Consider the following 105,943-nt stretch of genomic DNA (forward strand, 5'->3'; position numbering starts at 1 on the left):
GGATCTGGGACAGTTGAGGGGGACCCTGGGGTGGATGGGAGGGGACCTGGGGCTGGGTGGGGGATGCTGGGGTAGATTGTGGGGAGCTTGGGGGATAGAGGTGGGGGAGCAGGGAAAATCGGGAGCATCCTGGAGTAGATGGGGAGGAGCATGGGGCACATGAGGGGGTGTCTAGGGCAGGGTGGGGGACCCGGGGATAGATGGAGGTGACGTGGGGTAGATGAGGGGGACCATGGGGACAGAGGGGGTGTTCTGAGGCAGACTGGGGACCCCTGGAGTTGGTGAGGGGAGAACTGGGGGGCGCATGGGGGGATCTGGGCTAGATGAGGTGGACCATGGGTTAAATGGGGGGAGCCTGGGACAAACGGAAGGCACATGGGGAACATGTAGGGGTGATTTGGGGCAGACTGGGGGGTGACCAGGGACAGATGGGGGGATCTGGGGCAGATGGAAGGGACTGGGGTAGATGAAGAGCAGTGGAATGGGTACAGGAGGGCACCGGGGCAATCTGGGGGCAGCCTGGGGTATGTATGGGGGGAGCTGGGGCAGACTGGGGATATTCAGGGGCAGAGAGGAGGGTGTGGGGCAGCTGGGGGCACCCAGGATTAGATGGGGGGAGCCCAAGGTGGTGTTTGGGACACTTGGGGGGGATACTAAGGGATGGATGGGAAGGAAAAACCTTGGGGCATTCCGGGAATCACTCCCAGGACAGCTGATGCAGCCTCAGTTTCCCCGCTCAAAAGCCCGGGATGGCACAGGGACCAGAGGGCGGGGCCATGACCGCGACTTGCACACGCCCGCCAGGTGTCCCTGGAGTGGCTCGGCTCTGAATTTGGGGGTTTGGTCACCCCGAGGAACTCTGGGGGTGCTGTGCCTGTGGGTGGGAGCAGATGGATGGGATGGGAATGAGCCATTCTCACACGTGGAATTCCTCCTGTCCTGTGAAGGAGCTAAAAACAGACTCGGATTCTCCTAAACCCCCTCACTTACCCTCAAAATGCGCCCCGGGAAGGGGCTCGGGGAGGCGGGGGAGCTTCCTGGGACAAAGGAGGGAAAATCAGCCAAATTCAGCTAAAAACGGAGCTGAACCTCCGGCTGGGGGGAGCAGGGACACGGACCCCCACAAATCCCCCTCTGAGGATCATCCCACTGCCCCTGGGAGCGGAACTCAGGGAATTCCCGGGGGTAGCGTGGGAAATATCGCGGGGGGCTCTGGGGGGCCCCACCTGAGTGACTCCATCCGGTTTAATTGTCCTGTAATCAGCAGAATCCAAATTAAGTTTATTTCAAGTGTATTTATAGGAGTGGGAAAGGTGGGGAGGGGTCTCCGGGGCTGGGGCCGTCCCATGGGGGGCTGGGGGGTTTAAGAGGGGGGCCCAAGGACACTGAGGGGGTCCCGGGGGGGAATCCCCGGGACAGTGGGGTGGCCCCGGAGCAGCGGGGATCCCATGCGGGGGGGTCCATGTGGGGTCCGGGGACAGGGGGTGGCTTTGGGGCGGGGGCGGTGCCTGAGCTGGCCTGGGGGGTGTCCCAGGGACATTGGGGACAGTCGGGCCGGGGGGTGTCACAGAGGGGGATCCCCAGGGTGGGGGGTTCCCGGCCTGGTGCTGCTGTCCCCATTCAGAGGGTCCCAGTCCCGGGGTGTCCCCAGGCGGGGATGCTGTCCCCATTCAGAGGGTCCCGGTCCCGGGGTGTCCCCAGGCGGGGATGCTGTCCCCATTCAGAGGGTCCCGGGGGTGTCCCCAGGCGGGGATGCTGTCCCCATTCAGAGGGTCCCGGTCCCGGGGTGTCCCCAGGCGGGGATGCTGTCCCCATTCAGAGGGTCCCGGTCCCGGGGGTGTCCCCAGGCGGGGATGCTGTCCCCATTCAGAGGGTCCCGGTCCCGGGGGTGTCCCCAGGCGGGGATGCTGTCCCCATTCAGAGGGTCCCGGTCCCGGGGGTGTCCCCAGGCGGGGATGCTGTCCCCATTCAGAGGGTCCCGGTCCCGGGGGTGTCCCCAGGCGGGGATGCTGTCCCCGCTCAGCGGTCCCGTTGCTGGGGCTGCACCGCCCCGCCGTGGCCGCCGCCACCCCTGCAGGGACCGGGCCAGGGCCGCAGGGTCCCCGCGGGTCCCCGCCGAGGGGTGGCACCCAGGGGTGGCTCCTGAAGGGTGCCGAGGTTTGCCGGAGCCCACGGGAGGGGCTGGGGGGGCGGAGGGCGCTGCCATCGGGTCCTTGTCCTCGCTGCGGCAGCGGTGGCAGCGGCAGCTCCGGTCCCCTCGTGTCCCTTCGGGTCCCCTCGTGTCCCCTCGGTGCGGTGGGACAAGGGGTGTCCCAGCAGATCCCGGCTGAGGTGACAAGTCCCTTCTCAACCCTTCTCCAGCCGTGCTCAGGACGGACAGAAGCAGGGCCAGCAAGGGGCACTCGTGTCCTTCCCGGGCCGTGTCCCCTCTGTCACCGACAGCGCCAGGAGCTCGGGGCGAGAGCCGATCCCATTCCCGAGCACCTCGGGGTGGGAAGGGCGCCCAGAGCCGATCCCATTCCCGAGCACCTCGGGGTGGGAAGAGCACCCAGAGCCGATCCCATTCCCGAGCACCTCGGGCTGGGAAGAGCACCCAGAGCCGATCCCATTCCCGAGCACCTCGGGCTGGGAAGAGCACCCAGAGCCGATCCCATTCCCGAGCACCTCGGGGTGGGAAGAGCACCCAGAGCCGATCCCATTCCCGAACACCTCGGGCTGGGAAGAGCACCCAGAGCCGATCCCATTCCCGAACACCTCGGGGTGGGAAGAGCACCCAGGGCTGAGCCCGGACCCGCGGGAGTCTGGGGGAACACACGGAGTCTGGTCACACTCCTCTTCTTCTCCAGCCTGACTTGAACGCTCAGTGCTGAATTAAACATTAATAAATAGATTTATACCCGTTGTAAACCTCAGCTGGCTGAGCTCCACAGGCACCAGCAGATAAAGAAGGAGGTGAAGAGTTCAAAGACACCCAAAGAGCTCAAAAACCCCAAAGGACGAGTGCCCTGGACATGCTGGCACAGGGGGGCTTCAAAGCCTGGGGGGAAATGGTGTCAAACCCTATATCTCCTGCTGAATTTAACAGCAACAGAAATGGGAAAAAAATCAACCCCAGTGTGGGTCTCACATCAATCCCAGTGTGAGGGCTCCAGACCAATCCCAATTCCCAATTTGGAGGTCCTAGACCAATCACAATTCCCAATGTGTGAGTTCCCAGATCAGTCCCAGTGTGAGTTCTCAGACCAAGACTAATCCCAGTCTGGGGGTCCCAGAACAACCCCAGTCTGGGGTCCCAGGGGTGCTGGCCCTGCTGAGGGGTGGGAATGGGGCATGGGAAGTGTCCAGGCCACTCTCTCCACATGCTAAGCCAAAATCAGTCATTTCCTGTGCAATGGGCATTTTCTTGCCCTCCATCACCTGGCCACACGTGATCCTGCCTCCACAGGTCCCCAGATCCATCAGCACTGCCCAAATGTCCCCCTGGAAAAAGGTTTTAAATGCAGCAGAGGGACAGGGAAACTGGTGGGAAGGAGAGGCTGATTTTGGGGTTCTGTTCACACGGGGGGAAATGGGGAGGTGGAACTTCCCTAAATAGGGAATTGGGGGAATAAGGGAGACCAGAACATCATGGGACCAGCAGGGGATGAGTGGGGGTAGAACCACCAACCTGGAGGGGTGGGAGGATGAAAAAACCACGGGGGGAAAAGAATCAGGGGAACAATTCCTGCCCAAGATCCCAGCCAGCCCTGCCCTCTGGCACTGGGAGCCATTCCCTGTGTCCTGTCCCTCCCTGCCTTGTCCCCAGTCCCTCTGCAGCTCTCCTGGAGCCCCTCCAGGCCCTGCCAGGGGCTCTGAGCTCTCCTGGAGCTTCTCCTCTCCAGGTGTTCCCCCAGCTCTCCCAGCCTGGCTCCAGAGGGGCTCCAGCCCTGCAGCAGCTCCCTGGGTTCCTCTGGGCTCTCTCCAGCAGCTCCAGGTCCTTGCAGAGGTTCCAGGGCTGGGGCAGCTCTGCAGGTGGGATCTCAGGAGAATTCCCCATCCCTGTGCCCTGGGGAGCCTGTTCAGGATGGATTCTCAAACCTCCAATTTAAAATCAGCTCTGGGTGTTTTCTGCCCCCCAAGGAAACATCAGTTCAGCTCCCTCCTTCAGCACATCACTCACAAAAAACCAGAAATAAATCATTAAAAACATCCCCTTCCCTGTTCTCCATTCCAGCCCTCCAGCACAGCTCCAGCCCCTTCTCCACATCCTGCTCCTGGGTTGAAGCTCCAAATTCCAATAAACATTCCATGAAAATCAAAGCTCCAGCCCTTCCCTGTGTTCTGCTCCTGGACTGAAGCTCCAAACTCCAATTATTCCATGAAAATCAAGAGCTCCAGCCCCTTCCCTGTGTCTGAAACTCCAAATTCCAATTCAGCATTCCATGAAAATCAGGAGATCCAGCCCCTTCCCTGTGTCCTGCTCCTGGGTTGAAGCTCCAAATTCCAATTTTTCCATGAAAATCACAGTTCCAGTCCTTCCCTGTGTCCTGTCCCCGGACTGAAGCTCCAAACTCCAATTATTCCACGAAAATCACAGCTCCAACCCAGCCCTGTGTCTGAAACTCCAAATTCCAATTATTTCATGAAAATCAAGAGCTCCAAGCTTCCCTGTGTCTGAAACTCCAAATTCCAATTATTCCATGAAAATCACAGCTCCAGTCCTTCTCTGTGTCCTGCCCCTGGACTGAAGCTCCAAACTCCAACCGAACATTCCATGAAAATCACTTTTTCACTAAACATTCCATTAAAGCACAGCTCCAAAGCCTTCCCTAATCTGAAACTCCAAACTCTTAATAAACATTCCATGAAAATCCACAGCTCCTGCTCTTCCCTGTGACCTGGTCCTACAGTGAAGCTCCAAACTCCAACTGAACATTCCATGAAAAGCACAGCCCTTCCCTGTGTCTGAAGCTCCAAATTCCAATTATTCCATGAAAATCACTGCTCCAGCTCTTCCCTGTGTCTGAAGCTCCAAATTCCAATTATGCCATGAAAATCAGGAGATCCAGCCCCTTCCCTGTGTCTGAAGCTCCAAATTCCAATTATGCCATGAAAATCAGGAGATCCAGCCCCTTCCCTGTGTCTGAAGCTCCAAATTCCAATTATTCCATGAAAATCACTGCTCCAAGTTCTTCCCTGTATCTGAAGCTCCAAACTCCAATTATTCCATGAAAATCAAGAGCTCCAGCCCTTCCCTGTGTCCTGCCTCTGGACTGAAGCTCCAAACTCCAACTGAACATTCCATGAAAATCACTTTTTCACTTAACATTCCATTAAAGCACAGCTCCAAGCCTTCCCTAATCTGAAGCTCCAAATTCCAATTATTCCATGAAAATCCACAGCTCCTGCTCTTCCTGTCTTCCTGCAAGCTCCAAACTCCAACAAACGATTCCACAAAACCCAGGGCCAGATTCCAAAGTTCTGTATTTTTCAAAATAAAGATCACACGTTGTTTAGAGACAATCTACACAAGAGTTACAAAAAATAGTCGCCCAGGCAGAAGCATACACAGGTTTGTTAATTATACACATATGGTTACAAGTGTGCTTGCAAAAAAGTTCATTGGAAATATACACAAGGCTCTGTAAATGTACACCGTGTAGTGTTACAATTCTATATTCAAACGAGGAAAATTGACAGTATGTTACATTCACTTACAAGTAGACAAAATGCAAAATACAGTTCATCTTCTGTACAAAAAAGGGGGAGGTGATTCACACTTTACAAGGTGAAAAGGGGGCTCTGATTGTAAGGAAAACTAGGGGGGGGCTGTACTTTTGCACTTTTTTTGTTTCTTACTGTCACAAAAGAAGCAAAACATTACTTTGTAAGATTCAAAAAAACACTATTTGGAACTGAATCAGGTCTGTAGAACATTTAGAAAGGATCTCTACCGTCCAACTAGGTGACAAATAAAACCAAGCAGTTTATTTTTCTTCCTTTTTTGTTTTTAAACATTAACTAGGCTGTATAAAGAGAACATTTCCTTCAAAAGAAAAAATTTACTTCTGGTTGAAATTACAATTTACAATATACAACACTATATGCTACGACCATAAAAGGTGTGAATATACACTGAAATGCACAGGTTTTGCTAAATTCTTTTTTTTTTCCTGTTTTCTTACCAAAAAACGGGTTTTATGTCGATTCAAACTTCTCCACATTTACATTACAGAGGTTTACAAATGTACAATTGTACAGTCAGAAGTATGTTCCACTACTAGGGTACATTATAGATACAGATCAGACATCAAAACAAGAAAATACTACAAATTTTTATATATGTAAAGTCTACACCAAGTATACACTATATATTTATAGAAGCAAGACCAAAGCCGAGTTGGATTTTTTTTTTTTTGTTTTTCCTCATGCTAAATAATCAAATTGTGTCTCTCCAGGTGAACAGAGGAGTGGGCTTAAAAAAAAATCCCAAAAATCCTCCACTTTAAAATCATCTTGGTGTTTTCTCAAAATGCCAGCTAAGCTCCCTCCTTCAGCATTGTCAGAGTCACAAATAAAATAGAAATCAAGCCATTAAAAAGTCCCAAAAATGGAATTTTGGTGTCTTTGTTTAAAACCAAACTTTAGCAAGTTGAATTTTTTCTCTTTTCAGTATTCTACCAGTGGTGTCACTGAAATAAAATCCCAACTTCTCATTGATTTTTGGGCCAAAAGGAGGATTAAAAAAAAAAAACAAACCCCAAGGAAGGTATTTGCAAAAAATGAATTAAAAAGGTTTTTTTTTTTTTTCCCTGTTATGTTTTGTTTGTTGCCTTCAAACCAACCACCCTGAAAGTCTCCACATTTGGAATATAGATACAACAGTGAACAAAAATGTGGCCTTCCATGTACATCTGAGACCTATGTACAAGAATTCTATACACCAGTAAAACAGCAGGGCAATTAGTTAATTAAAAAAAATAATTAGTACATGTTATGCATAATAAAATTAAAGAAATTTACAAAGGCTTCTCTTTTTTTTTTTTTTGTGGTTTTTTTTTCTGCTTTTCTCTGTTTCTGTGTGGGTTTTGGTTGTTTGTATTTTGTTTTTCAGCAGCCCTGGCGGGTGGTGTGGGCTGGGCTCCTGCAGGGCTCGGGGGGGCTCTGGAGCAGCCCCTGCTCAGATGATGCCGTTGGGGGGGCCACAGATGGGCCCCAGATCCACCCCGTTCTTCATGTAGTACTTCTCCAGCTTGGCCAGGATGTGCTTGCCGTAGGTGTACTTGCGCAGAGTGGCGATGTGCGGCCGGATCTGCGCGACAGCGGGTCAGACACAGGGGGACACGGGGGGACACCGGGGGACACGGGGGGACACGGGGGGACAATGGGGGAGGAGACTGGGGGGACATGGGGGGACACAGGGGGACACGGGGGGGACACGGGGGACACGCGGGGACACAGGGGGACACGGGGGGACACGGGGGGACAATGGGGAACACGGGGGGACAATGGGGGAGGAGACTGGGGGGACATGGGGGGACACAGGGGGACACGGGGGGACAATGGGGACACGGGGGGACACGGGGGACAATGGGGGAGGAGACTGGGGGGACACGGGGGGACACGGGGGGACACGGGGGGACACGGGGGGACAATGGGGGGACACTGGGGGGACATGGGGGACACGGGGGGACATGGGGGGACACGGGGGGGACATGGGGGGACAATGGGGGGACACGGGGGGACAGGGGGGACACGGGGGGACATGGGGGGACAATGGGGGGACACGGGGGGACAATGGGGGGACACGGGGGGAACACGGGGGGACAATGGGGGGAGACTGGGGGGACACGGGGGGACATGGGGGGGACATGGGGGGACATGGGGGGACATGGGGGGGAGACTGGGGAGGAGACTGGGGGGACACGGGGGGACAATGGGGGGACATGGGGGGGACATGGGGGGACATGGGGGGGAGACTGGGGAGGAGACTGGGGGGACACGGGGGGACAATGGGGGGACATGGGGGGGACATGGGGGGGAGACTGGGGAGGAGACTGGGGGGACACGGGGGGACACGGGGGGGACATGGGGGGACAATGGGGGGAGACTGAGGGACACGGGGGGGGAACTGGGGGGACACAGGGGGACACGGGGGGGAGAGATACCCTGGGGGGGTACAGATACCCTGGGGGGCATACCCTGGGGGGGGTATATACACCCTGGGGGAGGGGACAGATACCCTGGGGGAGGACAGACCCTGAGAGGGGACACAGGGACTGAGCTGGGGACAGACCCTGAGTGGGACACAAGGGTGAGCTGGGGGACACACCCTGGGGGGGGACACAAATCCTGAGGGGTACAGACACCCTGGGGGAATACACCCTGAGGGGGGGGGACACACACCCTGAGAGGGGACAGACACACTGAGGGGGGACACAGGGACTGAGCTGGGGGGGTCACACACCCTGGGGGGGGGGGGGATACACACCCTGAGGGGGGGGGACAGCCAACCTGAGAGGAGTCACAGGACAGGGACTGAGCTGGGGGGGGACAAGGACTGAGTTGGGGGGGGGGGACAGGGACTGAGCTGGGGGGGACAGGGACTGAGTTGAGGGGGGACAGGGACTGAGCTGGGGGTGGCACAGCCATCCTGACAGGGGGCACAGCCCCCCCTGGGTGAGGCCACAGCCCCTCTGAGAGAGATCACAGCCCCTCTAAGAGAGGGCACAGCCCCCCTGAGAGATCACAGCCATCACAGCCCCCCCTTGGTGAGGGCACAGCTCCCCTGAGAGGGGTCACAGCCCCACACACCCCACAGCTCCTGAGAACCCAGGCAGGGCTGCCCAGTCCCCACTGGGATTCTGCACTGGGCAGCACTGGGGACTCAATGGATTCTCAGTGCCTGGGCAGGGCTGGCTGGGATCTTGGGCAGGAATTGTTCCCTGGCAGGGTGGGCAGGGCTGGGATGGAATTGCCAGAGCAGCTGTGGCTGCCCCTGGATCCCTGGCAGTGCCCAAGGCCAGCCTGGACACTGGGAGCAGCTGGGACAGTGGGAGGAGTCCCTGGGGTGGCACTGGGTGGATTTCAGGTCCTTCCCATCGCAAACCCTTTCCTGATTTCTCTGCAGTCCCACAAACAAGTTTTGGGATCCCCATGGACTGGGGTTGGATGTGTCTGGCTCTGGCTTTCCCAGTCTGGAATGGGGATCAGTGGATAAATTGTTATTTTAATGTTATGATACTCCTGCAACAGCAGCCTGGGAGAACTTTCCCTTGCTGTGGGCAGCCTGTCCAGGGCAGGATGGGTGTGAGGGAAGGACAGAGGGACAGTGGGAGGTGTCCCTGCCATGGCAGGGTGGCACTGGATGGCATTTAGGGGATCTCTAACCCAAATCCTTCCAGGATCCCATGATTTTACCATTTTCTCCTCTCCAAGGGTGGCCCATCCCATCACTGACATCCCAAAGTGCTCCAAGGATGGCCAATCCCATCACTGACATCCCAAACTGCTCCAAGGGTAGCCAATCCCATCACTGACATCCCAAAGTGCTCCAAGGGTAGCCAATCCCATCACTGATATCCCAAACTGCTCCAAGGGTAGCCAATCCCATCACTGACATCCCAAAGTGCTCCAAGGGTGGCCCATCCCATCACTGACATCCCAAAGTGCTCCAAGGGTAGCCAATCCCATCACTGATATCCCAAACTGCTCCAAGGGTAGCCAATCCCATCACTGACATCCCAAAGTGCTCCAAGGGTGGCCCATCCCATCACTGACATCCCAAAGTGCTCCAAGGGTGGCCAATCCCATCACTGACACCCCCAAGTGCTCCTGTCAGCAGCTCAGCCCCCAGCCCCTCCCATTCCTGCTCCTCTCAGGACCCTCACTCCAGAACCACAATTCCAAGCCCATTCCCAGCAGGAATGTCCCCTGTGCCCAGCACAGGAGCAGTGAAGCTCCAACCCCAACCACTCCTCCAGCTCCATCCCTTCCCTTCACTGACACAACTGTTAAAATCACTTTTCAACTGGATTTTTTAAAACTTAAATAAAATCCCATTTTTAACCCATCCCAGCCCGCTGCTATCCACAATCCCCAGCCACTCCTGGCTCCATTTTTTCCAGCCTTTCCTGCAGCCTGGGATCACAGCTGAAATCACATTCACTCAGGCCCATTCAGCTGTCAGCCCTGAGCTATTTTTGACAGCCTCACTGATAATCTGATTTGCATTTTATTCCAAAGGCTTTGCTCCATGGGAAAAAGAGAGCAAGGAATGTCAGGAACAATAATTTGGTTTTGTTGTTTGTTTTTTTTTTTTTAAATACACAACTCTCTGTTATGGATTAACAAATCCAGGGCCCTTCTGTCACAGATAAATTTGGTGTATCCCTTGCCAGGTATCTTTGTTTAATTACCTTTAGCATTTCTTGTGGACTAAAACAGATTTGGGGTTAAAAGAATGATTCTGAGTGGCTCCTAAACTTAAATAACATCCCTGAGGATTATTCCAGCTGTTTGTGTTGATTCCATGCATGTGCAGGTCCAAGCAGCTCCCTCACAAATTCCCATTTCTTACAGAAAAATCAGTCTGGTTTAGTCAAGGATGCTTCAATATAGTAATAAAAATGCTTCATTAGCATTTGAATACCTGACATTATTCAAAATAAATAAATCTTGGTTTTTCCATGCCTGGGTCAGTCAGGATTTCATTTCTCTAGCTCTACCTGGGATTTTCCATCAAGTAACCCCAAAAAATGTCACTGAGGAAAATTAAAATCCCCTCAGTCCCACCTCCCAGTTAAAGCCTGTTATTCTCCATCCACCTCCATTCTAAAGCCCTGCAAATGTGACCTTTAAAAGCAGGAAAATGAAGATATTCCATGTTTCCAGAGCTCCCTGCCCTTGGAGCAGCAGGCACAGGGCCCTGGGGATGGCAGCAATGCAGATTTCATTCCAAATGTCTTAATTTTGGACAAACAGCAACTTCTGGGATGGTTGTGCATTCAAACAGGGTAATGCTAAACCAGGGAAGTTTAGGATATCAGGAGGGTTTTCTCCATGGAAAGGGTGTTCAGGCAAAACCAGGGAGGTTTGGAGTCCCCATCCCTGGAGGTGACACCCAGGGCTCTGCTGGTGGGGGTGGGGCACTGGCCTGGGGGGCTTTTCCAGCCTCAGGGATCCCAGGATCTGGGAAATGTCACATCAAAATCAACTAAGGGAGGAACAGAATTTGGTTAATGGCTGTGGGCTCAGAGGTGGCACCTGCACAGTGGCACCAGGCAAGGGGACATGGCCTTGGGAGGGACAGGAGGGGCTGGCAGCCACAGGCACAGGGACACAGGGACACAGGGACACAGGGACAGGGACAGAAGGACACAGGGACAGGGACAGAGGGACACTGGGACAGAGTCACAGGGATACAGAGGGACAAAGGCAGGGGGACACTGCCACAGGGACATAGTCTGTAGGGACACAGGCAGGAGGACAAAGGCAGGGGGACACGCAGGGACACAGGTGGACAGAGATGGGGACATAGGCAGGGGACACAGAGGGACAGGGAGGAGGACACAGGGAAGAGACACAGAGGGACAGGGAGGGGACACAGAGGGACAGGCAGGGGGACAGGGATGGGTACACAGGCACAGGACACAGAGGGACAGGGATGGGGACACAGAGGGACAGGGAAGGGACAAGCGGGGGACATGGAGGGACAGGGATGGGGACACAGCCACAGGACACAGAGGGACAGGGAGGGGACACAGAGGGACAGGGATGGGGACACAGGGAGGAGACACAGAGGGACAGGGATGGGGACACAGGGAGGGGACACAGAGGGCCAGGGAGGGGACACAGCCCCAGACCTGGCTGGCTCAGGCACTGGCAGCACTGCAGCCCCTGCTGGGTGCAGAACTGGGTCACTGGGACACGGGCACTGCTGCCAGCAGCAGCTGCAGCTGAACCCCAGTGACAGCTCTGGGTCCCTGCAGGAGGCTGGAGAGGGATTTGTGACAAGGGAATGGAGTGACAGACAAGGGAATGGCTTCACTCAGAGGGCAGGGACATGTGGGACACTGGCAAGGAATGGCTCCCTGGGCCCCCAGCACCAGCAGCACCTGGAGCTGAGCCCCTCTGGAGCCAGGCTGGGAGAGCTGGGGGGACACCTGGAGAGGAGAAGCTCCAGGAGAGCTCAGAGCCCCTGGCAGGGCCTGGAGGGGCTCCAGGAGAGCTGCAGAGGGACTGGGGACAAGGCAGGGAGGGACAGGACACAGGGAATGGCTCCCACTGGGAAAGTGGAGATTTTGGGAATGGGATATTGGGAAGGAATTCCTGTCTGGGAGGGTGGGCAGGGTTGGGATGGAATTGCCAGAGCAGCTGTGGCTGCCCCTGGATCCCTGGCAGTGCCCTGGGACAGTGGGAGTATCCCTGGGGTGGCACTGGGTGAGTTTTGAGTCCTTTCCAACCCAACCCATTCTGCAATTCCCACCTTCCAGCTACTGGAACATCCCAACCCTCAGAGCCCTGGCTCCACCCTCAGCCCATTTCTCCCACGCCCAGTGTGCCAGTGGCAGGGGCAGGGGAAGTGCCAGGTGCAGGGGCAGTGTCAGTGCCAGTGTCAGTGCCAGTGTCAGTGCCAGTGTCAGTGTCAGGGGCAGTAGCAGAGGCAGTAGCAGGGGCAGTGGCAGGGGCAGTGGCAGTGGCAGTGTCAGGGGCTGTGCCAAGGGCAGTGTCAGTAGCAGGGGCAGGGGCAGTAGCAGTGTCAGTAGCAGGGGCAGGGGCAGTGTCAGGGGCAGGGGCAGGGGCAGTGTCAGTAGCAGGGGCAGTAGCAGTGTCAGTAGCAGGGGCAGTGTCAGGGGCAGTGGCAGGGGCAGTGTCAGTAGCAGGGGCAGTGGCAGGGGCAGTAGCAGGGGAAGGGGCAGTGGCAGGGGCAGTGTCAGTAGCAGGGGCAGTGGCAGGGGCAGTGGCAGTGTCAGTAGCAGGGGCAGTGGCAGTGTCAGTAGCAGGGGCAGTGGCAGGGGCAGTGGCAGTGTCAGTAGCAGGGGCAGTGGCAGGGGCAGTGGCAGGGGCAGGGGCAGTGTCAGTAGCAGGGGCAGTGGCAGGGGCAGTGGCAGGGGCAGTGGCAGTAGCAGGGGCAGTGGCAGTGTCAGTAGCAGGGGCAGTGGCAGTAGCAGGGGCAGTGGCAGTAGCAGGGGCAGTGGCAGGGGCAGGGGCAGTAGCAGGGGCAGTGGCAGGGGCAGTAGCAGGGGCAGTAGCGGGGGCAGTGGCAGGGGCAGTGTCAGTAGCAGGGGCAGTGTCAGTAGCAGGGGCAGTGGCAGGGGCAGTGGCAGGGGCAGTGGCAGGGGCAGTAGCAGGGGCAGTGGCAGGGGCAGTAGCGGGGGCAGTGTCAGTAGCAGGGGCAGTGGCAGGGGCAGTGGCAGTAGCAGGGGCAGTGGCAGTAGCAGGGGCAGTGTCAGTAGCAGGGGCAGTGGCAGGGGCAGTGTCAGTAGCAGGGGCAGTGGCAGGGGCAGTGGCAGTAGCAGGGGCAGTAGCAGGGGCAGTGTCAGTAGCAGGGGCAGTGGCAGTGTCAGTAGCAGGGGCAGTGTCAGTAGCAGGGGCAGTGGCAGTGGCAGTGGCAGTAGCAGGGGCAGTGGCAGTGGCAGTGGCAGTAGCAGGGGCAGTGTCAGTAGCAGGGGCAGTAACAGGGGCAGTGTCAGTAGCAGGGGCAGTGGCAGGGGCAGTGTCAGTAGCAGGGGCAGTGGCAGGGGCAGTGGCAGGGGTAGTGTCAGTAGCAGGGGCAGTGGCAGTAGCAGTGTCAGTAGCAGGGGCAGTGGCAGGGGCAGTGTCAGTAGCAGGGGCAGTGGCAGGGGCAGTGTCAGTAGCAGGGGCAGTGGCAGTAGCAGGGGCAGTAGCAGGGGCAGTGTCAGTAGCAGGGGCAGTGTCAGTAGCAGGGGCAGTGGCAGTGTCAGTAGCAGGGGCAGTGTCAGTGGCAGGGGCAGTGTCAGTAGCAGGGGCAGTGGCAGTAGCAGGGGCAGTGGCAGTGGCAGTGGCAGTAGCAGGGGCAGTGGCAGTAGCAGGGGCAGTAGCAAGGGCAGTGTCAGTGCCAGTGTCAGGGGCTGTCGCTGTCACCTTGTGCATGACGATCTTCCTCTGGGCCGGCTCTGCCACGTCGATCATTTTCTGCACCACGTAGTTGGCGTACTGGTCCTTCATCATGGTGTATAAGGCACTGTGGGGGCCGTCGGTCATGCTGCACACCTCGTCGATCAGCATGGCGCGCTCCGTGCGCGACGCGTGCGTCACACACTTCTCCACCACGTTACTGCAACGGCAGCGCGTCACACGGACTGCCAGGGGCACGGGGACTGGGGATGGGAACTGGGGAAATGGGAACTGGGAAATGGGAATGGGGATGGGAACTGGGGAAATGGGAACTGGAAATGGGAACTGGGAATTGGAACTGGGGAAATGGGAACTGGGAATGGGAACTGGGAATTGGAACTGGGGAAATGGGAACTGGGAATGGGAACTGGGAATGAGAACTGGGAATGGGAACTGGGAATGGGGATGGGAACTGGGAATGGGAACTGGGAATGGGAACTGGGAATTGGAACTGGGGAAATGGGAACTGGGAATGGGAACTGGGAATGGGAACTGGGAATGGGGATGGGAACTGGGAATGGGAACTGGGGAATGGGGATGGGAACTGGGGAAATGGGAACTGGGAACTGGGAATGGGGATGGGAACTGGGAATGGGAACTGGGGAAATGGGAACTGGGAACTGGGAATGGGGATGGGAACTGGGAATGGAGATGGGAACTGAGAAATGGGAACTGGGGATGGGAACTGGGAACGGGAACTGGGAATGGGGATGGGAACTGGGAATGGGAACTGGGAATGGGGATGGGAACTGGGAATGGGGATGGGAACTGAGAAATGGGAACTGGGGATGGGAACTGGGAACAGGAACTGGGAATGGGGATGGGAACTGGGAATGGGAACTGGGGAATGGAAACTGGGAAATGGGAACTGGGAATGGGAACTGGGAATGGGAACTGGGAATGGGAATTGGGAATGGGGATGGGAACTAGGAATGGGAACTGGGGAATGGGAACTGGGAAATGGGAACTGGGGAAATGGGAGTGGGAACTGGGAATGAGAACTGGGAATGGGAACTGGGAATGGGAATTGGGAATGGGGATGGGAACTGGGAATGGGAACTGGGAATGGGAACTGGGGAATGGGAACTGGGAAATGGGAACTGGGAACGGGAACTGGGAATGGGGATGGGAATGGAAACTGGGAATGGGAACTGAGAATGGGGATGGGAACTGGGAATGGGAACTGGGGAATGGAAACTGGGAATGGGAACTGGGGAATGGGAACTGGGGAATGGGGATGGGGATTGGAACAGGAATGGGGAATGGGAACTGGGGAATGGGAATGGGGATGGGGACTGAGGTTGGGAACTGGGAATTGGGATGTGGTGGGGGTGGGGATGGGAACTGGGAATAGGAATGGGGGTGGGAATTGGGAATGCGGGTGGGAATGGAAACTGGGAATGGGAATAGGAATGGGAATGGGAGTGGAGAAATGGGAATAGGAACTGGGGGATGGGAACTGGGAATGGGGGTGGGGATGGGGGTGGGAATGGGGGTGGGGATGGGGGTGGGAATGGGGATGGGGTGGGAATGGGGAATGGGAACTAGGGAATGGCAACTGGCAATGGGGAAATGGCAATGGGGATGGCAATGGGGATGGAGAAGGGAACTGGGAATGAGGATGGGAACTGGGGAATGGGAACTGGCAATGGGGATGGGAACTAGGAATGGGAACTGGGAATGGGGATGGGGAATGGGAACTGGGAATGGGGAAATGCGAATAGGAATTGAGCAGGGAATGGGAAATGGGAGTGGAAATGGGGGTGGAGCAGGAACTGGGAACGGAGCAGGGAATGGGAACCGGGAATGGGAATGGGATGGGAATGGGAACTGGAGATGGAGCAGGGAACTGGGAATGGGAATGGAGCAGGGAATGGGAACTGGGAATGGGTGCAGGGACCTGGGAATTCAGCAGGGAGCTGTACAGGGAACTGGGAATGCAGCAGGGAGCTGTACAGGGAATGTCTCTCAGAGCTTTTCACCCAGCCCTATGAAGATCTCCTGTGCTGCTACAAGGGGAGGAGATTTGTGCTGGCACAGCTCAGAAATATCAAACAGGATTTGGGATCTGAGTGGGAATTTGGGAACAGGACCAGTTCAGGTCAGTGTCCACTCTCCCAACAGAGAAGCCAAGCTGCTGTTTTGATTTTCTCCACACTGGAACACGGTGGGAATGAACATCCACAGTTAGAACAACATGGAAATGCTCGTTCAGGAATGAGAAATCTCAGCCAAGCAGAGAATTTCTGAAATTCCTGAATATATTAATGAGCAGCCTGAGCTCTCTGGAGAGCCAGAAGTAGGGTACATGAAAGGGGACTGAGCTGTGCTGGGCTCATCCCCCAGCCCTGCCTGACTCACAGCATCACCCAGCAGCTCTGCTCAGCTCAGGGACCTCCACTAATTAATGCTCCAGCTGAAGGAACTTTGGGAAAAAGGAGCCAGGCAAAGCAGGGAGGAAGAACCTGAAATAACAACGTGAAGACCAGGCTCTCCTAATTCTCATTAATGTTCCACTTCCCTCGTGTCCATGAGTATTCTCATCAGAGAAAGGGGGAATTTTGAGCCTTTGAAGAGCTCAGCCTTCATGTTCAGGGGCTGGAAGCACATCCAGCAGGGACTCACACACGTGGGGAGCACTGCTGTGTCCTGACTCCACAAATTCCTGGATCCTGCTCCACCCACATGTGGCTCTGCAGCACCTGGGAATGCTGCAGCTCCCCTTGGAGCTGTGTGTGACTTTTGAGTGTGACTCAAAAGGGACCCAGCAAAAAGCTGGGAATGATGCTGTGAGTGGAAATTCCTCTGGGAAAACTGGGATGGATTGCTGCTGCACTGATTTCCCAAATCCCCCATGGCTGGACAGAGCATCCCAGAGCAGTGAATGTTCTTATAATCCAAGGGGCAGTGACAACTTAAACCCCATGAAAATAAATCAGGTAAGAATTCCTGGTTCAATTTAGGAGCCTAGATCAGAGCTACTCTTCCACATCTCCATCCTCCTCCATGACACACTCACCTGGCTGACACAGCCCAGTTTAGAACTGTCATAAACAACATTTCTTTACGAATTAAAGTCATTTTCACCTCCCCTACACCCACCCCTAAGTCTCCTGCAGCTCTGGGATATGTCTACACCCCACTTAAGGAAGGAATTGCTACCTGGCAAATTTATGCTGACTCAAGACAAGCACGTTGCCTCTGATCTCTGCCACGATCTTGCTCTTGTCCTCGGGCCGGCCGTGCTCCAGGACGTGCTGGATAACATAATTCCCATACTGATCCTGGGGACACAGCAGCAGGGCTCAACAGGTGCACAAATGGGCCACAAACATTCCCAGCACACTGATTCCCCAAGGTGCATTCAGAGTTAAAAGTTCAGTAAAGATTAATTATGGGATTTGCTGTACAAATCAGATTGGTACTTGCTATTTCAGAAAAAAATGTGCATTCTAAGGTGGTAAAATGATGCATTTTTGTAGAAATTGTGTTATTTATAGAACTCAAAATTATGTCCTTGCACATGCCAATATTCTGCTTCTTCCCAGTTTTTTTCTCCAGGTTCAAACCTACCAAATCCTATGACCTGGAGGAGTGAGCCATGGGTCTGGCTATGGTACACTGTTCTGAATTTAGGAAGTTTCAGATCACAGGATATTTATTTTCCAGTTCAGGGTAGCAGAGGCATGGCCTGATGTCCATGCCCAACCTCTTCCCACTTCCCAGCACTGAGCACACAGCACTTGGGAACTGCACCAGCTCATTTTTCACCCCAGTTTGTGCTTTGGGATCTGAGGGGGAATTTGGGAATTGCACCAGGACAGGGTTTGCTGGTTAAGCACAGCCCCAGGAGCAGAATCCATGTAAAACCCTGGCACAGCCACAAGCCCCAGGGAGCAGGGAAGGCAGCCAGGAGGGGGATGAGCACAGAACCAAATCTTTTTAAGAATCCCAGTGACTTGGCACCTCCTTTTCCTTGGAGTAACCAGCTCTGGGCACCCCTCCTGCTCCTCCCTGCACTGGATGAGGCACCAGGACATGGGGCCTCCTCAAAGGGAGGTGACAAGAGGTGACAACACCCCTGGCACCCCCTGGACTTGTGTCCATGGCCAAAGGGGAGGTGCTGATGGAACTCCTGCCTGCTGTGCTCATTCCCATCCCTTTTCTGTTGGGTTGCTGTGACAAGCAATGTGAATTCTGTCCCCATCTGCTGACCCGGGTGGGGCAGTGCCCCTGATCTCCTGGCACACATTATCTGCTAATGGGCCATCTTTAAACCAGCTGGGCAATCATCTTTATCTTCCCACAGCCCATCCTCCCTCCAGGAGATATCTCCTGTTCATGGCCACTGAGTCCCAGTGCATGACTGATAAAATTCCATCATCCCACTGGGAGATGCTCCAGCCAGGGGAGGAGCCAAGCCTTTCCTACCCAGATAAAAACTGAGATTTTGGACACCAAGGCACCTTCTTCCACTGGATTCCAGAGGAAAGCCAGACCTTTCCACATCATCCCTGGAGCTTCAGAGGAAACTGCACCTTCTCCAGGAGCACTGCTCCATCTGAACCACATCTGCCACTGCAGGAGGATGCAGCCACCATGGAATGGGACTGTGCCACCACCCTGACTGACTGACGGGTGTCAGCTTGGATTCTGACTCTGGCAGGGTTTTGGGATTGTTCTTTGTAATACTGCATTTCTATTTTAATTTTCCTAGTAAAGAACTGTTATTCCTAATTCCCATCTCTTTGCCTGAGAGCCCCTTCATTTCAGAATTATAATAATAATTAGGAGGGACGGGGTTTACATTCTCCATTTCAAAGAGAATCTTCTGCCTTTATTGGCAGACACCTGTCCTCCAAACCAGGACACCTTTCCAGGTGGGAATGCTGCCACAGGGGCTCTGCAGGAGCTGTCCCAGCACTCAGCAGTGAGTGGGGACACTGCAGCCCCTCCCCACTGACCTGCACCAGCTGCTCTGTGTGCTGGTGGAGCTCCTCCAGGATGGGCAGGGTCTGCTCAGGCAGGCAGTGCTCCAGGATCCTCTGGATCACCCGGCAGCCGTACGGGTGCGTGGACAGGGCAAACACCTGGGGCAGCACAAACAACAGGCAGCAACATTCCCTCAGTCCCTGGGAACCCAAAAGCTGCCAGGATTCCTGCAGGGAATGCCAGCTGTAGCTGCAGCTGGAAACACCCACCAGGATCCCAGCACATCCCATAAAAAAACCAACAAATTGTAAAACCTCTTGATTCATTAAAAAACCCAAACCCTTGAACAACCAAGCATTGCTGGAAGCTTGGTTATCCTTCCCAAATAATTCCAGGGCAAATACAATAGGCAGCAACATTCCCTCAGTCCCTGGGAACCCAAAAGCTGCCAGGATTCCTGCAGGGAATGCAGCTCCAGCTGCAGCTGCAAACACCCATGGGGATCACCCAGGCACATCCCATCCCTACCTGGGGAAGCCTCAGCTTCCCCATCCATGAAAAACAAATGGTAAAACCTCTTGATTCATAAAAAAAAAAAAAAAGAAATAACCTGGACAACCAAGCATTGCTGGAAGCTTGGTTAGTCTTCCCAAATGATTCCAGCACATTGTTTGCCCAACAGCACAAATTTTGAGCTATTTAAGAAATGCTATGAGCCAGAAAAGTTAAAAATGCACAGCAAAGGATTTTCCTCAACTGCTTGGATTTGTTTAAAAGCCTTAACAGTGCTTAGGAGAAGTGACAACAAAGAACCTTTCTCATTTCTAATGGATTAGCAGATCTGTGGGTGAGAACATGACACACTTTGTTATTGCTGCTCCCTTTTCTGTCTGAAGCACAAAGTCCTGTTTGATTACTTTGATTTAACAACAGCAGCAAATGTAAGCACTGAAGTTTAAATCAACAGTCACACATTTTTAATAACTGGTGAGTAAATGCTGCAGGGAAACAGGGCTTGGAGTGCAATTAACTGCAGAAAAATCATTTGCAGGTGCTAAGCTTAATCTGCCATATGAAGGTTCAGATAAAACTGGGACAACTGGTCAAGGAAATGTCAGCACCATCAGCTGAGCCCCCAGAGGTGTTTCTGCCTTCCCAAACTCCCAGGGGAAATCCAAGCCTGAATTCTAACCAGGAGCAAGTTTCCAGCCAGAATCCTGCTTGTTCTGCTGGTTCCTGCTGGAACAGCCCCTGGCTGTCCTCACATCCCTGGGGCAAAACTTCAAAGTGCCCCTGCAAAGCCAATTAAATTGAGGTTGGGAACACCCAAAAAACTTTTGTACTGGGAGTTGAGGCAGGCAGAGTAAAGCCAAACACAACTGATACCCAGGACATAATTCAGGAGAGGACACCAATAAAAATGCAAAAAAGGAAGAGTCAAGGACAATTGCCCATTTCTAGATGAAAGTCCTGTTTTTTCCCTGCTCTGAGGCCCCTGGGGATCAGCATTCAGCATTCCTCTAAGCCACCTGCACAGACAGGGATTGCAATGAAACTTTGTTTTCCTGTCCATCCCCCTTTTTCCTCTTTGCTCCCCTCAAAGAGAAACAAATCTAAAATGCACAAAGTTCACAAATTCTTTGGGTCATCAGGGTCACCTGTCACTGTTTAGTGAACAGCTCTGGGCTCAGAACTTGCTGGGATTTTACACAAGTGAGGTGATAATTAAGGAATTAATGAAGTTTAGGCATGACTAAGGTACCTCAATAGCACAAAACTCTGCTCACCACCTTCACTGGGAAGATGGATGAGGGAGAGCCTCGTTTTCCCTCATCACCCAAAAATACTCAATATTCCAGGAGAACAGACTTGTGCAAGGAGGTTTTACTCTGACAGATCTGCCCAGAAATGGTACCAGGGATGTGACCAAGGAGTTTCTGGACTCTCCCATGTGGCTGCACCAAATGGTTGTAAAACTGACAATCCCCAGCAGCTGAAGGCCCAGGCAGCCTGAGGCTGCTGCAAGCAGGGAGCAGGAGCTGGGCAGGGCCTCACCTGTCCCTTGAAGGCATCAATGATGAACTGCAGGGACTGAGGCTGCACACACTCGATGCACTTCTGCACCACGTGGTTCCCGTTCTGGTCCTTGACACACTTGAGCACGTGCCCGTCCAGCTCCCGAACCATCTCGTTCTACAGGAGCAGCAGACAAACAGAAAGCACCACCAGCATCCCCAGCTGCCAGAGGCACAGCTGCCACTGCCAGGGATGGCACAGCAGCAGGGCTGCCCAATGGCTGGGAGACACAAGCAAGCAGGGAAAATCCCAGTCTGACATCCCTGGTGTGCTGGGAGGGTCCCTGCAGCAGGAGCCTGAGCTCCACTCCATCCCAAACCATCCTGGCATTCTAGGAAGATGAATCCCCCCTTCTTGGAGCTCCACTCCATCCCAAACCATCCTGGCATTCTAGGAAGATGAATCCCTCCTTCTTGGAGCTCAATTCCATCCCAAACCACCCTGGCATTCTAGGAAGATGAATCCCTCCTTCTTGGAGCTCCACTCCATCCCAAACCATCCTGGCATTCTAGGAAGATGAATCCCCCCTTCTTGGAGCTCAATTCCATCCCAAACCATCCTGGCATTCTAGGAAGATGAATCCCCCCTTCTTGGAGCTCAATTCCATCCCAAACCATCCTGGCATTCTAGGAAGATGAATCCCTCCTTCTTGATGAGCATCCTCCTCCAAGAATCCAAATTAAAGAAATCCTAACTGAGACACAGCTTTCCTGTCCATTCCCCATTTTCCTCTCTGCTCCCCTCAAAGAGAAGCCAATCTAAAATGCACAAAGTTCACAAACTCTTTGGGTATCAGGGTCACCTGTCACTAAAACAGGGTCAGCTCTGGGCTCAGAACTTGCTGGGATTTTACACAGGTGATAATTAAGGAATTAATGAAGTTGAGACATGACTGATATACCCCATGTGCAGGGTGGGAGCCCCACTCACAAACAGAAATGACACTTTGGGGCATTTTAATGCTCTGACAAGATCTGGGTGAGTTCAGTTTTGTAACTGAATCAAACCCAGGAACTCTGAAAGCACTGAGTACTCAAAACAGCCACTCTGGAGGAGACAGTAAATCCTTGGAGCAGCAGTGCTGGAGCCTGGGCACTGCCCTGCTGACACACTTGGCTCAGGCTCAGCCTAAAGGGAAAGACTTCTCCTAAAGCCTCTTTCATATTTTTAATTTCATAACCTACATTGAGATTTCTGTTACAACCACTCCCAACTCTCCCTGAGCCAGCCTGCCCAGCATATTTTTCATCTCAATTCGTTGTTCCTAACACCCCTGAGGAAGGGTTTATTAATGAACTCTGAGTGGGGCTATCAGCCACATCTCTCCAAGGCAGAACGAGGAGCTCCTCATCCATCTCCCTGCAGGAGAGCAGGACGCTGACCCACATAGCAACAGCTCAGTGAATATTAAAGGCAAAACTCTTCCTTCAAGGGATTTAAAAATCTCTTTTAATTCACCCTCACTCTCAGTTTTCCCTACACACACAGGGAATTCACAGAGAAGCAGCCCCAAGGCCAGGGAAGGGGAACAAGGAGGTGACAACGACAACAAGGAAGGTGGCACGGACTCGTCACACACAAGAACAACAGCACCAAAGCAAGGGAACAGCAGGCACAGGAGGGACAGGAGGGGACAGCTCAGGAACATCAAACATCAAGAAGAAAGTTAAAATTGAAACTTACAATTACCTGCTGGTCTGGGGGGATGAACTCCAGGGCCTTCTGGATGACCCTGCAGCCGTACATCTGCAGCGCCAGCGACAGCACGTGCCCACGGATGCGCTCTGCCAGGGCCAGCTTCTGCTCCAGGCTGCCAAACTGGCACACACAGCTGTCACTGCAGGGACACACCCTCCCCTGCACTGCCCTCCCTCCCTGGGGACAGCAGGGTGATTGTCACCCTCACACAGCCAGACCTGCTCTGTGTCTGCCTGGCGCAGCCCAAAGGGGCTGGAGCCACCAGGGTGGCACCTGCCAGGCACCAGCCCTGGACAGGTCACAGCCCCAGGGCTGCCAGAGCTCCAGGAGTGCTGGCACAATGTCTCAGGCATGCACAGGGTGGCACTGCTGGGCTGTCTGGGGTTGGATTGGATCCTGGTGGGTCCCTCCAGCTCAGGAGATTCTGTGACTCTGATTCTCAATTACTGGGCAGAAGCACCAGGAACATCATGTGAAGGACCAGACCAGCGTCCAGAGAGAAGGGTGGAGGGACACAACCCTTTTCCAGCAGCTGCTGTCACTGGTCCCTAAGTGCAGGAGCTCTGAGCTCAGCACAGCATCCTGGACAGGTTCTGCTGCATCTGCACCTCACAGGACCCCACAGTGGTTTGGGCAGGAAGGGACCTTAAGGCTCAGCTCATTCCAACCCCATTCCACTTCCCACAGCAAATTTAGATCTCCTGCATACCCTGCTGTCTACCCTGACACATTTTGCTTCTCCAAGTGTTACTTTTCAGAAGAATCTGAGTCCCACCCCTCAGGAAAGACCCAACAGCAGTGCTGACAGCTATCCAGGATTTCAGCCTCCAGGAAGGGTTTTCCAGGCTCACCCAACACCTGAGCACAGCAGGAACCCCAGAAGAGCTTCAGGGGAGGGCAGACTCACCTCAAAGAACTTCTGGATGACATAATTCCCAAACACATCCACCATGAGCTGATAGGCTGCCTGCAGGATCTCATTGAACACCAGCTGACGTTCTGCAGGGGTGGCACGCTCCAGTTTCAGCTGAATAAACCTGAAAAGCAGCCCTTGGAGTGAGGCCATGGGCACAGCTGTTCATTCAGCTCCTTCCCAAAGCCTCAGCCCTGTGTTCCAGAAACCACCAGGAAAAATCCTATCATGTAAAGATGAAGCACTTTCATTAACCTGAGTGTCCTATTACAAGTTAAATATCCAAACTGAAGATATTTTAGTGATCCACAACTAACAAAGTTCCTGCAAACACAGATGTTTTATCAGCCATCTGAAAGCTGGGGGTGCTCACAGACAGGAGGCCCATGGGCAGGTTGGAATCCTTGCTCCAAGCAGATCTCCATGGAGAAATGGAGAATGGCCTTGTGCTTTTCAAATGAACTGAGCTGTGCCAGTGGGATGAGAGAGCAAAGCACAGAGCAGGAATTCCTGCTGCAGCTCCTGTCCTCAGCCCTGGACAATGCTCCAGGCTGCACAGGGACTGCTGGGGTGTCTGGGCAGGGCCAGCAGTTGGACAGGACAACCCTGGGGGATTCTGACTGTGGCACTGGCTTGGCTTTTCCACTTATTTCTTGCTCTGCCTCAGCTTTGGGAAGTGATACGAAACACAACCATGAAAACTGCAAAACCCAACCAAAAAATGCAACTGCAGAACACAACCACAAAACAGAACCATGAAAACCCAGCCACAAAACACAACCAACAAGACAAACTGCAAAATGCAACTGCAAAATACAACTACAAAATGCAAGTGCAGAACACAATCACAAAACACAAGCACAGAACACAGAACACAAGCAGAGCACACACACACCCAGCACACACACACCCAGCACACACACCCAGCACACACACACCCAGCACACACACACCCAGCACACACACCCAGCACACACACACCCAGCACACACCCAGCACACACACACCCAGCACACACACCCAGCACAAACCCAGTACACACCCAGCATACACACCCAGCACACACACCCAGCACACACCCAGCACAAACCCAGTACACACCCAGCACACACACACCCAGCACACACACCCAGCACACACCCAGCACACACACCCAGCACACACACCCAGCACACACACCCAGCACACACACCCAGCACAAACCCAGTACACACCCAGCACACACACCCAGCACACACACACCCAGCACACACACCCAGCACACACACACCCAGCACACACACACCCAGCACACACACCCAGCACACACACCCAGCACACACCCAGCACACACACACCCAGCACACACACCCAGCACACACCCAGCACACACACCCAGCACACACCCAGCACACACCCAGCACACACCCAGCACACACACCCAGCACACACCCAGCACACACCCAGCACACACACCCAGCACACACACACCCAGCACACACACACCCAGCACACACACACCCAGCACACACACACCCAGCACACACACACCCAGCACACACACCCAGCACACACACCCAGCACACACACACCCAGCACACACACCCAGCACACACACCCAGCACACACACACCCAGCACACACACCCAGCACACACACCCAGCACACACACACCCAGCACACACACACCCAGCACACACACCCAGCACACACACACCCAGCACACACACTCAGAGCCCAAGCCCATCACCCCCAGCACACACCCAGAGCCCAAGCCCATCACCCCCAGCTCCCCGCCGAGCCCCTGCAGCACCTGGAGCCGTGCTGGTCCTGCGAGAACTCCATGATGTGGCCGGCGATCTCGCGCAGCTGCAGGTTGGGGTAGCGGTTGTTGCGGAAGTCCTCGAGCAGGCGGCTGCGGCCCGAGGGCATCACGTCGGACATGCCGTAGCGCAGGCGCGAGGAGGGGAACAGCGCGCTGCTGGGGCTGAACAGGCTGGAGGCGCTGCTGGCGCTGCGGTACTTGGCCTCCGCCCCCGGCGCCGCCGAGATGTACCGGCCACTGCCGTTGGTCAGACCCCCTGCGGGAGGGACAGGGCAGGGGTGAGAACAGGGACAGGGACAGGGCAGGGTGAGAGTGGGGACAGGGCAGGGTGAGAGTGGGGACAGGGCAGGGTGAGAGTGGGGACAGGGCAGGGTGAGAGTGGGGATAGGGCAGGGTGAGAGTGGGGATAGGGCAGGGTGAGAGTGGGGACAGGGACAAGGACAGGGTGAGAGCAGGGACAGGGCAGGGTGAGAGTGGGGATAGGGCAGGGGTGACAGTGGGGACAGGGCAGGGGTGAGAACAGGGTAAGGGACAGGGCAGGGGTGAGAGCGGGGTAAGGGACAGGACAGGGACAGGGACAGGGTGAGAGTGGGGACAGGGACAGGGACAGGGTGAGAGTGGGGACAGGGCATGGACAGGGGTGAGAGTGGGATCAGGGCAGGGGTGAGAGCGGGGTAAGGGACAGGGTGAGAGTGGGGACAGGGCAGGGGTGAGAGCAGGGACAGGGACAGGGTGAGAGCAGGGACAGGGCAGGGACAGGGACAGGGTGAGAGTGGGGACAGGGCAGGGGTGAGAGTGGGGATAGGGAAAGGGACAGGGACAGGGCAGGGGTGAGAACGGGACACATGGCATGGACAGGGAACAGGGACAGGGGTGAGAGCAGGGCATGGAACATGGACAGGGAAGAGGGCAGGGAACAGGACAGGGAACACGGAAGGGGTGAGGAACAGGGAAGAGGGCAGGTAAGGGGTGAGGAACAGGGAATGGAACAGGGAATGGATAGGGTGAGGAACAGGGAATGGGTGGGGTAAGGAACAGGGAATGGAACAGGGAATGGATGGGGTAAGGAACAGGGAATGGATGGGGTAAGGAACAGGGAATGGGTGGGGTAAGGAACAGGGAATGGAACAGGGAATGGATGGGGTGAGGAACAGGGAAGAGGACAGGGTAAAGGGTGAGGAACAGGGAATGAGGAACGAATGGGGATGAAGATCAAGAGGACAGGGCAAGGATGGGGATAAGGGAACAAGGCATGGATGGGGATTATGGGCAACAGGGATGTGACACTGGACCCCTGAGTTCTGTTCCATCATGAGTGGGATCTGACATTCAGCTAAACAGGATTTTAAGGTGGGATTTCTAGAAGAATTTCTAGCTGGGATTTTTAGGCAGGATTTCCTCACTGTGTGTTCAGGCATTGGAACCACCAGGAGGCTTGGAATCCCCATCCCTGGAGGAGTCCAAGGAATTCCTGGACATAGCACTCAGCACTCTGGGCTGGTCCATCACTCAGGTGGGACTCAATGACCCCAAAGGGCTTTTCCAGCCCCAAAGATCCCATTCTGTGATTCCTGACCAAGCTGAGTGAGCTGCCCTCCAAGGAATTCACATGGGGATATGTCTAAGCATCTGTGGCACTGCTGGATTGGGCTGGGAACAGCTACAGACTCCAGCAAAGGACTCTGATCCCTTCTAAATCAGAGTATTCTGATTCTGCCTCTACTCAGTGACATCACATCTGTGACTGTGACTTTCTGACAGAGCAAAACAACTTCTGTTCCTCCATCTGTGTCCAAACTGCCTGAACCAGACCAGTGGCAATCCCAACACTCCCAAATTTTAGCTTTTTTGCTGTTTCCACTGACTTTGCCTCCATCCTCAGGCTTTTTCCACCTCTCCTGCTGCCCTGGCAATACCTGAGTTAAAAGAAGTATGCTGGGGGTGGGGAATAGATATAAAAGTATTAAAAATATGGAGATAAAACCACAAATTACTATCGAACACAGGTAAATACAATATATTAAAACCAATAAAGATTTTAAACCCCTGTGCTTTCACAAATGGCTGAAATATCTGCAGGCACATTAACAGAGATCTGTGCTACCCAAAAACAGGAATATGGGGACAGGTGATGCTTCATCCCACAAAGAGAAGCTCTGACAACAACAAACTTAAACCTTCCTGTGCTGCTTCCCTGGCTGCCACTTTTCAGGATGTGGCTCAGCACGTGGCAGAGGATTTGATTTCTGCCTTTCCTGCAGGGCTTGGGATCCCTCTGCTGGTGCAGGAGGAGCCTGCATGGATTTTCCTGGCTGGAACAAAGTCCCTGATCAAACAGGGACCTGCAGGGCCAGGCTGAGGCAGGGGGGAATCCCAGGGGAATGGCACTGCAGGAATCTGTGCCAGGGATGGGAGAGCTCCAAGGAACCCCTGGTAGCTGGGCTGGAATTAAAATATCCCATAAAAACAGAGCTGAGGGAGCTGCAGAGCCACTGACACCTGGAGGAAGCTGCCATGCAGGAAACTGGATGAAAATTCTGGATCTGGTAACAGCCTGATTAATTATTAATTATGACCTTTGGGGCTCATTTCCAGCTCAGGATATTTTGTGATTCTACATCTCTGAGCTGGGCAAATTTCTCTGCAGATGGTGCCAAAGCTCTCCTTGCCCAAGGAAGGGGAAGACCCTCTTTCCCCTCTTTTGTTCCCAAGGTAAAGGAGAGCTGAGTGTCCACCACCCCAACTCCCACTCTGAGCAACACTCCCAGCCACCAGGGGATATTCCTGACATTCCTGTCTCCTGGAAGGACCAGCACTGCCACAGGATGAGCACAGCACTTTCCAGTGAAGGAAACCCAGGAGGGACAAGCTGAGCAGTGGGGCACCCATGCCTCCCACACATCTGCAATTCTCAGAATCCCCACTTTTTGTTTCAATGCCTGGAGGAAAGCAAGAGAGGGGACTGAAGTGAAACAGTTCCTGATGGGAAAGGCAGGTTTGGCACTCAGGCTGTCATCTCTGAGCTAACAGCACAAGCAGCACAGAAAATGTGTCAGAGGATTTCTGAGCAAAGCCCAGCCCAGGAGGTTCAGAGGGACTCCCCTCTCCCCCATCCCTGCCTCTCCTGCAGGCCATGCTCAGCATCACCTGGGAACAGAGAGATCCTGTGGGGAACAGGTTTTCTAAATCACAATTCTGAGCCCCACCAAAGGCCTGAAATCTTGGGTGCCTCCAACTCCTCTGTGCCAGGACTTGGTCAGATCCAGATTTCATCAGATTTTACCAGTAACTACAATGAAACAGCTCCTTCTTCCTTTGGGAGAACTGGGGGTGCTGCCCTGGAGAGGAGAAGCTCCAGGAGAGCTCAGAGCCCCTGGCAGGGCCTGGAGGGGCTCCAGGAGAGCTGCAGAGGGACTGGGGACAAGGCAGGGAGGGACAGGACACAGGGAATGGCTTCAAACTGAAAAAGTGGAGATTTGGATGGGATTTTGGGCAGGAATTGTTCCCTGGGAGGGTGGGCAGGGCTGGGATGGAATATCCCAAGATCCCAGCCAGCCCTGCCCTCTGGCAGTGGGAGCCATTCCCTGTGTCCTGTCCCTCTATAAAGCATAATCTGGCCAAAATAAAATCCTAGAACTTAAAAAGTATTCATTTACTAATTTACAAAATCTCTAATTGTCATCTAAATTTCATCTGGGGAGCAGAGCCCCCTTGCTGCCTTGGCACCCCTCACACCCTGGAGTATCAGCACACTCAGCTCTCTCCAGGAGCTCTTCCCACAGGAGCTGTGTGTGGTTATTTCAGGCACTCAGCACTGCCCAGACCCTTCACAAGGTCACTTTACACCACCAGCACAAGCCCAGCTTGATAAATGCCCCTCATTTTCCAGCCCTTTGAGCTGCCAGGGAGCCAGAGCAGGGTCACTGCACAGCCCTGGCAGGGACTGCCACACCCAGAGTGACAAAGGCAAAGCCACAGCTCAGCCTTTAATCACACCTGGGCTGATGTCAGTGTGGAACCTGGAGCCAGAGCTGCTGGAGTGACTCCCCTGGCTGAGCCCCCAAACCCAGGCACTGCCCCCAGGGCTTCCCTGCCCTCAGCCAGGGACAGGGCATCATCTCAGAGCATTCAGGAACAGCCCTGTGCAGTTCTTCATCACAAACTGCTCCTCAGTGGAGAAAACCTTGAGCTTCTTACAGAGAAGTGTCTGTGCTGTCATGGAATTGGGAATGGAGGGAAAGGACCTGAAAACTCACCCAGTGCCACCCCAGGGACACTCCCACTGTCCCAGCTGCTCCAAACCTGCCCTTGGGCACTGCCAGGGATCCAGGGGCAGCCACAGCTGCTCTGGCAATTCCATCCCAGCCCTGCCCACCCTGCCAGGGAACAATTCCTGCCCAAGATCCCAGCCAGCCCTGCCCTCTGGCACTGGGAGCCATTCCCTGTGTCCTGTCCCTCCCTGCCTTGTCCCCAGTCCCTCTGCAGCTCTCCTGGAGCCCCTCCAGGCCCTGCCAGGGGCTCTGAGCTCTCCTGGAGCTTCTCCTCCCCATCAGAACTGAATTTATACCCAAAGGAAACCAGACCTGTCCCTCCCACTGCCTCCACTACCAGGGAAAGAGAAACTTTAAGAAATAAAGTGACTTTTCATGCATTTCAAGGTCAAATTCCTCCAAACCAGAGCTATCCCAGGTGGGATCTGACCCTCAGCATCACCCAGCAGGGAATCAGCCACAGAGAGGACCAGGCCACCAGGACAGCAAGATTTTGGCAAGATAGGAAATCCCACACTGATCCTCTGGAGCACAACCCATTTCTGGGTGCTAATTCCAATTTCTTTCCAGAGTTTGCTCCCAAACAGATCCACCATTTTTTCTGTTGCAAGGGCAATGAACTTTTTTCTACTGCCAGGTTTAGAATCTGCTTCCTCCTCAGGACTAATTTATTGTGGCCATTTAACTGTCAGCCAAGGGCTCTACAGCTGCACAAATCAAGGTAAAATCCTTCCAGTTTTATTAAAGCTTTGAACAAGGCACGATGGTAAATCTAAACCTGATCTCTAAAAATCATATTTATGACTATTGCAGCTAACCTAGAGCCAGCATTGGATTTATCACACATGCATGGAATAAACATGATAAATCCAGTGTCTGCTGAGGGGGGGACTGCTCTGAAAAGCAGAAGTTTTGTTAAACCCAGCAGATTCATGACACAACCCAAACCAAGTGAATTTTTGGAGGAAATATTAAATTACCTGCTGCAGGTGCAACAAATAATCTCTTTGGTTTGTTTATGAGGGACTGAACACTTCAGGAGGTTCAGATGAGCACTGCTTTATTATTTAATATTTGCTTTATTTATTTTTAAGATTTACTTTATTGCAGGCCAGGCAGAAGCTCTTTGAGAAGATTCAGCTGCACAAAGTCATGGATCTTCCCAAAATTATTCCTCCTGTGCTTTTGATAAGGCCACACTGATGGGAAATTTTCCAAGGTAAACTCAGCAAATCCTCAAAGCTGAGGACTGCTCCAGGGAATATTGGTTAAAAGGAGGAATTGTATTCTAAGCTCATTATTCCCAATTTAACAGGCATTTTAAAACATCCCCTTTAAAACCATTTAAATTGAAGATCAACCCTCCTTATCTATTGTATTCCACAAACTATTGCTGCTGTTACCAAGACCTGTGCAAGAAAATGCTGCTTTTTAAACACTTGGGAATATTATCCCTCATTTGGAGCTGAGGAAATCAGGGAAGATGGAAACTGTTCCCAGCTGAACCATGCAAGACACACAGGAGGGGCTGGACTTGAATTAAAGATTGTTTTCCACCCAAATGGTTGTGGGACCCCACCCAACTGAGGAAAGCAAGGAATTGGGGATGCTCCAGGGAGAGCAGGACAGGACCCTGAGCCATGATCAGGCAGGAGGAGGATCAGGAAGGTTCTAACCCAGGATCAGGCAGGAGGAGGATCAGGGGGTCTCTAGCCCAGGCTCAGGAGGGCTAGACCCCAGGCTTAAGACCCGGATTCAGGAGGTTCTACCCAGGCTCGTAGGGCTCTACCCAGGCTCGGAGGGCTCTGACCCAGGCTCAGGAGTTTCAGGAGGGCTCTGACCCCCAGGCTCAGCTCAGGAGTTTCAGGAGGGCTCTGACCCAGGCTCAGGAGGGCTCTGACCCAGGCTCAGGAGTTTCAGGAGGGCTCTGACCCAGGCTCAGGAGGGCTCTGACCCAGGCTCAGGAGTCTCAGGAGGGCTCTGACCCAGGCTCAGGAGGGCTCTGACCCAGGCTCAGGAGTTTCAGGAGGGCTCTAACCCAGGCTCAGGAGTTTCAGGAGGGCTCTAACCCAGGCTCAGGAGGGCTCTGACCCAGTACCAGGCAGGAGAAGCAGAGCAGGCTCTTACCCAGGTTGAGGCTGGAGGAGGAGCCGTGCGAGGACAATGAAGGAGGAGGAGTCTGGGAGTGGCCTGGGCCCTGGCTGGGCAGGGGCATGCCCACGGGCCCGGGGGAGGAGGAGAAGCCCAGGCCATTGTAGAAGCTGTGGCCGATGGGGGTCAGGCTGCTGGAGGTTCTCTTGTAGAGCTCGCTGCTGCCCGTCAGCGAGTCCCGCCGAGAGCCGCTGCCCGTGCTGGAGTTGGCCACTGCAACGGGGCAAATGCACAGGTGAGAGACAGCCCTGAGAGCACAAACACAGCCACTGAAACCAGCTCCAGCCATTCAAACCACGCTGGGAGTGAGCAAACAGCTTAATGATTGCTGGAGTCCTGTCTTTGACTCCAGTGCTTTGGAGGATGGTTCTCAGAGAGCACAGGGAGAAAGGAGCTCCAGAAATCCAGGAGCACCAAGGGCAGAACAGGAAATCTCCTCAGGGAAGGAACCACGCTGGCTTGGGACACACCTGGGGACAGGCTGAGCACCTGGGGACACAGTGACACCTTTGGGGACACACTGAGAACTTGGGGACACACTTGAGGACACACTAAGACGTTTGGAGACATGCTGGGATGTTTGGGGACACGCTGACACCCTTGGGGACACACGGACAACTTGGGGACACACTGAGACATCTGGGGACACACTGAGACCTTTGAGGACGCACTTGGGGACACACTGAGACCTTTGGGGACATGCTGACACCTTTGGAGACACACTGACACCCTTGGGGACACAGTGAGACCTTTGGGGACACACTGACACCTTGGGGACACACTGAGACCTCTGGGGACACAATGTCACCTTTGGGGACAGGCTGACACCTCTGCCCTGGCCCCTCAGGGCAGCCTGATCTCCCCGAGCTCCTCCCCTCCCATCCCCAACAAGCAGCCCTGAACTCCCGTCTATCCCGTCCATCCCTGTTCACTCCCATCCATCCCGTCCACTCCCATCCATCCCCGTCCATCCCGTTCACTCCCGTCCATCCCGTCCATCCCCGTCCATCCCCGTCCACTCCCGTCCCTCCCCGTCCCTCCCCATCCATCCCCGTTCACTCCCATCCATCCCGTTCACTCCCGTCCATCCCGTCCATCCCCGTCCATCCCTGTCCATCCCCATCCATCCCGTCCATCCCCATCCACCCCTGTCCACTCCCATCCACTCCCGTCTATCCCGTCCATCCCTGTTCACTCCCATCCATCCCGTCCACTCCCATCCATCCCCGTCCATCCCCATCCATCCCCGTCCATCCCGTTCACTCCCGTCCATCCCCGTCCATCCCCGTCCACTCCCATCCATCCCGTCCATCCCCGTCCATCCCCGTCCATCCCGTCCATCCCCGTCCATCCCCATCCACCCCTGTCCACTCCCATCCACTCCCATCCACTCCCGTCTATCCCGTCCATCCCCGTCCATCCCCGTCCACTCCCGTCCATTCCCGTCCATCCCCGTCCATCCCGTTCACTCCCGTCCATCCCCGTTCACTCCCATCCCCACAGTTTTTGAGCACTGTCTCAACAGGCAAATACAAACCCTTTAAATGCACTGTCAACTTGAGGGGAAAAAATCAATTTTGCATTAAAATCTTGTTCAATAAATAGTGAAATTGTTAACTGCCATGAACTGATCATTTTTCATGGTGCACAGGGGCTCCAGAAGCAGCAGGATCAGAGTTTAGTCATTGATTGAGGGAAAAGAACTTTGTGCATCTTGGCACAACCACTCATGGAATCCAATTAGTTAAATGAACTGAGGTGAGAGAAGCAAATCTGTGTTTACCTGGAACCAAGATGGTTCCAATTCTCGGGCTGGGTTGAAGAGAAATATTCAGAATAACCTTTTATTGCAAACTGCTCCTCTGGGAGGTGGCAGCACCTCCCTGAGCCTGCTCTGATGGAGCCAGGTTGGAACCTGCCCTTCACAGCAAAGCGCAGGACATAATTACTGCCCTGAGACTGAGCAGTAATTAAAACAATTGCTCCACTTCAAAAAAACACAAATCTAAGAGAAAAAATAAAAACCTAAAAAACCACAGACATGAGTTTGATTCTGAATGGGACCTTGTCTGCAGCTGGCCAACACCAACCATGGGTGGGAGGAGTCTCCCAGCCACAGAGAGGATTCTCCTGGGCTGGGGTGGGAACAATGGCCAGAATAAAGCACAGAAACCAGCCCAGACCAGCTCCTCCAGAGCCAGGGCGAGCACTCAGCCTTTACTGTGAGCTGACACACTGGGAGCAACTCCTGAGAGCCCAGGGCTCCACAGCAGGGAAACCACTGATAACACACTAACAATCCCACTTAATTACTCTGCTACTGCTAATTATCACCTACTAAAAGCGTTTTAGCCAAGAACTGCAGATTTTAAAAGCCTGAAGTAATCCCTCAAGGAGAATTCCCAGTTAGGCTGGGATGGATGAGGAGGGCTCAGCTCAGAGCACAAACCCTGTAGCACACAGTGAATAATGCACAAGGATGGAGCAACATCCTGGGCACCCCAGAGCTCTGCTGTGCTCTTGGTCAGGTTTTCTGGCCAGCTGAGGCACAGAAGCTCCCTGGACTGTGGTTTGTTTTTCCCCTTTTTCTTGGAATTGTCTGAACCTGCTCTGGACTGAAACCCAGAGGAGCACAAGGAGCTCACACCTGTGAGCCACAAGCCTGGGCTGTGACATTTCCCAGCACCAGAGAACAGCCTGAGTGAGCTGTGACCCACAAACTCTGTTGAGTTTTGCCTGTTAAAACCACTTTTTTCCACTTCTCTCCAAGGAAGTATTTCCCTGAACCAACTGGGAAAGGGACTGCTTGAATCTCCTTCCCAGAGGGACCCCATTGAGAAGTTTCCTCCCTGATTTACTCTAACCCAAGACACATCTCTTCAGAGCAGAGAGAGGTTCTGCTGTTTGGTATTGGTCATTTTTGTGATGGGAAGTGTTTTGCCTGTTAAAAAAATTTTTTTTCCACTTCTCTCCAAGGAAGTATTTCCCTGAACCAGTTGGGAAAGGGACTGCTTGAATCTCCTCCCCAGAGGGACCCCACTGGGAGGTTTTTCTCCCCGATTTACCCTAAACCAGTACACATCTCTTCAGAGCACTGCTATTCAGTATTGTTCATTTTTGAGCTGGGGAGTGCTCAGCCTGTTAAATAAACATGTTTTTTCCACTCCTCCACTGTTTTCCCAGCCCCCCCAGGCTGCCCCAGCTCTCACCTGCGGTGCCGAACCCGCCCAGGGCGGAGCCCAGCGTGGCGCCCAGGGAGCTGCTGCTGCCGAAGCCCAGCGAGGTGTTGGGCTGGGCGGAGCCCTGCGAGAAGAGCGAGCTGCTCTGCGAGTTGCTGCTCAGGGAGCTGTTGCCGTAGAAGGAGCTGGAGGCCAGGTTGCTGGTGGGCTGCTGCTGGGGCTGGGGCTGGGGCTGCTGCGTGCCCAGGGGTCGGAAGGGGCCGTTGGTGGTCCCTGCCAGCCCCCCCGCTGCTCCGTTGGCCGAGGCCGCCGCCGCCGCCACTGCTGCGGGACACACACACGGGGAAAAACACTGAAAAATCCCATCAGCACAATTCTGCAAGTTAAACCCAGCAGGTTTGTTTGTTCTGTGTGCCCAGACTCCAGCCATGCCCAGCTGTTCGTGCTGCTCTCGTGCTCTTGGAGCTGGCACAGATCAAAACCAGCAATGGTTCTTTCTCCAAAGATCCACGAGTCCAATCAGTGCAGCCCCACACTCCCAAGGGCCAATTAAGAAACCCGAGTTTTGAAATAATTGAAACGATCCTTCAGCAGATGAAACAATGTTCTGAGGTGCCAAGAACATCAAACCCAAGGACTTTTGGTTTTCAGCCAGTTCCAAAGTTAAAGAAAAAGCAAAACAAACAAGAGCTACGAGAAAACAATTAAAAGGCCTATTTCATAATCTGAGCCCAGTGCTGGCAGGGGCTGCTCACACCAACAAATTCTGGATAAAAATCCTTTTGAAAGCCTTGAACTTCCAAGGAACCCAAATAAATGCCAAAGCAACTCATGAGGCCAATTTGGGCACAGTGATGTCATAAGGCACGAATCATGAAATGGTCTGGGGTGGAAAGGACCTGAGAACTCATCCTGTTCCACCCCAGGGACACCTCCCAGTGTCCAGCCTGGCCTTGGGCACTGCCAGGGATCCAGGGGCAGCCACAGCTGCTCTGGCAATTCCATCCCAGCCCTGCCCACCCTGCCAGGGAACAATTCCTGCCCAAGATCCCAGCCAGCCCTGCCCTCTGGCACTGGGAGCCATTCCCTGTGTCCTGTCCCTCCCTGCCTTGTCCCCAGTCCCTCTGCAGCTCTCCTGGAGCCCCTCCAGGCCCTGCCAGGGGCTCTGAGCTCTCCTGGGAATTCTGAAGGTTCTAGAAGGTGGGAAAGCTGGTGCCAGGGGACAAACCTAAATACCTACAGGGAAACTCTATCAAATAATTCCAGTTCCTGCTCCTCCCCCTCTCCGTGGCTGCTCCGGAGGCTCAGCCCAAGTTGAGCACAGAGGAAGATTCTCAACACCAACCCCTGGATGGATCTCAGTGAGGGCAAGTTTGTCATCATTGCCAGTGGAGCATGGAGGGTGGGGACATTGGGGACACAGCAGGAACTTGGAGGGACCAGAATTCACCTGTCTGAAACAATGGGGGGGCCAGGACTCACCTGCCTGAGCAGCAGGGACAGGAGGGGACAGCAGGGACAGCACTCACCTGCCTGGGCAGGAGGGGACAGGAGGGGACAGCAGGGACAGCACTCACCTGCCTGGGCTGCAGAGGAGCTGATGATGACAGGGGCAGGGGCCACCAGGCGCACAGGAGCCCCCAGGCCGTTCCTGGCCCCAGCATTGACCACCAGGGCTCCAGTCTGGTCGTAGTAAGCAGCAGGAGCCAGCACTGGGTACCCTGCAGAGGCAAGCACAGGTGACAGGGCAGGTGACAAACACAGCACTTCTGTCCAGTAAGTGCAGTGCAAGAGGGTTTTTAATAGAAAAGCTGAATGGAAAAAAAAAAAAAAAACAACAAGAACAGCCTTGCTTTTCCCAAAAATTCCATGAGTTTACATGAAGAATTTCAGGTAGAAAAGGCTTTTTGCCCCCTGAATCTTTTATATTACACAGTCACCAGTGTCAATTCAGCTAAACAAGGGTTTAAAACACAACATTTCTGCTCCATGGTAAGTACAACATGTGCTGGGATTGCTCAGGGCTGGGGCTGCTAGGGGACCCCCACAGGAAACTTCCACTTCTGTATTTTGGAAGGTTGGTACCATGAAATACTCTTTAATGCATGTAAATAAACTCTCCTAAATGCTGGTGATACACACAGCAGCACACTGACAGAATACAGTGATTCAGGCACCTCATTACAGAATTCTACATCAAATGAAAACACTAAAATTAAATGCAGTGACTCTCTGGGGTGGGGCTCACTAAGAGAATGTTCCCTGTGAATATTTGCTTTGCAAATACAGGTACACATATATATCTGTAATTGTATATATCTGTAATTGTATATATCTGTAATTAATTGTATATATGTGTGGGTTTCCTCTGCAAATACAACCTAAATAACAGAGATCAAATGAAATCTGCACAGTTCACTTTGTACCCTAACACTGCAACATTCTCCTCAAACAATTAAAAAACCCCATTAATAACCACATGACACTGCCAGCAAGGAGACCTGAAACCCAAATAATCCTTTTTTCCTTACATTTGACCAGCAGGACACACCTGCACATTATTATCAGGTTTTTCCTTTGCCATCACAATAATATTCTGGATAACTCAATTTCAGCAGCATTTTACCCCCAAGCCTCAGGGATCAGAATTCCTACAGCAGCTTCTCCAATGAAGAGCTAGAAATGAGAACTAAACCCTGCTCTGTTTCATCCCTTTCCTTTCCCTGTTTGGAAGAGCAGCTGTGGCAGGAAGCCCCTGTTAAGTGGAGCACCTGGCTGAGATAATGAACAGGACTGAGAAACCTCTGAGGTCTAAACTGCAGATCCCATAAACCTGAGCAATCCACAGAAAACCTGGAGCTGATTTTCCACAGGAGCCATCAATTCCTGGAGCACAGTGCAGCCACAGGGAGATAGCACTGCTGTCACCTGTGCTGCCACTGGAGATAGCACTGCTGTCACCTGTGCTGTCACTGGAGATAACACTGCTGTCACCTGTGCTGTCACTGGAGATAGCACTGCTGTCACCTGTGCTGCCACTGGAGATAACACTGCTGTCACCTGTTCTGCCACTGGAGATAGCACTGCTGTCACCTGTGCTGTCACTGGAAATAACACTGCTGTCACCTGTGCTGCCACTGGAGATAGCACTGCTGTCACCTGTGCTGCCACTGGAGATAGCACTGCTGTCACCTGTGCTGCCACTGGAGATAACACTGCTGTCACCTGCGCCCCCCCAGTGCTGCCAGCTGGGCACACACCCACGCTGGCATTCCCCCTGCAGGAGCCCCCAGAGCAGCACCAGAGGGCCCTGCTGGTGGCAGGCCAGGCTGCAGGAGGTGCCCAGGCTGGCACACTCACCTGGCATCCCTGCTGCCAGCCCCTGGCCGAAGGCGAGCGCAGAGTTGACGGCGGCGGCGGCCACCAGAGGATCGGCCTGCTGGCCCTGCTGGTTCTGGTTGGGGGTCAGGGGCCGCTGGCTGGCCCCTCCACGGAGCACCTGCAGGGACACAACAGCCACTGGGTCATTCTGGGATGCAGGACAGAGCCACGGGCACCAGGCAGCAGCAGGGCAGCACCAGAGGGGGAAATCTCTCCTTTGCTCTTAATTCATTTAATTCACAGCCAAAAAGGAGCTGGAGCGTGTCCAGGGGAGGGTCTGAGCCCCAGGAGAGGCTGAGGGAGCTGGGAAGGGTCTGAGCCCCAGGAGAGGCTGAGGGAGCTGGGAAGGGGCTCAGCCTGGAGCAAAGGAGGCTCAGGGGCCCTTGTGGCTCTGCACAACTCCCTGACAGGAGGGGACAGCCGGGGGGGTCGGGCTCTGGGAACAGGGACAGGGACAGGAGCAGAGGGAACAGCTCAGGCTGGGCAGGGGAGGCTCAGGGTGGGCAGAGCAGGAATTTCCCCATGGAAAGGGTGGGCAGGGATTGGCAGGGGCTGCTCAGGGCAGTGGTGGAGTGCCCATCCCTGAAGTGTTCACATGTATGTGGTGTCTGGAACAGGGGTCAGTGCTGGGTTTCTGCTTGGACTCGATGATCTTTAGGGAGCTTCTCCAACCCTTCTGATTCCCTGATCCCAGCTCTAACTCCCATCCTCTGTCAGAAGTGTGTACACGCCACCTGCCCACCCCAGCTAGGGTTTGGTTCCTGTCACCACTGCCCCACTAAAAGCCCTCCTGAGCAGGAACCCTGCAAAGCCCAGTTCAGGAGCTGGGGGAGGGTGACAGGAGGTGACCTGGGTGTCACCAAGCCATCAGCCCCTGGAGAGAGCAGACAGCTGGTGACACAAGAGTGCAATCCCAGGAATCATGGCACAGAGCCCACAGTGGGTTTGCATGATGAGCTGCAGTGGGGGAGTCCCTCAGAAGGGACAGTGGCTCTGTGGCTTTCCTGCCATCACCTGGGACAGGTTTGGTTTGTCAGAGCTGGGGCAGGAATCTGTAAGCTCAGCTCATTACAGGAGCCATCTCCATGTCCTCAGCACATCCTGCACAAAGTCACATCCTGCCTGTCACTGATGCTGCCAAAGGCCTTGTCCAGCACTGAAGGGGGGCCATGATGCCTTGGGTTTGAACTTTTAGACCTTCCAGACTCTGCTGCTTGCTGTGTAACTCTGAAACTTCCTGTTAGGTGTTAGTGAGTTCTCTTCATAGGCTTGGACAGAACAATTCCTTCCCAGCAGGAGAATCAAGGACAACCAGTACCCAAAAATCAGAAACAGCAGCAAAGGGAAGGGGGCAAGGCAGGGGGCTGGGACTGCATGGCCTGGGGCTGTGGTTGGACAATTGACCCCAATGTGTAAATGAACCAAAACTTATAAAAATGTAAAAAAAGTTTAAAAATGTATTTAAAAACTAAAGTATTAAAAAAGTATTAAAAAGTATTTTAGAAGTATTAAAAAGTATTTTTAAAGTCTTTTAAAAAGTATTTCAAAAAGTAAAAGAAGTCTACAAGTGTGGATCCTGTTACCAGGATCCATCTGGGATCTGATCTGGGTGTAGCCCCAGCCAGGTTCTTGCACTGCCCAAGGTGGAACCTTTCAATTAATCCCTATTTTATTCCTTTTGCTCTGTTGCAGGTCAGCCTTTCCAGGCACCATCACCTGGAGCCATGCACAGCAGAATCTGACTTTGTGCAGGGAGAGGCTGGGGAGGAGCAGGTTCCCTGGCTCAGGGAGCCAGGACTCCAGGGGGAGCCTGCAATGCCACAGGCTTTTATTACCACACCATGAAGATGTCACAAGGGTCACAAATCAAGTGCCCACACTCCTGCTCCAGGTTCCCACAGCACTTTTAATGCAAACACCCCCTGCTGCATCCCACTCACACCTGCTCCCTGGCCAGAGCAGCAATGAAACATCCCAGAAAGGCACTGAGATGTTTTATTTGAATAGCCTGAGCCTTTGCAGCTCTCTCAGCTCCTGTCTGCTGCATCTGTAAAGGCCTCAGAGCACCTCCTGAGCCTGGGGTGTTGCTTTCAAAGGGTTTGCAGCTTCTGAGCTGAAAAATTCAGCTGTTCTTTATTCTGCCACCCCCATCAGCCTGGGACCAGACAGGAGAGCTGCTCAGGGGACTGAAGCAGCTCTGGCTCCTGATGATTCCCCCTCCCACAGCAACAGCACCACAGGTTTGCTGCTGCATGATCCACTGGGGCTTCCCAAAGCACTGACACTCAGTAATTCACCAGCACTCTCCACGTGCATGATGGAGAAATCAAATTATGAATGTACACATGGCTCTTGTCCCACTGTTTTTAGGAGAGGCCAAAGGGTTTTCTCCTCATTGAAAACTACTCTGAAAGCTGAGGTCAGGATCAGCCATGGAAAAAATCAGGGTTTGAATGGCTGGAGCTGGGTCAGAGGAGGCTCAGGCTGGGTTTCACACACCATCAGCTGGGTTGGAGAAAACCTTTGAGATCACCAAGCCCAACCTAAGAGCTGCCACTACTTGTCACCCAGCAAGTAACAAAGGGACACACCCAGGCTTCCCTTAAACACCTCAGGGCACGGTGACTCCACTGCAGTGAGCACTCCACTGTCCTACCACCCCTTCTGGGAAGGGATTCTGCCACAGAGGGAATGGGCATGGAACCAGGCATGGGCATGGAAATGGGCACGGGCACAGGGATGGGCACAGCCCTGAGGCTGCCAGAGTTTGGGCAGGGCTCCCACGGGGCACACACAGGGTGGGACTGCTGAGGGCTCTGTGCAGGGCCAGGGCTTGGGATCCATGGTCCCCCAGGGGTGGTCCCAGCTCAGGACACTCCCCACCCAAAGGCTGGGTGTCCCCTGTCCCACCTGTCCCCTGCCCCAGGTGCCCCTATCCCATCTATCCCCCATCCTACCTGTCCCCTGCCCCAGGTGCCCCTATCCCATCTATCCCCTATCCCAGCTGTCCACAGTTGTCCCCTGTCCCATCTATGTCCCATCCCAGCTGTTCCCAGCTGTCCCGTCCCATCTATCCCCCATCCCATCTATCCCCTATCCCAGCTGTTCCCAGCTGTCCCCTATCCCATCTCTCCCCTATCCCATCTCTCCCCTATCCCATCTCTCCCCTATCCCAGCTGTCCCAGCTGTCCCCTAACCCATCTCTCCCCTGTCCCATCTCTCCCCTATCCCAGCTGTCCCAGCTGTCCCCTATCCCATCTCTCCCCTATCCCATCTCTCCCCTATCCCAGCTGTCCCAGCTGTCCCTGCCCCTCACCTGCTGCTGTCCCTGCTGGCCCTGCTGCTGGCCCTGCTGGCTGGCAGAGTTGGTGGCGGCGGCGGCGGCGGCCGCTTGCTGCTGGAAGAGGCTGGCAGGATAAACTCCCCAGGGAGTGACTCCATAGTACTGGTGAGGGACCACAGCTGGACCTGCAACACAGCACAGCAGGGTGAGCTCCTGGGGCACCCAGCACCCCAAACCCAGCTGCACATCACTGCTGTTCATGTCACCTGTGTGACACCCTCTGCAAACTGAGCAATTTGCCATTTGTGTCACACCAAGTCACACCTGCAATTTCACCACTGCACGAGGTCAAACTCTGCCAGCAGTGATCCCATCTTGTTATTGGTGTGCCCAGGTTTATCAGGGAAGGAACAAAAATCTCCAAGCCATACAGAGGAACCTTGTTTCAAGCAGAGATCAACTTCTCATGCCAGCTGACACTCACAGCTCACTGCCATCCACCCTCAGCTCCTCAAGAAACTACCAAACCCTCTTCACAGCTGGAGTGCATCAACTCTCAAGTGTTAAAATGTTCTTTTTCCAGCCCTGCTTTGCATTTGCAAATCTCCCCTAAAAGAGGCTGCACGATCCTGTCCCTTCCCACATTCCCTCCTCAAACTTCACATTCCCTCCTCAAACTTAAGAGGCTTAAAATTAATTTTAAAATGCATCACTTTTGAAGATTCCTTGTGTTTATCAGGTCTCAGGACAGCACAGGCACTTGGAGACAGCAGAATGGCAGCCTCTCTCCTTAAATCATCCCATTACATATAAATAATCCCAGTTGGAATAAGGCTGAGGAAGCTCCCAGTGCTGGAGGGAGGAGCCCTTCCCTCTACAAAACACGGATGGGAATCCAATAATATTTTTTAATATGACTGTTAGATATCTTCAGGAAAGGTCAGCAGAGAAGCAGAAGTGTTCCCTTAGATTCCCAAATACATTCTAAGGGCTCCTTCCCCACAGCAGGAATAACTGAGGCAGAGTCAGAGCCAGGTGTGACACTGGAATAAACAAATCTTTACAGAAACTTGGTCATGTCTGGAATAAAACCAGGGATTTTTTTATTTCCAAGAGAGACACTCAGCACTTGGGCTCTGCCCAAGTCTGTGGTTCCATGGAAAATGAGGGATGACATAAAAAAGGGAGGTGCAAACACAGTTCTGAGTGTTCAGTGTTAGCCTGGCTCTGACAAAGGGGGAAAATCCTGGAAATCCCTTTTGTTCCTTTCTTCTTGATTTTTTTTTTTTACAGGAACAGGCTCAGCTGAACTCCTGCAGAATGCCAAGGACCTGGCTGAGCTCCTGCTCCCACATCCACACTTCAGGATATTCATTTCATGTTTTGTGCCAAATATTAAATTCACATCTCAAACATGTATGAGTTACTCTCCTCACACTATTCTGGTTTTTACTACTGTGCTCCCCTGAATTTAGGATTTAGGTGCCCAGCTCTGTCACAGCAGGGAGGTGCTGGCTAATTCCAGGCAGCTGCAGAACACCTGGATTTGTATCTCACCCCAAAGCCCATCCTTGCTTTACAGAATCAGAGGGGCTGATCTGCTGCTCCTACTCAGATCTGGAGCAGCAACCACTCACTTCTTACCTTCCAACCTGGCAATTCATGAGCTAAAATGGAAAAAAACCTGCAGCAAATGAATCAAGTGCCACGAAGGTGGTGCCTGTGGTGCCTCAGCAGGCACAGACAGGTGAGCAGTGAGTGATTTTAACCTGTTTATAATCACTGAATGCACACCAGCTCCTGGGGTTCTCCTGCACCCAGCAGGGAAAGAGCTGCAATTGCTGCCTTTTAATGCAAGTCATTAACCTGCATGTGCCCTCAGGCTGCTGGAAAGTGCTGCAATCCCCTTTATCTGGGCAAAACATGGGCATCTCTCTGGGACAGTTTAGTCTCAGCTCTAATTATCAAACCTAGATGGGTTTTTCTGCTAGTCAGAGGCTGCTGGGTGTGTGAAAGCAGAGGAGACACAGAAGCTTTGGAGGCAGCTGGGTTTAAAGAGCTGCAGGTCTGGCTCAGCTGCTGTGAGCACAGAGAGAGGCTCATTATTGAACAGAGTTCTCAGAGAGGGCAAGAGTGGCATCACTGCCAGACCCAGCACAGCCAGAGCTGCTCCTGCCCCTGCAGCAAAGCAGCACTCTGAAAGCAAACACTCCCTGTGCTGCCACAGCCTCAGCTGCTCCTGCAGAACAGCAGCAAATCCAGATGGGAATGGCTCAAAATGGGGGTTGTGTGTCCATCTCAGCCCCTCCTGCAGGACAGCACAGCAGGGATGGAGCAGGGGCCAGACCCAGACCCAGCTGAGACAGGGGCAGCTCCCAGGGGTGTGGGTGATCCTTCAGAATTCCCAGGGGTTTGTGGGGTGATCCCTTTGGAATTCCCAGGGGTTTGTGGGGTGATCCTTCAGAATTCCCAGGGGTGTGGGTGATCCTTCAGAATTCCCAGGGGTTTGTGGGGTGATCCTTCAGAATTCCCAGGGGTGTGGGTGATCCTTCAGAATTCCCAGGGATTTGTGGGGTGATCCTTTGGAATTCCCAGGGGTTTGTGGGGTGATCCTTCAGAATTCCCAGGGGTTTGTGTGCACACCCCACCCTGCTCCAGCTCACACCAAGGGCCTCATCACCTCCCCAAGGCTGGAAACATCCCAGCCCTTGCTGTGGGAGCCTCTGCTTCTCCTGTAACCAGGTGATCCCAGCATTTATCCACCTCTCCACACAGAACAGCAACACTTCTCTACCTGGAACTCCACCCCAGAGGGAACCATTTCCCAAATGGCCTTAAAAAAGGCAAGTTTTTGGTTTTTTGAGTGACATCTTTCTCAAATGATGGAAGGCAATTCAAAGGCAGCAGTATCTTCCCCATAGTTTAAAATCTAAATGAGTTTTTTTTTTTTCTAGGAAGTTCTTCCCTCTGCATTCAAATTTGTTCTTTAAAATGCTGCTATTGTTGGGAAGAGAAGAGCATTATCCTAGAGCTGCCAGTCTCACCATCATGACAAACCTGCAGAGCTTTAATTGACAGATTATCTCTGCCATAAAACACACACCAAAGTTTCCTCTGTGCTCTGAGAGTAACTGTGAGCAATAAACTCCCAATAACTCCAAACTCATTTCTTCCATCTCAGAAGCTTCTCCAAGTCCTCCAATTTAACACTCCCAGGCACATCAAGGAGGTTTTTAGGCTTTATACAAACATTTAAATTGTCTCATGTCCCTCCAGTGCTGCTCTCAGTCATGACAGAAAAACGGGCTCTCAAAACTGCTCAGGCCTAGACAGAAAAGATGCTTTTCAGAAAAGCATCAACATTAAGTTTTTAATTAACATGAAGTTTATCTTGTCATTTCTAGGGTCCAAAGCCTGATGAGAGGGTTAAAATAACTCCCATGTCTCAGTGGTGTAACACTATAAATACACCCAGCACATGTCATGTTGTTTTGCTTCTTTTAAGAGTCACAGATTTAGAATTATTCAAGCAGAGGCCATAGTGCCAAGTTCTGGGATGCTTTAGGTACCCCTGGGGTGTTATTTCCAGTTCAAATGCCTAAAGCCTGAGTTAAGCACAGCCTAGATGGGCTTTTCTTCAGGTCAGAGGCTGCAAAAGCTCAGGCAGCTGCAGCTTCAGTAGAGCTGAGAAAAAGAAAAAAATCTGTGGCCAGCACTGAGTATTTCCTGGAAATGTGGCCCAGTTCCATGTGGTGTTTCTGACAGCAGCTGCTGCTCTCTGCTCCCTGTGCCAGGCAGGAACGAGCTCTGGAGCCCTGAGGGGATGCAGGATCCTCCCTGCAAGGAATCACTCACACATCTCCTGCTGTGCCTGGGACTGGGGCTGCCACTGCTCTGGGGGCTCCTCCCTGCCAGCCCTGCCTGAGCTCCCTCTGGCACTGGCCAGGAGCAGCTCAGCCCATTCACTCCCTGCTCCATCCACCATCACAGCAGGGGTTCTCAGGGTTAATCAAGTCCTGGAGCAATGTGCTGCTGCTCCTGCCCTTGGCTGTGTCCCACAGCATCTCAGTGTCACCTGTCTGACCCCACCCAACCTCCCCAGGCACTGCCCAGTGCAGCAGGAATTCCCAGCAGCCAGCCTAAACCAAATCAGAATCCACATTCTTCACACACATCTGCATGATCCAGAACTCCATCCAAGTGGGGAAATCACTCAAATCCCAGCTCAGAGCTGAGCCCACAGAGCCCTCAAAGCTTGAAAGCTCAGCAGGGGTTGGGTTATGTAAGAGCTGTCCCAAACCAGTCACATCCACACACAGCCCAGGGCTGTGGGTCTGATTTGGGACAAGCCACCCAAAAATAGAAATTGAAGTGAGTGTACAAGTTCAAAGTGGAGGATGGCAGCAGTGAGAGCCTCCCCAAACATCCCCACCCCAAAGAGACTGCAGCAGTGCTCAATTGCAGCACAAAACACTGCCCTGCCCTGCTCAGCAAAACCAGGCATGGGCACAAAAATACTCCTCTAAAAGCACTTTCTACCTTTAAAAAATCCCCTCCTAAAAGCATGTTCTTCCTTGAAAAATACTCTTTCAGAAGCACATTCTTCCTTTAAAAATCCTCTCCTAAAAGCATGTTCTTCCTTTGAAAAATACACTTTTAGAAGCACATTCTTCCTTAAAATTCCTCTCCTGAAAGCACATTTTTCCTTAAGAATCCTCTCCTAAAAGCACATCCCTGCTTTGTCCCCAGTGCTTGGGAAAGAACTTTATGCCCTCCCAGCAGAATTCCAATGTTCCCTGTGTCCCCCACAGTGCCTGATAAGCTGTGGCACAGAGCTGTCACCTCCAGAATCCCCAGTTCTGGCTGTGGGAGCTGGGAGGAATTTGGGAACTGATACTCCAATATCTGGAGGACAATTCTGCAGGAAGAGCAGAGGTTCCATCTCTGCCAGCAGCTGGAAAAGGGCACGTTCCCAGCATGAGCCTCAGCAGATGTGGATGTGGGAATTGCCAGCAGAATTTCAGGGAAGAGCTGGTTTGTTAGCTGAACAGAAAGGAGAGACAACTTTCCTGGCAGGAAACACATCCTGCATCTTTCCAGCCTTTCTTAAGTTTATTTTTAGAGGTTCTCCTTGCTACTTTCAGTCAAAAAACATCCCAAAAACAGAGCAATATTTGTATCTGTGAGTGGTTCCCTTCCCATTTCTCTGGGAGCCTGAGCCCACAGCACTTCAAATAAAAATTATCTCATTTCACCTCCAGCTCCAATGACAAATTCTGCTTTTACTCACAGCCACACCATGATATCAACTCTCCCCCCCAGCAATGCTGCTGTGCTGATGTTTCCCTCCCACAGTGAAGATGCAGAGCAGCTGTGGAACAGGGGATGGAGGGGATGGAGGGGATGGGAGGAGATGGAGGGGATGGAGGGGATGGGAGGGGATAGAGGGGATGGGAGGGGATAGGAGGAGATGGAGGAGATGGAGGGGATGGAGGGGATGGGAGGGGATAGAGGGGATGGGAGGATATGGGAGGATATGGGAGGGGATGGGAGGGGATGGAGGAGATGGGAGGGAATGGGAGGGGATGAGAGGGAATGAGGGGATGGAGGGGATGCACACAGAGCTGGCATTTCCCTCCCACAAAAACAGATGCAGAGCAGCTCTGGGGCAGGAGATGCACACATGCAGGGGATGCACATAGGGGCTGAGGGGATGCAGCAGAGCCCCCCTCCCTATCCAGAGGCACAGCAGACCCCCTTCCCCTCCCCTCCCCTCAGAGGCACAGCAGACCCCCCTCCCTCCCCCCCAGAGGCACAGCACAGCCCCCTCCCCTCCCCACAGAGGCACAGCAGACCCCCCTCCCCTCCCCCCAGAGGCACAGCACAGCCCCCTCCCCTCCCCCCAGAGGCACAGCACAGCCCCCTCCCCTCCCCTCTGCTCCCCCCAGAGGCACAGCAGACCCCCCTCCCCTCCCCCCCAGGGGCACAGCCCAGCCACCTCCCCCCAGAGGCACAGCAGACCCCCCCTCCCCTCCCCCCCAGGGGCACAGCACAGCCCCCTCCCCCCCCCTCCCCCCAGAGGCACAGCAGACCCCCCCTCCCCTCCCCCCCAGGGGCACAGCACAGCCCCCTCCCCTCCCCACCAGGGGCACAGCAGATCCCCCCTCCCCTCCCCCCCAGAGGCACAGCACAGCCCCCTCCCCTCCCCTCCCCCCCAGGGGCACAGCAGACCCCCCCTCCCCTCCCCCCAGGGGCACAGCACAGCCCCCTCCCCTCCCCCCCAGGGGCACAGCACAGCCCCCTCCCCTCCCCTCCCCCCAGAGGCACAGCAGACCCCCCCTCCCCTCCCCCCCAGAGGCACAGCAGACCCCCCTCCCCTCCCCCCCAGGGGCACAGCCCAGCCCCCTCCCCCCCAGAGGCACAGCAGACCCCCCTCCGCTCCCCCCAGGGGCACAGCAGACCCCCCTCCCCTCCCCCCAGGGGCACAGCAGACCCCCCTCCCCTCCCCCCCCTCTCACCCAGCGTGGCCGCTGCCGCCAGCCCCGCCGCGTAGGGGTCGGTGCCCGGGGGGGCGGCGCTGATGATGTAGGGGTTGGGCACGAAGGCAGCGGGGGCTAAACCTGCTGGAAACACTCCTGTCAGTACAGACACACACACACCTGCCCCACCAGCCCCTGCTGTGCCTGGACAGCACCAAACTCTGTCTTGTCACGCTTTTCACAGGTGGTTTTCTACTGGGAGTGTTGATGGGCAGAGGACAGATCTGGCATAAAAAATCCCCATTTCCAAGGACTGGGTGATCCTTAAGAGATAAAATCCTTTATACCCAACAGCTCAGGAGCTCCTGCAGGGCAGACAGACCCTGTTCAGGAGACTGGGGTTTGTTACTACTCTGTATTTCCTCCAGTGAATAACTCAGGGCCCAAAGCACTCCATGGGCAGCACAGGAGCCCAGCTCTGAGCCTGACAGTCTGGAAAGGCTCAGGAGGGGAAATCCCCTCCCTCTGCAAGGGACAGTTCAATCATTAGAGACAGGCCAGGTGGGTGTGCAGGGGAGGTGAAGGGCAGGAAGTTAAAAAACTGAGTAATTTCAATCTCTGAACTCCACTGAGCACACGAGGGCTTAGAGCTGGGAGGCCCCAACACATTTATATTGAGGGTTTGGGCAGGAAAACTACCACAAACTGCTTATTGTGCTAAAAACATTTAAGTTTAATCATCCAGGAGACCTTCTATAATTTCCCTGGTTTTCTACACAATTATTTTATTTAGCTAATAAATATATTTTATTAATATCAATCATGTGTTTACATAAATTACATTTTTACTAAGAAGACGTGAGGCAGCACATTTAGCTGATAATAAATTGTGCATTTCCCCTCACTTTAGTGTGCTGTCACCTTGATTTACTTCACTCAGAGACTTCCAAAGCCTCTCCTGACTGACCAGCACCCTCAGGAGGGTGAGAGAGTCAGTCCTGGCAGACAGGAACTCCTTTAACAGGAGAGTGCAAGCAACACCCACAAACAAATCTTTAACACATCTGCTCCTGCGTGGGTTACCACGTGTAGAACACATTTTAACCCCTCCCAATCCTCCTCCCTGTGTTCCCCACGGTCAGGAGCAGGGCAGGGGGCTGGGGGCTGGGGGCTGGGGGAGGGGCAGGCTCACTCACCGATGTGTGGCTGGTGGGCAGCAGCCAGGGCATACTGCTGCTGCTGGGCTGCTGTCAGCTGCTGCACGGCCAGAGCATTGGGCCTCTGGAACAGCTGTGGGCAGAGCACAAACACTGCTGAAACGGGGCACAGAGAGTCCTGAAACTGGGCACAGAGAGCCCTGAAACTGGGCACAGAGAGCCCTGAAACTGGGCACAAACACTGCTGAAACTGGGCACAGACAGCCCTGAAACTGGGCACAGAGAGCCCTGAAACTGGGCACAGAGAGCCCTGAAACTGGGCACAAACACTGCTGAAACTGGGCACAAACACTGCTGAAACTGGGCACAGAGAGCCCTGAAACTGGGCACAAACAGCCCTGAAACTGGGCACAAACACTGCTGAAACTGGGCACAAACACTCCTGAAACTGGGCACAGAGAGCCCTGAAACTGGGCACAAACACTCCTGAAACTGGGCACAAACACTGCTGAAACTGGGCACAGACAGCCCTGAAACGGGGAACAGAGACCCCTGAAACTGGGCACAAACACTGCTGAAACTGGGCACAAACACTGCTGAAACTGGGCACAGAGAGTCCTGAAACTGGGCACAGGGAGCCCTGAAACTGGGCACAAACACTGCTGAAACTGGGCACAAACACTCCTGAAACTGGGCACAGAGAGCCCTGAAACTGGGCACAAACACTCCTGAAACTGGGCACAAACACTGCTGAAACTGGGCACAAACACTCCTGAAACTGGGCACAAACACTCCTGAAACTGGGCACAGAGAGCCCTGAAACTGGGCACAAACACTGCTGAAACTGGGCACAAACACTCCTGAAACTGGGCACAGAGAGCCCTGAAACTGGTCACAAACACTGCTGAAACTGGGCACAGAGAGCCCTGAAACTGGGCACAAACACTGCTGAAACTGGGCACAAACACTGCTGAAACTGGGCACAAACACTGCTGAAACTGGGCACAGAGAGCCCTGAAACTGGGCACAAACACTGCTGAAACTGGGCACAGAGAGCCCTGAAACTGGGCACAAACACTCCTGAAACTGGGCACAAACACTGCTGAAACTGGGCACAAACACTGCTGAAACTGGGCACAAACACTCCTGAAACTGGGCACAAACACTGCTGAAACTGGGCACAAACACTGCTGAAACTGGGCACAAACACTGCTGAAACTGGGCACAAACAGCCCTGAAACTGGGCACAGAGAGTCCTGAAACTGGGCACAAACACTGCTGAAACTGGGCACAGAGAGCCCTGAAACTGGGCACAAACACTGCTGAAACGGGGCACAGAGAGCCCTGAAACTGGGCACAAACACTGCTGAAACTGGGCACAAACACTCCTGAAACTGGGCACAGAGAGCCCTGAAACTGGGCACAAACACTCCTGAAACTGGGCACAGAGAGCCCTGAAACTGGGCACAAACACTGCTGAAACTGGGCACAAACACTGCTGAAACTGGGCACAAACACTGCTGAAACTGGGCACAGACAGCCCTGAAACGGGGAACAAACACTGCTGAAACTGGGCACAGAGAGCCCTGAAACTGGGCACAAACACTGCTGAAACTGGGCACAAACACTGCTGAAACTGGGCACAAACACTGCTGAAACTGGGCACAAACACTCCTGAAACTGGGCACAAACACTGCTGAAACTGGGCACAAACACTGCTGAAACTGGGCACAAACACTGCTGAAACTGGGCACAAACAGCCCTGAAACTGGGCACAGAGAGTCCTGAAACTGGGCACAAACACTGCTGAAACGGGGCACAGAGAGCCCTGAAACTGGGCACAAACACTGCTGAAACGGGGCACAGAGAGCCCTGAAACTGGGCACAGGGAGCCCTGAAACTGGGCACAGAGAGTCCTGAAACTGGGCACAGAGAGCCCTGAAACTGGGCACAAACACTGCTGAAACGGGGCACAGAGAGCCCTGAAACTGGGCACAGGGAGCCCTGAAACTGGGCACAGAGAGTCCTGAAACTGGGCACAGAGAGCCCTGAAACTGGGCACAAACACTCCTGAAACTGGGCACAGAGAGACCTGAAACTGGGCACAGAGAGTCCTGAAACTGGGCACAGAGAGACCTGAAACTGGGCACAAACACTCCTGAAACTGGGCACAGAGAGACCTGAAACTGGGCACAAACACTGCTGAAACTGGGCACAAACACTGCTGAAACTGGGCACTAACAGCCCTGAAACTGGGCACAGAGAGCCCTGAAACTGGGCACAGAGAGTCCTGAAACTGGGCACAAACACTGCTGAAACTGGGCACAAACACTGCTGAAACTGGGCACAAACACTCCTGAAACTGGGCACAAACACTGCTGAAACTGGGCACAAACACTGCTGAAACGGGGCACAGACAGCCCTGAAACTGGGCACAAACACTCCTGAAACTGGGCACAAACACTCCTGAAACTGGGCACAAACACTCCTGAACTGGGCACAAACAGCCCTGAAACTGGGCACAAACACTCCTGAAACTGGGCACAAACACTGCTGAAACTGGGCACAAAAACCTCTTAAATTGGGTTTTCCCTCTGCTGTTCCCTCTCAACCCCAAAGGATTTATCCCAGTGCAGCCTGGGGGCACCAGGGGCTGCCAGGAGCACCCCCAGCTGCTGAGTGACACCAGTGACACCAGTGTGACCTCCCAGTTTGGCTGAAGTGAGAAATGAGGTGGCACTGGGGTGGCAGTGCCACATCTGAGACACCCAAGATGCCTTCAGAGCCACCAGAGGGGACATAACCTCAGGATCACAAACCCCAGACCAAACACCCCCTTCACCTGCCCAGTTCTCAAGTTTATAGAGATTTATTTCTCACTAAGAAAAAATAATAGATTCCCTTGAATTATTTTTGCTGATGGTTTGGGTTGGTTTTTTTCCCTTTCTTCAGGGCCTCACTCAAAGTTTCTTTCCCAGCTTCTTCTGCCTCCCCCTAAAGGAAATCCCTGAATTTCAGCTCTAATTAAAACATTTAAGGACATCTCCTCTGAAATGACCCCTCCTGCCCATCCCCCCTCACTGCCAGGAACCATTTCCAAGGTGGGAATCACAAACCAATGTGAGAAATGTTTTCTCCCTCCACTCCCTCAGAAAAGACCTGAATGCCCAAATGCCCACAATTTTCACACCTATTATTCTGCTCTCCTTCCACACAAGTGAACTGCTGGCAGAAGCAGCAATAATTCTGCCCAAATTTTTTGGCAGAAACCCACAACCATCAAGAAGAAGCTCAGAAACATCAAGAAAACTCCCTTAATTCTTTTATTTAAAGGTAAAAAATTGGCACTGGTTCTCCTGAGAGCAGGGTGAGCAAAGCTGTGTGAGAAAATCCACCTTTATTTTTGTCTTTTAACAAGCTGAGGTGGAGAAAACACATCTGAGGGATCAGCACTGGGTTTATGAGGTGGAAATGTAGAATTTAGGAGGGCCAGAATTAACCTGCTCTGTGCCAAACCCTCCCAACAGCTTTGTTTGCTCATCCCTCAGGAGATTGGGGCTCCTACAAACAGTCAGGGTTATCAGAATGTTCCTTGTGGAGGAAATTATCAGATCTACAGTTCCTTTATTGCCTGCCTGGGCCATAAACCCCCTGAGCAGTCTGGGTGCACAGCACACCTGCTTTTCCTGCCCTTCTTGTTGTTGGAAGGTGATTTTTGTGGTCACACAAAGCTCTGGTACCTCTGTTCAGCTGCCACCAGAGCTGGGCCAAAGCTCCACTGACACCCCTGAGTGCAAAAAACAAGGAGATAAAGGACAACAGGAGCTGCAGAACATGGAATCAGGAATAGTGGCTCTGTGGGAGTCACAAAAATCCTATAAATCCCCTAAACTGCTTCCTGAAGTGTGGATTCCTCTGGAACATCCTCAGCTTTGGGGTCTGCTTTCTTAGCAGTTCAGCAATTTTAGCTTTTTAACTTCCTTCAGCTGAAAAAATGTCACCAAACCCTTGAGTATTCACATGCTTTTGCATCCCTGGATCTGCATTTCCAGCCTGTTGATGTGAATTCCCTCACAGTGAGGCAGAAAGGAAATGGTTGGGTTATTATTGCCTTGTCTTGAGACCACAAAAAATCATTTATCTTCCTGAAAACACTTCTTGTACTCACTTTACACATGTGAGGACTTCCACACCTCCCAAATGCAACTCAGTGATCTATCTGGAGACAGAGGAACTGGGAAAAGGAATCCACACCTACTCAGAGCATCAATATTTCCCCATCAATATTTCACCTGCTGCTCTTGGCTCTTTTTGTTCTCTGCCTGCTCTGGGGGCCCAGCTGGTCCCTGCAAAATTTGAGTTTCAGACAGAAAAAATCTGCAAGAAAGCTGGAAAGGGACTTTTTACAGCATAGGATGAGGAGGAATGACCCTAAACTAAGAGAGGAAGAATTCAGATGGGATCTTGGGCAGGAATTGTTCCCTGGCAGGGTGGGCAGGGCTGGGATGGAATTGCCAGAGCAGCTGTGGCTGCCCCTGGATCCCTGGCAGTGCCCAAGGCCAGGCTGGACACTGGGACAGTGGGAGGTGTTCCTGTGTGACAGGGGTTGGAACTGGATGACTTTTAAAGTCCTTTCTCACCCAAACCACTCCAGGACCTCTCCCTCTCCTCACTTTAATTCACAGCCTTGCTCAGCTCCCTCAGAAGAAACTCAGCCCAGCTCCAGCCCTGCAGCTGCAGATTCCATCCTGTAGCCTGCCCAAGGCAGCAGAGCCAAGACAAACCATCCCCAGTGCAGGCTCTCCTCAGCCAGCCAGGCCCAGGAGCTCTGGGCATCACCAACTCCTCAGCCTTAGGAAGAGCTGCTGATCCTCTCTGTGCTGTCTCCCTCTGCTGACAGCACAGCCCCACACTGCAAACCTGCACACCACTGCTCAAAGGGGGCTGAGGCACTGCAAACAGCCAAGGAACCTCTGCAACAGGATAGTAACCTGAATTTACAGAGGTAAAAAAGTGCACCTGGAGCATTTCATGCTGCTGGAGTGAAAAGCTACAAAGCCCTGACATGGCTCTGGAGGAGTTCAGGGAGATGATCCAACATTTCAGTGAGGCTGCTCTATGTGCAAATGAAGATGATTTCCAGCAGAGGAGCATCTCACTGAGGGAATTCCAAGGAAGCTGAACCCCACAGTTAAGGCAATTCTGGAAGATCAGATTTCCTTCAGCCAGTTCTTCTGCAGCATCACCACTGCCATCTCTAAGCAGATCTCCCCTGGATAAACCCTTCCCCCTCCTCATGCTGCCAGCCTGAAATCCTCCCCAGGATGGGATGCTTCCCCACAGACCCAAAGGCACTTCCTGGGATGAATCCCTCCTTCAGGACAGACTTCCAGCTGACACAGAATGGCGAAGGACAGATTCCTTCTATCAGGCTGAGAGTGGCAGTGGGCAGCAAGGACCCCTGGTTTGGGGCTCAGGAATTATGGAAATGGGCAAAGGAGTGAGCCAAGAGCCCTGGATTTACACAAACCTGCCCTGAGAGGGAAATGGGCTGATCTTCACTACAGCTCCTGTTTGCTTTCACTGCAGGTGGAAGCTGCAACAAGGGTGAAAAGTGAAAAGAACAAATCTTGTTTGACAGCACAGCAGGACCTGGGTGGGACTGAGGGGCAGCAGCTGTGACCCCACTGCCCCCCCAAAATCAGGGAGAGACAAGTGGGGATTTGGGCCCCACAACAGAGAAATGGGAAGGGTCTGAGCCCCAGGAGGGGCTGAGGGAGCTGGGAAGGGTCTGAGCCCCAGGAGAGGCTGAGGGAGCTGGGAAGGGTCTGAGACCCAGGAGGGGCTGAGGGAGCTGGGAAGGGTCTGAGCCCCAGGAGTGGCTGAGGGAGCTGGGAAGGGGCTCAGCCTGGAGCAAAGGAGGCTCAGGGGCCCTTGTGGCTCTGCACAACTCCCTGACAGGAGGGGACAGCCGGGGGGGTTGGGCTCTGGGAACAGGGACAGGGACAGGAGCAGAGGGAACAGCTCAGACTGGGCCAGGGGAGGCTCAGGGTGGGCAGAGCAGGAATTTCCCCATGGAAAGGGTGGGCAGGGATTGGAAGTGCCCAGGGGGGTTTGGAGTGCCCATCCCTGGAGGTGACCCTGAGATCTCTGGCTGGGGACAAGGTGGGGATTTGGCACAGATTGGATTTGATGCTCCGGGAGGGTTTTTCCAAGCTCAGGGAATCCCAGACAATGATGACCCAGAGGTGCCACCAGCTCCTCATGGACAGTGCCCATCCACTTGTATGAAATAAAAAATCCAAACCCAGCCAGAAACCTGCACTGCTACCAAAACAAGCAGCCTTCCTCTGGGAGGGTTTATTTCCACCAGTGAGGTGCCAGACATGTCAAATTTTAAATCTTAATTTTTAAAGGCTAAAAGAAACAAATAAAAACTTCTTGAACTTGTAAATGAGCATTCACCTAAATAGAAAACCCCGACAAAATGCAAATTCCAGGCTTCCTAGTCCAGCTGCTCCATTCCCATCTCTAATGCTTCTCCAGCAGCAGCTCACTTGTGGAGCCCTAATGTTTTAAAAAACACACAACTTTCCTGGTTTAAAAGTAATTCTGCCATCCTGGGCCTTACATCAGAGCAAGACAAAGACTTGGAACTATCTGGTTTGTTTTTTTCCTTTTTGAACTCTACAACAGCTATTTAGCTTAATCATTAAATTTTCCATCATTAACCTCCCAAAGATGCTGTAGAACAGAGCAGCCAATTGAGCTCCAACACAGATATTTACATTGCTTTTAAGACTGTGATAACTCAGCACAAACTTGGCAATGCTTTCCCTCACTCCAGAGTGCCAGGGGCTCTTCTGCTATAAAAATCAGATATTTTAGGGAAGTCAGGGAGAGTTATATATCCCTGCAATCAGCTCCAACAAAGGATTCCCTTCTTCTTTGAGGGCTATCAGACTTGCAAAGGGAGAGCAATAAAGTTCCCAATCATTCCCCAAAGGAGCAGGAACAGGAGCAGAGCAGGGATTGCTGGAGCCAGGCCCAGCATTGAGCAGCAGCCAAGGGAGGCTCTGCACCAGGGAGTCTGGCCTTGTGTGGGAGAAAGGTCAAACAAAGCTAAGCCAGGCTCAGATAAAGGTTTGTAGTAGTGGACTCTGCCCTGAGGGTTTAAACCAGGCTCAGGTAGAAGAAGAAGTTGTAACTGCCTCAGGCTGCTCTGGCTGGGGCAGCAAAGCTGAGTGTGGGGCTCAGCAAAGCTGAGTGTGGGGCTCAGCAAAGCCCAATGTGGGGTTCAGCAAAGCCCAACGTGGGGCTCAGCAAAGCCCAATGTGGGGCTCAGCAAAGCCCAACGTGGGGCTCAGCAAAGCCCAATGTGGGGCTCAGCAAAGCCCAACGTGGGGCTCAGCAAAGCCCAATGTGGGGCTCAGCAAAGCCCAACGTGGGGCTCAGCTCAGCACCAGCGTGGGGCTTAACAAAATCCAACATGGGGCTCAGCCAAGCCCAATGTGGGGCTCAGCCAAGCTCAGCTCAGGGCTCTCAGTCACCACGTGGCTCCAGGGGCTGTTTGGGGTTTTTAGCACCTTTTGCTACTTGTAAAGTTCTTGTTCAATGCAGCTCCTCCAACAGGCAGGGTCACACAGAGGGCAGGGCTGGGGACTGGGATGGTGCCAGCTGTGCCACTGTGCCCCAGTCCCAGCAGGGACACACAGCACAGCATGGTGACAACACCTCCAGCCTGGTGACAACACCACCAGCTCCCCCTCCATCCCTCTCCCCAGGACAGGGTCCTGAGCCCATCCCAGCCCACACTGACTCATTTGGGATGGATCAGGGATGCCCCTGGCACAGATCAGGGATGCCCCTGCCATGGCTCAGGGATCTCTCTGGCATGGATCAGGGATCTCTCTGCCATAGCTCAGGGATGCCCCTGCCACGGTTCAGGGATGTCCCTGCTACACTCAGGGATGCCCCTGCCATGCTCAGGGATGCCCCTGGCACAGCTCAGGATGCCCCTGGCACAGCTCAGGGATGCCCCTGGCACAGCTCAGGGATGCCCCTGCCATGCTCAGGGATGCCCCTGGCACAGCTCAGGGATGCCCCTGGCACAGCTCAGGGATGCCCCTGCCATGGCTCAGCCCGTACCTGCTGCTGGGAGCTGTAGTCAAAGAGCCCCACGGTGGCGGCGGCCGAGTCGACGGGCACCTGCGTGCCCGAGTAGTCGAACTGCAGGGGCTCCATGCCCACGTGCTCCATGGCATCCAGGGGCACACTCTGTGACTCCATGCTGGGGAAATCCTCCACGGGCTTGGCCCCGTTGCTGCTGGCCAGCTGGGCCAGGCCCTCCGAGCCGTTCTGGCTCGGGCCCAGCAGATCCACCTCGCCCGCAGAGCTCGCGCAGTTCCCCGGAGTGCGGCTGCGGGAGGGACAGGTCAGCAGAGAGGGACAGGAGAGGGGACAGGGCAGGGGACAGGGGAACAGGGGACAGGGACAGGGGACAGGGCAGCAGAGAGGGACAGGAGAGGGGACAGGGCAGCAGAGAGGGACAGGAGAGGGGACAGGGCAGGGGACAGGGCAGCAGAGAGGGACAGGAGAGGGGACAGGGGACAGGGCAGCAGAGAGGGACAGGGGAACAGGGGACAGGGAAAGGGGACAGGGCAGCAGAGAGGGACAGGAGAGGGGACAGGGACAGGGGACAGGGCAGCAGAGAGGGACAGGGGAACAGGGGACAGGAACAGGGGACAGGGCAGCAGAGAGGGGACAGGGCAGGGGACAGGGCAGCAGAGAGGGACAGGAGAGGGGACAGGGACAGGGGACAGGGCAGCAGAGAGGGACAGGAGAGGGGACAGGGACAGGGGACAGGGCAGGGGACAGGGGAACAGGGGACAGGGCAGAGGACAGGGCAGGTCAGCAGAGAGGGACAGGGCAGGGGACAGGGGAACAGGAGACAGGGCAGGGGACAGGGGAACAGGAGACAGGGCAGGGGACAGGGCAGGTCAGCAGAGAGGGACAGGGGAACAGGGGACAGGGCAGGGGACAGGGGACAGGGTAGGGGACAGGGCAGCAGAGAGGGACAGGATAGGGGACAGGGCAGAGGACAGGGGAACAGGGGACAGGGTAGGGGACAGGGCAGCAGAGAGGGACAGGAGAGGGGACAGGGACAGGGCAGGGGACAGAACAGTGCTGCACCCCAGCAATTCTGAAGGGCACCAATGCTGCAGGCCTGCAATGCTGCAGCCCAGCTCCTCACCCTCCTGAAGCCCCTGGAGGTGCTGGAGTACAGGGGGGAAAATAAAGAGATGGTCTGCCACAGTTCACCAAATTAACTCCATGGAAAAATTGATTTATTTTAAAAACACAGATAAAACCAGCAATGCTGCAGCCCAGCAGCTCACCCTCCAGAACCACCTGGAGGAGCTGGAGTTTCTGGGAAAACAAAAGAATTGGTCTGAAATAGTTCCTCAAGGAGAAATTGATGTGTTTTTAATAATACAAAATAAAACCAGGAATGTTCCAGCCCAATATCAAAGCCCTAAACACACCAGAACTGCTTGGAGGTGTTATAGAAAAGGGGTGAAAAAATAAAGAGATGGTCTGAAAGAGTTCCCCAAATTAATTCCGCTACAAAATTGGTGTATTTAAATAGTTACCCCAGTTAATTTTATGGAGAAATTCATGTATTTTAAAAAATACAAAATAAAACCAGGAATGATCCAGCCCAACATCACACCTCTAAACCAGAACTTCTTGGAGATGTTGTAGAAGATGGGGAAAAATAAAAAAAATTTAACAGTTCCCTCAGTGAATTCTACTGGGAAATTGATATATTTAAAAATAAACAAAAAATAAAAACCAGAGTGCTCCAGCCCAGCACCCAGCAGCAATACATCCCCAGGCCCACCAGAACTGCTGGGAAGTGTTGTAGAAAACAAGAAAAAAATATTGTCTGAAATAGTTCCCTTAGTTAATTCCACATAGAAGTTGATGTATTTAAAAAAATAACAGCAGGAATGCTCCAGCCCAGCACAAACCCACCAGAATTACCTGGAGGTGATGTAATAAAAAGTAATAAAAGTGGGATAAGTAAAAAACATGGACTGAAAGAATTCTCTGAGTTAATTCTACATAGAAATTGATGTACTAAAAAAACAAAAAAACAACAAAAAAAACCACAGCCCCCAGTCCCCAGCCTCAAACACCTCTTAACAGTAAAAATGTAAAAAAATTCAGTTTCTGTTTTCTCCTCAATTGAGAGTGAGACAGAACAAGCCAGAACCTACCCAGATAGTTACATTTAATGGAGATATTTGGTGATTTTCAACTGTGTGAAGCTCTGGCACCAAATGCACTTCACACCTTTCTGAGGTGGCTGCCATGGGTCCTGATCACCTAAATAAGGACTGGACTTCATGGGAATGCTTCATATCCAGGGAGGAGCCAGGAATGTGCATTTCCCAGCATTTTGTTGGGCTTTTAATATTTTAAAAATAATTTGTTTGGCTTTTCAAGCCAGCAGGAACCACAACAGATACAGATATGGGCAAAGAACAGAAATCAGTTACACCAAGGGCCACAATTTCAGGAGGGTCCCAAATGGAATGGAAACCCCCAGCTGCAACTGGGAGCAGGACAGGAGCAGAGCCAACACCTCCCAGGGGGTTTCCACAGCAATCCCACCCAGAGGGAATTAAATCAGGTGTGAAAATCATTCAGGATTGCACACCCAGCCCTGAGCTCCTCCTGGGCTTCCCTGGGGACACTCAGAACATCCTGGGGACATTCCAGCATGGAAAAATCTTCCCAAAAACACTGAGGTTTGGAACTGGGCTGATCCCACAGGGATGTCTCAGTTATGGCTGGGCAGGGTCTGTTCTGCTCCTCACCCCCCAGTGAGGAACTGGGGGGGACACAGCTGGGACAGCTGATCCCAACTGATCTGTCTGATTTATAAAAGAGATTTGATCATTTATTCATAAAATCATCTGGATCAGATAAACGAAGGAGTTTGTCACACTGAGGGTAGGAAGGGGCTGGGATGGAATTGCCAGAGCAGCTGTGGCTGCCCCTGGATCCCTGGCAGTGCCCAAGGCCAGGCTGGACACTGGGAGCAGCTGGGACAGTGGGAGTGTCCCTGCCAGGGCAGGGGTGGCACTGGGTGGGATTTGAGATCCTTTCCAAGTCAGCCCATTCTGGGATTCTGTGATAACCCAGCCCACACAGCCCCCAGAGCTGAGGGAAGGTGTTTGGAGTGAGGGTGTTTGGAGGGAGGGTGTTTTGAGTGAGGGTGTTTGGAGGGAGGGTGTTTGGAGTGAGGGTGATTGGAGTGAGGGTGTTTGGAGGGAAGGGTGTTTGGAGTGAAGGGTGTTTGGAGTGAGGGTGTTTGGAGTGAAGGGTGTTTGGAGTGAAGGGTGTTTGGAGGGAGGGTGTTTGGAGGGAGGGTGTTTGGAGGGAGGGTGTTTGGAGGGAGGGTGTTTGGAGGGAGGGTGTTTGGAGGGAGGGTGTTTGGAGGGAGGGTGTTTGGAGGGAGGGTGTTTGGAGGGAGGGTGTTTGGAGTGAGGGTGTTTGGAGTGAAGGTGTTTGGAGTGAGGGTGTTTGGAGTGAGGGTGTTTGGAGTGAGGGTGATTGGAGTGAGGGTGTTTGGAGTGAAGGGTGTTTGGAGTGAGGGTGTTTGGAGGGAGGGTGATTGGAGTGAGGGTGTTTGGAGTGAGGGTGTTTGGAGTGAGGGTGATTGGAGTGAGGGTGTTTGGAGTGAAGGGTGTTTGGAGTGAGGGTGTTTGGAGTGAGGGTGTTTGGAGTGAGGGTGTTTGGAGTGAAGGGTGTTTGGAGTGAGGGTGTTTGGAGTGAGGGTGTTGGAGTGAAGGGTGTTGGAGTGAGGGTGTTTGGAGTGAGGGTGTTTGGAGTGAGGGTGTTTGGAGTGAGGGTGTTTGGAGTGAGGGTGTTTGGAGTGAGGGTGTTTGGAGTGAGGGTGTTTGGAGTGAGGGTGTTTGGAGTGAGGGTGTTTGGAGTGAGGGTGTTTGGAGTGAGGGTGTTTGGAGTGAGGGTGATTGGAGTGAGGGTGTTTGGAGTGAGGGTGTTTGGAGTGAGGGTGTTTGGAGTGAGGGTGTTTGGAGTGAGGGTGATTGGAGTGAGGGTGTTTGGAGTGAAGGTGTTTGGAGTGAAGGTGATTGGAGTGAAGGTGTTTGGAGTGAGGGTGATTGGAGTGAGGGTGATTGGAGTGAGGGTGTTTGGAGTGAAGGTGTTTGGAGTGAAGGTGATTGGAGTGAAGGTGTTTGGAGTGAGGGTGATTGGAGTGAGGGTGATTGGAGTGAGGGTGTTTGGAGTGAGGGTGATTGGAGTGAGGGTGTTTGTTCCTCACCAGTCCCTGTCACAGAATCCCAGATGGGTCAGGCTGCAGGACCCCAGAGGGTGACAGGTGCCACTCCCTGCTCCAGCAGGGCCATCCCAGGGCTCAGGCACAGCAGTGTGTGCTGGTGCCTCTGCAATGCCCCAGGAGGAGACTCCAGCCCCTCTCTGGGCTCTGCCCCCTCTGCAGGGGCAGCTCCTGGCTCAGCCCCTGCCCCTGGTGCCACTGCTGGGCCCTGAGCAGAGCCTGGGGCTGCTCTGAGCCTCCTGCACACAGGGACAGACAGACAGACAGACAGGGACACCCCCAGGGACTCCCCCAGGGACACAGGGGGACACCCAGGGACACACCCAGGGCTGATTGGGTGTCCAGGAGCTCCCCAGCCTGGGAGCTGCTGCAGCCCTGGGACACTGTCCCTCCCAGTGGAGTGGGAATTCCCAGCTTTCATGGACATGGGATGGCTGAGCACCTTCCCTTGGCAAGTGCTGGGTGAGTTCCTGGCTTTGCTTCACTTCCATACCCAGTTTCTCCTGTCCCATTAAAATATTCCCACCTCAACCTATGAGTTCCCACTTTCCCCTTCTGATTCTCCCCCAGGGGCACTGCAGGGGATGGAGTGAGAGCCTGCAGGGGCTGAGCTGATGGCTGGGATCAGAGCCAGCACTAATTAACTGCTAATTGATGAATGATTAGCCAGCAGTGCACACACCTGAAGTCTTTGACGTCGGCGTCGATCCCGTTCTGAACAGGCAAACCATTGGATTTGTCCATCACATCCCCCTCCTCCTTCAGATCTCCCAATTTATCTCCATCAAACGTGCCCTTGCTCTTCTTATCCCCTTTGTCATTCTCATCACTCTCTGCATCCCTTGGCCCCTGGGCAAGACAGACATTGTTTTAATAAGCTGAGTTTTCAGATCAATTTTCCTGTTAGCCCTAGGTAGGAACAAATCAAAGACACATGTCACAATAAAAGAAATCACTTGCAAACATTAATTCCTAAAAGAGAAATAGGTAAAAATGCAAAATATTTAGTAATAATCAAAAAAATAAGGGAGTTAGTTCTCACTCTTCCAAGAGTTTTTATCTATTCAGGTTTCTTCCATTTAGTAACTCAAGGTTTGCTTTTTTGTAGGCTCTAAAAATCCCATCCCCCCAAAAAATTTAAGCAATTCTCTTTCTACATGGGACTTAAGCACTTCAAAAATCAACACCAGCAAATGCTGCAGGGGTATAAAGTGAATTAATGCCTCTCTGAAGTGCCTGGCTCAGTGTCAGTGACAGCTCAACTGGACAAGGGTTGGAAAATCACCTCAGTTTTGGGCCATGAACACTGAATTCCAAGGCACAGCTCATTTAAAAACACTCAAATAAATCACTGCCTCAATCACTGGCTCCTGTAATCCTGAAGCACATTTCTTTGGGAGAAAAGGGGGGAAAAAGAGGAAAAAAAAAGGATTTCTGTTCTGTTGAGCATTTCATGAGTGGCATTACATCTGCAGCATGTCTGCATTTTATTTCACTTGGGAGGAGAATAAAGGGTGATGCTGCCTGGGGCAGTGTTTTGAACAACAAAAGGGAGAGGAAAAACAACATAATTTATGATAAAAAGCAGCAAGGGGCATATAAACATATTTATCAGAGGCAGTTTTGGTGCTGTCACAGACAGAAACATCCAAACCCTGCCTTGCACTTGACTGGAGGGAGAAGTGCTCTGCACACACCATCTCTGCCCCTATCCACTGAACCCTTTTCCCACTCTCTCTGATTGGAGGGAGGGAATTTTCCCTCATATTTAGAGAAAAATAAAATGTTCTGAAAGCAAAAAATCTGTTGGTGTCACTTCCAGAAGAAAATAAAATTGTGCTTCCTTAATATTCCTTGGAAATGCCCCCTGTAAATGCAGCTTTGGAGCAATATTCCCCCAAAGAATGATGCCACCTCTCCCCACATCCTTAAATTCAGGCTGTGCCCCTTCCCCACCCCCAAAACACAGGGGTGCTGCTTTCCCCATGGCAACAGCAATCCAGCTGTAAAACACACCCTGCAGCAAGCAGCAATTCCAGAGTGTGACACCAATGATTTACTGAGGGGGGTTTATCCCAAAAAACTGCATGCAAGGATAAACACATGAGAGTTAGCAGCAGCCAAGAGAGCTGGGGTCCCATCATCACATGGAGATTTTGTTCTGAGGCAGGCACAGCCTCCTGGAGGTTTTTTTCCAAGGATCCAGGGAATGCCAGCACCTTCCCATCTCCCACCCCACATCCTCAAGCCAAGGACCAAACCTGCCCTGTTTGAGGAAAAGCTGAACTGAGAGCAAAGAAAGAAACCTCTGCCCCAGAATGATTCCCAACCAAACCAAGCAAGCAGCAAAGGGAGAAAAGAGCAGCAATGTGGGAATGGGGCACTTACAAATCCTCCTTTCCTTAGGCAGGAATCCCCAGGAGATGAGCTCAGCACATACTCCACCATGCTGACCCCCAGCCCCCCACTCTCTGAGCGTGGGGACAGCACTGAGTTCACTTCACTGTTCACATGGAAGCCCTGCCCAGGTCTCCTCTGCACCATAATTGGCTGGGAAACAGAGTGATCTGCAACAAAAACATGGAAATTCTCACAAGCACATCCAACTATTCAAAGGAGGCAAATTAAATCATTCAATATGTACTCCCCAGGGCCTTATTTGCACTAAGAAGTGCCAACTCTGGGACTCTGCTGATGTCCATTAGTAAAACCAGGATGGATTTCTCATTTTTTAAATAATGCAACATGTAAACCTGCAAGTGAGAGCTATGTTACATGTAAAACTGCAAGTGAGAGCTATGTTTAAAATCTAAACTTGTAGAATTTTAGAAATTTAAGAATAATTAAAGGCTGCAATTAAAAAAAAAAACCAAAGTCTTAGTTTTTAGTTTTAGTAAAATTCTTGCATTTGTACAGTGAAAAACAAATTCTGGATTGTTATTTAAAACATAACCCTGCTGCTCCACCAGCCTTGTGTCCTTTGTTCCATCAACTGTTGTGTTCATGTCATGATCAGAAATTTTTTGGCTGCTCTTTTCTTCAAGAAAAGGTTTCTGAGAGTTCATTTTCTCTTTTTCATCCCCCTGTCCCCCTGCAGCAGCCCCAGCCCTTTGCCATCCCTGCAGCCTTTGAGATCCAACCAGGACAGATTCAGAGTCTCCAAATCCCTCTGGGCTGTGCAAAAACCCCTGGCTGGGCAGGAGGGAGTGACCCCAGGGAGGGGAAAGGGAAAAGGGGGGAAAAAGGGAAAAATGGAAGGGGGAAAAGGGAGGGGGAAAAAGGGAAGGGGAAAAGGAAGGGGGGAAAAGGGAAAAAGGGAAAATGAAGGGATTCTCTGCTCCCCAAGCCTGGCTCAGCCCTGATCCCACCAGGCTGGACTAAACCAGCTCCAAGGGCTCCCCAAGCCTGGCTCAGATCTGATCCCCTCACCCAGGCTGGACTAAACCAGCTCCAAGAGCTCCCTAAGCCTGGCTCAGCCCTGATCCCCTCACCAGGCTGGACTAAACCAGCTCCAAGGGCCCCCCAAGCCTGGCTCAGCCCTGATCCCTCACCCAGGCTGGACTAAACCAGCTCCAAGGGCTCCCTAAGCCTGGCTCAGCCCTTATCCCTCACCCAGGCTGGACTAAACCAGCTCCAAGGGCTCCCTAAGCCTGGCTCAGCCCTGATCCCCTCACCCAGGCTGGACTAAACCAGCTCCAAGGGCTCCCTAAGCCTGGCTCAGCCCTGATCCCTCACCCAGGCTGGACTAAACCAGCTCCAAGGGCCCCCCAAGCCTGGCTCAGCCCTGATCCCCTCACCAGGCTGGACTAAACCAGCTCCAAGGGCTCCCTAAGCCTGGCTCAGCCCTGATCCCCTCACCCAGGCTGGGCTGAGCCAGACAGGCACATTCCCAGAAGCTCTGTCCCCTCTACACAGCCATTTTTCCATGTAAATAATAAAACAAGGCTTTAGCACTATCCCAAAGCTTTCCATTTAAAAAGTGCTATTTTCATCTGAGAAAATCCCACACAACAGTGAGGGAAATACCATTTCCTGGGAGCTCTACATCCCATTACCTGGGAAATGTAAAGATGCAAATCCCATTCCCTGGGAAATGCAAATTCCATTCATTTCCTGGGAGTTGTACATCCCATTCATTTCCTGGAAAATGTGCATCCCATTTCCTGGGAAATGCAAATCCATTCTCCTGGGAAATGCAAATCCCATTTATTTCCTGGGAGCTCTACATCCCATTTCCTGGGAAATGTAAATATGTAAATCCCATTTCCTGGGAGCTGCAAATCCCATTTCCTGGGAAATGTAAATCCCATTTATTACTGGGAAATGTAAATCCCATTTATTTCCTGGGAGCCCTACATCCCATTTCCTGGGCAATGTAAATCCCATTTATTCTGGGAGCCCTACATCCCATTTCCTGGGCAATGTAAATCCCATTTATTCTGGGAGCTGTACATCCCATTTCCTGGCAGCTGCCCCCACACCCAGCAGTGTTTCAGGAGCAGATTCATCCCACAGAAACCATGGACAGAACAAATCAAATGTCAGAATTTCAAACCCAGCACTTGCAGGTTTTTGTTTTTTTCCTAAAATCAACTTGAATATTTTCCTCCAAAGTTCAAAATCAGGGAGAGCTTCTGAGCCAAGAACAAATTCCTTGGCAGATAAAATTTAATACTAATTCAAAACCTCCTTTTCGTTTTTGTTTTTTTTTTTTTTCTTTATAAACTGAATGTTGCTCTCCCCTCAAATCCAAAATCAGGGACAGACTGTGATGCAAGAACAGACTTGGCAGATTTAACTCAACACTAATTCAAAACTTTTATTTTTTTTTTTTTAACTGAATGGTGGGTTTTGATTGGTTGGTGTATTATTTAAAAAATGAAGGGAGTTTTTAATCATCTTGTTCTCCAATATCTTTGTTCAAACTTTCAGCTGATCCATCCCAAGGCAGAAAACACACCAGAAATTGAAATTTTAAGGGCAATTTCACATTTTTAAGAAGATAAACCCAATTTGACACATATTCCCATTAGACATCCATGGATATCTTGATTTTATCACAAAGCAATGTCAGGTTTCTATTTGTTTTTTGTTATATAAACCAGATGGGTTTTTAGATTTTTTCAGAGCTGTGTCATCCAGCCTGGCCAGTGATTTCAGTAAATAAATCACACATTTCTGCATTCAACCCCAACTAAATTAAAGAAATAATTGAGCTACCTGATGTTCCCCAAGCACTGTCTCTCCACTGATCTCCCAGAAATATCCCTTTTGGTCCATCTTTGCTGGAATCATCAGATTCCCAAAACTTTTTACCCGGCAACAGCTGCTGCAATTAAAAAAAAAAAGAAAAAAAAACAAAACAAAACAAAAAAAAAGAAACAAAAAAAAGAACAAAACAAAGCAAAGCACGATTAAAATAAGTATAAAATGCTAACATAAACCATAAGCATCTCCCTTCTATCAGGCATCAATTATTAAAGACAAGTGATATAATTGAAATATTGATATTTCTGAGGTGAGAGCTGAGGGAACAATTCCATCTCCCCATCCCTGATGTTCCTCCCACTCCAGGAACCCCCAGACACACCAGACACTCTCACACTGACACTCTCCAGACTCTCTGCACTCACAAAAAAAAACAAAAGAGGGGGGAAATATTGTGATAGACATGGGAACACTGCTGGCAGGAGGGACAGGGGAGGGGACAGTGGCACCCTGAGGGTGGGACAGCCCTGCAGGGCACAGATGGCACAGCAACAATGCCCAGAATAACAGCTTCAGCTGGGATCACATCCACTATCTGCAGGGGACAAGGTCCCAGAAAATCCTGGGATGGATGATGGATGATGGATGGATGGATGGATGGATGATGGATGATGGATGGATGGATGGATGATGGATGATGGATGGATGGATGGATGGATGGATGATGGATGGATGGATGATGGATGATGGATGGATGGATGGATGGATGATGGATGATGGATGGATGGATGGATGATGGATGGATGGATGGATGATGGATGGATGGATGGATGGATGGATGGATGGATGGATGGATGGATGGATGGATGGATGGATGGATGGATGATTGATGGATGGATGGATGGATGATGGATGGACGATGGATGGATGGATGGATGGATGATGGATGGAAGATGGATGGATGGATGGATGGACGATGGATGGATGGATGGATGGATGGATGGATGGATGGACGATGGATGGATGGATGGACGGATGATGGATGGATGGATGATGGATGGATGATGGATGGATGGATGATGGATGGATGGATGGATGGATGGATGGATGGATGGATGGATGGATGGATGGATGGATGGATGGATGGATGGATGGATGGATGGATGGATGGATGGATGGATGGATGATGGATGGATGGATGGATGGATGGATGGATGGATGGATGGATGGATGGATGGATGGATGGATGGATGGATGGAATTCCCAGAAGAAACAGCAGCACACTGACAGCAAACTAACCATGAAATGAGCCCTGCCTCAGGCTGGGATACAACTCAAGGAACTGAAAAGACCCAAACCTGTCTGAAATTGCCACGGGACAAACAATCATCAGACATGGGGATCTCTGCTCTCTATCAGACTGCTGATAAGTCCTGACTGGTACCTGCTTCGGTGCCCTGACTGATATCTAATTGAACATCCTGATATCAAATGAAATATCCTGATAACCACTTCAATATCTTGATTTGATACCAAATTCAATGCCTTGACTGATATCAAATGAAGTATCATGATAGCCACTTCAATACCAAATTCAATACCCTGACTGATATCAAATTAAACATCCTGATAACCACTTCAATATCTTGATGGGATATCAAATTCAATGCCCAGTTGATATCAAATTAAATATCCTAACCACTTCAATATCTTGATTTGATACCAAATTCAATGCCTTGATTGATATCAAATGAAATACTCTGATAACCACTTCAATACCAAATTCAATGCTCTGAATAATGCCCAATTCAATATCCTGATAACCACTTCAATATCTTGATTTGACATCAAATTCAACGCCCAGCTGACATCAAATTAAATATCCTAACCACTTCAATATCTTGACTGATATCAAATTCAATATCCTGATAACCACTTTAGTATCTTGGTATGATATCAAATTCAATGCCCTGACTGATATCAAATTAAATACCCTGATAACCGTGTCGATACCAAATTCAATATCCTGATAACCACTTCAATACCTTGATTTGATATCAAATTCAATTCCTGGTTGATATCAAATTCAATATCCTGATAACCACTTCAATACCTTGATTTGATATCAAATTCAATTCCTGGTTGATATCCAATTAAATATCCTAACCATTTCAATACCTTGATTTGGTATAAAATTCAATTCCTGTTTGATATCAAATTAAATATCCTAACCACTTCAATATCTTGATTTGATACAAATTCAATTCCTGGTTGATATCAAATTGATTATCCTGATAACCATTTCAATACCTTGATTTGATACAAATTCAAAGCCCTGACTGCTATCATCAGCTCCTGCAGACACCTCCAGCAGATGTGCAGATGTGCAGATGTGCAGATGTGCAGATGTGCAGATGTGCAGATGTGAGGCTGAGCTGGAGGAGCAGAGCAGCTGCTGCTGCAGAGAAGCAGCAATAGGTGATCCCACAGCTCTGCTGTGCTGCTTTTTAAAGCACAGCCACAAAGTTCTGCTCTCCATTTCCTCCTCAACTCAACAAAGACCTGTTTGTTTACAATCCCATCCCTTCTCAGGCTGATTTCTGACAGGATTTCTCCTCACACCCTCAACAGGCGTGGGCTGCTGGAGGATCAAAGCAGGACCCTGCCCCCTGCTCCCCTTGCTGCAATCCCAAAATAACTCCAAATGGGAGGGCAGGAGGCTCCCAGGAGCTGCAACCATTCCCAAACAGATGGATCTGCTCCTCCATCTGCCCTGGGCAGGAGGTGGAAGCCAAGCCACTGCTCTCCAGTATTTACAAACATCTACACACATCAGGTGTCTCCCATTTTTTTTAAGCTTCTGCCACTCCCATATTTATTTAAATTCAGTTTGTTTTGGTTTTTTTCCTGCTGTTGCCACAGTGCAGAAATAGCAACTCTCCTCACGGCATTGCAAGGAATTCTGAACTGAAAGCAGCACAAAGTGATTAAACTGAATTTCAGTGGCAATTAAACACTTTCCCATTTCCCCAGACAACACCCCACAGTGCAGGACACAAAATGTTCTGCAGCCACAGCTCCAAACATGGAATCCTGGAACAGTTTGGGTTGGAAGGTACCTTAAACCCCACCCAGTGCCACCCCCAGGGACACCTCCCACTGTCCCAGGCTGCTCCAAACCTGCCCTTGGGCCCAAGGCCAGGCTGGACATTGGGGCTGGGAGCACCTGGGACAGTGGGAGGTGTCCCTGGATGAGCTTTGAGATCCTTTCCCACCCAAACCACTCTGGGAATCTCTCACACCTGCAGCAGCTCCAGCACACCTGGCTCTGGAACAGCATTTCCCTGCTCAGGGGGATCTGAAGCTCAAACAGCCCCTCCCTGTTTGCCCTGCTCTCAGGAAAACAAAACCTTTACCAACACCATCGTGCAGAACTGCACCCCAAAACCTCCTGAATTTTGCATACAAGAGTCACAGAACATTTTAATTCTTACTATCTACTGCACCCCCTGCTCCTGCACAAACAACCCCAGCTCTGTCCACTCCAGTTTAACCTTCCCCCTCCAGTTTCACCTTCCCCCTCCAAAAGCACCAGGTATCCAGCTGGAAGTTCTGTACCATCAGCAGAAACCAAGAGAAGAGAGATGTTTACCTCACACGGGAGATTCCCAATCTATTTACAGCTATCAGGGAAACCCAAAAGCCAATATTAACAGATGCTAAATGGGGGGCTTTGTTCTGTCAAGTGCTGCTCCAACCAACACACAGCGTTAGCAAGCAGCAATCATCTGCACTGAATTATGCAACAGGCTGCTAAGACAATGAATTTTTCCTCAGGGAAAGTTGTCAGTTGCAATGGAAGAAAAAAAAAGGGTATTTTAAGTGACTCTCATGCAGTTCTGCAGGTTGGAATTTTAAAAAGAACAAGCAGTGGTTTAGAACGAGAGTCGTTTATTCATTCCCTGGTTTTTATTAAAATTGACCCTATCCAGTATGAAAATAATCCTGCTAAGCCCTCTTACAAAGGACTTACCAGTTAGACCAATATTCAATTTAGCAGAGCAGGGAGGAGGGGAGGACTTACCCATCATCAACAAAAGCAATTCTTCCAGCAGCCAGGGCACAGAGATCCCACTGAGATGGGATTATGAATTAGACAAATTAAGAAAACTGATCCCCCTCAGACAAGGCAAATACTAAGATAAAAGCAGCCATCTGTGGAGAGCCGGGTTTATCTGCAGCAACAGGTAGGGAAGGCACAGCGGCTATTTATGGGTATTTACAGCTCCTGCTCTGCTTTACAGAGCCAGAGATGTTATCAGCCCATCCCAGCTGCTGCCAGCAGGGCACGGAGTGAGCTCCGGCAGCATGGCAGCCCTGAACAGCCTGCACAGCCCCGGGATAGCCCTGAACAGCCCTGCACAGTCCCGGGTTAGCCCCAGGATAGCCCTGCACAGCTCTGCACAGTCCCGGGTTAGCCCCAGGATAGCCCTGCACAGCTCTGCACAGTCCCGGGATAGCCCTGCACAGCCCCGGGATAGCCCTGCACAGCCCCGGGATAGCCCTGCACAGCCCCAGGATAGCCCTGCACAGTCCCGGGATAGCCCTGCACAGCCCCTGCTCAGCTCCAGGATAGCCCTGAACAGCCCTGCACAGTCCCGGGATAGCCCCAGGATAGCTCTGCACTGAGCCAGGATAGCCCTGAACAGCCCTGCACAGGCCCGGGATAGCCCTGAACAGCCCCAGGATAGCCCTGCACAGCCCCAGGATAGCCCTGAACAGCCCTGCACAGGCCCGGGATAGCCCTGAACAGCCCCAGGATAGCCCTGCACAGGCCCGGGATAGCCCTGAACAGCCCCAGGATAGCCCTGAACAGTCCCGGGATAGCCCTGCACAGCCCCAGGATAGCCCTGAACAGCCCCAGGATACCTCTAAACTGCCCCTGCCCTGCCAGGAACAGGCAGTGCTCTGCCTGCTCTGGAACTCACTGCTCACAGCTACAGGGAGAGAACAGGAAAGGGAGCACAGGACTGGGGATGTCTGACCATTCCCTGGGCTCTTGTTCAGGTCTGCTCCCATCCCTGCCTGAGCTTTCCTGAAGTGTCAGGGGAGCAGCTGTGGCACCACCACCATCCCTGGCCCACTGCTCCCATCCCAGCCCCACTGCTCCCATCCATCCCAGTCCCACTGCTCCCATCCCCATCCCACTGCTCCCATCCATCCCAACCCCACTGCTCCCATTCATTCCACTGCTCCCATCCATCCCACTGCTCCCATCCATCCCAACCCCACTGCTCCCATCCATCCCACTGCTCCCATCCCCATCCCTGCCCCACTGCTCCCATCCATCCCACTGCTCCCATCCCCATCCCTGCCCCACTGCTCCCATCCCAGCCCCACTGCTCCCATCCCAGTCCCACTGCTCCCATCCCAGCCCCACTGCTGCCATCTCCACCCTGGCTCCACTCCTATCTCCAATGCTGCCAGCACTGGGGAAACAGAAACTCAACCCAAACATTATTCCCAACTGCCAGCACTCCCCAGCTGCCAATGAATCAGAAATTTATGGGGCCAATGAATCATAAACTGATGGGAACACAGCACAGGCCTCAGCAGCATGGAAAGCAGAGGCACAGGGGTTTAGTTTGGGGTGGTTTTATTCTTCATTTTTGTTTGGTTTGTGGTTGTTTTCTTTAAAGCAGGTACAGGAGTGTCCAGCTCCAGTGTCACTGTGACTGTCTCCAGGACCTGCCCAGCTGCACCAGTGGGGCATTAACCATGGACATGGACAGAATGATGGAATATCCTGAGCTGGAATATCCACAGGATCATGGATTCCAGCCCCTGTCCCTGCCCCCAGCAATCCCCCTGCCCATCCCTGGAGCTCTGGCAGTGCCCATTCCCTGAGGAGCCTGGGCAGTGCCAGCACCTCTGGGGGAGGGAAGAACCTTTCCCTGAGCTCAGCCTGAGCTGCCCTGGCCCAGCTCCAGCCCTGCCCTGGGTCTGTCCCTGTCCCAGAGAGCAGAGATCAGATCTGCCCCTCCAGGTTCTGTCCCAAAGTTCCCCTCCAACGACCCCCAGGGGCTGCAGGAATTTCACTGCCCACACTCAGTGATCCCAGCACTGCACCTGCAAGAGCAGCAACCCAGCAATAATTAAACCCTGTCAGTTAAATGCACAATATTTCTTACCAGCATTTCTCTCCCAGGGCAGGGTGCAATTCCCTGCTACCCCCAACACTCCAGGTTGGAAGTTAAGCACCTCCAGTTGCCTCATGGCTCTGTGTCCCCATCCTCCTCCCACCCTCAGGATTAAGTTTCACCAACAACTCCCCCAGCTGCTCCTTGACTCCAGACACAGACTTTGCACAACCTACTCCAAATCCAAGGTCCCAAATGCCTGCAAAGGGTTGGGGACAACAGCCCCTGAGTGCTGCCCACTATCCCCAGGGACACTGCACCAACATCCCCTGCTGCAAAGCTACAGACCCAAGGGATTTCAGCAGGGAAAAGCAGATGTGCAGCTCCCCATCCTCAGACTGGGGAGAAAGGGAACTTGCAGGGCTTGTGTGAAGCCAAAGATAAAGGTCAGGGTGGTGGGATAAGGGCCTGGGCTGAGCCACAGCACCAAAATCCCACATGGAGCTGCAGGACAAAGCTCCAAAGTGAATCCCCTCACCCCAGAGAACAGCCTGGACAAGGTGCTGGAATAGAGGGACAACATCCCCTGTCCCCAGAGCTGCTCTCAGCATTCCTGACCAGGGTCACACAACAGCACAAAGGGGAGAAAAGGGGCTCTGGGGCTCTTTTCAACCCCTGCAGGAGAAAACACTGCACTTCCACTGACTGGAAATTTGGGAATATGGGGCTGGGAGTTGAGGATGGAAACAGCCCCAAGTAAAATGAAAGATGTGGGGCTTTTTTAAATATTCCTAATGTTCCCAGATGAGGATATCTGTTGATCTCCAAGCATTCTACATTCTGAGAGCAGGATAGACAAGAGATGTAACTGTTTGACAGTGCCCTTTAAAAATTGCTCTGATGTCTTCACAAACTCCTTCAATCACCAAAATTATGATGGTGCTTAACAAGGAACAAGAAAACAAGAAGATAAAAGAAATCTAACACTAAATGCAGAAATGCTTCTCCTCATCTTTCTCCTTCAGATTTTTCACTATCAAGTTATTTCACTATCATTTATTTCAGGCCTTCTGACTTTCTCCCCAAGTTTTCTCCTCATTCCAGGAGCAAAGGAAGGGGTGGAAATCTAAACTGCACAAAATCCAGGTGAGGAACACAGTTCTGAAAGGCACCACAGATCCTGCAGGATCCCTGAAATCAGCCCTGGAGAGATGCAGAGAAAATTCAACAGATAAATAATGGAAATTGTGAGACTGAGAGAGAAAAACCCCAAGAGAAGCAAGAAATAGTGGTTTAGCTGAAAGAGAAAGGTGAGATGTCACCTTTCCTGGAAAAAGCTGCTCATTCCAGCATGTGGAAAAGCCCAGGGACAAAAGGATGCCACTGCCCAAACTTTCTGCATCACAGCTACAAGAAGGAGAAAAAAAATGAATCATCAGTGGAAGGCAAAGCTCCAAAACACAAACCCAAACTCTCTCCTCTCAGGAATGCCTAAATAAACCAAAAGCTGGGAGAAGTCAGTGTTTTCAGGAATTCCTTCAGGCATTCCAGCTCTGTGACCTTGTGTCATGCTAAGCAAAGCTGAGTGCTGTGCTCACTGGGAACCTGCTCACAGCCAGCCTGGGCTCTTCTCTCTCAGAATGAACCTCCTGCCCAAATGAGGTGGCACAAAATCATCTCCTGGGAACATTCCCACCCCCAGCATTCCACAGGCAAGCTGCACATGGAGCACAGCAGCTGCTGAGCAGCAGCTTCAGGCAGGTTTTAATGTCAGGTTTGCTCCTTTGAAAAGCATTTTCACCTCCTCTTAGTCAATAGTTTTGGGGTAAATTAATCCAACCTGGAGAAATGGATTTTCCTCTCTAGTCAAATCAAAATCTAACCCTGGATTATGGTTTTCCACGGAAGGAAGGAGGAAAGGAAAGAAGGAAGGAAAGAAGGAAGGAAAGAAGGAAGGAAACGGGGGGGGAAAAGGGGGAGGAAAAGGGGGAGGAAAAGGGGGAGGAAAAGGGGGAGGAAAAGGGGGAGGAACAGGGGGAGGAAGGGGGGGAGGGAAAGGGGGAGGGACAGGGGGGGGAAAAGGGGGAAAAAAAAGGGGAGGAAAAGGGGGAGGAAAAGGGGGAGGAAAAAAAGGGGGAGGAAAAAAAAGGGGGAGGAAAAGGGGGAGGAAAAAAAGGGGAGGAGACGGGGGAGGCAAAGGGGGAGGAAAAGGGGGAGGAAAAGGGGGAGGAAAAGGGGGAGGAAAAGGGGGAGGAAAAGGGGGAGGAAAAGGGGGAGGAAAAGGGGGAGGAAAAGGGGGAGGGAAGGAAGAAGGACCAGGGTAAGGAAGGAGGTCTTTGACCCACAATGCCACAGTCCTGCTTTGCTCTTTTCTCCAAAACAGAAACTTCCAGGTTCCAAGGACTTATTTTCCACACCTGGATCATGCACAGGGTAACAGACAGAATGGACTAAATGTGGAGAAAATAAACTGGTCTGAACTTGAGAGGAGCATCAGACTGGCATCAAGCTGTGCTGTCACACATGAACATCCTCCTACCAAACAAGATTTTCTCCTCTGTCCTTCCACAAGGAACTCACTAAAGGTAAAAAGAACCTGGCAAGGCAAAGAAGCCTTTCCATCAGGAACCCACAGGAACAACCTATTCTTTCAGGTCACCCTGAAAACAGATAAATTCTCTTTTTTCCAAGAAAACCAGTGAGCATTTCCTCCCATATCTGCCACCTCCTCGCTGCTGTGAGAATTAAATGATCTCAGCTGGATCTGTGAGGTTCCAGCTGCAGGCCCATTATCCCTGCCCTGCCCTTCTCCCTCCTCAGCCCTGGCTCACACTGCCAGTTATCCCAAACCTTAACCACAGCCCTGGCTCTTCTGCAAGGGCCAGAAAAAAGGTGCCCAGGACTGGGAACAGAGCAGCAGACAATGCCCCACACACAATGGGGTGTGAGCTCAGCCAATCCCAAAATAAACCTGCTCCAAGGATTGGGACACCTGTCCCCTGACAGATTTTGAGCTGTTGTTGTCCAGCCATTCCCTCCTGCTGGATGAGCCAACAGGTGGAGGTTTAGCTGTTTCTCCCTCCCAGCTGGATCCCAGCCTGGCAGGTTTGGGGTTGGATCAACCACACACACACACACACACACACACACACACACACCTCACAGGCAGGACAGAGAACCCCCAGCACCACAATCATCCCAGCAGCCCCAAAAAACTTATTTCCTTCCCTCCCCCTCCCAAAATAGAGATTTTTCCTCCAGGCCTCTCACTTACCTCTCCCATAGCCCGTCCCTCCAGAGCCAGCGCCTGGAAATCGTGATTGAGCTCATCCATGGAACGCACCTGTTCACACAGGGGAGAAGAGGCCATCAGGAAATGCTCTTATCTCTGCTCTTTTATATCATCACACTTTAGAGCCATTTTTCAGTTCCAGACTGAGAGCTACATTCCACAGGAGAGGCTCTAACAAGGTTATGGGGCTCCAGAGGATGACTTACCTTTATCACTCCCAGCAGTTACAACATTTATACATTTCCATTACTAAATACACACATGTATTATTACACACAGATTTATTTATGTGTTAGGTTTACACATGCACAAGAAAAGAACAACCAGCAATTACTTTTAAGACACACAAAGCCTAGCACTGTCTCTGCTGGTATTTCACAGTGTGTTCAGGTGAGGGAGTCAAGGCATGAGAAGCCAGCAGAAGGTGGGAATCAAAAAAATAATCTGTATAAACCTGGCACATTTATCTTCAGGTTACACTGACATGAAGGAGAACAACACAACTGTTGGATTTGGTGAATATTGAGTTAGAGCAGGAAAAAAAAAAAAAAAAAAAAGCATAAATTTGAAACTATTGGATGAATAAGTTGCTAGAACCATAGAACATCCAGAGTTGAACAGACCCACAGGGCTGATCAATCCCAAATCCAAACCTGCCCTGCCCCCCAGCAATCCCCCTGCCCATCCCTGGAGCTCTGGCAGTGCCCATTCCCTGGGGAGCCTGGGCAGTGCCAGCACCTCTGGGGGAGGGAAGAACCTTTCCCTGAGCTCAGCCTGAGCTGCCCTGGCCCAGCTCCAGCCCTGCCCTGGGTCTGTCCCTGTCCCAGGGAGCAGAGATCAGCCCCTGACATGGAACTGGCTATGTTGAAAATGCAGGAAAACTTCTCCTGCTTCTAATTCCCAAATCTCAGCTGCTGAGCACACACAAGGAAGCAAATTACCAAAGAAAGCCCAACTCTGGACTCGAGGCCAAAGCCCAGCAGCTGAGCCACGTGCTGGCACTGGGAGCAGGGACTGCCCTCCCCAGCCCCTCCTGCCCCAGCAGCCACCAGCACCTGCACAAGCAGGAACTACTGCCCTCATATTCAGTGTTTGCACACTCCCTGCAGCCCAGCAGGGCCCAGGCACCTCTCTGCTGGGCTGGGAGGAGTTTATAAAGCACTTTTAAAGGGGTAATGACCAGGCTCCTTGCAGGATGCTGCAGGTTTGCACACAGGGTTTAGTCCTGTGGCCAAGGAAGGAGCTCAGCAATACCTGGTGGGTGAGTACAGGAAAAAAAACCCCAAAAAATTGCTAAGATGCTCATGGCCCACCAGTGACCAGCATTGTAAATGTTACACCACCACCTTAACCCTGACTTCTGACACTGCAGCACCACTTCCAGCAGGACCAAGACCTCGGATTATGTTTTATTTCTATTCCAAAGTAACATTCTTGAGATCTCAACTAAGAATGAGATGGAAGAAAGCACCACACTAACCTCCAGTTAGTGTGTAAAGCTCCAGTTAGTGTGTAAACCTCCAGTTAGTGTGTAAACCTCCAGTTTGTGTGTAAACCTCCAGTTAAAATTCTTCTATTCTGTGGTCATCATACTTTGCAAAAGATTCATGGTATATTATTGAATTATTTAATAGATATTTACATAATTTGGAAATCCTCAGGGGTCAGTCACTCAGAATCCCAGTTTAACAATCAGGTATCTCTTGTTCCTGTATCTCAGCTCAGCTATTTTCAGTTCTGCCCCAGCCTTGCCACCTTCTGCACTGACATTTGTCACCCCAGGGAGTGACAGCCCTTCCCAAAGCTGCAGCCCCATGGACTTTCCTCCCCTGCCAGCTCCATCCCTGCTCTGCAGCTGGCACAGCTCAGCTGCCTGCTGCCACACAAATGTCACTGGGACCAAATCCTTCATGGAGCACTTCAAGCTGAACTCGTAGGAAGTTGCAACCCCCAGATGTGCCAAGCCACAGAGGCTGACACACAGCAAATGATTATTTCCATCAGACACCAGAGGAATGGAGAAGTTGTACAGACAGATTCAGAAGGTGATGTGAACTCATCACTGCTGAAGTGATGTCCCAGCAAACCACAAAAGCCACCACAAAGGCTGCTCTGAGTGTGTCCAGCAGCTTCCCCAAACAAATCATCTCCCAGGGGTGGTGCTGAGCTCTGGGAACCTCAAATCAAAGCAGCTACAAAGATCCACTCACTGCATTCCCAGCAAAATCCAAACGGATATTAAGTGACATTTCTGTTTGATTTGGTCAACATGGACTGGTTTGGGTGGGAAGGGACATTAAATCCCACCCAGTGCTACCCCAGGGACACTCCCACTGTCCCAGCTGCTCCCAGTGTCCAGCCTGGCCTTGGGCACTGCCAGGGATCCAGGAGCAGCCACAGCTGCTCTGGCAATTCCATCCCAGCCCTGCCCACCCTGCCAGGGAACAATTTCTCCCATACATCCAATTTAAAGCTCTGCTCTGTCAGTTTTGAAGCCATCCTATCACCCCAGCTCTTGTCAACATCCATCTTTCCCTGCAGGCACTGAAGGCCACAGTGAGATCAGCCCAAAGCCACCCTTTTCCAGGCTGAACAGCCCCAACTCTCTCAGCCTCTCCTCCCAGCAGAGGTGCTCCAGCCCTGCAGGTGACCTGCTGGCTCCTCTGGACTTGCTCCACCAGGACAGTGTCACACAGGAGAACCAGACTGCCTCCACCCCCTCCCCAAATATCCCTTACTCCAGTCATGAGGAAAAGCAGGAAAGAAAAACTGCTTTCTCTACCAGCTATCAGAGGAGGAAATGAAGAAATTATTCATTCACAGGTACTTTACATCCCTTATCATCTCTCTTTCAAGAGCCCTAACAAACATGGATAAAAGCATTTTGTAAATCAGGCCTTTGTGCCTGATTTTGGCCACTCTGTGCTCAAAGAGTCCATAAACAGCGATTCTCAGGCTCTTTCAGTCACTCAGTTCCTTTACCCTCATTGATCACTGGATCTATTAATTTGATTTTCAAAGACTGCACCCAAAGGATCCTTTTCCCATTTCTCAGTGCCTGTAATTTGAAACATCAATACATTTTCACCTCGTTGCACACAAACATCACAGGGCTCCTTCATTTTCCTCCCAGGAAGAACAATGTGTCTGAAAGAACAGAACACAAAGCCATGATTTCCACCACCTCTGCATTCCATAGCCAGGGATTCCTCTGGAATGGCAATTAAACAATAGAGCTCATCTTCCACCTCACCAGGATCTGCTCCTGTTAAGCACCCAGAGCTGAGGAGCAGAGGGCAGGGCCAGCATGGTGGAAACACAGAAACAAGGAGGGGCACAGACACAACTGCTCCCCAGCTGAGCACTGATGCCAATGAGATTTGATTACCAGAAAATGTGGTTCAGCACTGAAGCAGGATTTGAAAGAAATCCAGCAGACAACGCCAGGATCAATCTGCTACAGGAGGGAGCAATCCCTGACACCCTGATGGGATGGGACACTCTGATGGGGTGGGACACCATGGGACAACCTGATGGGATGTGACACCCCCATGGCATGGGACACCCCCATGGGATGGGACACTCTGATGGGGTGGGACACCATGGGACACCCTGATGGGGTGGGACACCCTGATGGGATACCCTGATGGGATGTGACACCCCCATGGGATGGGACACCCCGATGGGATGTGACACCCTGATGGGATGTGACACTCTGATGGGGTGGGACACCATGGGACAGCCTGATGGGATGGGACACCCCCATGGGATGGGACACCCTGATGGGACACTCAGATGGGATGTGACACCCCCATGGGATGGGACACCATGGGAGACTCAGATGGGATGTGACACCCCCATGGGATGGAACACACCGATGGGATGGGACACCATGGGACACCCTGATGGGCTGGGACACCCCCATGGGATGGGACACCCCGGATCCTGGGGCTCCTGGGAGGGAGAGGTGAGCCCCACCACCTGCAGCAGTCAGGAAGCACCCAGGAGGGCAGCTGGAGTGCCAGGGAGCCACAGCCACCCCTGTGTCCCCAGGGCTGCCCCTGCTGAGCCCAGCTGTGTCTCTGCAAGGGCAGGTGCAGTGCACATCCCCACGGGAGCCACTGCTGCCCTCCTGAGCAGGACAGGACTGCTCCGTCCTGCCCACAGCCACCCTGGAACCCACCTCACAACACGAGGGCTCTGCACACCAGCAGCACGCTCCAGAACGTTCCAAACAGCTTCAATGCACAAGAACATCCCTCCCAAAGAACGTGTGGAATTACATAAACCTCATTCCAGAAGAGCCATTTCCACACACAAATAGAGGAATGTGTGTCACTGTAACACACTCAGCTCCAGCCACTCCCCTGCCTCAGAAACCCCTCCCAGCCTGCCCGCTGGGAGCACACACCCCAAAGTGGGATCACTCCCAGCCACGTGGGAAACTGGAGCAAAACCACTGAACTCCCTGAGGCTGGGCAGAACTCAGAATGCACAGCCTCTGCCCTGCACCACTTCTCACCTCTGTGCTGCAAAACACAGACAAAGCCAGACACAGCTGGGGTCCCACTGACACCCCACAGACACAGCTGGGGTCACACTGACACCCCACAGACACAGCTGGATTCCCAGTGCCACCCCACAGACACAGCTGGGGTCCCACTGACACCCCAGACACAGCTGGATTCCCAGTGCCACCCCACAGACACAGCTGGGGTTCCACTGTGCCCTCCTTTCTGTGAGACCTCCAAAATCTCATTCATTCTCCCAAATAATGAAATCTCTGAGGCTGGAAAAGATCTCTGAATCCAAGCTGTGCCAAATCCCCACCTTGTCCCCAGCCAGAGATCTCAGGGTCACCTCCAGGGATGGGCACTCCAAACCCCCTGGGCACTTCCAATCCCTGCCCACCCTTTCCATGGGGAAATTCCTGCTCTGCCCACCCTGAGCCTCCCCTGCCCAGCCTGAGCTGTTCCCTCTGCTCCTGTCCCTGTCCCTGTTCCCAGAGCCCGACCCCCCCGGCTGTCCCCTCCTGTCAGGGAGTTGTGCAGAGCCACAAGGGCCCCTGAGCCTCCTTTGCTCCAGGCTGAGCCCCTTCTCAGCTCCCTCAGCCTCTCCTGGGGCTCAGACCCTTCCCAGCTCCCTCAGCCCCTCCTGGGGCTCAGACCCTTCCCAGCTCCCTCAGCCCCTCCTGGGGCTCAGACCCCTCCCCAGCCCCTTTCCCTGCCCTGGGCTCTCTTCAGCCCCCCAGGGTCTCTCCTGTCTCGAGGTACCCCAGCAGTGCCAGCACAGGGACAGTCACTGTCCTGCTCCTGTTGGTCACACAGCTGCTGACACAGCCCAGGTGGCAGCAGCTCTGGCACACCTGGGCACATGCCCAGACTGCCCCCAGCACCCCCAGGGCCTTTCCAGGCTCTGCCCCAGCCTGGAGCTGGGGGGGCTCTGGTGACCCTCGGGTAGGAGCCTGCATTTGACCCCACTGATCCTGCCAACCCCCCTGGCCTTGCTCTGGGGCTCCAGGGGCCTTTCCCAATTCCAACAGCAGACACCCAACCCTCTTCCAGGAGGACAAAAAGCATGGAGTGCTTTCAGCTGCCCCCCACTGCAGACTGCAAAACCCAAACCCATTTCTCCATGGTCAATGGCCACTCCCAAGCTCCCACACTGCAGAGGAGCCTCTCAGCAGCTCTGCACCAAACACACTCAGAGGCATTTTCCAGCCCCTCCAGCAGCTCACTCATGTCAGGCAGCCACCTCACACAGGACAACTGCACTTTCTCTCCTTTTAAATAGATCAGACAGCCTCAGCATCACAAAACTCAGTGACAGTAACTCAGAAGCAAATGCTTTCCATGTCCCAAAGCTACCCAGACACCACCCCGTCTGTGTCTGGAACACTTGAGACAGGGACAGAGCACAGCTCCAGCAGGTGAGATGTTCTGTGTGCTGGTACCTGCTGCTCACTCACCACCCCACAAACCCAGGCCAAGACACTTTTCCCTGTCTCCATCCTGACACAGATTTAAGTTTCCCAGGTTATCTCATGCAGAATAGCAAAGGTGCTCATCACACACATGAAAAACCCCCAGGTCAGGAGAGTGAGAGTGGGGAACAAGCCACACTCAGGGACTGGGGCTGAACCCCTCCTGCTCCAGCTCTAACACAGCACCCCAAACCTGGCCCTGCTGTCCCCTGGGCCAAAAAAATGCAGCACAGCAAAGGGGTCACCAAGGTGCTACAGGGCTGGAGCCCCTCTGGAGCCAGGCTGGGAGAGCTGGGGGGACACCTGGAGAGGAGAAGCTCCAGGAGAGCTCAGAGCCCCTGGCAGGGCCTGGAGGGGCTCCAGGAGAGCTGCAGAGGGACTGGGGACAAGGCAGGGAGGGACAGGACACAGGGAATGGCTCCCAGTGGGAAAGTGGAGATTTTGGGAACAGGATATTGGGATGGAATTCCTTTCTGGGAGGGTGGTCAGGGCTGGGATGGAATTGCCAGAGCTGCTGTGGCTGCCCCTGGATCCCTGGCAGTGCCCAGGGCCAGGCTGGATGGGGACAGTGGGAGGTGTCTCTGCCATGGCAGGGTGACACTGGATTATCTTCAGGGTCCCTTCCCAACCCAACCACACCACCAGAATTCCAGATTCCCCAAACCTGTAGCAGCAGCAGGGCCCCCCAAGCCCAGCTCCTCCAGCAGCCAGGCCCTGCTGCTGCTGCAGACTCTGGCTGATGTGATGGCAGCAGAGCCAGGCCTGGGGGAATGGCACTTGTCACAGGGACTCTGCACTCAGGTCAATTAACAGCAGCCAGGGCCCCAAACTGTCCTTCTGATTACTAAACAGGGAAATGAAGACCCAACAAATTACCATGAGAACAACAGGGAATTTACCTTGCAGATTTCCAGGACCTTATTTTTTATTCTAGAATAATCCAAGGGGGCTTTTCATGCCCTGAGAGCGACCAGCAAAGCAGGTGAATTGCAATTTTAGGTAAATATTAATGTCAACAATCTGTGTTAATACTGCACCTTATATTAAGCAAATATGGTTGCTAAAATGACCTTTACATATAAATTCCAAGTGCAGGGCTGTATCACATTTCAGGTATCCCAGGGGATTGCACACCAGTTTTTTGTATATGAAGAAATCCTCATTTATGTAGAATTTACATTCACCTGGGCAGGCAGGCAGCCAAACTATCCAAGGCTAAATTTCACTCTCAACCCCCAAGGATTCTTTTTCTTCCTCCTTATACAAGAGATGTTTCCCAGGAAGCAAATGGCAAATGGAATTAAACAAAGAAATACAACAATCAAGATACAAGAAGAAAAAAAAACTACAAAACTAGCTAGAAATTTCTTTGGAGAAAAAGAATCTAAAAAATATTTGCTAATAAATATTTGAGCTAAGAGATATTCTAGTGATGATCCAAACTGTCTCTAAAAGTGCACCATGAAGCCAGATTTATGATTTTTTATTTTTTATGTTGAACATTAAATAGATCCAATACCTGTATTTATTGGGGGTAACAGTGACTGCAGAGGGTTTAAATTACCTGTTTTCATTTAGCCAATTCTGTTAGAGGGGAAGCAAAGCAAACCTGTGCAGCCCCAGGTTTCCATTCCCAATCCTCCCTTTCCCAGTACCCACCTTCCCCCCCTCACACTGGAGCATTTGCTCCCCCAACCCCCTCCTGGCCAGGAGCAGGATGGGCCCTGCAAAGGCAGGAATTCTGCAGCTGGAACATGCAAATGCAGGATTTCCATTTCCCTTTGATCTGCAGTAATGCCAGGGCCCAGTGCTGCCCTGAGCCCTGCACAGCAGCTGCAGGGAGTCCCAGAGGCTCTCCCAGAAGGGATTCTGAGCTGCTCTCTGCCCTCCTGGCAAACAGCAGCATCAGGGCTGGCTCCTGCTGCAGCCCCAGCTGGGGGGGGTGGGGAGCCTGCCAGGATCTCACCTGCCAGCCTGCACTCCCACCCTGCTGGGGCATCTCTCTTGTTTTGCTCCTCCACTGCTGCAGAGAAATGGGAGAAATGAGATAATGGATATGTTTCTCCAGAGAGACTCAGGATCCCAGAATTCCAGACTGATTTGGGGTGGGAAGGACCTTAAAGCCCCTCTCATCCCACTCCTGCCATGGGCACTGCTCCAGGTGGCTCCAATCTCTGTCAAACCTGGAAGATCCAACAGCATTTTTCTGTTTGTGAGGAAACAAGATGAGAGATTCCAAGTTCCCTCTGTTTGTACATTCCAGGTGCTTACCCAGAGCACCTCCAGAGTGGGATTATTCCTTGGATATTTATTTTTAATTCCTGCACACTCTGCAATAGTGAATGGAACATTTCCATCCATTTGGCCTCCATATTTTGTCTTGCTCAATTTGCAATTAAAAAAAAAGAAACCACCAAAAAACTTCAAAGACTTCTCTAGTAAAACATCCCTCAAAAAAAAAATAGTCAATATTACTACAAGAACACCTGAATTGAGACAGAAAGAACAAAAATCAGCAAAACCAAGAAACATCCTTAGAATGGAGAGGAGAAAACCAAAAACTACAGCTGAATACTTTGATTTACATACTCACAATAGTTAAAGGTCTTTAAATGAACTAAACATTTACAAATTTCAGATGGAAACAAATCCTCCTTCAGCTGGGGGAGGCTGCTTGAGTTTATCTTGTTTGAACAGCTCACACAGTTATTTCAGAAAAATCCCAGATCTGAGGGCACTCAGACACATTTCCAGCAGCCAGGAGAGGGGAAATGCATTTCCCAGCTGACAGCAAGGGAAGCATCACACCCCACAACAGGTTTGCCACTGACAACCAGAGCCAGGGTTAAAATATGTTGTTCTATCAACTGATTACTGCACTATTTTTAGCCTTCTCCCATAACAATTGTGGGTAAAGAAAGAATGTGAAGTCACAAGTATTAGACAGGATTAGGTGGTTTAACTACTATTTTTGTAGTAAAGGATTCATGGTTAGAATTGCTACTACCATTAGCACTGGAAGCAAAAAGCCATTGAAATTGCAGATTGGCTAATGCCTTCCCTGGCATGGGGCCAGGCTGATTAATGATTCAGGGGACAGAAATAACTGCAGCAAAGGCAGCCTTGCAGAGGGGCTCTCCTTCCTTAGCTAATTATGGTTTTCCTCCCATTTCATCCACCATGGGAGGTGCTTCATTAATGTGGAATTTAGGTTACCCTGCCATGTCTCAGATACATATTGGGGTGTAAGGTTCAAAAATACTGGATTAGGGAAGAAATAACCTTAATTTTGTTCTGCTGGAGCTGGCAGTACCTTGGGAAAACCATCTTCTGCTTCCCAGGTGTGTGCCTGCAGCCCTGGGTTTGTGCAAGAGCTTGGGGCTTGGCTAAGATCTGACCTTGGGGGGGCTTTTCCTTTCACTCCCAGCCTTACTCTGACCTTCCCAGGTTTAAATCCAGATGGAAAATGATGTGGAAAAGGGATGCAGCAGTGTGTAAGTCTGGGCAGGGCAAGAACCACGGCCAGATGTTCCCAATAAAAACAACTGCCCTGGAACAGAAGTTCTCCCTAACAAAGGCAGGAGTAACAGGAGAGCTGAGAGCTGCTCCTTGCCGGGAGGGAGCAGCATCACATGGCAGCTGCACAAAGGAGCGTTTGTTCAGCCTGACACCAGCACTCAGGGAAAACAGCCTGCAAATCGTCCCTGCTACACCTAAGGGGGAGTTCTCAGGGCCAGGAAACCCAGAGACAGTGCCCTGCAGCAGCTCTTCAGTGAGATCTCTGAGCTGCAGCTGAGATTGTGGCAGCTGGTGAGGAACAGGCGACTGGGGATGGACTGTGGGGCTCAGATCCACTGTAAAGCTTCAGCCATTTACAAAAATGCTCCCAGGATCACAAGCTGCTCTGCAGAAGCACAAGGAGGTCACAGCAATTCAGCAAACCACAAAGGTGCTGCTAGGGGGAGAGCAAAGTTGGGGAGAAGGGAGGACAAAACAAGCAGGACAAGTCCTGTAATAAACCTGTTTTCAAAGCACACTTGTACAAGATATCCACTGAAACACCTGAAGTTTTCTGGAAGCACTGAAATTTGTAAATTCAGTCATGTGAAAGTGTTTTTGCTCCTCCTGAGTGAGCACCATGGCAAGGAAGCTGAGCAGAACAGCAACAACCATGGAGAAATCCCAACAGCAACACACCAGGTCACTTGGGCAACTCCAACTGAACAATTTTATCTGCAGCTGCCCATCAGGAACAGTAAAATCCATGGAGGAAACAGTCTTAGAGCAACTTTCTGAATGTTTCAGAGTGTTTTCTCTCCCCTGTATATCACAAGGATTTTCCAACCTGAAATACCCAACTAAGCCAATTTACTCGTGCTCCTTCTGCCTCAGGAGAAATTTTCAGGGGCAGAAAGACAAAGGAGAAAATCAAATTAAATGTTCCAGTTCCCCTCCCAAGCTGCCCCTGCACTATGGAGAAATCTCTGTGAAACAGATCAGCCAGAGCAGACATTCCATTTCAGCAAGGAATTATGTTTCAAATTACCTGAGTATCGAATTAGCACAGCCTTTCAGTGTCAGGGAAAGGAAAGCCCTGAGCAGTTCACTGGGACACAAGGAAGTTCCCAGGAAAACTCACCAGGTTTAATCAAGAGGTCAGAAACCACCTTCAAGGGCTGAGCCACAGGTGCTGTCACATGCTTTGTGTGACAAGGGACTCACTCCATGCCTTCAACCCCAGCCCAGACAACACATCCAATTATCTGGAGCACATTTCCTCAGGCACATCAGAAATCATGGGATGGTTTGGGTTGGAAGAGACCCCAAATCTCAACTCATCCCACCCCTGCCATGGGCAGGGACACTTTCCACTGTCCCAGGCTGCTCCAACCTGGCCTTGGTCACTTCCAGGGATGGAGCAAGATCTCTGTCCTAAGGAGTTAAGCCTCACTGAAACAGGATTTCTCTTTGGCAGTACAAACACCAGGGCTGCCTCTGCTTCCAGGACCTTTGCAGAGATCCTGCCACAACTTTCAGGCAAGCTGTGGCCAGGGTGCCACAGCAGCACCCAACACTGCAATGGGCTAAGCTCCAGCTGCTCCCAGGGCAGGGAGCAGCCTGGCTGGAGGAGCTGTGCTGCCACAATTACCTTGTGCTCTGCTCAAACCCCAGCTCCCAGTGAAGAACTCACATGGTCACACTGCCAAAAGGCAAAACTGAGCAGAAACCCCAGTCCCAGCCCTGTTGTGCTCCCTATTCTTCACCAACACCACGTGAAAAATTCCCCACATTCAACAAGACCATCCCTGCAGAGTTCTATTGTCTCCAATTATTAATTAAACATGCTCTGAGAGAAAGCAAATGCCTAAAATCATTTGCTTCTACCAAGCAACTCCCACACTGCCCAAGTGCAATTCCAACAGCCTAAGTTTATCCAGTGACTGCAATTCCAGAGGGACCCCAGCACAGAACTCTCCCTTCACTGCAGCTCCAGCACTCACAGGCACGAGCCACAGGAGAGCCCAGCCAAGAAAACCCAGCCAATTCTCCTCCAAACCTGCTCATTGCTGAGAACTTGTCCCAGCTGAGTATCCTGAGTGTCTTTTCACACTCCCAGGAGCAGCAGAGGTTGGTTGGGTTTGGGAGGAGATCTGTGCAACCTTTCATAACCAAGGCAGATCCAACCAGGCCATTCCTCACTGGGACCATCCCATGCCCTCCCTCCGTGATGTGCTGATCCCTGGCCTGGTTTTGCTGGATCAACAGCACACAAACACTCCAGTGCAGCCAGGGTAACACTGCCCAACAGCAATCAGGCAGCAGGCAGCCCAAAACTGCTCACTCAGATATTAAAAGTACTGGGGACCCTGACACTCAACCTCATCCTGCTGCTCTTTGTGGATAAAAAGAGAAAAAACTGCAGTTAAGTGTCTCTCGTAGAAGTTTGGTGATAAAGGTTTGGAGCTGCAAACAGGGATTTTGCTCAGGACATCTGAGAGAACAAATCAGGAAATCAAAAATTTGATTCCAGCACCACTCCATGTTTTGCAGGGACAAAGAAGACCTTGTAGCACAAGGTTGTGTTTTTTTTTTTTTGGATGGTGAAGCTTTAATACCCAAATATGTGAAATTATATATGTGGCATCTTTAATAGCTTCACTTTATATAAAAACCTGGCTCCATCCACAGCTTCCAGAGAAGGGGAAAATGCAACAGCAAAATAAAGTTTCTAAGCAAAACACAAACAGAGCATTTTCCTGCTGCTCACAACAAGAGGACACCACCAGGCAGGAGCTTCTCTCCTCTCCTTCCTTGGCAGAAGCTTTTCCTTAAGCCACCCCTGCTAAAGCCCCTCTCAGCCCAATTTCCCAGAGCTGCCAGGAGGAAAAGTGTCCAGGAGGAAGAGCACAATGAAAGCCACAGAAAACCAGGAAAACCACTCTGGCTGTTTCATGGCACCATTTGGTAAAAGCCACTGCAGCTTATCACCAACAGACACACATCTGGCTACACACTCAACAAAAAGAATCTGAGATTCAACAATTAAAATCCTTCCACCTTTAATTACGACCTCCCAAGCTCCAGGCAGACATTAACCTATATTAGCCTATAATTATTTTTTTTCTGACTTCCCATTATCTTTTAGCTACTGAGTTTCCTAACCAGTCTTCAAGGCTGAGCCAACTTTGAAAGTCTAAAATGAAAAGTACAGTAATAAAAGTGCATCCATAAGAAACTGAGAGTCAGGAGACATCCCTAATGATTCCCTAACTCCCTGCATGTCCCAGCACTTCCTTCCACTTCTGTTCTTGCAGACCAAATTCAATTCTACCCCAGCTAAATCCAAACTGAATTAAATCATTTTGCATGCATAAGATTAGTCCTTGCTCCAAGGAATTTATAAATTTAAGAAGCAGATGTGGAGGTGGCCAAGAAGTCAAAAAGAATGGCAGTGTTAGGATTACACATATTCTGCTTCCCAGGAGCAGAACCCCAAGGCAAGCAGAGAACCTGGAGAAAGGAGGATGGAGCAGCAAAGTCTGACAGAAGTGCCCACCCATCACTGCAGCACCCAGCAGCAGAGACAGAGCAGAAGAGGCTGAGTGCCCCACCTCAGAGCTGACTGGGACAAATCAGACACAAAGACTGCTTTAGAGATGAGCACTGAATGCAAAACCAGTGGAACTATGGCTGTAGCACATTTACCACAGTGTAAAAACCAGCAGGAAGCACAACAGATAAAAACCCCAATGTTCATTCTGGCCTAAAAACCCCTGTTAATTCTGGATTTTCTGAGCCTCAGCTCACAGGGGAAACTGAGCATCACACAGAATCATCTCTGTGAGCTTCATCCTGCCAGTGGGATCTGGCCACACAACCTTCCCACCACTGTCCTGCTGCCACACAAAACAGGAACTGGCTTTGAAAAGTTCATTTAAACTAGCATAAGTTAATGAGCTTTCTTTCCATTAAGTGGTTTATTTATTAGGATCATTTCATTCCAGAAGTTACTGAAGAAAGTCAAGCTGAGCAACACTTCTGCTGACAGTGCAAGCCTCTGGAACAGGCAGGATTCTTTTGTTTGAGTGAAAGTTTAAGTCTTTCCACTATTAAATAAATAAAAGTTCAAATACCAGCAGAGTTTTTAATGATTACAAGCTTGAAGTGCCCTGTCCCCACCTCCCTTATCTCCAGTAAGTTTTGTTGTCTTTGCTTTCAGGGATTTGCAGTGAAAGGAGGATGAAAGTGTGAGTTGGAAGAACAGAAGACTGAGAATTTATGACATCATTTTAACTCATGAAGTCATCTTGCCACAAAATGCCCAAACAACAGCAGGCCCTGCCCAGACATCTCTGCTGCTTTGATTTGAAAAACCTACAAGTTTGCAGGAAGAAATTCTTGCTTATTGTTTCTTTCACAACATAAAACATCAAGATTTCTGGCACTGATGTCTCTTGAAGCTAGTTTTACAATTAGTGACTGAAAACTTGGACAATAAACAGAAAAATTACATGTTTCAATGCAGTTATTTCTTCTGAAGTGATACCTAAATACTGTGTTTCTCCATAAGGGAAAAACAACAATATTTTCCTAGCTCCTTAGCTCATATTGCAGTATTTTATGTGATTTGTCTTCCAGAACAAATGAACAGGGCACTTGGGTTTATTTCTTTGTTGATGTACACACTGCCTTTGGTGAGGCTGCAAAATTCCCTGCAATGTTTGCTTTTAAATGGTCTGGTTGGCAACACATCCCCTGGGGAGGCACAGCAGAGGAGAGAGGGCTTGGCTACTTTGATTCCAGAAAGTGAAAGCAGAAGATGTTCAGAAAGGTTGCAAAAGCTTTGTGTCTGCTGCCCTGGCAATATTTGTGGGGATCATTCTGCTTTCAAATGTGCTTACACTTGGGTTCTGCTGCCTCAGAGAGGAAGCACTCGTGTGTCTTTGATGAGTGAGCTACAGGTCACAGACAGAGTGGAGTGAGTCAGCCACTCATTTAACTGCAGCACAAGTGACAATGCAACTGCTGAAAAGACTTCTAGTAAACACCACTAGCACACAGCCTGGCCCACCACCCCTCTAGAGACTCTGAGTGGCTCCAAGAAGTTCCTAAAGCCACTGGTTGGTGACACTCTTAAGGCTGCTCTTCTCAGCTCAGCTACATCACAACATCATTGCCACTTTCCCCTCTACATGGCAACCATAAAAACCCAACCCCAAAGCAAAGAAACCCAGTCAAACATACCACCAGCAACTTCCACTCCTGTGTTTTCCAATATTGGGAATGGTAAAAACCCAACCTACATGCATTGGCAGTTTTGTAATACCATTACATAAGAATTATTTAACTACAGCAACAGATTTGAAAAGCAGCAGCAGCAGCAGTCACGGCTGTGCTGGTTCACACATCAGAAAAAAAAAAAAATCAATAAAGGGAGTGATGAATTTTGTAAACATGCATTCGACTGTCACAGGGAGTGGACTGGGATTTGGGATTTCAACACCCTCAAGAGCAGAAACCTTTCAGCTCAGAGCTACCAGGGCAGCACCACCCTGAAGAGAGGAAACAAACAGCACCACTGGTGCCATCCAAGTGCAGCAGAGCCCCTCTGGGAGGCAGCAGGGCAGGGCTGGCAGGGGCTCTGTGTACCTGGTGCTCTGCGTGGATGTTGTCCCCGGTGGGCCAGCGGTGCTTGCTGTTGGTGTAGCCGCCGCCGCCGCTGCCTCCTCCCCCCAGCTGCTCCCCGTGCTGCCTCTGGAAGAAATAATCCACCATGGCGTCGTCCTGGGAGCGCCCCGCCACTCCTATGGATCCGGGCACGGGGCTGGAGTGCGTCCCTGCTGCCAGGGCCTGGTTTGCAGCTGGCTGGGGCTGAGCCTGCGAGCCTGTGCCAGATGTCAGTACCACAGGCATGGTGGGGTTGGCTGTGTCTTGAGCGTGCTGCTTCAGGTGGGGGCTGAACGAGTCCTGCCACAGAACTGCTTTTCTCTTCAACACGCACGCTACGCTCATTCCACCAACACCTGCAGGGGGACACGGGGGAAACAGAGGGGAAAGAGACATGAAATCCTCCCAGCTGCAGCTCTCAGTGTTAAATAACACGCCCGGCTCGTGACTGGCAGGGGAACATCCCTTTGGCAAATGTGACTCCTTCAACACTCGCTCTGCTCCATGAACCCAGCAGCTACAGCAGCACTGAAAGTGCACAGAAAGCCCACGTTCTGTGCTGCACGGCTCTAGCAGCATGCACTGCATGCTCAGGAAGCACCAGCAGAAAGGCAGTTTCAGCAAGGGACAACACACAGACTGGAAAACTGCCTGGAAATAGTCCCCAAAAAACCCACGGAAGGCAGTGACACCAGAACCTGCTGTGCCCATTTACACCAGGCAAAAGAGGCCTGGTCCCCACCCATACAAACACTCGAGGCCCCCTGGATCCCACCGTATCCCAAAATATTCCCTCAGTCATGCAAAGCAGCAAAGCAACAGTTTGGTTTGGTTTTTTTTTTTTTTTTCAGTGCAAAACTTCGAATCCTGGATTTCTGCTTGCACAGCTCATGGAGCCACAAACACAGCAGGCACTCTCCCTGCTAACTCAGGAGCTGTGCTCAGGAGGCATCAAAGCCATGGACATGCTTTATGGGATTCCCTGGAGAAAGAGCAGCAAACCTGGGATCTCAGCAGAACCTTCCAGAGCAGGCACAGCCAGCACTGCTGGTGCCACTGCTGATGGCACCAGGGGAAAACTGGACAACTCCAACACATTCTCAGTACCCAGAGCACTGAACACCCCAATAAAATACCCCAAAAATTAAATACTCCATGTGCTTTGCATACATCCAAATGATCTGTGAGCAGGAGGAAAACCTGCAGATTAAGCTGACAGCAACTAGCTAACTTCCTATTCCCCAAATATTTTGATAACATTCCAGCAGCACAAAACCACAGAAGTGTATTTGTTGTTTTAAGGCAGGACTATCAGAGCAATACAGACACTACAGGTGTGAAGAGCAGTGTTTCCCCCATTATGTAACGCTCACACAGCAAGCCAAATCCATTTTTAAAGGCATGGGAGAGTCTGAACTAATCTTTATTTAAAAGATCAACAGTTTATGACTCGAGGTACCTAAATGCAGCCCCACAGAGGGTGCTGAGGATGAACCTGGGGTGCAGGAGTCCTGAGAAGCTCCAGCAGAGCAGCCCCAGGATGTTTCACTGCTGCACCTTGGCCCTGCTCCTGCCAGCAGCTCCGAGGGCCTGAAAGGCGCCTCTGTTCCCTCCCTGCTCCTCGGAGTAGCCCTGAACAACACCCAGCCACTACCAACAACTTCCAAGAACAATTTACTAACGGTGGGCAGACCACAATAAAACACCCGAGTGCTGTCTCTGATCAAACTTTGCAGGTTTGCCTGACGAGTCGAGCATGGGGTTAATATCCAGAGGAAAATGACTCTAAAAAGTGCAGAGATCAGGTTGTTTTAATTGCATCTCCAACATAATTTGGTGCTGCACACACACAGCCCCCAGGGCCACTCTGCAGGGCTTTTTATACACTCCCAACTCACATAACCAGGGACATCCAACAGGACTCACTCCTCCAGCTTTCAATGAGTCTGGAAATCACCACCTTCCCCACATACTTGAAAAAACACTGAAAACACGGTATGACTAAATCTTGACTGATTTTAAGACTACAATTCAGTTTAATGGCATTTTCCTCTTAATTTCCCTTTACCAGACAATACCAAAATGCTTCAGTGACATCACATTAAATACTCAAGCTCCTTTATGCAAAGAGAACAAAAAAATTAAGTAATTAATGGTAAGAAATTCATTTCTCATCAAACGGAGGTGTGTATTAACTGCAGCAATGAAATCTGAGAGGCCCCTTGAAAGGAAGTTACAAGTTATCTCAGGGCAGACTGTAAAAAAAAAACAAACAAAGGAAGATACTATGAATCCCCACCAGAAAATTTCCAGTAGCTACAGATTGTGACAAGCCCATTTCCAGTGAGAAACAAGGTACAAAGTTGCACTGCCCCAGCCTTTGCTCCTTCAAAAGGACACAGAGAAGAATTAAATTCGGGCATCATAAAGGTGTTATCATAAAAATCAGGAGGGTGCAGAAAATCTCAGTCAATGGATCCAGGAGAGGCTGCTCCCGGCCGCTTCCTCTTCGGGCCGCTCCGAACACGAGCGGAAAACTTGGCAAAGGCGACATTTTGAAAGGGAGCAAAGGGGAAGGGAGCATTGTGGGTAGTTCAAGTTTAGTTCCAAGCCGTGTTTTTATGGGAATGCCGCGTTCGAGGCATTCAGCGGCACAGCTGAACGCTGTCATTCAAAGCAGCCGGAGCCCCGGAGCAGAGCAGTCACCGACACGGGCACCGCAAAGCCGCGGCTGCTCAGGGCCCCGAGCCGGCCCCGCTCCGCCGGGCACAGCGGCAGCTTTGCCCAGGTGAAAGAAACCTGGGCACAGCCCCCACTCACAAACAAAGGCTCCCGCTCTGCCGCGCCGTGCCCAGCCTGCTCCCCGCGTGAAAACACGGCACGGAAACGAATTCTGCAGGCTGAATACTTCAGATTACGGGACATGCCACAAACAGCAAAAAACTTTCGGAGGAATCGCCCCTGCAAGTTTGAAGCACCGCTGGTGACAACACTGAATAAAGGAGCTTAAATCCAAACAGAGCCCGGCTCCACAGCCAGATCTTCACGGCTCTGATTCTGTATTCCCCCCAAAAATCACAGATTATTACACAATTAACACGGTGTAAAACGCCCGTTTCAAAAAAGTTCAACCCCAAAGCAGAGGAGTTTGGGTTGGGTGGGTTTTTTTTGGAAAGTTCCACTGGAAATGAAAGCAGAGCCATTGTTTGAGAGCTGTGTGGCCTAGCAGAACTTTTAACGTTATCCCTGGGTTTTCCTGAAAACCCGGGCAGACGCAGCGCCCAATTCCTGACCCATCGGATTCCCAAAACCAGCAAGAAAACCCAACAGGACCCACGGTCCCCATTACCCCTTCATCCCTCTTAATAAAGGAAATTCCTTACTCATGATCTGCCTAATAAAATCTGTGCTCCGAACAAAGTTATTAAACATTGACCAAAGCAAACAACAACAACAACAACAACAAAAATCAGAGCATTTCTCAGGTTGGGGCGAGAGGCTCTTAAAATTCCAAGTTTACAGCTCAGAAGGGCCGAGGCTGTTGTTATGTGAGCACGAGATAAAAACAAGGGGGAAAAGCCCTCCACAAACACAAAACCCCCGGGTCACCCAGCACATCTCAAAAGCCTCTCTGCCTTTTTCCTCCCTCCCGCTGCCAGCCCCGACCCCCTCCTCTTCCAGGGACCCCCAGAGCCGCCGAACCGCCCCCCAAAAGCGGGGGGAAGGAACCCAAGCACCCCCCGGGGCAACAAAGCGGGGCCTCGGCCGGAGCGCCCGAGCGGCCCGGGAATGAGCCCCGGGAGAAGGGGGAGCCCCCCGGGGATGAAACGCGGCCGGGAGAACAGGGAGATCACCCCGGGAGAACGGGGAGCCCCCAGAGCACGGGGGAGCCCCCGGCGGGCCGGGCCCGGGGCACGGGCTGAGGGCTGCCATGGGCCCGCGCCCCCCAACAATAACCCCCGGGCCCGTGAGCGGAGCGCCCGCGGGGCCGCGCTCGGGCCCGGGGCTCCCCCGCGCCCCCTCCCCGCTAACAATGGGCCCAGGCCGCGGCCCCGACACGGAGCCGGGCGGCAGCGCCGGCGCAGCGCCCCCGCCGCCGCTCGCCTTCGGGGCGGCCTGGGGCCTCTCCTCCCGCTCCCCCCGCCAATATGCGCCCACGGGCGGGTCCGCGGGGGTCCGCGGCGCGGCGGGGCCGGCGCCCGGCCGCTACTCACGGGCGGAGCGCTCGGATGCAGACGGATGCCGGGCCCCCCCCGGCCGCTCGCCGCTGCCTCTCCCCGGCCGCTCACTCCGACAACATGGCGGCGCGGCGGGGCCGCGGCCGCGCTGCACCACGGGAAGGCGAGGCCGCTCCAGCGCCGCCGGGACGGGGCGGGATGAGCGAGGAGGGACGGGATGGAGCGGGATGGGATGGATCGGGACGGACCGGGATGAACCGGGATGGACCGGGATGGAATGGACTGAGGAGGGATGGATCGGGACGGACCGGGATGGAATGGATCGGGACGGACCGGGACGGGATGGAGCGGGACGGACCGGGATAGAATGGACCGAGGAGGGACGAGACGGGACGGGATGGGATGGATCGGGACGGGATGGGATGGAACGAGGTGGATCTGGATGGACCAGGATAGGACTGGATAGGATGGATCGGGACGAGACGGATCGGGATGGACCGAGCAGGGAAGGAGCGGGAATGGACCGAGGAGGGACGGGACGGGGTGGACCGCACGCGGACCGGAACGGGATGGATCGGCATGGACCGGGAAGGGATAGGACGGGATGGAATGGGATAGACCGGACTGGGACGTGCCCGGGCTAGCCCGGCCCTTCCGCACGGCCCAGGCTGGGATCAGCCCTGCCAGGTCCGGCCCGGGGGTGCGGGCACAGCCCCGCGCTGCCGCCGGCACCGGCACCAGGGCTCGCTGGGCTGGCGGGGATGTGGCTGAGCCCCCCCCCCCCCAGCCTGAGCACCCTGATTTTCACCCTAGTCTGGGCATCCTGAACGCTGCGTGGGCACCCTACAATCCTCCAGCATGAGCACCCCGAGTCCCTCCAACCTTGGCACTCCCAGCATGTGCACACCGGACTCGGGGACACCCTGAGCCCCTCAGGCTGGACACCCCAAACCTCCCAGCCTGGGCACCCCGAGTGCTCCCAGCATGTGCACACCGAGCCCTTCCAAGCCGGGACACCCTGAGCCCCTCAGGCTGGATACCCCAAACCTCCCAGCCTGGGCACCCCGAATGCTCCCCGGCCCAGCCCCCCACAGCCCTGGCACCCCCAGCCTGCTCCCCCTGACCCCCAGCAGCGGGGACCCCCCTCCTGCCCAGAGCCGCACCAGGGACACCTCCCACCCTCCACCAACAGCCAAACCCAGTTTTGGGGTGGTTCTCCCTTGGCGCCTGCCCCTCCCCGTGCCCCTGCGGGGGAACTACAGCCCCCGGCGTGCGGGCGGGGAGCGGCGCTGGCCGCCGGGAGCGGTAGTTCTGTCCCGGCTCCTCCATGTTAAAGGGGCAGCAGGGGGGCAGCGCCTCCCTGCTCCGGGCAGCTTGAGCCCTCGGTGCGCTCATGGAACAGCTTCTCTCCGTCCTGGCAGGGAGCAGGAGGGCAGTGCCGCCGCTGGGCAGAGCTCGGGACGTGCCCTCACTTGCGCGGACAGAGAAGCAGCAGCTGTTCCCGAGGGCTCCGGCCATGGGGCTCGGTCCCCGCGGCACGGCCGGGGCCCCGCGGCCGCAGCGTTTGTGGGTTATGGGGGTACAAGAAGACACTTCAAGCCCAGGTTCTCAGTCATTAAAACGCGTGCAAAGCTGGATCCAGCCCTGCCTTGCATCCATTTTCTGCTCGATGGGGTGATTGATGGGGGTTTCCACTGCCTCATTGCCTCTTCCAGCGTGCATTCCTTCGAAAGGGCAGCAGGACCTCACCCCGACCCCACAAAACTGGAGAAACCCCCATGCTTGAAGGGTTGGTGCAGAGTGCCCCAGACTGGGTGTGTGACACTGGACGGTCAAGATAAACAAAGGTTTTCCTGCTGAGGGTGGGTTCAGAGCCCAGCCTTGCTCAGACACCCAGCAGCAGCCTGCTTTGTGTGACTGGCCAAGCCCTGATGGGAACAACTCGGCTCTGCCGGGCTCAGCTCTGCTGTGACACCAGGCATGGACCCACGAGTGGCTGAGAGGTGGACACAGCTCTTCTGGGTCATGCTGTGGCTCCTGTGAATTCCCTGGAAAGGGGAAGGGGTTGGAGGGGGAGTTCTGTGAGGAGAAGCTGAGGGAGCTGGGCAGGGGCTCAGCCTGGAGCAAAGGAGGCTCAGGGGCCCTTGTGGCTCTGCACAACTCCCTGACAGGAGGGGACAGCCGGGGGGGTCGGGCTCTGGGAACAGGGAAAAACAGGAGAGGAAAGGCTGAGGTTGTGCCAAGGGAGGCTTGAGTTGGATATCAGGAAAAATTTGGATATCAAGCATTGACCCCTGAAAGTGTTCAAAAAATGTGTGAGGATGTGGTTTAGTGGTGAACATGGCAGTGCTGGGTTAATGGTTGGACTCGATGATCTTAGAGGTCTTTTCCAAACTAAGTAATTCCATGATTGTTTGAGGGCCCCTGCAGCATCCCCAAAATGCCATCGGTGTGAGCAAGGCCAGCTTCTCTCTGTGGTGGAAATGTGAATGGTGGAGCTGTGTCATCTGGGCACTGGACCAACTAAATCTGTCTGCACACCCTTGTCCTCTGGTTCCACCCATCTCCTGGGCACGCTGGGCTGATACAAGGCACAGAGATGGCTCCTGGATGACAAAGATTTGGGCTGCAAAGCCCCAGAGGTCAGCAGCTCTTTCCCACTCCACAGGGAACAGAGGGCTGCGGTGTCCCTGTGTTCTCCTGGCCATTTTTGGGGTGCTGTGCCTGCAAGCTGCCACCCTCAGCACCCGCCTGGCTGTCCCTGAGCTGTCCCTGCAGTGGCCTGGGGGTCCCCAGGCAGTGCTGCCCCTCTGCCAGGTGGGCTCTGCACACACCCAGGCTGCTCACTGACACTGGAAACGTGCTTTCTGCTAATTATACCTGGGATAATTACAGTTATGCTGGTGTAATGAGAGGGGGAGGGAAGGAGTCCTGCTGGGGATGAAGTGTGAGTGGTTCAAACCCTCCTTTGCCAGTGAGTTTTGCTGGATTTAGGGAGAAGTGGTGAGTGGGGACACACAGTCCTTGGCTGTGAGGCTGAGGGGGAGTTTGGGTCTCATCTCCAGCACTTCCATCCCTCCCACAGCCTGTCCTGCCTCCCACCACTGCCATCCTCTCTGCTGCCTCAGACCTTGCCCGAGCTCCCAGCTTGTTGCCATCCATGGAAAAGTCTCCCACTGGGAGAACATGCTGCTCCAAAAACTTCAGAGGCAGAGTGAGAGGAACAGGCGGTGAAATAGCTTCCACCTCCACAGGAGAAACCTTCTGGGGGTGGAAATGTCCTTCTGATCCTCCTTGCACTGTTGGCCACCAGGAGCTGCCCCAGCTGCCTGGCCCTGGCTGACCCCATAGCAATCCTGACAGAAGTTATCCTGGGATACATCTTCATCTGCAAAGGGAAAAAGGGACCTCCAGGAGGTGACTGATGTCCTCCCACCTCCCAGTGACTCCCTAGAAGGGCCTTTCTCCCTCTGTTCCCCACAGAAGGGGCTTCAACCCTCAGTGCTCTTCACTGAACATCAAAATTCCTCATCCAGACCAAATGCCCAAACCCAGGCCCTCCCTCCTGCTCTGCCCAGACACTGCTCCTGGTGGCACCATGCCCAACACCACAGAATCCTCTCTTTGAAGGAGTCTAAGAGCAAACAAACCCAGCTCTGCTGCCATGATTCATCCTCCTGGGAGCAGAGCTTCCCACAGCTCCACAAGGGAGACACCTGCATGGGACAGGGGCTCACCTGGAAAAAGGAAACAGCCTGGGGGGTTCCTCAAAGGGGGTTCAGTGCTTCCCCAGGGAGACCTGGCTGTCCCCAGCCTTGAGGCATCCAGCACTTTTATTTCAATAACTATTTGATGCCTACAATAAAAAGCTAAATTGAAGAAAGAGGATCTCCCTCTGTGAAGGGCACCAACATTTTCTTGGCCACCAGAAAAAAAAAAAAAAATTAAAAAAATCCACTGACTGACTCAATTTTTCCCACACCAAACCAAAAACTGCAGAGGTCTTTATGCAGAATATTTTCAGAGTGTGCTGGCTTGACCAGAAAATCCTTGAAGAGCCAAGTGCATCATTGTTTTGCATCACTGGGGCAGCATTTCGTCAAACCCCAGCGCCTTGAGACACAAAGCAATGACCAGCCCTGAGCTGGGCAGCTCCAGTGCTGCTCCTGAGCACATCCACTGCTCCACCAGCTGCCCCAGACACCTGAGATCAGGGACCTTCCCAGTGCCACCTTCATGGAAACGTTTCCTGAGCTGGCCCTGTCATCAGCAGCACCTGGGGAGTGTCCCTGGGCTCTGCAGCAGCTCTGAGCCATCAGATAAAGCCCTGCTTCCCACCCCCAGCTTTCCTGCCATGCTCGTGTTGAGACACCCAGAGCAGATGTGGGTTTTTTGCAGGAGTCCCAGCCAAGTGTCTGAAAGTGGCTGCTGAGATGTTGTGGTTATGGGAAGCTGCAGGGAATTCTGGCTGCAGACCCACCTGGCAGCAGCAGGGTCTGAGAGCTTTGTGTTGGCTGCAGAGCTGCTTTTTCTTGTGAAAGTACAGCCCCTCCAAAATGAAAGTTTCTAAGCAGTTCCCACCCTCCAGCTGGGCTCAGGGCTGTGCTGAGCTGTGCATGGAGCCCCCAGTCCAGTGCAAGGACAAAGCTGCTCTGGGGGATGTCCTGAGGGTGCTCAGACCCCTCTGTTTCCTCTCTGTGTTCAGGGAAGCTGCTGGCAAAGCTGTGCCACATCCCATGGTTAGGAAAGAGCCGTGCCCATGCCTGCCTCTGCTTCCCAGGGCAATGGGCTTCCAGCACAGGATGGGCAGGGACACCAGGATGGGCAGAGGGGTGGAGCAGCTCTGCTGGGAGAGCTGGGACTGTCCATCATGGGGGTGAACAAAGTGTGACCTCCCAGTGCCTGAGAGAGCTGCAAGGAAAGTGGAGAGAGATTATTAATGAGAGCTTGGAGGGACAGGACCCAGGGAATGGCTCCCAGTGCCAGAGGGCAGGGCTGGCTGGGATCTTGGGCAGGAATTGTTCCCTGGCAGGGTGGGCAGGGCTGGGATGGAATTGCCAGAGCAGCTGTGGCTGCCCCTGGATCCCTGGCAGTGCCCAAGGCCAGGCTGGACACTGGGAGCAGCTGGGACAGTGGGAGTGTCCCTGCCATGGCAGGGGGCTGGATTTAGATGATCTTTCAGGTCCCTTCCCACCCAAACCATTCCATGGTTCTGTGATCCCAGTGATGTCCCCTCTGTCCCTCCTCTGTTTGTCAGAGCTCACAGAGCCACTGCAGGAGAAGAGGCCAGAGGCTGGCAGGGAGAAATGCCCTGGAGAAGTGGAGATAAACCCAGGATGGATTTATGGGATCCATAATAAGTTAAATCCAGGATAAGAGACATGGGACTTACTGTGTGGGGTCAAGAAGGTATTTTCCCCAGGGCCCAGGCAGAAAGGAATGTTTTGGTCAGGAAAATGTTTGGTAGACAAAAGTTTTTTAGTTTTGACAGGCACAAGGGGTCAAGCGTCACTGGAAGGGATCCCCAAGTGCCCCTCTGCCACCCCCCTGCCACACTAAAAATGAGAATGGGGTTGAGAAACCTGCAGGGACAACAGCCACACAAACACCCGACAGAGCTCTAAACCAGGAAAAAGGAAATTTGTGTTTGCTTTAAAAACCACCTGGGTTTTCCCCCCAGTGCTCACTGCCCAGACGTGTCACAGCTCTGCTCCCATCCCCACCTTGCCAGAGCCCTTTGAACCGGCTGCCAAACCCTGCAGGGATCAGGGGAGGGAGAGCAGGAGCAGGGAGAGATGCTGAAGGGTTAAAAGGTGCCAGAGCTGCTCCCCTGCCGACAGGTGAGGGCTGAGCTGGGGACAGCAGCTGAACAAAGCACAGACCTGGGAGCTGCAGCTTCCCAAGGCTTCCCAAAGCAGCTCCAGGCAGCAGAGTTCAGGGGGTGACCCCTCATCCCAGGGCTGAGGGAGGTGGCAGTGATGTCCCTGCTGGGTGACACTGCTGCCCCTGTGACCCAGGACCCATGGCCAGAGCCCCCAGGGCCTGCTGGAGCCTTGTCCCTGTCAGGATGTCTCACCTGCCCCTCCAAACGCCCCAGGCCAGGGCTGTGCCTGTGTATGCTCTCCTAGGCCACCCCAAAATCCCAGCTGGACCCTTCCACCCACACAGCTGTTCCATGGGCCCCAGCAGGGCAGGGTGGGACACAGGGGCCCCTCCCTGCCCCATCAGTGAGGGAGGCAAACGCTGCTGGGGACATTTCCCACCCACTGCTGCCACCCTGTCCCTAAATGCCAGCACCTCCTCAGAGGGACTGGTGAGACTCCTCTCTTTGGGGATCATCCCCCACCCCGCTCTTGCCCCAAATTCTGTCATTAACGCTCCCAAGCAGGAGGCTGATTAAGATTTCCAGCTCGTTTGTTATCATTAAAGACATGGAGGCTGGATTTTCTCAACAGGCAATTACATGACTCAGCCCTTTGGAAGCCTCCTGCCCTCCTGTCCGCATGACTTCTCCTCACAGCCCCACGGCCTGATTGCATTTCTGGGGAGTGAATTCCCTCTGCCAGCTCCCTGCTTCTCCTTTGCATTGCATCAGCCCTTCCTGGGGCTGCAGAATGGGACAGGGATGCTCTGACTTCCTCCTTCTTCTCTGACAGGACGTGGAATCCCAGAATGGGTTGGGTTGGAGGGACCTCAGTGCCACCCAGTGCCACCCCTGCCATGGCAGGGACACCTCCCACTGTCCCAGCTGCTCCCAGCCCCAGTGTCCAGCCTGGCACTGCCAGGGATCCTCTGGGAACCTGTGCCAGAGCCTCCCCACCCTCCTGGAGGAGAATTTCCTCCTAATATCTAATCTAAATCTCTCTCAGTTTAAAACCATTCCCCTTTGTTCTTCCACTCTATCTCTCTCTCTGCTTTTGTAAAAAGTCACTTTTCCTCCTCTTGTTTATCAACATCTCCAGAACCAAGCTGGGCTGGAGCATGACATTGAGTCCAGAGGATGCTTCCCCTGCAGACAGAGCTGTTTATTGGAATATCTGCATGCATTGGGAAATATTTACCATTACTGGAGCACAGTCACAGAGCTGCAAAGCTCACACAGGAGCAAGGGGGGAGCAGGGACTCACAGGGTGCTGGCACTGCCCACTCCCCAGGGAATGGGCACAGCCCCAACCTGCCAGAGCTCCAGGGGCATTTGGACACCACTCCAGGGGTGCCCAGGGGGGAATGTTGGGGGTCTGGGCAGGATCTGGGGTTTGGCTGGATGATCCCTGAGGGTCCCTTCAGCTCAAGCTATTCTGTGACTCTGATTTTGCAATATTGATCAGGCAGAGAAGGTTTTCCTAGTTCCCAACCCCACGCTTTGCTTCCATCTCCCCAGTCCTTATTTTGCTGGTGTTTAATTTCTCCAAATTGTTCTCATTCTTGTCACTGTGGAGAGGGTGACAAGGAGCTGCTGCTGCTGAGTGGCCCCAGGGCCCTCCCAGGGCACAGCTATCTGCTCCCTGCACCTTCCAGTCCTGGTTCCTGTTGTGTTCCCAGCTAAGACAAAACAGCAGCCTCCCAACTGCCCTGTTCCTCAGGCATCACCCTGCCAGCTGCTCACATTTAGGAGCAGCAGCATTACATTTGCCTGGCTAACCTTAATTCTGCCCCCTCAGGCTGTGCAGTCCTTAATTACAGATTCACAAATGAGGGTTTTTTGTGTGACACCCCTGGCCCAGGCAGGGGTGGCTCAGTCCTATGGCAGAGTGGGACATGGGGACCCCCATGGGGACCCCCCATCCTCTCCTGGACAAGCTGGAAGGAGCTGGAAGGGCAGAAGTTTGATGCTTGAAACGTTTTGCTTTTTCTCTCTCTGAGCAATTCTGCTGAAATCCAGGAGGGTTTGCTGAACATTTTGGGGTGAAGAGTGAAGGCTGAGCCTCCCTGCCCCCAAACCCAACCCCTGCTGCTGCCTGGTGCCTCCTCCCCAGCTCCTGCCATCCCTCGGGGTGGGGCACGGGGCTGTGCCAGGGCTTTATTCCACCTTTCCCTGCCCCAGGCTCCTACGGCTCTGCCCTGTTCTCCCTCCTGCTGCCGCCCAGCCCGGGGGCACAGCCCGGGGACCCGGGCACCTCCTGCCACTCCCAGCCCGAAGGAGCTGCCAGGACGGACAAACCTCCCGGCAGAGAGCAGGGAGAGCTGCAGCTCCGCGGGGCCGGGAGTGATTTATCCGCACCCGCTCCTGCCCTGCCCGAGCATCCCTCAGCTCCCTCATCCTCCCTGCGCTCCCAGCTCCTCCCGCACGGGCGGGGGGCTCAGGCTCTCCTGGCTCAGCAGCCAAATTGCCTCGGTGTCGTTTGGAGGCAGCAAATCCGTGCTGAGCAGGGCTGATCCGCCCTCCTGTGCGGCTGGAGAGGGAGGAGGGCAGGGAGCAGCAGCCGGGAAGTGACCCCAGGTGACGCTTTGGGGTGGTGGTGGCACCTTCTGTGGGTTCCCCTTGCAGGTCGTTTTTGTGGGTGTCAGCAGGAGCCAAGCTTTGCTCATACAGAGGGGCAGTAGGGAGCTCATAGCCTGGCTGGGAGGGTTTGTTCAGCCAGTCCCAGGGGGGAATTTGCTCATGTTTCCCTGTTCTTGCACCCATCCGGGCTGTAACCACAGGGATTCATCCAGATCACACCGGGCAAAGGGATGTGCATCCTCCTGCCTGTCCTGAGGCCGTTCCCATCCCTCTCCCTGAGTGGGAGATGCTGCCTCCCCATCCCCCTCAGCTGTGCAGCAGGACCAGGGCAGAGCCCACGGGGGTGAGTGGAGTCTGCAGGGCGAGTTTGGGAAACCTGGAGAACCCAGAGGTGGCACCAAAGCTCCCAGAGCCAGGAACAGCACAGGGAAAGCCATGGCAAAGAGCAGGGAATGGTGCAGGAACAGCCTGGGGCTTTTGCTGCCCATTGTGCCAGACCCCTGCCAAACTCCCCCTCACTGCCCACACCGTGCTCCAGCTCTAGCACCCTCCCAGGCTGCCTCCATCCCATCCCCAGCCCCTTCCCGGGGCTCTGGGGCTAAACCCGGCTGATTTGGAGCTGGATCTGGGGCAGAACCAGAGCAGGACATTGCTGTGCTCCAGCAAGGGCATCCTGGCTGCTCATCCTGGGGACTGATGGGGCCAGTGGGCCACAGTTTACACTATTTCTACTTCTATTTCTATTTATATCTATATTTATATTTCCATAAAATATATAAATTATATTTAATCTATATAAAGACGGATAGAGATATATGAAGTGAAAAATTGCACCAGGGCTGGCAGACAAGGCCCCAGAGCTGTACCCAAGGCAGGTGTCACATCCATCCAGTGAACACCCACCCACGTGTCACCTTCCAGCTGCGACCAGAGGTGATGGGAGCAGTGAAAATAACATTTTTTTAGGGATGAAGGGCTGGGGATTTTGGGGGTATCACGTCACGGGTGATGTGGTTTTAGGAGACGTCCTCGGGGCTGTCACACCTGCGCTGGCTGGGAGCCTGCAGAGCCATCGCTCCTTGCTCAGCAGGCGCAGCGGGGGGATCACACCCGAGCGCGTCCCGTGTGGGGTCGGCAGCAGCAGCAGCAGCAGCAGCGCTGGGAGCCCCTCAGTGCCGCTCCGCACACCCCTGGGTGCCGCGCACCTCGCAGCCCCAGCTGGGCCCGGCAGCCCCGGCCTGAAAAGCGGCTCTGTGCCGCCGGGGGGCTGTGAAAGCGCCTCTTTTACTGCTCAGCATCTGCGAGCCGCCGCCGGCTGCGGCAGGGAACATTCAGCCTTTGTTGCTCCTCCGCTGCTTCTTTGTCGGGTTTGGGATGGAAGAAAATCAGCTCGTTTTTCTCCCTGCCCTTCCTGGTTAGGGTCACGCTGGGGGTTCCCCACGAGAGCTGCTCGGAGTCGGAAATGACAGCTCAGCCCTGGCAAGGAGGGGACAGGGGCACGGGGAGGGGACAGGGACATGGGGAGGGGACAGGGGCACGGGGAGGGGACAGGGACTGTGTGGAGGGGACAGGGGTTTGGAGAGGGGACAGGGGCTGTGGGGAGGGGAGAGGGACTGTGGAGAGGGGACAGGGGTTTGAGGAGGGGCCAGGGACTGTGAGGAGGGGACAGGGGCATGGGGAGGGGACGGGGACATGGGGAGGGGACGGGGCTGTGGA

At 52.8% G+C, this 105,943-nt stretch overlaps 1 protein-coding gene across 8 annotated transcripts; it reads right to left on the reverse strand.

Moving 5' to 3' along the window:
* Positions 1-5,446: 5,446 nt before the first annotated feature.
* On the reverse strand, positions 5,447-95,972 carry PUM1 (pumilio RNA binding family member 1). Of its 8 annotated transcripts, none has more exons than XM_079325787.1 (22): positions 95,821-95,972; positions 91,589-91,962; positions 76,438-76,506; positions 67,036-67,144; positions 64,204-64,382; positions 62,498-62,664; positions 57,591-57,861; positions 49,482-49,575; positions 48,325-48,429; positions 41,840-41,991; positions 38,503-38,641; positions 36,720-36,863; positions 35,173-35,466; positions 31,940-32,176; positions 25,530-25,797; positions 23,732-23,861; positions 22,810-22,944; positions 21,106-21,243; positions 19,083-19,208; positions 17,281-17,402; positions 14,086-14,278; positions 5,447-7,291 (listed from the first exon to the last, which is right to left on the reverse strand). In XM_079325787.1, the coding sequence occupies exons 2-22, from the start codon at positions 91,949-91,951 to the stop codon at positions 7,160-7,162; spliced, it is 3,567 nt and encodes a 1,188-aa protein (XP_079181913.1). In that variant the 5' UTR covers positions 91,952-91,962; positions 95,821-95,972; the 3' UTR covers positions 5,447-7,159. The 8 variants fall into 8 exon arrangements, with proteins under 8 accessions (XP_079181913.1, XP_079181909.1, XP_079181908.1 ...); XM_079325783.1 differs by having other exon boundaries at positions 48,325-48,426; positions 67,036-67,141; positions 95,821-95,947; XM_079325782.1 differs by having other exon boundaries at positions 67,036-67,141; positions 95,821-95,947.
* Positions 95,973-105,943: the final 9,971 nt, after the last annotated feature.

This window comes from Erithacus rubecula, assembly GCF_903797595.1.
Source record: "Erithacus rubecula genome assembly, chromosome: 23".
NCBI lineage: Eukaryota > Metazoa > Chordata > Aves > Passeriformes > Muscicapidae > Erithacus > Erithacus rubecula.

Excerpts from the sequence above, each read along its gene's own strand:
- PUM1 (XM_079325787.1), bottom strand. The coding sequence starts at position 91,951 with ATGAGCGTAGCGTGCGTGTTGAAGAGAAAAGCAGTTCTGTGGCAGGAC. Across the intron at positions 62,665-64,203 it reads GCCTAAGGAAAGGAGGATTT|GGGCCAAGGGATGCAGAGAG; the intron begins GTAAGTGCCCCA and ends TGTCTTGCCCAG. Across the intron at positions 23,862-25,529 it reads CAGGACCAGCACGGCTCCAG|GTTTATTCAGCTGAAACTGG; the intron begins GTGCTGCAGGGG and ends GCTGCTTTTCAG.